General features: G+C 54.5%; 14 protein-coding genes and 3 non-coding genes across 33 annotated transcripts; 10 read left to right on the top strand and 7 right to left on the bottom strand.

The window, feature by feature from the left end:
- The first annotated feature begins 5,919 nt into the window (after positions 1-5,919).
- Positions 5,920-10,360, top strand: RTBDN (retbindin). The gene is made up of 6 exons (XM_054717346.1): positions 5,920-5,999; positions 6,596-6,770; positions 7,780-7,846; positions 7,961-8,071; positions 9,331-9,427; positions 9,913-10,360. Exons 2-6 carry the CDS (start codon positions 6,602-6,604, stop codon positions 10,138-10,140), a joined length of 672 nt encoding a protein of 223 aa, XP_054573321.1. The 5' UTR covers positions 5,920-5,999; positions 6,596-6,601; the 3' UTR covers positions 10,141-10,360.
- Positions 10,361-12,010: 1,650 nt separating this feature from the next.
- Positions 12,011-20,322, bottom strand: LOC103301014 (ribonuclease H2 subunit A). 4 transcript variants are annotated; one of them, XM_008157936.3, is made up of 8 exons: positions 16,574-16,794; positions 16,301-16,372; positions 16,047-16,173; positions 15,852-15,939; positions 13,653-13,790; positions 13,455-13,542; positions 12,321-12,444; positions 12,011-12,200 (listed from the first exon to the last, which is right to left on the bottom strand). In XM_008157936.3, exons 1-8 carry the CDS (start codon positions 16,698-16,700, stop codon positions 12,065-12,067), a joined length of 900 nt encoding a protein of 299 aa, XP_008156158.1. In that variant the 5' UTR covers positions 16,701-16,794; the 3' UTR covers positions 12,011-12,064. The 4 variants fall into 4 exon arrangements, with proteins under 4 accessions (XP_008156158.1, XP_054572818.1, XP_054572820.1 ...); XM_054716843.1 differs by having other exon boundaries at positions 16,618-16,652; XM_054716845.1 differs by lacking the exons at positions 12,011-12,200; positions 12,321-12,444; positions 13,455-13,542; ... (2 more) ...; positions 16,047-16,173; positions 16,574-16,794 and adding exons at positions 17,732-17,937; positions 20,033-20,322.
- An 80-nt stretch (positions 20,323-20,402) lies between these two features.
- PRDX2 (peroxiredoxin 2) lies at positions 20,403-23,208 on the top strand. 2 transcript variants are annotated; one of them, XM_028134602.2, is made up of 6 exons: positions 20,403-20,494; positions 20,969-21,080; positions 21,189-21,342; positions 21,947-22,069; positions 22,215-22,345; positions 22,892-23,208. In XM_028134602.2, exons 2-6 carry the CDS (start codon positions 20,978-20,980, stop codon positions 22,975-22,977), a joined length of 597 nt encoding a protein of 198 aa, XP_027990403.1. In that variant the 5' UTR covers positions 20,403-20,494; positions 20,969-20,977; the 3' UTR covers positions 22,978-23,208. The 2 variants fall into 2 exon arrangements, with proteins under 2 accessions (XP_027990403.1, XP_027990404.1); XM_028134603.2 differs by having other exon boundaries at positions 20,412-20,494; positions 20,949-21,080.
- A 2,541-nt stretch (positions 23,209-25,749) lies between these two features.
- JUNB (JunB proto-oncogene, AP-1 transcription factor subunit) lies at positions 25,750-27,604 on the bottom strand. The gene has a single exon (XM_008157937.3). The coding sequence runs from the start codon at positions 27,299-27,301 to the stop codon at positions 26,258-26,260; it is 1,044 nt and encodes a 347-aa protein (XP_008156159.1). The 5' UTR covers positions 27,302-27,604; the 3' UTR covers positions 25,750-26,257.
- An 11,643-nt stretch (positions 27,605-39,247) lies between these two features.
- On the top strand, positions 39,248-50,231 carry HOOK2 (hook microtubule tethering protein 2). Of its 2 annotated transcripts, none has more exons than XM_028134501.2 (22): positions 39,248-39,394; positions 39,931-40,016; positions 40,086-40,158; positions 41,096-41,146; positions 41,254-41,386; positions 41,469-41,536; positions 41,889-41,951; positions 42,250-42,330; positions 42,422-42,582; positions 42,667-42,807; positions 43,978-44,179; positions 44,972-45,082; positions 45,181-45,268; positions 45,905-45,974; positions 46,632-46,769; positions 46,846-46,933; positions 47,128-47,162; positions 48,962-49,044; positions 49,127-49,227; positions 49,446-49,556; positions 49,625-49,696; positions 49,776-50,231. In XM_028134501.2, exons 1-22 carry the CDS (start codon positions 39,350-39,352, stop codon positions 49,923-49,925), a joined length of 2,151 nt encoding a protein of 716 aa, XP_027990302.2. In that variant the 5' UTR covers positions 39,248-39,349; the 3' UTR covers positions 49,926-50,231. The 2 variants fall into 2 exon arrangements, with proteins under 2 accessions (XP_027990302.2, XP_008156161.2); XM_008157939.3 differs by having other exon boundaries at positions 49,124-49,227.
- A 2,445-nt stretch (positions 50,232-52,676) lies between these two features.
- Positions 52,677-56,791, bottom strand: BEST2 (bestrophin 2). Its single transcript, XM_008157940.3, has 9 exons — positions 56,640-56,791; positions 56,456-56,550; positions 55,465-55,698; positions 55,187-55,341; positions 54,813-54,890; positions 54,496-54,648; positions 54,330-54,410; positions 53,991-54,145; positions 52,677-53,269 (listed from the first exon to the last, which is right to left on the bottom strand). The coding sequence occupies exons 1-9, from the start codon at positions 56,789-56,791 to the stop codon at positions 52,846-52,848; spliced, it is 1,527 nt and encodes a 508-aa protein (XP_008156162.1). The 3' UTR covers positions 52,677-52,845.
- Positions 56,792-60,377: 3,586 nt separating this feature from the next.
- GET3 (guided entry of tail-anchored proteins factor 3, ATPase) lies at positions 60,378-69,946 on the bottom strand. 2 transcript variants are annotated; one of them, XM_008157941.3, is made up of 8 exons: positions 69,864-69,944; positions 68,109-68,316; positions 67,146-67,293; positions 62,458-62,606; positions 62,227-62,377; positions 61,404-61,511; positions 61,129-61,326; positions 60,378-60,719 (listed from the first exon to the last, which is right to left on the bottom strand). In XM_008157941.3, exons 2-8 carry the CDS (start codon positions 68,267-68,269, stop codon positions 60,588-60,590), a joined length of 1,047 nt encoding a protein of 348 aa, XP_008156163.1. In that variant the 5' UTR covers positions 68,270-68,316; positions 69,864-69,944; the 3' UTR covers positions 60,378-60,587. The 2 variants fall into 2 exon arrangements, with proteins under 2 accessions (XP_008156163.1, XP_027990307.1); XM_028134506.2 differs by having other exon boundaries at positions 60,702-60,763; positions 69,864-69,946.
- A 69-nt stretch (positions 69,947-70,015) lies between these two features.
- Positions 70,016-73,345, top strand: TRIR (telomerase RNA component interacting RNase). Of its 2 annotated transcripts, XM_008157943.3 has the most exons (3): positions 70,024-70,442; positions 72,526-72,603; positions 72,911-73,345. In XM_008157943.3, the coding sequence occupies exons 1-3, from the start codon at positions 70,107-70,109 to the stop codon at positions 73,016-73,018; spliced, it is 522 nt and encodes a 173-aa protein (XP_008156165.1). In that variant the 5' UTR covers positions 70,024-70,106; the 3' UTR covers positions 73,019-73,345. The 2 variants fall into 2 exon arrangements, with proteins under 2 accessions (XP_054573320.1, XP_008156165.1); XM_054717345.1 differs by lacking the exon at positions 72,911-73,345 and having other exon boundaries at positions 70,016-70,425; positions 72,526-72,602.
- A 4,323-nt stretch (positions 73,346-77,668) lies between these two features.
- On the top strand, positions 77,669-93,176 carry TNPO2 (transportin 2). Of its 6 annotated transcripts, none has more exons than XM_028134482.2 (25): positions 77,669-77,691; positions 79,205-79,316; positions 80,627-80,702; positions 80,789-80,938; positions 82,745-82,851; positions 82,948-83,081; positions 83,161-83,242; positions 83,317-83,439; positions 83,547-83,665; positions 84,712-84,772; positions 84,870-85,035; positions 85,228-85,380; positions 87,711-87,936; positions 88,130-88,301; positions 88,668-88,754; positions 88,833-88,940; positions 89,026-89,184; positions 89,656-89,743; positions 89,928-90,026; positions 90,565-90,660; positions 90,965-91,070; positions 91,337-91,436; positions 91,516-91,590; positions 91,713-91,839; positions 91,919-93,176. In XM_028134482.2, the coding sequence occupies exons 2-24, from the start codon at positions 79,218-79,220 to the stop codon at positions 91,818-91,820; spliced, it is 2,694 nt and encodes an 897-aa protein (XP_027990283.1). In that variant the 5' UTR covers positions 77,669-77,691; positions 79,205-79,217; the 3' UTR covers positions 91,821-91,839; positions 91,919-93,176. The 6 variants fall into 6 exon arrangements, with proteins under 6 accessions (XP_027990283.1, XP_027990280.1, XP_027990282.1 ...); XM_028134479.2 differs by lacking the exon at positions 77,669-77,691 and adding an exon at positions 77,741-77,813; XM_028134481.2 differs by lacking the exon at positions 77,669-77,691 and adding an exon at positions 78,133-78,136.
- LOC114228476 (small nucleolar RNA SNORD41) lies at positions 87,993-88,061 on the top strand. Its single transcript, XR_003614617.1, has one exon. It is a non-coding gene; the product is annotated as a small nucleolar RNA SNORD41 (small nucleolar RNA).
- LOC129149605 (small nucleolar RNA ZL2) lies at positions 89,785-89,859 on the top strand. The gene has a single exon (XR_008556480.1). It is a non-coding gene; the product is annotated as a small nucleolar RNA ZL2 (small nucleolar RNA).
- A 2,387-nt stretch (positions 93,177-95,563) lies between the features above and the next one.
- Positions 95,564-100,744, top strand: FBXW9 (F-box and WD repeat domain containing 9). The gene is made up of 10 exons (XM_008157946.3): positions 95,564-96,047; positions 97,243-97,382; positions 97,461-97,586; positions 98,497-98,609; positions 98,693-98,784; positions 99,618-99,766; positions 99,848-99,961; positions 100,093-100,182; positions 100,273-100,338; positions 100,421-100,744. Exons 1-10 carry the CDS (start codon positions 95,639-95,641, stop codon positions 100,493-100,495), a joined length of 1,374 nt encoding a protein of 457 aa, XP_008156168.2. The 5' UTR covers positions 95,564-95,638; the 3' UTR covers positions 100,496-100,744.
- A 619-nt stretch (positions 100,745-101,363) lies between these two features.
- GNG14 (G protein subunit gamma 14) lies at positions 101,364-101,687 on the bottom strand. Its single transcript, XM_008157947.3, has 2 exons — positions 101,571-101,687; positions 101,364-101,489 (listed from the first exon to the last, which is right to left on the bottom strand). The coding sequence occupies exons 1-2, from the start codon at positions 101,685-101,687 to the stop codon at positions 101,364-101,366; spliced, it is 243 nt and encodes an 80-aa protein (XP_008156169.2).
- Positions 101,688-105,269: 3,582 nt separating this feature from the next.
- On the top strand, positions 105,270-109,104 carry DHPS (deoxyhypusine synthase). 5 transcript variants are annotated; one of them, XM_008157950.3, is made up of 9 exons: positions 105,274-105,634; positions 106,240-106,404; positions 106,650-106,771; positions 106,853-106,949; positions 107,031-107,117; positions 107,609-107,714; positions 107,806-107,909; positions 108,699-108,824; positions 108,908-109,104. In XM_008157950.3, exons 1-9 carry the CDS (start codon positions 105,428-105,430, stop codon positions 109,001-109,003), a joined length of 1,110 nt encoding a protein of 369 aa, XP_008156172.2. In that variant the 5' UTR covers positions 105,274-105,427; the 3' UTR covers positions 109,004-109,104. The 5 variants fall into 5 exon arrangements, with proteins under 5 accessions (XP_054573312.1, XP_054573311.1, XP_008156172.2 ...); XM_054717336.1 differs by lacking the exon at positions 108,908-109,104 and having other exon boundaries at positions 105,271-105,634; positions 107,569-107,714; positions 108,699-108,807; XM_054717337.1 differs by lacking the exons at positions 107,609-107,714; positions 107,806-107,909 and having other exon boundaries at positions 105,270-105,634.
- Positions 109,105-109,143: 39 nt separating this feature from the next.
- On the bottom strand, positions 109,144-113,524 carry WDR83 (WD repeat domain 83). Its single transcript, XM_054717340.1, has 9 exons — positions 113,339-113,524; positions 113,135-113,255; positions 112,948-113,053; positions 112,641-112,689; positions 112,439-112,565; positions 111,188-111,255; positions 110,979-111,087; positions 110,781-110,895; positions 109,144-109,293 (listed from the first exon to the last, which is right to left on the bottom strand). Exons 1-9 carry the CDS (start codon positions 113,439-113,441, stop codon positions 109,144-109,146), a joined length of 948 nt encoding a protein of 315 aa, XP_054573315.1. The 5' UTR covers positions 113,442-113,524.
- Positions 113,525-113,599: 75 nt separating this feature from the next.
- WDR83OS (WD repeat domain 83 opposite strand) lies at positions 113,600-115,092 on the top strand. Its single transcript, XM_008157948.3, has 4 exons — positions 113,600-113,820; positions 113,935-114,040; positions 114,517-114,614; positions 114,708-115,092. The coding sequence occupies exons 1-4, from the start codon at positions 113,771-113,773 to the stop codon at positions 114,772-114,774; spliced, it is 321 nt and encodes a 106-aa protein (XP_008156170.1). The 5' UTR covers positions 113,600-113,770; the 3' UTR covers positions 114,775-115,092.
- Positions 115,093-118,555: 3,463 nt separating this feature from the next.
- LOC129149584 (U6 spliceosomal RNA) lies at positions 118,556-118,662 on the bottom strand. The gene has a single exon (XR_008556466.1). It is a non-coding gene; the product is annotated as a U6 spliceosomal RNA (small nuclear RNA).
- Between the last annotated feature and the right edge of the window lie 5,984 nt (positions 118,663-124,646).

Here is a 124,646-nt window from a genome sequence, read left to right as displayed (position 1 = left end):
TTTGAAGGTGAGCTCCTGAGGAACCTTTAAGCACCTCCCGGAGAAGTCCTCCAACCTAGCTCCATCCGCCAGCGTTCCTAAACCTTCTAAGGTCGAACAAAGGGGCAACTGGAGCGGTGGAGGGTTTGGATCCTGGGCGTCAGTGTAACAGACGTCACATCCATCCCCAGCTGCAGAATGGCTCTGCCAAGCAGATGCTGCTTCTCCCTAGGATTAATGGACGGCGCTGCGAACAGGGCCTTGGAACCCGGATGCTGTCCAAACGATCCCCATTGCTCATCGGGAACCCGCGGGCGCTCAGAGGTTGTGGGACAGCTCTTAAGGGGTTGCACCAGCGTGAGGGTGTATCCAGGCAACGAACTGGTTAACCCAACCCTGCCAGAGGGAAAAGGTAGGAGCAAGACTCGGGCCAGTCGCAGGAACTAGTGGATGCCTCCGGGTGGACTGGAGGGTGAGTGGGAGGATCCTGGGCTGGAGGTGTGGTCTTGCGGGAGACAGAAATCCCGCGTGGCGCTGAGCCAATGGGAATCGGCGCCGGCCTGGAGGGCGGAGGCACACTTCATGCAGGCACCGCCCCTTCCCCCCCTTTTCCTGGAGATCCGACAGCGCGTACCCAGTCTGGCTCCTTCACAGCACTTGCTCTGGCTTTGCCGCAGCTCCCTCCCTTTTCTCAGAACCCTTTTTCCTAAGTCAGCCCTGGAACGGAGAGGGAAGACTTAAAGAGTCCAAGGCTCCTAGATGAGGCCATCTGAGCTCTGTTTGAAAGCAAAATAGCTTTGCAACATAGGTCTGGCTCCAGCATCATCCAGACACCTGGAAAGTCCTTCCTGCTGTCTGACCCCGATTTCTCCTGCTGCAGTGACTGATCAGCTCACCTTGGCCTCCAACCTCAGGGATGGTGGATTAGAGAAGTCCGGAAAAGGACAAGGCCCTGAATGAGGGTTTGAACCCCCCCTCCCCTTCTTTTCCCAAGCTCCAGGCAAGAGATGTAGCCTCGGTCTGGGTTCCGTAAGGCTTTATCTAAACCCCTCCAGATTATCTAGCACAGGACTGAGCTCCAAAAAGGCTCATAAGGACCAGACCCCAGGCAGGCCTTGGGGTGAAGCTTTGATCAGTTTTCTCTTTGGGGTCTGTTTGGGAGCAACACCAAACCCCTATATTAACCCTTAGAAGTACACACCAAAGACAGGAGAAGACCCTTCTCAGCTTCACAATCCCCGCCCGTCTTGGAAGTGGGAGTTCCTGATTTGTCCCCGCCTTCCTACACTCCACAACAGTCCTCAGTGTCCAACTCCGAGCAGTGGACCCACGCCTCCCGCGCCTGCGCAGGCTGGAGACCAGCATCTTCTGAGGCTGCAAGGAGCTAAAAATCTCTCCCGCCCACCCACAAGCTGCGCTGGACTTGAGGATGGGGGAGGTGTAGTGGGGAGTGCAATAGAGAGAGGCTGTCTCGGTGCCTGTCCAATTAGGTCAGTAGGAAGAATCCTGGTGGCTGGGCAGGTGCATGGAAGTCTCAGGAGGGTCCCTACACCTCCAAAAGGGGCTCCTGAGGTGGAAAGGGGCGAGGCTGCCGCACAAACATGTTTACGGCTGCGGTAGTGCTGGCGGCCCCGAGGGGCGGGAGCCCTGGGGCAATAACTTTGCTCTAGACCCCCTCACCCTCAGCCGGGCGGAGTTCCAGGGTGACGACTTCGGCCCCAGCCCTCTTCCCCTCCGGTGGGCCAGGCGCCCCTCAGGCCATCCTCAACGTGGAGCTGCACCCCCTCCTTCAGATCCCTGGATCCCCGGGCGGCGCCTGAGGGGCGGGGCTCCCAGCGCGGCAGGACGCTCGGCCACCGCGTTCCGTGCGGGTAGCAGCCCGAGGCCAGGTGAGGGGGCGCCGAGGCGAACCCCGGCGCAAGTTCTTCTGCCCCCAGCCCGGCCCCGCCCCAGGGCGCCGACCCCTTCCTCTCCACCCAGCCCGGGCAACCGCCTACCTGCAGCCTCCGGCGGCGGATCAGGCCCGAGTCGTCCATGGCGGCAGAGGCGGCTGCAGCCCGGGGGAGGGAGGCGGGAGGCGACGGTGGTGGCGGCGGCGGGAGGAGGGAGGGAGTGAGAAGCCGCGGGGACCGCGGCGTCGGCGGCTGGGGGGTGGGGTGGGGGGGCACGGGGGCGGAGCGAAGTGGGGCGGGTCTGGCACCGTCACTGCGTCTGGGCGCTGGAGCCCGGCCGCGGCCAAGGTCCCCTGCGCTGGGGGGGTGGGGGAGGCGGGGGGAGGAGCCTCCAGATAACCGGAGAGAGAGCCAAGCTACCGAGAGACCCCTTTGAGGAGGCACCCCAGGGGAGAGAGATGCTCATGGGTAGACCCCAACCCAAGAAATACCTAGAACGATAGCCTCACAGATATGTTTCCTATGGGAGTGCCCCCACGACCCTCTCAGGGACACATTCCCGTGGGGCCATAGTCTCCACAGGGAGGCCCTCGCCAATCAAACTCTCCCCTCACCCAGAAAATCATTCCTGAGACAGGTGGGCATTGAGAGGTGAGTCCTCCTCTCACACGCTCCCCTCCCCCAGGAAGAAACATTTCTGCAAAGTTTCCACGGGTGACAGACATTTCATGTGAGGAGCCTGGTGAGGATAACCCCAATGAGCGACCCCCTAAAATGCCATGTTCTCTGTGGGAGATTGTCCCCACCCATGAGACTCCCCATATCCCAAGGAGAGACATTTTAAAGTGACATTTTCACCAAGAAGACCCGTCTTCACAGGAGATGCCCCTTCAAAAAAACATTTACATCCATATACCGCTCTCCTTTCCCAAAGAGAGATTCTTCAGCCTCGCTAGTGACCCCCTCCTTCCCTGTCTGGGTTAAAGAGCCAGGCCAGGCCAAGCCAGGCTGTATTTATAGGAATGATTAGGTGGTCTTTGGGAAGGTGGGCAACTGGAGTGATTTTCACCCCCCCCCCCCCCCCCCCGCTCTGCAGTGTTCCCATAGTTGAAGCCATACTGACCATGCTCCCCAGAGAGTGGAAAGCATCAGAGAGCTTCCCACGCCACGTCTAGGAATTGGAAACTGGGGTCTTCCCAAGAGTCCCGGCCCATAACTGGCCTGGGCGCCCTGGAGGTCGTGGTCACTAGCCAGGAGCGACATGAGCTTGTCAATAAGGCGATGGAGAGGGCTAGGTCTCGGTGTTCCTTGGGCCTTTGCCTAAGTAATCTGTTTCATTTCTGTTGGTCGGCATTTTTGTGTTGTTGTGAGTGCTCTCCGTGGTGCTGATTTGTCGGGAGCTCCTGTCCACGGTGCTGAAACCTGCACGCAGGGTTGGGGGCTGAGGTCAGGGGAGAGGAATGGCTGGCGGGAGGCATAGACCTACGAGCACCAAAATGGGCCAGGGAAAGTTAGGTTCACTAGGTCTTGGTGCTGACACCTCCAGGATATCAATGGATGCCCACAGAAGGGCCCAAAAACAGTGCCTCCTAATTAGTTCCTTTACTCAACTTGTATTGAGCACCTAGTTTGTGCAAATGAATGTTTTGGGATCTAGAAGTACAACAGTCAGTAAAATAGACAAAAACTCTGCACTAGCCTGAGAAGAAATGGAGAGGTTGTGGTAATCACTCACAAAAACATATATATGCACACTACAAGCACAGGCACATACACATGTACACATACATTCTGCAAACACACAAACATGAATATACGAACAAATACTCAGCCTCACATACTCATATATACACACTCTGAAAACAAATACTCCACGGACATACACACGGACATACTCAGCAAACAGACACACACATATATACACATAAAATCACACTCTGCACATACTTAGAAAATGCAAACACACACATTCGGCAAGTGCAAACACACACAAACAACACATACAAACACAAGCATGCACACACAGTTCCCAAAACCAAAGAAAGCTCAGCTATACACAAACTCTCATTGAACATGCAGACACATTATCATCCCAAAACAACACATGGACACACACCCATATTCACATACCAACTACAGGTCTGTTTTATTTTTATTTTCTTTCTCCCCCCCCCCTTTTTTTTGTTAATCCTCACCTGAGGATATTTTTCTATTGATTTTTAGGAAGAATGGAAGAGAGAGGGAAAGACAGAAACATGGATGTGAGAGAAACACATCTATTGGACACCTCATGCACGAGCCCCGACCAGGGCCTGGGCTGGGGAGGAGCCTACAACCAAGGTACATGCCCTTGACAAGAATCTAACTCGGGACCCTTTAGTCCACAGGCCGATGCTCTATCCACTGAGCAAAACTGACTAGGGCAGGGCTGCTTTTCTTATCAGACTCTCCTACTAAAATGTCAGGTCTATGAGGATTGAGATTTCCATGTCTTGGTCACTATTGCATCCCCAGAATCTGAGGGAGAGCAGGTGCTCAATAAATGTTTGTTGAATGACTTGAAGAAATGTTTTCAAGGGACACGCATTTACACAAACTGGGACACACATACATATTTCAGATGCAGACACACCCTTTCTACACAGGACAACATCCTCTTGTTCATTCATATTCAACATTTATGATCAACAACCTTTACCCATTGCCCGGCTGGTGTGGCTCAGTGGTTGAGCCTTGACCTATGAACCAGGAGGTCATGGTTTGATTCCTGGTCAGGGCACATGCCAGGGTTTCAGGTTTGATCCCCAATAGGGGGCATGCAGGAAGCAGCTGATCAATTATTCTCTGATCATTGATGTTTCTCTCCCCCTCTCCCTTCCTCTCTGAAATCAATAAAAATATATTTTTTAAAAAACTTAATAAAACAACACACACAACCTTTAGCCCTAGCTGGCTTGGCTCAGTAGATAGAGCATCGGCCTGCAGACTGAAGGGTCCTGGGTTTGATTCCAGACAAGTGCATGTACCTTGGTTGCAGGCTCCTCCCTGGCCCAGGCCCTGGTCGGGGCTTGTGCATGAGGCAACCAATCAATGTGTTTCTTTCACATAGATATTTCTCTCTGTCTTACCCTCTCTACTCCACTCTCTCTAAAAATGGAAAAATATCCCTGGGTGAGGATTAAAAAAAAATTAAAATAAAAACAAACAATATTTACCCACTGACTTTATCCACTCACTGATCCAACATTTTCACAGGACACCCATTCTAACCTGATTCTATACTCCCCTTCCCTACATTTATTACCTGATTCTTACTCAACTGGACACACTTGGCTTGGAACACACACAGTTCTCCTCATCCAGAATGTGAACACATACACTAGCCACACAAGCAATAGGCACATATAAAATGCACACAACAGCCCTAGCCAGTATGGCTCAGTGGATAGAGCATCAGCCTGCAGACTGAAGGGTCCCAGGTTCGATTCCAGCCAAGGGCACATGCCCAGGTTGTGGGCTCAATCCCCAGTAGGGGGTGTGCTGGAGGCAGCCAATCAATGATTCTCTCTCATCATTGATGTTTCTATCTCTCTATCCCTCTCCCTTCTTCTCTGAAATCGATAAAAAAATATTTTTAAAAAACTACACACAACATACATTCAACACGCAACACACACAGCCACACAAACACACCTTCATTCGACATGACACACACTCCCCACACATATAGATCCATAGTTTATGCCACAACTCAAAAATAAAGGCAAAGACAAGGATGTACATACATACACCAGTCCCAGGTCCTCCAGCCTTTGGTCAGCTGGGGCAGGGGGCGTGGTGTTGGGAAACACCTCCCCTGCATCAAACCACGCCCCTTTAGTCCATTTCCTGGACTTAACCCTGAGGTGTCTCAGCAGCACCCTAGACCCCAGTGCCGCTAACAGGTAAGCGGGGCCCCAGGGGGGCATAGGAGCAGGGGGCGGGGAATCGTCTTGTCTCCACAGACTCTGTCTTCTGACCTGGGATTTTTGGACCCCAGCAGCAGAACCTGAGTCCTGCCACAGCCAAGCTTGGCTCCAAAGGCCCAGCCCTGAGTAGCAGCCCCTAAGCCGATTGTAGACTGAGAAGGTGACCATGAGGGGCCAGCGGGGATTGAGAGGGGGGAGGAGACTGGGCAGAAGATAGGACTTACTGGACAGGACATTGGAAGAGCTGGAGATGTCCCGCTCAGTTCTGAGGATCGTCCAAGAGCTGAAAGGGTGGGAGGTCCTGGTGGACAGGATGGGGGTGGGGCAGGGCAGTATGGTCAAACTGGGGAGCACTTGGGGGACTTCTGGGTCAGAGCCAGGCCTTGGTGGCCCCCTGGGGTTTTAAGGTCTTTGGTCAATGCCTCCCAACTGCTCTGCCTGGTACCATGTCTTGAGTGTACATCAAGAGTATCACCCTTGCCCTGGTTGGTTTGGCTCAGTGGATGGAGCATTGGCCTGCAGACTCAGGGGTCCCGGGTTCGATTCTGGTCGGGGGCATGTGCCTTGGGTGCGGGCACGTCCCCGGTGGGTGGTGTGCAGGGGGCAGCTGGTTGATGTTTCTGGCTCTCTCTCTCCCTTCCTCTCTGTGGAGAATCAATAAAATATATATTTAAAAAAAAAAAAAAAGAGTATCACCCTGAGCTCCCAGAAAAGGACAGCCAAACCTCACCCATAACTGAGCTGACTCTATCTCAGGTGGACATGGCCTGCAGGGGCTCTACACGACCTAGGGGCCTGGCCTGGGTCCTGCAACTGACCCTGGCATGGATCCTGCTAGGGGCATGTGGAGGGAGCCGTGCACTCCCCATCAGGTCCCAGAGACACCATAGGCTGGCAGCTGATCTGGGTACCAGCCAGCTGCACCTAGCAGGTGAGCACTCCAGACCCTGCCTAACCCCTAACTCCCAAGAATGCACACTCCAACACAGCAATGATAATTTCCTTATAACAGGAACTTAGAGTGACCAGGGTGGGCAGTCTGGGCTAGTGCTTAAGAATGTTGGTTAAATTGCCGAAACCGGTTTGGCTCAGTGGATAGTAGATGTTGGTTAAATTGCCGAAACCGGTTTGGCTCAGTGGACCTTCCCCTCTGCAGACTGGAAGGTCCCGGGTTCGATTCCGGTCGAGGGCATGTACATTGGTTGCGGGCACATCCCCGGTAGGGGGCGTGCAGGAGGCAGCTGGTCGATGTTCTCTCTCATCGATGTTTTTAGCTCTCTATCCCTCTCCCTTCCTCTCTGTGAAAAACCAATAAAATATTTTTTTTTAAAAAAAGAATGTTGGTTAAAGATAATAGGCTCTGGAGTCAGATTGTCTGGGTTAAAATACGAACTCTGACACTTTGTAGCTGTGTGACCCTGGGCAAGTCACTTAACCTCTCTGGGCCTTATGTGGGCCACTAATAAATGGGAGAGCCTGGCCAGTATGGCTCAGTGGTTGAGCATCCACCTATGGACCAGGAGGTCAGTGTTTGAGTCCCAGTCAAGGCACACATGTCCGAGTTGTAGGCTCGATTCCCAGTGTGGGGTGTGCAGGAGGCAGCCAATAAATGATTCTTTTTCATCATTGATGTTTCTATCTTTCCCTCTCCCTTCCTCTCTGAAATCAATAAAAAATATTTTTTAAAAAGTGGGAGAAATAGACCTATCTCGTAGGGGTGTTGTAAAGGGGTGTATGCAAGCATTTGAGCACTTATACCACTACTAGGGACATAAAAATAATTAGCTGATTATGATAACTTATTGTTACTTGCACCTCAAACAAAGTGTCTTGTTTCATGTTTGAGAGGAATTGTATTATTGAGGTCAACCCTACATGAGGATCCAAAACCTCAACTAAAAGAAGTTCCCTTTTCCATTGCCCTGTTTGTTGTCCCTCAGAGATGGGCACACCAGAGGCACTGGAACCTGGGATCCTCTCAGAGGGCTGTAGGAAGCCTAGCCCTAGGTGAGTACAGCACCCCCCAGTGTTTCCTCGTGCTTTTTGCTCCAGTTGCCCCAACCAGGGGCCAGAGCCCCCTGGCATCTTGACCCATCCGGTCCTGTCTCTCCCGATGTCCAGGTGCGAATCCTTTCTGAGACACCTCCAAGTTGCTCTCCGCAGTCACTTCCGCTTCCTGCTCCTGGGGGTACACCAGACACAGCTGCTCTGCCCGGAGCTCTGCCATGACTGGTAGGAGGTGGGAAGAATGGCCTATATTGTGGGTGGGGCCGAAGGCAGGATCTGCAGCTTACAGGTCCTAGAGTTTGAAGGGACATGGCCTACCTCCAGTGTGGCCAAGTTCTAAAGTATGAGGCCCGGTGTTCTGAAGCCAGGCAGAAAGGGGAGGAGCCTGTAGAGCCCCTGTCTTTTAAGATGGGCTGTAGGGAGGCGTGGCCTCCCAGGAACCTGGTTTTTAAATAAAGGAGTAGGGCCTCTTGATTGAAAACAGAAGCTAAAAGGGATAACCTGGATGGATAGACAGGTAAATGGGTTAGCTTATAGCAGATGGTCTGTGATGGGCAGGGATTCGGCCAATGGTGACAAAGCTCTGGGTATGTGTAGAGAATATGGGGCGGGCCCGGCTGGTGTGGCTCAGTGGTTGAGCTGCGACCTATGAACCAGGAGGTTACAGTTCGATTCTCGGTCAGGGCACATGCCCGGGTTGAGGGCTCAATTCCCAGTGTGGGGTGTGCAGGAGGCAGCTGATCAGTGATTCTATCTCATCATTGATGTTTCTATCTCTCTCCCCATCTCCCATCCTCTCTGAAATCAATTTAAAATTTGTTGGTTTGTTAATCCTCACAGGAGGATATTTTTCCATTTATTTTTAGGGAGAGTGGCAGACAGACAGAAACATCGATGTGAGAGAAACACATCGAGGCCCGGACGGCATGGCTCAGTGGTTGAGCATCAACCTATGAACCAGGAGGTGACGGTTTAATTCAGTCAGGACACATGCCTGGGTTGCAGGCTCCATCCCCAGTGTGGGCGTGCAGGAGGCAGCCGACCAATGATTCTCTCTCATCAGTGATGTTTCTAGCTCTCTCCCTCTCCCTTCCTCTCTGAAATCAATATATATATATGTATTTTAAAGAAAAAAACACACACATCGATTGGGTAGGGGAGGAGCCTGCAACCAAGGTACCTGCCCTTGACCAGAATCGAACCCGAGATTCTTTGGTCTGCAGGCCGACGCTCTATCCACTGAGCCAGACCAGCTAGGGCAAAAAAAAAAAAATAAAATAAAAATTGTTTTTTTTTTTTAGAAAAGAGAATATGGGGGGGGGGGGCGGGGTGAAACCTGGAGGGTGGTGTTTGTAGGGGCGTGGTACTAAGAGGCAGGACCTGGAAGTGGGCGGGGGAGAGACACAAGATCCTTGGAGGGCAGGAATCCCACTGGAACCAACTGCAGAGCCTTTACCCACCTTCTCTCCACACACCAACCCCAGGGTTGCCATCTGCAAAAGTGCTATCACCTGCGGCCCGACTTGGCTCCCACCCCTAGACAAGAGGGACTGCAACCCTGGCTGCAGTACCTACGGGCAGGTGAGCATGGGACAGAGGGCTCGGGGGAGAGGCTGAGACCTCCCCTTACTATGGCCCAGGTCCCAGTCTGTCCTAGCATCCCCAATCCCTGCTCCCACCCTTCCCCCTTCTACAGCCCAACCCCATAGTGGAACACATATGCGTAAGCCTGTAGCCTCCCTAAGGCCCAGAGACCTATTTTGTTCTTCCCAAGGGACTGTCTCTGCTCTAGGCCCATCCACAGTCTGAAGATCCGGAAGCCCATTCACCTTTCCCAAGGTCCCAGCCCCTTGGGACCCAGTAAGAACTACTTACTCGCCCTCCTCAAATCCCCGCCCCCCCCATGGGTCCTCCCCCAGACTCCCAGAAAGACCAAGAGGCGAGAATTGTCCTCCCCAAGACCGCTCCTCCGGCCCCTGCTCTCTATGCAACTCCCAGTCTTTCCCTTCCTAAGGCCACGGTCTTGAAAACGCCCACACGGGCCCTAACTCCACCTCTTCTCCCAGACCTTCACTGCCGGGATGGACCTTTGCCGCTCGGTTCTGGGCTACACGCTGCCGGTGGTAGTTCCTGGCGGTGGTGACTGCCTCAACATCTCCATCTCGGTGCTTCCGACTCGCAGACAGGGGCGGAGGGCCCGGGAAACCACCTTCCCACGCGTCCGCCACCCTCGCACCTGGATCCAGGACGTTGCGGGCAGCGGGAGTGGCAGTGGAAGCGGCAGCGGCCCCTAGGGGGCGCCTGGCCTTAGATGGAAGAAGCGTCCCTTCACTCCCCACCCCCTGCCCCGCCCCAATAGTCCCTCAGAGCTCCACCCCTCTCCCTCTCCCTCTCCCTCACCGCCTTCTAGTTTCTGGAGCCCGGTCCCTGCTCCCTAGAACCCCAGAGATTCGCTCCTCTCCAGATTACTAGAGAAACTCAATTCTAGATCCTTTCCCCTTCTCCCCTGAATAAAGTCGCCATCAGAACACTTGATGCGGCAGCCTCTTGGGGAAACAGGTGGGAAAGATAGTTGCCAGACTGATGTGTCTCCCTTCGAATCCTCAGGTCCTTGTTAGGGACTGATTCACAGCAGTGTGTAATTTGGAATATTCAGGTGCTAGAAATGGGGGCGAAGGGGAAGGGACGGGGTCGGAAGAAGGACTGACGGGGGCAGGAGGTGTGTTCTCCCACTGTGTGCAGCCAGCAAGAAGCTCCCTGACACATAAGAAGCCGCCTTCCTTCCTCCCCGTTCTTCCAAATCTCTAATCCACATGCGGCTCGGGAGCCGCGGTTTGCCGCTCTGTTGACTAATGAGTTTGCCGACCACTGCCCTAAAGCAAAGGACTGGACTTAGGTTCCGGATTTGGATTGTAAGCACTACCACTAATCCTCCTCTTTATCCTCACCTGGAAAACGGGCAAGGTCTCTTTTAATTCAATAGAGCAAGATTGATGGATGCCTCCTGTGTCCAGGCACTGCTGAAATAGATCAGGTTCATTCCCTGCCCTCGGTGCTCACTTTCGTTACTGGTGGGAGTGCCATTAGGTACAAGGCTCCACAGAGGGCAATCTGAAAATATTTCTTCTCCAAGTTATAGACACAGAGATTTTCTAACCCAGCAGCCCCACCTCTGGGAATTTATCCTACAAAGCTGTGCACAGGAAATGATGGCCCATCCCCATAATTCCCCACTATACTGGTTTAACAGCAAACTGAGCGATAACTCAGTGTCTATTAAGAGGCATTAAACTATAGGATAGTCATGCCACCGAGGGCTCTTCAGTTGTAAAGCAAACGAGGCCGGTCTTTAGATACCCGTTTGGAATTACCTCCAAGATATACGCGGCACAAAGAGGAATGTGCACTACGTAGGGTATCGTTTCCTCCCATGTGTGTAAAAAACAAAACAAAACAACCTTTGGGAAAGTCTATACCTGTACATGTTTGTAACATGGGTTATCTCTGGAAGGACCTAGGAGGCACCTGCTATGGTCTGAATGTTGGTGTCCCCTCTGAAATTCCCATGTTGAAACCCTGACCCCCAAAGATGAAGGTATTAAGAGGTGGAACATTTGGGAGGTAACTAGGTCATGAGTGTGGAACTGTCAGGAGTGGAATAAGTGCCCGTATAAAAGGGATCCCACAGAGATCCCTCCCCCTCTCCCCTAGGTGAGGACATAGTGAGAAGTTGGTAGTATTCAACCCGGAAGAGAGCCCTCACTAGAACATGACGATGCTGACACCCTGACATTGGCCTTCCATCCTCCAGAACTGTAATAAGTGTGTGATGCTAATAAGCCACCCAGTCTGTGGTATGTTGTTATTGCAGCCCAAACAGACTGAGACACCAGGTAAGCCCACCTGTGAGCTGGGGCAGGTGCTTCTCAATGTGCTCCTTCCTAATTGTGTATCACACAAGTATATATTTTTAAATAAAACCAGGGAGCATTTGAGATCTTGTTCCCAGGCATATGTCCTCATTTGGGCTCAAATAAACTCTTCTAAATTTTTAAAAAATAAAATAAAATCAATCAACCAGTGCCCACTACCTTGTTTAGGTTACAAAAGTCAGCAGCTGGGTCCAGCCACCTCCACCCCAAAGTACAACCCCCATGCTTGGCTTTCCTTAAGCAATTTTAATCACGAACTGAAGGTAAAAGGGGTACAGGCTGGCTCTTAGAGAGAGGTGGCTGACTCTAGGCCACGTTCCTGGAAGTACCGGTGGGGGAGATGGGGGCGGTTTCCTGGCTTTTCGTTGAAATAGGATGTAATCCTCCCTTGTCCTTCCTGATCCCCTGTTGGCAAGTCCTCCCTGTAGGCGAGAGGTGGTGACACTGACCACCTGCTGTTGGGGGTTCAGGGGGGTGCACCCTCCCAGGCTGGGATGAGCCCTAGCCTCCCTCCCTCCTCACAGCACCTCGGGGACACCCACCACGTAACGCCTTCCGCCTCCTTCTCCAGGATGCTCTGGGCCGTGCGCCAACTGAACCGGACAAACTGGGGAAAGCCAAACACGGGCTCCACGTTCTTCCTCAACCATGCTTTCGTCTTGGGATCTAGGGAAGGGGTGGGGTGGGCAATGCTGACAGCCCCTGAGCCCTGTCATAAAGTCCCAGCTCCTTAGACTGCCATCTGAGGCCCCATCATCTCACCTCAGGCCTCCTCTTGAGTATCTAAGGCGCCTTGCACTACCTTAGACATCTTCCTGCCTCAAGGACCTTTGCACAGGCAGTTCTTCTTGGACTCTCTACCCGGCCAACAGTTGCTCCAGGTACAATTTAAGAAAACTGCCTCTGAGACATCTCCTTTACCCCACAGGACAATTACACCAGCATTTGTGGATCATCAGGTTAATGCTCGTCTCCCCCCATGTAACCATGAGCTCAGTGGGGACAGGGAAATCCTTGTTTGTCTTGCTCACAGCTATATCCCCAAGGCTTGACCCTACACAGCATGTATCAGGTACTCAGTAAGCACTGAATGCTGGCCAAACTGCTTTTGGCCTGCACCTGGTTTCTTCACTTTGGCCTCACCTCAGTTCCAATCACAGACTGTGTCGCCCCACCCACCTGCCAGGCTCTTCCTGGGCCTCAGAAGGGTCAAGGGGTTCCTTGAACCCAACCACTGAATCTTCAACTCTGCCCCTCTATGTGTGTGTGTTGGGGGAGCACAATCACTTCCATGTCAGACAAGGAAACTGAGTCTCATACTGGGGAGAAAACTGTGGACTTAAGCTGGGGCCATGGGACATAAGCCAGTGCCCCTCACCCTGCCCCCTGCCCCTTAACAGACAGACACCCACCCACCATGGGTCTCAGTCTCTCACTGGGGCTCCAGAGAGCAGAGAGAGGAAGGAAGCAGGGAGGAAGGAGCCTGCCAGCTGGAAACCAGCTTTGCCACATGATGGCTGCTGGCTGTGAGCAAGTGGCCCCCAGTCTGGGCCTCAGCCTCTTCCACTGTGGAGCAGGGTAAGCAGAACCACTCTCAGGACTGCCTGGTCAGAGTTATCACCAGTATCACCATCTCAGGACAGCTCCCAAAGCAGGCCCTACCACCATCTGCTCACCATTGGGGTAGCCTGAGCCATAATCAGTGTCCAGGTCCTGTAGTTTTTCCACAAACTGCCAGTTCTTCACGGCCTGGTCTCGGGCCACCTGTGGGCAAGACAGGCAGGCACTTGAGATCTCCCTCCCTCAGGGCATCCACACCTGCCCCATGCCTAAAGGGATGCTGGGAGCCAGTCATGGACAGCGAGGGGGCTAACCTTGGCACAGATGCTGGCAGCGCTGACCACGGGATAGAGAGCATCTGCCTTGGCCTTGACTGTCACCTCAATGCCGGGAAAGCGCTGCTGCAGCCGCTCTTGGTATGTCTCTGGCATTCCCACCGTGTCCACAAATACCTGCAGTGGTGGCAGAAATGTATCCAGTCAACAAACATTGAGACAAACAACTGTGCAAATGATCCAGCCTCATCGCCTTTGCACTTGCTGTTCCCACTGCCTGGAATATTTTTCTCTTGGCTCGACCCAGGCTGCATTTTTCTCAGGGGTCTCAGCTCAAGCATCACCTCCCAAAGAGTCTTTTTTTTTTTTTTTCAGTTCTATAAATTAAACTTTATTGGTTTGTTTATTTTTAAATCTTTATTGTTGAACCAAAGTCTTTTTCTGACCAAGCTGTACTCAGTCTACATTTACTGAGCACCTACTGCATGCCATGGGCTGCACTTACTAGTGGGAACAAGGCAATGAACACACCAGACAAAAATCCATGTTCTCATGAAGGGGACACCCTGGTGAGGGCCACAGACAAGAAACAGGATAAACCCTAGCTGGTTTGGCGCAGTGGATAGAGCGTCGGCCTGTGGACTGAAAGGTCCCAGGTTCAATTACGGTCAAGGGCACATGCCAAGGTGGTGGGCTTGATCACCAATAAGGGGTGTGCAGGAGGCAGCCAATCAATGATTCTCATCATTGATGTTTCTATTTCTCTCTCCCTCTCTGAAGTCAATAAAAATATATTTTATTGACTTTTTACAGAGAGAAAGGGAGAGGGATAGAGAGTTAGAAACATCGATTAGCTGCCTCCTGCACACTTCCCACCGGGGATGTGCCCGAAACCAAGGTACACGCCCTTGACCAGAATCGAACCTGGGACCTTTCAGTCCGAAGGCCGCTGCTCTATCCACTGATCCACCAGTTAGGGCTAATTGATACAATCTTTTTAAAAAAGAAACAGGGTAAGTAATAAAGGATAGGGGAGAATTGGAAGAGGCTGTAATTTTTTTTTTTTACAATTTTTTATTGATTTTATAGAGGAAGGGAGATGGATAGAGAGGTAGAAACATCGATGAGAGGGAAACATCGATCAGCTGTCTCCTGCATGCTCCCTACTGAGGACTGAGCCCGCAACCCAGGGATGTGCCCTGACTGGGAATTGAACTGGTGACCTCTTGGTTCATGGGTTGACACTCAACCACTGAGCCACACCAGCTGGGTGAAGAGGCTATCATTTTAAATGGAGGTGTGCAATTCAGGGAAGCTCACCCTGAGGTGGTGACTTTTGAATAAAGGCCTGAAAGAGATGAAGGAATGAATGAACTTGTGGGTGGAGATCTGGGAAATTGTTCTAGGCAGAGGACACAGCCAGTGCAAAGGCCCTGTGGTGGGGAGCCCCATGGCTGGAGCAGCGAGGTAAGAGGGAAAGTGATCTCCGTAGTAGCAGTTTTTGTTCTCAGAAATCACCATTATTATTTGTTTACCAGCTGAACATCCATCTCCCTGACTTGGGCATGAACCCAAGGGCAGGGCCCTTGTCTGTCTGCTCCAGTATGGCATCGTCAGCTCCACATTCTATTTCTGGACCTCCGCCACCGCCTCAGCAAGGCCTCTCTTGTTCCATTTCCTCCCTCAAGTGTATTTGCCCATGTCATTCTCTCAAAACAGCTGGTTCTTTGCCTCAGAGCACTCGATACCATGCCAACTTATATTTCTCTCTGGTAATTTAATCTCATTTGTCTCCCCTTGGCTGTGAATGTTCCTGATTTAATTTCCACTGTGCTCAGAAAATTAAATGTTGAGATTTACATTTAAAAAAAAAAAAAAAGACTGTCAGCTGCTGCTGTTCGGGAGCAGATTGTAGGAGAGGGGGCTGGAAGTGGGGGAACCAGGGAAGAGAATGGGGCAGGCATCCAGGACTGGAGAGTGCCCTGGGCTAGGACAGGTGGACAGATGTGGGATTTGTTCTGGACACTGAGCTTTTAGGCTGTAGATGGGGGTGGGGCTGGGCCCCCACCAGGGTCCTTAGTGGGTCACATATTTAGGGTAGGAAAAGCAGTAGGAAGTCAACAGCAGCAATAAATATTCCTGAGGTATTACATATGTCTGATGCTGAATCGCTCAGTGCACTCATACTTCCATTTTATCCTGAGGTGACCAAATGGAGCAACCCAACAGTTAGCTCACCTGAGCAACGTTGACGCCCTGGTCCAATGCATACTGCACCAGCCCAGCGGCTGTATCATGGGACAGAGAGTTCAGATTATACTTGACCCTGCAGTGGGGAACAGAGCCCAGTCAAACCCATTCCAGCCACCAATCCCTTCCAGCCCAGGTTGGCTGCCCCCCTCCCTACCCAGGCCCCTCCTGGGGACCCCTCACCGCCCAAGCATGCTGGTAGAGATGAGGTTTGGAGACAGCACGTCCAGGGCCCAGCCCACAAAGTCCCCATCCTCCTCCATTTTCGCAAAGAGCCTGTCCCGCTCGCTCTCCGACAGGGTCTTTGAGTCTGGGAAAAGGGTTGGGAGAGAAGGGGAGCAGCTGGTTCTCCCAATTCCTGCTCTCTCCCTCCAGTTTACACCCGCCCCTGCACATGCCCAGGAACCCCCTTCCCCAGACATACTCCAAGGGCTCACCTGCCACTTTCAAGGCCTCCAGATCTGCTAGGCGCGACATGGGACAATAACAAATGGCGTAAACCATGGGGCCTGGAAAAATGGGGTCCAACCAGTGAGCCCATGAAAGCCGCCATCCTTGTTCCATTATCACCACTTTTTCCGGTGCCATCACCTATGTGCCGTGGCTATCACACCACACACAACGAAACCGGTGCAATCCCGGCTCCCATTCCAGTGCAATTTGCATCCCCCTTATCACGTCCCTCCTCCACCCCAGCCCTGGGGACACACCCAGCACCGGGCCCCGGCCTGCTTCATCGACGCCCAGGACGCACGGCTCCTTGCGGCACACTGCGGGCACAGGCGAGTTCAGGCGGCAGCGGCCCGTATTGTCTCTCTCCAGCTCTCTGAGATCCATGCCGCCTCGGCTGCCACTACCAGCCGCGGGAACCAGGTCTGCAGGCGCAGGTCTCGGCGCGCGTTTTCCGCAGTTTCCTCAGTGGTTGGACCTGACCAATCAGCGCGCAGGACACGCCCCCAACCCTCCCGCCGCCGTGACGCTTGCGCAGCCGACGCCGACGCCGCTGCCGTAGGCCGTGCTGGGAATTGTAGTTCCCAAGGCCCACCGCCGCGCTCCGAATTTGAGAAACCGGGTGGGAGGGGTAGCTTTCGAAGCTCCGCTCAGAGGGCTCCCGAGCCTCGCCCGCCGGGGCTGGTGGGAGAAGCGGGAATTAAACGGGAAACTGAGCGGAACTGGAAGGGAACGGCCCAGTCAGGCCTATGAGATGAAACACCATTCCACTACACTCCCAGAATTCCCGTCCCCCACCGGCACTCAGGCCATTTGCAACCGCGATCCCTGTCACTCCACAAAGTCTAGGCGCCCTGGAGTAGGAGTCTCCATCCCCCTGGGCTCAGGCCTTCGGACTACCTCTCTCTCTGTACCTCATCAGGATCTCCGCCCGCCCCTTACTACCCTCTTTCTCATTCGGACTAAGCCTCCCCTTCCTCCGAACCGAGCTCTGAGATCCCAAGACCTCAATAGACTCTTGTGTATCAGGAGTCATGTTGTCTCCCACCCCGCCCTTCTCCTTTCCCCCATCTTATTTTCTGGTCTCAGCAGGGCTCATTCCGCTGCCTGTGAGTCCCCAGCTCTCACCAGGCTCAGGTCCCTTCCTCAGGATCACGGCTCCTCCATCTCTGTTTTCCTCCACTATCTTTCTCCCTTTCTGCCCGGATATCGTCCTTTCTGCTCACATCTCCGGACTCGGTTTTCTCCTCCCCCCACCACCCTCAAGCCCTAGACTTTGGGCCCCAGTTCTCCCTTCCCGATGCCCACCTCCTCTGCGTCCTCCCCCTTCTCCCCTCCCCCCCTTTCTTCCTTTCCTCCCGCCCACCCTGGGGACTTCCCAGCCCACCCCGGGCCGCCCCTCTGAGCCCGCCTCTAACCCGGACTCAGGGCCTCCAGTCGCAGTCGATTGGCTTGCAGGACGAGCAATCTCTTTGCCGGCAGGGCAGCACCTGCACCAGGTTCTCGCGGTCCATGAACACGGGGTCCGGCGCTGTGCCCAGCACCTCGCGGCTGCGCTCCTGCTTGCCCAGGTCGCAAAGACAACGCCACTTTCCCCACGGGCCAAGGATCGAGTCCTCTTCGTCTAGGGATGGAGGGTCAGGTGTATGTGTAGGGGGGAGGGGGGGGAAGGGGACCTATGTACCCCTAGACCCTCCTCTAGGGAGGGAGGAGGCTAAAAACACTGACAGCAACAGTTCGTTGTTGTTGTTGTTGTTTTTAATGTTTTTAAATTGATTTTAGAGACAGGGAGGGAGAGGGATAGAAACATCGATGAGAAACATTCATCAGCTGCCTCCTGCATGCCCCCTACTGGGGATTGAGCCCACAGCCTGTTTGTACCATGACGAAATCAAACCGATAACCTCTTGGTTCATGGGTCGATGCTCAACCACTGAGCCACACCGGCTGAGCAATAGTTCATGTTTGCCGTGTGGTGCTTCTGTGCCAGGTGCCTTGCCATAGAGGATCCCATTAGCCCCAGGTGGGGAAACTGAGACCTAGAAAGAGCAAGCCACCCTTCTGAGCTCACACACCTGGTGAGCGACCCAAGAGAGACTGCAAACTGACACTTCCCAGCTGTGCCAGTTGGAACTGTGGTAAAACACCCTTTGTGCCCACCCTCAGAAGCTGATTCATCTTCAGGGACATGATCAGGAGCCTGTCTAGCTGGCACAGTGGCACCTGACCAGCAGGTCTGTCAGTTGGTAAATTAAATGACATGATTAGCATAACAACAATACGTAAAGCCCCTGGCACTGGGCTAGCTCGTGGAATAAAAGCAATGAGTGTGAGCACTTTTAAAACAACCACAACTCACAGAAATGTACTTTAAGTTTATACACATTACCTTTCAACATTTTAGAGCTTCCCTTTCTGAAATAACTAAATAAACTATTTCAAGCTTCTAAAAAAATAATTAAAAAAATAAAATAAAACAACCACAACTTACTGAGAGCACTTACATTCCCCTTAACAGGGTTCTTTACTGACTTCTCCCCAGCCTCTGAGTTAGGCCGTAACTCACCAAACCTCCATCACAGAACGCGAGCATCTTTCATTCTTCTTGTAACGGTGATAAATTGTAACCCACCCCACCATTCTTTTGACATTGTTTCTGTAGATGGTGACTCGGATTAATATGTAACTTGTAGATAAACAGCATGTTTGTGAAATAATCCTAGGAACTCTCTCACATTGAATGCTCTGTGTGTGTCTGTCTGTCTCTGTCTCTCTCTTTCTCTCCCCCCTCTCCCTCTCTCCCTTCCATTCTCTCTGAAAAGCAATGGAAGAACATACCTTCAGGTGAGGCTTAACAACAACAACAAAAAAGAATCAAAGGGACTAACCTCAGAAGATACAGATGCTGTCCTACAGTCATCCCAGCTCTAGGAGAATTGCTGACCTTCAGTGGTAAAACCAGGATGGCAAAAACCAGGATCACGCTCACCAGACCACCCCTTGACCCGTTTTGAGGTTCTTATCAGCATGGACCATGCTGGTCTTCCAGTAGAGAACTTTTCAACCTCCTCCCCTTGAGCTCTTTGTTCTGCTTTCCCTCTCCCTCCTTAAAAAAAACCCCGGCCTGCTCTGAGATGTGGAGATGGGCTTTTCAACAACAGTCCCCTATCTTCTCAGGTGGCCAACACTTGAATAAACCTCTTTCTTTTTTCACCAGCATCTATCTCACAAATTTGCCTTTCGTGGCACCAGGCAGCAGAATCTGGGTTCTGGTTACATTCCATCAGGCCTTTTGGCCTTGGCACATGCTTTTCCCACTCCCTGGCAACACTCTTCCCCCTAAATCTTTGCAATTTTTGCTTTTCTTGTCACGTCAGCTACACTGGTTACCTGTCTTCTTCAGCCAGGCCTTCTCGAGCTTCAGAAATTGACCCGCTACCTTCTTTCTCTGTCTCTGCCCTTCCCACCACCTATCCATGTGCTTATGGATGTGTCTGCTTGGGTCCAGCTCACGCCCCCTTCTCCACGTGTAAGCCGCTGAAAGGCAGTCTCTATTTCAGTTTACAGATGAGAAAACTGAGCCTCGGAGAAAAGTGACCAGCCCACGGGACGCCGCCAAGTGCGAAGCGGGGCGGAGATCTGAAGTCCACTGAGGAGGGTCTGTTTGCAGCCAGCTGGCAAAGTGGGGCGATGGGGCACCTTCCCCCGCCTACAGTTACCTTTCCCCAGATGCTGCAGCCGCAACTGCTCCCACGTGTCGCCTTTGCCCTGCTCGCCGAAGTAATGGTAGTCGGGGGAGACCTGCGCAGGGGTCGCCAGCAGCAGGAACACCAGAGGCGACAGCAGGAGCGCAGCTGAGCTCTGGTCCATGCGGGACTCCAACCGCTCCCGGCGCGCTCCGGGGCCGAGCCCCGCGCGGGGTCTGCGGGGCCCTCACTGCCCTCACGGGTGGGCACCGTGGGCGCGGCCCGCGGCTGCGCAGCTCCCCAAGACCCGGCCGGCTCGTCCCCCTCCCCGACGGCGGCAGTGGACCCGACCGCTCCTCCCGTCACCACGCCCCGCCCTGAGCGTCACGGTTCGGGCCGCGCGTATAAGGCTCCGCGGCCCTGTGCGCACTTGGCGCTGAGAACGCGAGTCCGCGCGGGTGTGCTGGTGTGTGCGTCCCATCCCGCCCCACGCAGGTAGGGCCTCCCGGAGCGCACCGGGCCGGGGGGAGCCCCCTTGGAGCCGCTCCGGCCCTCTCCAGACCTCAGCCCCGGCCGCCTTTGTTCCCCCCGCCTTGGTGGCCGCCTTTGTCCTCGGGGTGGGGTGGGGAATCGAGGCCAGAGCTTGGCTTGCTCCCCGCCCCCTGCTCTCGGGGGTTCCTCCCGGGGGTTCCTCCCGGGGCGGCGAGCCCGCGCCAGCGCATTCAGGTCAAGTTGCTCCTGGGAGGCCGGGCGGCAGCGTCTGGGCCGCGCGTGTGGGCCGGGAGGGAGGGGGTCTCCCGTGGTCTAACAGCCGCGTGCAGCCGGTACCGAGGAGGGTTCCGGACAGTGCCCCCGCCTTCGCCCCTCTGACTCAGTCACCGGGCCTAGCACGCGGCGTGACCTTGGGAAGGAGGACAAAGGGTCTTCCCGGGCGCACTGACCGGGCCAGGGGCGGGGCGGGGGTCTCAGCTTTCAGTCATGGCCACCGGCAACGCGCACATTGGCAAGCCCGCCCCGGACTTCCAGGCCACCGCCGTGGTGGAGGGCGCCTTCAAGGAGGTGAAACTTTCCGACTACAGAGGTGAGGCCGGCCTGGAGGGGGCCCAGGTGGGGGCGGGGCCCTGGCTTCGGAGGCGCTGGGCCCTCACCCCTCCCTCGTCCCCTCCCCCGTCCCCTCCCCCTCCTCCAGGGAAATACGTGGTCCTCTTTTTCTACCCGTTGGACTTCACTTTTGTGTGCCCCACGGAGATCATCGCTTTCAGCGAGCACGCCGAGGACTTCCGCAAGCTGGGCTGCGAGGTGCTGGGGGTCTCTGTAGACTCGCAGTTCACCCACCTGGCTTGGTATGAGTGGGGACCAGCAGGGAGGGAGGGAGGGAGGGGTGCGGCCAAACCTATACCTCTGCAGGGTCCCAGCTGTGTGTTCTAGTGGCCCTGGCTCAACCTCTGCACCTCCCTTCCCCATCTTGAAAATTATGGAAATAATGACGCCCAAGTCCTTAACGATGACAACAGTAATTAGCATTTGGAATCTAGTTGCTCGGTGTGAAGTTGCAAATGCTTTACCTCACTTAGGGCAAAGCAGCCTCCCTCCCAACAACCATTTCAAGAAGGTGGCAACTCCAGTTCAAGGGAGTGGAGGGCTGGGCCCCGGAGCACAGCTAGAGAGGAGGATGGGCACTTTGCCCCGAGATGCCGGTGACCACCAGCGCATGTGAAGCCACTTTGTTGGAATGAGCGCATTAGCTGAGTCTTCCCAGCTGTGGGGAACAGCCCCTGCGCCCACTTCAGGGTGGGGTGGGTGGGACTTCCAGGGCCTTGCTCCAGAGCCCCTTATCTCTCTCCTCCAGCACCCCGTCTCCAGCCCTTATCACACCCAGGTCCGCAGGGTGAGTACCCTGCTGTGCCAGGCATCCTGAGGTCCCAGCCCTGTCTCCCCTACTCCCAGGATTAACACCCCGCGGAAGGAGGGAGGCTTGGGCCCCCTGAACATCCCCCTGCTGGCTGATGTAACCAGAAGTTTGTCCCATGATTATGGCGTGCTGAAGGAAGATGAGGGCATCGCCTACAGGTACTAGGGGGTCCTCAGGGTGAGGGGACCACTCTTGGGCAATGCCCTCCCTGCCATTAGCCCCGTGGCTGGAAGGGAGATGGTGCTCCCTCCACTGGCCAGTGGGAGGTTACCAGCTTTTCTCTGTGAACCCTCATGTCTTCAGGGGCCTCTTTATCATCGATGGCAAGGGTATCCTTCGCCAGATCACTGTCAACGATTTGCCTGTGGGGCGCTCTGTGGATGAGGCTCTGCGGCTGGTCCAGGCCTTCCAGTACACAGACGAGCATGGGGAAGGTGAGTGCACACACATTCACGTGCCCCTCGCTGTCACCCATGTACACATTCACTGTCTGCCTTATCGCCTATGTAACATGGTATGAAGGCCCCAGAGAAGGTTCAGCTCAGGGCCTCGTCTGCAGGAAGTTTCTAGTCTGATTGGGGAGCTACCCCAATACGAGGGTGGGTCGCTGGGAGGTAATAAAAGCCTACAGAAAAGGTATTCGAGAAGATGTGTGCCGCGGCAGGCTTGAATAAAATTAGTTGGATCAGACTACCTTCTTGGGTGGAGGACACAGCTTGACCATAGCCTCTCAAAGTCTAGTAGGGGTGGAGCTGAGGGAAAAAGATGGGGCTAGAGGGGCCAAAAAGAAATAAAAAATATCAGCTCCAAGCCCTGCACTTGGGCTTGGGGGCTTCCGTCAACATGTGTGGTCTTGGGCCTGGACAGCTTGGCTCTGGGCTTTTTCTTCTGCGACTCGGGACCTCACCTTGCCTCTCACTGCTGCCCTACCTTGAATATGGGCTGTAGCCTCACATGCGCATCCTTGTGTCTTCCCACAGTCTGTCCCGCCAACTGGAAGCCAGGTAGTGACACGATCAAGCCTGACGTGGATGAGAGCAAGGAATACTTCTCCAAACACAGTTAGGCTGGCAGACAGATGCCAAGCTTGGGCTCTGGGCCCTCACCCCCACCCCTGTGTGCCTGTGCTGGCCCAGGAAAGGCCAGGCCTGCCCCTTCAAATTCCACAGTCCTGGTCCTGAAGGGCTAGGCCAGGGCCTTCTTCTATTCCTAGCTGAGTGGTGAATGGTGGCCCATTGCTGGAACTCCCCAACCGGGCACAGGCCTAGAGGTGACCAATAAAGTATTAGGGACAGGTTGTGAGTCTGTGTTGGTGTGGTCTGTTCTGCTGTCTTTTGTCAGTCCTTGTCCCCCACTCCTTTCCCCTAAGCTCTGGCCTGAGAAACTGACACTGTAGTTACTTATCTGCACCACAGGGTGGCGGTGTTACCTCATGTACACTGTTTTCTCTCACCTTTGGTCAAAGGGCAGTTGGCGGGGTTGCTATTTGCCCCTAGCCATGAGCAAGTCCCTGAACCTGGCCTTGAAGGGCAGTCCCCACATCTTGCCATCGCCCAGGCTGGTTCAAATGTTATTTTAAGAGATGCGATCTTTCCTGGTTTTCTTCATCAGGAAAATGGAAATAAAGACAACCAAGCCAGATCACCATGCATGTTAAAAGAGATAAAAGTATGACCCTCCCTGGTTTGGCTCAGTGGATAGAGCCTCAGCCTGCGGACCAGAGTCCCGGGTTCAGTTCCAGTTAAGGGCACGTACCTTGGTTGCAGGTTCCTCCCCTGGTCAGGGCTCAGGCAGGAGGCAACCAAAATGATGTGTTTCTCTCACATCGATGTTTCTCCCAGTCTTTCCCTCTCTTTTCCACTTTCCCTAAAAATCAATGGAAAAATATCCTCGAGTGAGGCTTAACAAAAAATAAAAATAAGAAGAGATAAAATATATAAAGCTCAGGGCCCAGTGAATGGTTACTAGGGAGGGTTCCTTGGCCTGGAAGAAGAGTCCAGTCTTATGGGAAAGAGGATGGGGACCCAGTCCTAAGAACAGAGCCAAGAATGGGAGCTCCAGGCGCTGGCCAGGTAGCTCAGTTGGTTAGAGCTTTGTCCCCATACACCAAAGTTGGGGATTTGAACCCTAGTCAGAAGCAACCACTGAATACATAAGTGGAACAGCGCATCGGTGTTTCTTTCCCTTCCTCTCTAAAACTAAATTTAAAAAAATTTTTTTAAAGAAGTGGGAACTTGAGCTACGTGCTTGATGAGCATGCTCTGCCCCCCACCCCCCTCTGAAGTTTGAAAGAGCTGCCTGTCAGCCCCTAGGGTGGAAGGGTGAGGGTTAGGCTGGGAGGCGGGACGCAGGAGCAAGGCAATTTTCCCAGGAGTGCAGTCTGATTCTGTATGTGTCCAGGCAAGTGACTTTGCCACCCTGAGCCCATATTTACTTCCACAGAACAGGACTGACAAGCTCATTTAATCCAGACCCATTATTAATATCGCTGCCCAGCCTAGTACCCACCAAAGTCACTAATCTCAGCCTTGGAATTTTATCTCCACTTCTCCCCAAGGCCCTGTGTGGTCTTCCTTGACCTCAACTCCACCCTCCTGGTTCATTCTATCCCAGGCATACTGGCTTCTTATTGTTCTTTAACAGGCTGATCTTGTTCTGGCCACAGGGACTGCATGTGTTCCTTCGACCCGGAATGCTGTTACCCAGGTTTTCTCAGGGCTGGGCTTCTTCAAATCTGGTCTCATTAGAGGTCTCTGTCCCCAATCTATCCTCCAAGGCAGCTCATCTACCCTGCCCCGCTTTCACCTGTGTCTTCTTTTCCTGGCACTTAACCACCATCCCGGAGTCATGTTTCCTTGTTTATTGTCCATCTGCCTGCTGTGGTCTAGACTGTGTCTCCAGGGCTGGGTTGTTCGGTACTTGAGATATGAATCAAGTGTCTGTTCTGTCCATCCAGCCCCTGTGGGCTGGCTTCCCTGCTGTTCTGAGTGCTTCCAGCTCCGAGGCTGGGTCCACTCGTTACCCACATACCAATCACAGCTGCGGGGAAAGGAGCCCCGCGCCAGAGCGACGGAGGCGCGCGGCGGCCTGGCCAGCCGCCCCGGCAGGACCAGACTTGGCAGCCGCCCCGATCCTGGCCTGGCACCGGGAGGGGAAACTGGCAGGCGGGCGCCGCCCTTCCTGGCGGAGGTGAGGGGGACCGCGGCGGCAAGGACGCGCGGGCAGTAGCAAACCCCCACCCGGGTCAGGTCAGACAGCGTGGGCGCGGCGGGGCCCGGGCGCCTGGCAGAGGAGGGAGGCTCTGGGGCGGCTCCCCGGACCCTGGAGCGCGGCCCACCCACCACGGACGCTCTGGACTCAGGCCTGGGGCTTTCCGGGCCCAGGCAGCCGCCCGCCTGGGAAAATCCCGGCCTCCTTCCGGGCGCCGCGGCCCTTGCCCGGCAGAGCGGGGGAGGGGATTCCCGGAATCTGCCCGGAGACCGCGGTCGCGTCACTGGACAGAATCCGCCCATATAAGGGCAGCGCTTCCGTTGCGTCAACAGGGAAAGCCCCGGCGTGCGCGACTAGGTGGGGCCGCGCCTGCGCACTGCGTGTGTCGCCCCAGGCATCCTGCCCCCAGGTGTTGGGCTGGACCACGTCCTCGCCCTGGACTTCCCAGCCCCCGGGATCTGGGGCCGCGAGCAGGGTTGGACACCCCGGCTGGGCTGGGGTCGCGAGATGCTGGGCAGAGCTGGCGAGGTGACAGATGCCGAAGCGAACCACAAACAGCAGCGGGGCGGGGGCACCCCAGTACTCTCCTCCCTCCGCCCGCCCGGCTTGGAAAAAAAGACAACAGAAATTAATAAAGAACCTTTTTTTTTTTTACTTAAATAGATTCAATAAAAAGTCAAAACAACAAACACACACAAACACAAACACATCTTAAAATAAACTCTTTAGAGACTAAGTGCGTGTTTCTTTTCCACAGTACGGTGCAGAGGGGGAGGGTAGGGGGCAGGGGTCCCCTCCCCAGTGTCCCCGCGGGCTTGAGTACCGGGCGGCGGGGCCAGCTCCGCCGCGATCGCCCCCTCCTCCCCTCCCTGTTAAATACACAAATATATTATATTCAATATGAATCGAGTTCGTTTCCTGCAGAAAAAAAAATACAAAAAAAAAAAGTGGAAGGGAGGCTTGTAAACGTTGAGGTGGAAGGACTGGGCGCAGAGCGGGCGGGCAGGAGTCCAGTGTGGTTTTCGGCGTCCCCATGTCCCGGGGCGGGTGCCCACCGCCTGCACCCTCACCCTGTGGTAGGCTTGCGCCCAGCCGTCCAGGCTGGGGGGTGGGATGTCCGTACGGGGAAGGGGTGCTCAGAAGGCGTGTCCCTTGACCCCTAACAGCAGCTGGCAGCCGTTGCTGACATGGGTCATGACCTTCTGTTTGAGCTGGGCCACCTGCTCCCGGAGGAGGCCTGCAGTGCTCGAGAGCCCCGCGTTCTCGGCCTTGAGTGTCTTCACCTTGTCCTCCAGGCGCGCGATGCGCTCCAGCTTCCGCTTCCGGCACTTGGTGGCCGCCAGCCGGTTCCGCAGCCGCTTGCGCTCCACTTTGATGCGCTCCTGGTCTTCCATGTTGATGGGAGACACTGGCGGCGTGGCGTCGCGGCTGCGCGCCTCAGGCACGGTCTGCGGTTCTTCCTTGAAGGTGGAGGCGCCGCGGCCCAGGCCCAGCTGCGCTGGGTGGCCGCCGGCGAAGGGTGGCGCGTGGGGGAGGTAGCTGATGGTGGCCGTCGGGTACGAGCTGCTGGTCCCAACGGCGGCCCCGGCGCCTCCGGAGGGCGCGGAGGCTGGGGAATAGCTGCTGAGGTTGGTGTAGACGGGAGGAGGCTCCGGGCCAGCATAGACACCCCCAGGCCCCGCCGGGGCCCCCCCGCTGGCGCCCAGGGACACGTTGGGGGGCGTCACGTGGTTCATCTTGTGCAGGTCGTCCAAGGCTTTGACAAAGCCGTCGGCGAACCCCTCCTGCTCCTCGGTGACGCCGCCCCCTGCGCCCCCCGCGCCTCCGCTGCTGCCGCCCCCGCGAGGGTAAAAGTACTGTCCCGGGGGCGTAGGCGTCGTCGTGATCACGCCGTTGCTGTTGGGGACGATCAGGCGCTCCAGCTCGGATGAGGCGAGCTTGAGCGACGCGCCCGAGTCCGAGCCCTGGCCGGAAAAGTAGCTGCCACCACCGCTGCCCTCTGGGCCCGGGCCCCGCGCCCCCGGTGCTTTCAGACCTCGGTAAGGGTCGGTCAGGTTGAGCGCCAGGCTGGGTTTCAGGAGTTTGTAGTCGTGTAGAGAGAGGCCGCCCGGGGCCCGGCCGTATCCCGCCGCTGCGTATGAGTCGTCGTGGTAGAAGGGCTGTTCCATTTTAGTGCACATCCGGGCGGCCCGGGCGGTTTGGGGAGGTCCCTGCGGGGCCGCCCCGGGCCTCGCTGCTGCGAGCGAGCGGCGCGCAGTCCTCGGTGGCGGCTGAGCTGGGTGTCGGGAAGCACGTTCCGGGGCTGGCACGGATCGGGAGAGGCCAGCCGGCTGCCGTGCGCGGGAGCTCTGTGCGGCTTCGCGAGCCCCTCCGCCCCTCTCCGGTGCGCTCGCTTCCTCGGTGTCGCTTCCCCCGGCTTCCCCCTCGCTGCTGGCTCCGACGCTGGCCCGCCGCGCTCTAGGTCCAGGCCGCTCAGCCGGAGCCACACGCCTTTATACGGCAATTGTCAGCTGCGGAAACGCGCTCTGATTGGCCATCGCGCGCGCCGGGGCCTCGCGCCCCCCTCCTGGAGCGTGGGGAAGGGGAGGAGGCGGCTCGCGTCACTGTCAGGAAGCGCGTGTCCTTGTAAACAGCGGCCACGGGCTGGGTGGTTTGGCGAGGCTGCAGGGGGAGGGGTTCAGGGGGACCCCTGGGCGCCCGAGGAAGGGGTTGCTGGGAGGGTCCGAGGCACACGGGGAGGGGCTCCAGGGAGGGCGATGAGGGACACGAGGAACTGATACAGAGCAAGTGTGTGTGTGTGTGTGGGGGGGGTCCCCAAGTTGTACACAGAAGGTCTGAGGGGCCGGTAGTATCCGAGAGTGGGTGGAGGGCTGTGAATACTCCGGGAGACCCCATAAAAGAGAGAAGGGTTAAGCAGGGAAAATGGGAGGGGGGTAGGGAGACGCCTGACTCAGGAATTAAGTGGGGGTCCTGAGTAGAGAGGGGTTGAGGGACTGGCATTTTCATGGGAGGCACTGAACCCAGGAAAAGTGATGAGTGTGGGGAGGGGGAGATGGAGTCCCTGGGAGAGGCTGAGGGTCTCCCATAAATGGGAAGGAGAATCTAGATATGCAGAAAGTGAATGAGGGTCCTGGGGTACACTGAGGGAAAACATGTGGAGGACAAGGAGACACTGTCACAGGTCAGGGTCACTGGGGTCATTTGCGATGCCCGGATGAGGGAGAATTAGAAGGGTCGGGGCACACCTTCAGAGCTGAGATGACAATGACAGAAGGTCCCGGATGGAGACACGAGGGAAGGAGGGTTGTTGAGGATCCTGAGGAATCCGACTACTGGATCTTCCATGATGGACGCCCCATCGTATGGGTGACCTCCAGGCGCCTGTATACTCTGTCCCCATCCCAAAGTCCATCCCCAGTAACCTTGGGCTTGACCGACACCGCGTCAGCTCCTTGTGCCTGGACCCAGCCCGAAGGCCGGGGCGCGGCCGCCCTACCCCACTCCTTCCTTAGAAACAGGCCGGGGAGAGCTCGCGGCAGGAAGTGTGGCAACAGCCCTGGGGGAAGGAGCCCGGCCCAGCCTCCGTCACTCGGTTCCTACGGGACCTTGCACCCCGCCCTGGGCCGGGCCGGGTTCTGTGCCTTGGAAGAGGAACCTGGGCGCGGGACCCCTGCGGAGGACGGGGTGTGCCGAACATGCCCAGCCTCCGAGGCCTCCAGTTCCCGTCCCCCGCCAGCAATGGTTCAGCCCGCGGTGCCCACGGGCGATCTTGGAGGCAGGCAGTTTGGGAACGATTCCATTAGCCCAACAGAGGGGAGCGCACCCGGGAGCGGGTCCTGGTCGCCGTGGCAACACGCCGGAGTCTGCACTCGGCTGGGGGGCGGGGCGGTCCCCGGAGTCTCCCCCCCGACGCCCATATAAGGGCACAGGAAGGGGTGGGGCCAGCGCTGTCCCTGGGCCCCAAGCTTGGAGCTGGGAGCCCGGGCATCTGCCAGGTCCCAGGGCGCGCCCGGGCCCCCGACGGCTAGTCCCAACCAGCCCCAGCCTCCACCCCCGGGCCCCAGCCACGGCCGCCTGGCCTGGCCCCACCTAGTCACTAAGGGGCTGTGTGTTGCCAGGCCCGGCCCGGCCCGACCTAGCCTGGCAGGTCCCCGCCTGCCCGAGGGCCTGGATCGGACTTCGCCCCTAGCCCGACGGGGCGCGGAGGGGGCGGGCCAAGGCCTCCAGGCGTCCCTGGCGCCTGGGCGGGCTGGCGAGGCTGTCCCCTCCCTTGGGCGGGGTACCCATCCTTTCTGCCTGGAGATCTGGGGCCCCTCCCCACAAGCACCCCTAGGGTCTGGGGTGCCCTCTCCCACATTCATGAGCAAGGGCTCCTACTCCTGTTTAAGTCTGGGGGTTCCGTCAACTATCCAGAATACCTTGTGGGGTCCATCTCTCCCCAGGGTACCTCCTTCATCTGAAAGGACCCGAAAATCCAAGGGAAGAATCTTGGTGAACGCAGAGGCCCTTCCCCAGTAAGGACTGGGTGAAGGCTTCTAGTTAGACTTAAGGTGGGACTGCAAAACAGTTAAGACGTGAGCCATTAGTGACTATGACAAGAGGTGAGAAGCTGAGTCTCTCTGAGAAAGACCTCTATCTTCTTGAATGATGGCAGTTTCTTTTCTTTTTTTTTAAATTACTTTAATGATTAAGGTATCACATATTTGTCCTCAACCGCCCCCCCTCCCCGATGGCAGTTTCTTTAGAGTAGAGAGATGCTGAGGGATGGGGCTAGCCAGCCTTTGCAGGGCAGGTACAGAACCCACCAGGGGTGGAGGAGAGAAGGAAAATGAAAGAGGTGAAAGAGAAACTGAGCTATGTGGGGGCAGGGGGAAGTCCAACAGAGCAGTGGCTTTGGAGAGGAAGGTCCCATAGAAGCTGGGGGCATCCCTGTCTTTGGTCTTTGGAGGTACTTGTGACCCCTGGGTGCCCCCTCCCTCCTCCCCTAGCTTGAACTGCTCCCCTCCCCCGCCCCAGGCTCAAGGGAGATTCCAGTGGCCGCTGAGTCTGGCAGGCTTGCTGCCAAGGCCTGTGTCTCCCGCCCATGCTAATAACTGCAGCTGACATCTGGCCGGGGCCCTGTGGGGGCGGCGCAGTGGGCAGGGTTAGGGGGCTGGGCAGGTCTGGCCAGAGGGTATATCTCAGGAAGCCAACCTGCAGGTCCCACGGGCCAGGAGGCCACGGTGAGTCATCCCTGGCCAGTGCTGAGGCTGGCCAGGCCAGGGGAGTATTAGAGAGCCATGATACTGGCCCAGATGGGGGTCGAGATGAAAGGAAAGGCCCAGCAAAGAAAAGTGGGTGAATGGGGGTGGGGGTCAGGGTAGGGAGAGATGGCCAGAGAGACAAACTGGGGGCAGGGTTAGCGCCACGCAGACAGACAGCAATGACACTTAAAATAGGCAGACAGAGAAATAATAATTATCATTTTAATAGCTAACACTTATATGGCTCTTACCATGGGCCAGACACTCTTCTAAGTGGTTTAAGTAGAGTAACTAATTGTCTCCTTCCAGCCACCCAGCAAAATGCATGCTATGTACCCCCATTTAACAGATGAGAAGACTGAGGTACGGGACGGAAAAGAACTTGCCTGCTATCCCACAGCTATAAGTGCTGGCGATGAGGTATAACCTGAGCTGTCTGGCTCCAGAGCATTAGCCACTATACTGTGGATAATCAGACCAACTGTATGCCAAGCTTTTCAGGCCCTTTCACTTAGGGTCTTCTTTAATCCGGACAGAAATGGAGGGAGGGGAGACAGGCCAGCATTTGGAGTGGGGTTGGGTGGCTCCATGCACTCTGCAAGGGTGTTTGAGCAGGGGGTGGGGAATGGGCCAGCCAGGGAGGGCGGGGGCCCAGCCCAGCTGGTACAGCCGGTTCCAGGCCCCTGCCAGTCTCACCCTTGTGGCCTGGGCACCACCCCCTCATGCCGCCCCACTGGCGCCAAGGCCCCCAGGAGGAGGATAGCCCCCTCCCCCTCCTGGCCTGGGTGCCCAGATGCAGCAGGGGACTGCCCAGCCCTTGGGCTCCAGACCAGCATCTGGAGGAGGACTCTGTGCCCAAGTTTCCCCCACACCCAGGGGCCCAGGGCCTGGGGTGGGGACAGGATAAGGGGGAAGTTCACATACCCCCACCCACGAGTCTCTCTGGGGCTTTCGACTTTGACATGAAGGACTTCTCCTTCTTATAAATAGTCTGGTGACCCCTCCTCCCTTGACCCCACTGACCAGTGAGTGGGGCCCTCACCAGGAAACTGGGCTGGGGGCTGCAAGTGAGTCAGCCCTGGGCAAACCAGGGCGAGAACCCACAAGTCATAGCACCCAACCTCCCGAGTCCCTGCCCCTGGGTGTGGACAGGCAGCCGGGCAGGAAGAGGCTGAGAATCACGAAGTCCTCCCTCAGGAACCCCTGGCCTGCCAGCTACCTCCCTCCCCACCTCTGTGGTTTGGGGGTCCCTCACCCCCTCTGCTGGAGAGGAAGCTGCTGGGTTTTCTTGGAAGCAGGAAGGAGAGGCTGTCTCCTCAGGCTGACTCAGCTGGGCATGAGGGGAGTTTCCCATAAAACTAAGTCTGTCTCTCCCCCGGACACACACACACTGCTGGTGAGGTCTTGAGGGGCCTGGGCCTGGCTGAGATTCTGGGTGCCCCCTTTACAGGGGGTGTGCTAAGAAAAAAGGCCTACAGCCCACCAGGGACTGAGGCAGCTGAGCCAGGCCTCCCAGGAAGTGACAAATAGCAGGGAGGGAGGGAAGTTGGGGGTAATGTTTGGAGAGAGGAAGTTCAGGGATATCTGTGGGGGCGGGGGGACGGAGACAGACTGGGAAGCCCAGAGCTCCCTAGTACCTCAGATGGTCCAAGAGCATGTGTGTTGGCTGGTTGGCTGTGGGGCTGTGGGTCTACATATGACTGGCTTGTAGGTGTGTGAGTATGTGTGTGAGGCCTGTCTCCCCAGTGCATGTGTCTGTGTGTTGGCCCAACCCTGCAGGGCTGTGTAGGGCCTGTCTGCTTTGGGGGTGGGGGGGATGGTGGGTATGTGTGTATGGTCTAGGGCAGAGGTCACCAACCTTTCGGACTTCACAGACCACCAGTGGTCCATGGACCACCGGTTGGCGACCCCTGGTCTATGGAATCAATTGCATATGGCTGGCCTATACACAGAGTGGCCAGATTATTATGATCTCTGAACGCATAATAATCTGGCCACTCAGTGTATAGCCTATATAATAAAAGGCTAATATGCAAATTGCCCTCTCGACCAGGAGTTCAACCAGCAGGCAGGCCAGCCAACCGCCCATGTCCCCTCCCCCTGGCCAGGCTGGCTGGACCCCACCCATGCACGAATTCATGCACCGGGCCTCTAATATATATACTGAGTGGCCAGATTATTATGTGTTCAGAGATCATAATAATCTGGCCACTCAGTGTATGCATGTGTTGTTTGGAGTTCATATGGCTAACTTATTCCTGTCTGGTGTGTATGTGTGTTTGTGTGTGTGAGGACCATGGCTTGCCTATGTGAGGTCTGTGTGTGTGTGTGAGGTCTGTGTGTGTGTGTGTGTTTTTGTCAGGGTGTCTCTGTGCCATTGTGCTTATGAATGTCTCACTGTGGCCTGTCTGGTGTGTGTGTGTGTGTGTGTGAGTTCTGTGTGTTTCTATGTGAACTCTGTGGCTGGTGTGTATGTATGTGTGCTAGCCAACAGGTTCTGTCAGGGTGTTTCTGTGCCAACATGTTTATGAATGTCTGACTGTGGCCTGTCTGCCTCTCTCTGCTTCATGTGTCTGTCCAGATCATATGTATAAATATGTCAGTTTGTCTTCTCCCATTTGTCCCATCTGTCAGTGAGTCTGATTGAAAGATCAGTCAGAGGCCGAAAACCAGCTGACACAGAGGATCTATCACTGATATGTGCATGTCACCAGTGAGGTAGCGTGTATTTAAATCTTGGTGACCTTTGGAGCCTTCTGAGTGTGGGTACACATTGCGGAGGGGCTCTCTGTCATGGTATGTGTGTGTCCTCTCCATCCATCTCAACGTAGGTTTATGTTTTTCCCTTTTGCTTCTGAGTATCTTTTTGGTGATCTTGCTAGTGTGTGAGTGCATGTGCACATGTGGCTTTGTCTTGTGTGTCAGGTCTGACCGTACCTGAACACCCCTTGTACAGCTGGTGCTGAAAGTGACTGTCCCTCTCTCCCAGTCTGTCAACATGCATGCATCGCCTGTTTATGTCTGACGCACAGCCCTGTGTGTGTCTGTCCTGTGTGTTTCTGGCCTGTCACATTTGTCTCAGCGTGTGTGTGACCATGCCCCTGGATCAGCCAGGCTTGGTGCTCACCGGAATGTCTCTCTGTGCTTATGGCTAGTATGTCCATCTTGCCTGTACGCCAAGTTGATTTATCCTTGTCACACACACCCTGCCTGCGTGCTTCTGGCCTGCTGATGGCTTTGTGTGTTTGGCAGCATTTCAGTCTTGCTCCTGAGTCTGCCCTGCCACTGTGTCTGTGTGAGACAGCCGTTGCTGGGTCATCTTGCCCAGATGTGTGTCTGACCCTGTCACTGTGTCCCAGGTTGGCAGTCTCTCTGTGGCCAGGGGTATGTGTGTCTGGACTGGCTCTCTCCGAGTGACTGTATGTGTACACTCCGTGCCACCCCCCACAAGTCTGGCCTCCCTGGGCCATGTTTACTCTGCCCCTAGCTGACTTCTGCCCTGCCCTGGGAGGGGCTGACCCTCCTGTCTGGTCTGTCCAGCCAGCAGTCCACAGGATGTTCCCTAGACGCTGCCTCCGCCAACATCCCTTCCCTCGGGCCACCCTTGGGTCAAGACCCAGGCGTCCAGGGTAGCTGGGGGGTGGGGCTGCAGCGTGGGGGCCTTGTCAAGGCCCCAGAATGAGGGTGGGGGTAGGGAGGCGACAGGCCCAACAGGTTCTGCTTCATTCCTGTCCCGCCTCTCACTTCCTGGGTGCCTGCCCAGGGCAGGGGTGGACAGGATGAACCCCAAGGCCTCGGAGTGCCTGGGTGGGGCAAGGCCTGCCTGGCAAGGACTTGCTCCTGCTAGACACCCTGACACTCAGGCCTGAGAGACAAGAGGAGCCTGGGTCCTTCTGTGGGCCAAGACCCCTTCCTACTCCTGTGCCCAGCTCTGGATGCAAAATCTCATCCATTATTCACCTTATCTCCATAATGCCACTGTGAGCTGGACACAATTCTCCCCCATTTCCAGACGGGGAAGCAGCCCTAGACGGCAACGAGAGCAGAGGCAGGATCTGAACCCAGTTCTCGGTATGCCAGCCAAGACTTCCAGCCAGCTCACCAACCGCCTTCCTTTTTCTCTCTAAAAATGGTTCATACATGTCGGGTGAAGTATGAACCTGGGCCCCCAGGAGGCTCGGCTCAAGGGGGCATGCGCCCAGCTTGCTCTGAGTCAAAAGGGGCCCCTGGATGAAATGAATAAGAAAACGGCTTTAACCGTTTCATCGCCATGAGAAGCCCTGCCAAAACTTCCTGTGGGCTGTGGGGGAAGGGCCGAGTGCTGGGTTCCCGGAGGCCTGGTGGGGGAAGGCTGCCAATTCAAGGGTGGGGGGAAACACCTCTGGGGACCTTGGCTAGTGCCAGGTGGGGGATGCCATCCCCTCCCACCCCCGTTAGAGGGGAACCCCGTTCCCCAGAGCACGAGGTCCCCAGGATTTGGTTCTCAGCCCCCTTCCCTTTGAGGGGGGTCTCAGAGTCCACAGCCCCCCTCCCCAGGGGCCTGAGTCACACCAGGGGAAAGCCGAGAGGGATGAGTCATGGGGGCAGAAAAGGGGTAGCAAGGTCCGCTGCGGCTAGGGACCACCAGACTGGCCTGAGTCAGCAGCTCCGGGCCTCGCTGACCCCAACCCCCATCCCTGGAGACTGGGAGCGGGAAGCGCGTGATCTGCAGACAAGGGAGCTGGAGGAAGAGCAGGATCGGAGGACTGGGGCTAGCGCCCGACTCGAGGGAAGCTCCGGTTCCCATGGCAACCGGAGGTGGGGGTCTCAGTTCGACAGGGGTTCCTCCCCCGGCAGGGACGGCCCCCAGGCGTGGGGGGAGCCCCTGCGCGCTCGTCGAGGGGCCTCAAGTTTCAGGTCGGGCAGGAAGGGGTTAACGGCGGCCCCCTCCCGGATTTCACCCGCGCCCTAAGCCCCAAGGCCCGGGTGGGGCCGGGCTATGCCCGCGCGCCCCAGCAGTCGCCCCCGCACGCGCACACTCAGCTAGCCCAGCCCAGTTCCCCGCGCTCGCACGCACGACCGCGTCGGGCTCCATGCACGCAGCGATCCCCGTCGTGTCTCACGTCACGCACGACGCACGCGCCCCCGCAGCCGGGGCGGGAGCCTTCCCAGCAGAGCGAGGCAGGATGCAGCGCGCCTGACCCTGCGTGCGCACATCGCTTCCCCACGGAGCGCTCTGTCCCTGTGACTTCAGCGCGCTCCCCAACAAGGTCACAGACTTTCCAAGGGCCCAGCGTGTTACACGGGCACAGGATACACCTGCCACACGTTGGCAAAGCCTCCACCAGTCCGGCCAGCCCTGCAGCGAACGGGATAGGGTCACATAGACGCAGACGGAGACCCAGATAATGACACAGACACACCTGTCACCCACCGCTTGTGATGGGCACACAGACAGGGCCATCTTCATACACAGGTGGCATATACAGGCACTCTGACAAAGCCACACCATCACCATCAAGACAAAGTAAGGCATGTCCTAACTGGTTTGGTTCAGTGGATAGAGCGGCAGCCTGCGGACTGGAGGGTCCCTGGTTCGATTCCAGTCAGGGCACATGCCTGGGTTGCCGACTTGATCCCCAGTGGGGGGCGTGTGTGAGGCAGCCGATCAATGGTTCTCTCTCATCATTGATGTTTCTATCTCTCCTCCCTTCCTCTCTGAAATCAATAAAAATATAGATATTTTAAAATATATTTTATTGATTTTTTACAGAGAGGAAGGGAGAGGGATAGAGAATTAGAAACATCGATGAGAAAGAAACATCCATCAGCTGCCTCCTGCACCACCCCCCCCCCAGCCCCCACTGGGGATGTGCCTGCAACCAAGGTACATGCTCTTGACCGGAATCGAATCTGGGACCCTTGAGTCCGCAGGCCGACGCTCCATCCACTGAGCCAAACCAGTCAGGGCAATAAAAAAATATTTTTAAAAAAAGACAAGACACAAAGTCTTGGACATGGAGACCCATGACAGTCATGCTGTCATAGGGTCATCACAAACAGGGCGCATGAAGTCAAATAGGATCACAGAGACAAAGCCAAAGGCCACAGACAGGGACAGCTATATTATTGTGAGGACGTGGACAAGCCAAGGACACGTGACGGGATCACACTGTCACAGAAAGATATATGATAGAAAGTAGGACACAGTCACACAGAAACACAACCTAAAGCCACATGGAGGTACTGATGGTCACATACTTCTCACACAAAGGAAGACACAGGTAGATAGACACAAAGCAAGGTCTCAATAGAGAGCATGTACCCCAGTCCCTGACAGCCCCCCAATCCCACACACCACCAGATCACACAGAGATAGCCTGTTGCATAAAATTCCCAGGGCTCCGAGACATACCAAGACACAGGTGGATACAGACACACACCTACATGTGCATACAATCACAAACCCACCATCTCATACCTACAAAATGTGAGCATGCTCTACATGGACTCAGACTTACAGACATGAGGAGGGGGACAAGACGGAAGTTTCTGGAGGGGTGTGCCTGGAGTGCAGAGGGCCTGTCGGAGTCCCCCATGGTATGTGGCACGATGTCCACCCAATAGCTGTAGTCAGCCTTGGGGAAGGGCACCATCCTCCAATTGTATGATCCCAGGGTCCCAGCCTTCATGACTGGGTCTCTGCCCAGATGTGAAGGCTGGAGGGTGCGGGCGGGGGTCCAGCTGTGGCCGCAGGGAGGGGTTGAGTCACCAGCTTCCCAGCAAATACTTCACAGGCTGGGCCCAGCTGTTCCTGGAAACAGGAGGGGGTGGGGTCCCCAAACTAGCTGGGGACTGCTGGCCCAGACCTGTACACTCTGTCTCTATGAAATGGGGGTCTCCAGACCATCCCCATATTTGGGGGACTTCCCTCACCAAAAATGGGGGGTTGCATCCTTCCCCCAAATAGAGAGTCCCTGCCACAAAATGAGGGCTTCTGACCTCTTTCATTGATCCCCAACAGTAGGACTCCCTGCATCCCATGATAGCGATTACTGCTCTTCTCTGCCAACATTGGAGCTCCCTTTCACTCCAAACATGAGATCCCTGCTGCCCCAAATGGAGGGTTGTGGCTCCTCTCCCAAACTGATGGCACACGGACCTTTCTTTAAATATGGGGATTCAGGTCACGTGATATCTAGAATGCCCGTACCATCACATCAGCATTAGAACAATTCAAGATCATGCTCCAAATATTTGGATTCCCAGATTCCTCTTAAACATCAAGATCTCTGCGGCTTTTGTGAACATTGGGGACCCCAACCTAAATATATGGTGATTCTAGTATGTCCCCAAACATGAGGCAACCAGGTCCTCTCCCTAATACTCCGACCCTCCAGCCCCCATCCTAGTTCAGGAACAGCCCTAGTTCCTGGCTCACCTTCCACGTCTACCCGGGGCCAGGATGGCCCGTTTCCCCCTATTGGCAGCATGCTTCCCTCCGGTGGGTGCGGGATGCCGGAGCCAGCGGCAGTGGTTCCCACGCCCGCCGGAAGGCCGCCCAGTCCGGAAGCCAGCACAGCCTGCCGGCCCCTGTCCCCTTCCCCCTTCTCCCCCTCCCACCCCGCTCCCAGGGGCTGGAGCCTGAAAACAACCAGGGAAGGGGATGTGGGGGCGTAGACCAGCCTCCGAGTGGGTGCGTGCGGCTGCGCATCTGAGTGGGCTGTGACCGCGTGTCTGGTGGTAGAGTGACTGTTTGCGCGAAGCGGCGTGGGGCCGGGGTCATCCTGCCCAACCCGCCCCGGCAGGGCTGGCGGAGCCGGACTCTGCGTCGGAGAGGCCAGTGTCCCTCCCCTCAGACCTAGACCCACCCCCACAGCAGAGCCCGCCCTTCCCTCCGGGTACAGCTAATAACCTCTAATTACCGCTCATTATGTCGCCCGCCCCTGGGGGGAGGGGCTTTCGGAGAACTCGGGCGTCGGCGGGCGCGGGCTTTACCACTCCTCCCAAAGCCGGGTCCACCCAGAGCCTCTGTTTCCTCGCCCGTGAACCGAGAACTAAAACACCACTTGCCATCTAGAGTCCCGGGGAGATTCCAGCCACGTACACATTAAAATCGCGAAGCGCAGGAACTGTATACTGTAGGCACTCAATAAACGGTGGCTGCGAGGTTACAGATAACTGCTCTGCTTATCTCTTTCCTTTGACCCCCCTCCCCGGGCCGCCTTCCTGGGGTCTGAGCGCCCCCTGGTGGGCGCGGGGACCAGGGCGGCCTGGCCTGGGCTTTGCGACAGGAGGACCCCTGCTCGGAGCTCGGGGCGGTGAAGGTGCGGGGAAAGCTCAGTGGAGGACGGATCCAGGCTGGGCACGTGTGTTTGTCCAGCACCAGGACATCAGTCTGGCTAAGTCATCCTGTCCTCGACCTAGGACCACATCCATGTCTCCTTATCTACCCGGGGCAAGACTCTCGAGTCACCTCCACCAGGAAGACAGACAGACCCCTTTAAGATGCCCCCCGCCCCGTCCAAGTCCAAAGAATGTGTAATGGCCTGCCCCTTCCCCGCGCAGAGAAAGGCTCGGATCGGAAGGTGATTTTGACAGCAGAATTCCTTCCAGCCGAAGGAAGGGAAGGGGCGTGAGCGCCACTGATTGACAGGGTGGGTAGTTCGGCCTCAGATGCTGAGGAACGATCCTGAGGTCTCCGCGACTCCCCCGCTCCCCCAAAGAGCAGGGTGAGACGCGAAGCGCAAGCTTGGCACAGACTGACCCCTAGCGGCAGGGCGGGCGCCCGAACGCTGCCCGGAACCAAGATGGCAGCCCTGGAGGCCTGAGAGGGCGCCGGGAGGAGATCACGTGCCCGGGGCGGGGCCTGGCGCCTAGGGGGCGGGGCGGGGCGGCGCTCTAGGCCGAGCGGGAGGTCGAGGTTGCGGGCGCTCGCTGGTGGCGGACCTGGAGGAGGCTGCGGGGGCCCGGCTCCGCGGCCGGGGTCGAATCCGATCGGGAGCCATGAGCGTGGACAAGGCCGAACTATGTGTGTCTCTGTTCACCTGGGTAGGTCGGGGGTGGGGCCAGGGACAGGTGAGCGCCCGTTCTTCTCGCCCGGGGGCCCGGCCTCGGTTCGGCTCACCTTTCGTCCTGGGGCTGGGAGGAGGAAGGGGGGGTCGTCGGCTTGCTGGGCCGGTGGACTCTGGCCTGAGCACCCGCCCCTGTCACGTAGAAGGTCTGCGTGGACAGAACAGGTGAGGTCCCGCCCCTTCGTTACTGGGTCACGTGGGGCCAGGGCACAGGTGAGCTGGCCTCGTGACGCGTCGCCTGCGGGGAGCAGGTGATTTGGTTCCGCCTTGGCCTGGTCGCGGGAGGTTTGAGGTTCGGAGGTGAAGTGGGGCCACGCCCCCTCCGGTCCCAGGTGAGCAGAGGCCACTCCTCCAAGGACCTGGCTTGCTGGAGCAACAGGCCATCTCCTGTTCAACCGTTCAAGTTCAACTGTGTGAAGTTCCTGCTGACCGGAAAAGTCTGCAAAAGGGGATTGATTGGTTCCGTGATCCCAGGCCCTGACGCTGCCTGTTGCGCTTTGCTCTTCCCCACAGTTGCAGACGTTCCCCGTCCCATCCCCCTGCACCAGCCCCCAGGACCTGAGCAGTGGCCTGGCCATAGCCTATGTGCTGAACCAGATGTGAGTGAGGCTGAGGGGGAGGGTCCCAGAAAGGTCTCCCAGCAGCTCATTCCACCTTCTCGCCTCCAGAGACCCTTCCTCGTTCAATGAGGCCTGGCTCCAGCGCATCTCAGAAGACCCAGGTCCCAACTGGAGGCTGAAGGTGATAGGTGGACTCAACTGGGTTCAGACTGGTGAAGAGATGATCAGAGAAGGGTCAGATAGACATATTTCCTGGGTGATGGACAGACAGACCTGGTTAGGAAGAGGCATAGATAGATAGATAGATGTCTGGTGACCAGCCAACTTTATTCCATTCATCTATCGCGAGCAGGCCTGGGCATGCAACAAGGAATAACAAAAACCTGCATGCACAAACATAAATGTTGACTTCCAATGGCAATATGTTGTAGGAAGACAATAAAGCAGGCCAGGAGTGAGAACAACTGGCGGTTGGTAGACAGTTACTCCAGATAGGCTGATCTCCGTGTAACATTTGGAGGAATGGTATTCCAGGCTAGGGAATAGCAAATGCAAAGGCTCTGAGTTGGGAATAAGCTTGGTGTGATTGAGGAATGGTAGAGGAGTCTGAACAGAAAGCAAAGAATGGTTTATGAGATCATCAGGGGCCTGGCGGGCTAGGGCAGGGAGGTGGATTCTAAGTGCTGTGCAAAGTCAAGGAAGGGTTTTAGAAAAGGAAAGACACAACCTGGCTTGGGCTTGGAAAAGCTCCCCCTGACTGCTTCGAGAGGAATGGGAAGTGGAAGCTGGGCTAGGGCTGATGCAGCGATTCAGGGAAGAGATAACAGTGGCTAGGGCCAAAGGGTGGTGGGACAGATGGTGATAAATGATTGCATTCTGGGGACATGTGAACAAGATGAGCAGGTGGATTAAAAAGGCAGGCAGACAGACAGATCAGGCCTAGGAGAAGGGACATTCAGACGGAGAATGAGGCCAAACAGGATGAGATGACCAGGGATTGGCAGGGGAGGTGGGAAAAAAAAAGGATGGGGTAGATAGATTCAGGGTGAGGGCTGCCTGGCCCCTTCTGGGGGGGGGGGGCTCTGGGACTCTGGACACAATTCCTTGTCTCTCCTCAGGTCAGCAATCTGAAGATAATCTTACAGAGCCTGGTGGAGTACTCCCAGGATGTGAGTAACTGTGAAGGGATTTAGGGGGTTGTATTGGGAGGAGGAGAAGAATCTGTGAGCCCCTGACACCCACCCACCCACCCACCCCTCCTCCCACCTGTCCTCAGGTCCTAGGACATCCCATTTTGGAGCAGCACCTCCCAGATGTGAGCCTCATTGGCCAGTTCTCAGACCCTGGAGAGCTCGGCAAGCTGCTTCAGCTGGTGCTGGGCTGTGCCATCAGTTGCGAGAAAAAGCAGGGTATGGGGGTTAAGGGGTCCCTAGGGGAAAACCCGAGGAAATCCTCCTCCCCAATCTCAGTCTCCTCCACCTTGACCCCCAGAGCACATCCAGAGAATTATGACGCTGGAGGAATCGGTTCAGCAAGTGGTGATGGAAGCCATCCAGGAGGTAGGAGGGGGTGCCCAACGTGGCAAGGAGCTGCAGAGGAGGACATCTCCAGGGCAAAGGAAACTGGCCATAGGCTCTGCCCTGATGAGGTCTGGCTTTTGCCTGGAACTCAGCTGGCCAGATTTCCCTGTCTCATCTCTGCCAGCTCCTCCCAGCTCTAAGTCGCCATCAAAGAGCCAGTCTTCTCTGTGTGCTGGACCCATGGCAGGAGGGCAGCCTTTAGGGTGGGGTTATAGGGAGAAATGGCTTTGGGGACAGGAGGATGGAGAGGTTCTCAGGATGGATCATGGAGGCCTTGAAGGCTGCCCTCAGAGGGCCCAGCTCATCTCAGTGTAACCCCATTTCCCTCCAGCTCATGACCAAAGACACCTCTGATGCCTTGTCACAGGAGACATATGGGAACTTTGACAGCCAGGTAAGGAAGGGGTGGGGCACCTGGTTAGGGTACCAACCCCATTACTGATTCTCTGAGCTACCTAAGTAGGAGGGGCTTGTGTTTTAGCCTGAAAACCACCCCCATTCCTCAAGGGCCTAGCCTCTTTTTCTGGGTACCCAGGATTCCTAAAGGACCTTCCTCCAGTATCCTGAGGTCCCAGCTTTCTCCTAGGTCCTGAGGGGTTCTTGAAACCCTCCTCTCTGCCCCTAGAGATCCCAGCCTCCTTCCCCCAGTCTCCTCCCCTCCATTCCTGAGTTCCTTGCCGCCCCCCTTTCAGTCCCGCAGGTACTACTTCCTGAGTGAGGAGGCTGATGAGGGGGATGAGCTGCGGCAGCGCTGTCTGGACCTGGAGCGGCAGGTGGGCTGAGGTGGGGACAGGTGCTTCTAGGGCAGGGTTATCTTGCCTAGCTCCCTTCTCAGCTCTAGCTCACTGCGCCCCCTGCCCACAGCTGGTGCTCCTGTCCGAGGAGAAGCAGAGCCTGGCGCAGGAGAACGCAGTGCTGCGGCAGCGGGTGGGCCAGCCAGAGGGCGAGGTCTCCATGGGCCTCACCGCCAAGAAGCTGCTGCTGCTACAGTCCCAGCTGGAGCAGCTGCAGGAAGAGAACTTCAGGTGTGGGCTGCTGGGGTTGGGGCCAGGCAGGTCAGGGGATTGGGGTGAGTGCGGTCCCCTCACGTGCCCCCCCCCACCCCCCAGGCTGGAGAACAGCAGGGAGGATGATCATCTGCGATGTGTGGAGCTGGAGCGGGAGGTCACTGAGCTACAGCAGCGGAACCAGGCACTGACCAGCCTGGCCCAGGAGGCACAGGCCCTGAAGGATGAGATGGATGAACTGCGGTGAGTGGTGGGTCTCTGGGTCCCCACCACAATCCCCATTGCCAGAGGCCCCTCTGATGCCACAGGACCTCTGTAACCCTGAAATGCCCAGTAGACCCCCATAATGCCCTCTAGACTCCATGCCATCCTAAACCCAATGCACTGTTCTGGACTCTGCCACATCCTCTGGATATCACCAAGCCCCCTGGATCCATGCTGTCTCCCAGGGCCCACCCAGTGTCCCCCCTGTTAGCCCATGTTGTATCACCAGACCTCATAGCATCCCTGTGATCACAGCAAGCCCAGGGCCCCCCACAATGCTCCCCAGATCCCACTACCTCATTCTAGGTCTTATGTTATTTTTAAATCGAAACATTAATTTTTAGAGAGAGAGAGAAAGAACCTTGAAACATCAGTTTTTGTTGTTCTACTCATTCATGCATTCACTGCTTGTCCTGACTGGGGATCAAACCCGAAACCTTGGCACATCAGGACGATGCTCTAACTAACTGAGCGATCTGGCCAGGGTTCCCCAGCCCATGCCTCAGGATCCCATGGAGCCCTCCAGCACCCCACAGTGCAGTAATCTTGCCATCCCTTGTAATTCCCATTGTGCCCCCCATGACACGACTCTACGTGACTCCACAGTACCCTGGCAACCCCTTTGTGCTTAGTGGGCCCCCTCCCTCGACCTCACTGTGCCTTCTGTAACCTCAAAGGGCTCCCCTGTGACCCCAGGGCACTTCTGTAATATTAAAGGAAGTTCAAGGACCTCATAGTGCTCTGGCCCCAAAACTCTCCCATGGCCCCACCATCACCCCTGCACCCACAGTGCTCAACATCAACCCCACAGTCACCTCATGACTCCGAAGTGTCCTTGGGGCTCCTCAATCCCTCTGGGCCCCCATTATTTTCCCTGTAACCCCATAGCTATTCTGTGTCCCCACCACAGTGCCACCACTGAGCATCCCTAATTATGACCCTGGCTAGCATTGGCACTTAGGCTCCCTTTATGTCCCCTAACAACTCCCAACAGCAGCAGGCCTCGGCTGACCATGATCTTCAAGACCCACCATCTCTAACTCTAATGCCCCCAGACCGACATGATCCCTTCTGCCTTGAGGGCGTTGCATCCAAGCTAAACCCTGACTTCAGATCCCAGCCACCTCTCCCACTTGCCCCCTCCCCCAGACAGTCCTCGGAGCGTGCTGGGCAGCTAGAGGCCACGCTGAGCAGCTGCCGGAGCCGCCTGGGAGAGCTCCGGGAGCTGCGGAGGCAGGTGCGGCAGCTGGAGGAGCGCAACGCTGGCCACGCAGAGCGCACGCGGCAGCTAGAGGAGGAGTTGCGCAGGGCTGGCTCTCTGCGCGCCCAGCTAGAGGCGCAACGACTACAGGTGCAGCAGGGGCTGGGGTGCCTGGGAGCCTGTACCTGTATCTGGGCCCTCATGGCTCACTTCATTCACGTTGGGGACCCTCTTGTGGTGCTGAGCCCCTTAGAGATGAGTGGTCTCTATATATATGGTCACGCCCTTTAGGCCGGCCAGCTGATCTCCAGGTTTTAGGCCTTGCTCCTTATCTTAAGCTCAGCCCCTCCAATTCTTTGAGGCTGGGTCCTCTGGCCCTGCCCCTTCACCTTAACACCTTAAAAAATTGTGTTGTTTTTTTTTATTTTTTAAATTTCAGAGAGGAAGGGAGAGGGAGAGATAGAAACATCAATGATGAAAGAGAATCATTGATTGGCTGCCTCCTGCATGTCCCCACTGGGGATTGAGCTCACAACCCAGGCATGTGCCCTGACTGGGAATCAAACTGTGGCCTCCTGCTTCATAGGTTGACACTCAACCACTGAGCCACGCTGGGCATTTTTTTTATTTTTTAATCCTCACCTGAGGACATTTTTTTCATTGCTTTTCAGAGATAGTGGAAGGGAGGAAGGGGGGGAGAGAAACATGGATGTGAGAGAGACACATCGACTGATTGCCTCCTGCACATGCCCCAATGGGAGGCAGGGAGCAAATAGCAACCCACTTATGTGCCCTTGACTGGGAGTCAAACCTGAGCCCCTTTAGTGCTGGGGCTGATGCTCTAACCACTGAGCACACCAGCCAGGGCCCTGCCCCTTTACCTTGAACTCAGTCCCTGCCCCTCTTCCCACTCTGCCATCCTTACACGTCCGCTCTGTTCAGGTTCAGGAATTGCAGAGCCAGCAGCAGGAGGAGGCCATGAAGGCTGAAAAATGGCTGTTTGAATGTCAAAATCTGGAGGAAAAGTATGAGTTGGTAACAAAGGAGAAAGAGGTGAGGCTGAGTTCCCACCACACAAGCCCTACCCTGCCCATCATGGGGTAGCCCACTCGAGTGGGCCTCAAGTGGTGTCTTGCACCCCTTCCCTCCAGCGGCTGTTGGCTGAGCGGGACTCGCTGCGGGAGGCCAATGAGGAGCTGCGCTGTGCCCAGCTGCAGCCTCGAGGACCGACCCAGGCTGGTGAGTTTGGGGCCCATCCCGGGATCCTGGGGGTACATGTGGCCTGGCGTGCTGTTAGGGCAGGCAGAAAAGGCAGTGCCTCAGGGCCTGCCTAGGCTGGGAGCAGAACTAGGTCCTGCTGGAGAGACACTAGAGGGGCAGGTGATAAGGGCCGACAGAAGGCGGGAGCTGTCCTCCTGAGCTCAGGGTGGGCCAAGCATCATGGCTTCTTGTCGGGCTGGAGGTAATGGTGGGGGCTTCTGTCAAGCCAGGCTTTTGTCTGTACTTGAGCCCTCAAAGATGATTCTTGGCCCCAGCTGGTTTGGATCAGTGGATAGAGCATTGGCCTGTGGACCGAAGGGTCCCAGGTTCGATTCTGGTCAAGGGCACGGACCTCGGTTGCAGGCTCCTCCCTGGCCTGGGCTCTGGTTGAGGCCCATGCAGGAGGCAACCAATCCTAATCGATGTGTTTCTCTCACATCAATATTTCTTTCTGCCTTTCCCTCTCTCTTTCACTCTCTAAAAACCAATGGGAAAATATCCTCGAGTGAGGATTAAAAAAAACAAAAACAAAAAAAGGTGATTCTTGGAAAGAGGATCTTAAGGATGGGAGTGGAGGCCGTGCAGCTACCTGAAAACGTTTCTCACATTCTCCAGACCCCTCGCTGGATCCCACCTCACCGGCTGTGGAAAACTTGGCAGCAGAGATCCTACCTGCAGAGCTCAGGTATCCTGGGGTCACTCAGAATTTTGGCCACACCCTGGGCTGCCAGGGCCCACCCTCAGCCCCGTCCCCAGTGCAAGCACCTGCCATAACCCAGCCAGCTCAGTTCCCAAGTCCCACCTGGACTGCTAGGCCCACCCACGCTTAATTCTGCCCTTACCTTTCCGGGGCTCTAGCCCTGTTGGTGGCTTGCCTCTCCAGGATCCATCCTCAGTGCACAAAGTAGGTCCAACCCATCTGGCTCCACTAGCCATACAAAAATCCTATGCCCCAGCCCTGCCCATATTGGGTTCTGCTCCCCGGGGCACAGCCCTGTCCTCGATGTCGCTCCTGCTAATTCAGTGCCCTGTGCCCTGCCCAGGTGGGCTCTCCCATCCCAGCTCTTCCCACTCCTGCGTCTTCCTTCCCCACAGCCCCTTCCCTAAGTGTTCAAACCAGTTCCTGTATCCCCTCCCTCGCCCCTAGGCCCAGCTCCTTGCCCGGCCCACTTTGGTCCCCAGAGCTCCACTCAGAATACCTAGGCCCGGTCCCCAGGGCTCTAGGCCTGCCCTAGGGTCTGGTTGGGCTCCTCCCCAGGGCCCTGTCCCTGTCCTGGTCCCCTCCACCAGCTGCGGGGTGACTGGTCCCAGCAGCGTTCACTCCCTGGGGTCTGGTCCGCAGGGAGGCGCTCCTGCAGCTTCAGGGAGAGAACAGGCGCCTGTGCCAGCAGGAGGCGGCCGACCGGGAGCGGCAGGAGGAGCTGCAGCGCCACCTGGAGGAGGCGAACCGTGCGCGCCACCAGCTGGAGACGCAGCACCGGTGAGGGCGCGGTGGAGGGGGGCGGAGGCGGTGGAGACCTGCGGCGCAGGCACTGAGCGGCCACCTACCCCCGCAGGCTGAACCAGCAGCAGCTGTTGGATCTGCGGGTCCAGGTGGAGGACCTACAGAAGGCACTGAAGGAGCAGGGGGGCAAGACCGAGGACGTGAGTGCCCACCTTCCTGCCTGGCCCTCCCTCCTGTCCCCTAATAACCCTCTTTTCTTTCCCCACCTGCTGCCCGATGCCCCATGCAGTCCATTGTAAGTACCATGGGCCCCGGGGTGACACCTCTATCCTCACCCCAGAAAAGGGTTGGGACCTCTGGACCCCACTCACTCCACGCCTCTTCTCTTCCCTAGCCCGCCCTACTGAAGAGGAAGCTAGAGGAACATCTGTGAGTCCCGGAGGGATGGCTCTCCTAGTGGTGGGGGAGGCTGGGGCAAAGGTGTGGTGGATGGGGAGGTGTCATGGAGAGTCATTTGTGAGGCGAGCCAGTCAGCAGAAATACAGACTGAAAGTTCAGATCTAGTGTGGCCTTAAAGGCCAAGGGCTGCAGTAAAGACTGTTTTGGGGGAGCAGTGGAGAAACCACAGAGAGAATTTCATCAAAGTAGTCTCACTTTGCTGAAAGTGATAGTCTTCTTTTACTTTTTACATCATTAAAAAAACTATTTTAAATAATGATCACATTTATAGTTTAAAAACCAAAATGTATACCTCCAGTGTCCCCTCCTCCCCCCCCCACCGCCATTGACTCAGTTTCCACCCCATTCCTATTAGTTTATTATGGAAATCCCTCCAGAGGATTTTTTCCTTTTCTTTTTTCAGTTACAGTTTGCATTCAATATTATTGCATATTAGTTTCAGGTGTACAGCATAGCGGTTAGACAATCATTTATTTTATAAAATGTTTCCACCTCAAGACTTTTTAAAGCAAATTCAAACAAATATGAATATTGATTTTAATCTTCAGTCCTTATTTACACAAAGGTAGTATAATATGTGCTAGTCTGTACTTGCTTTTCCTATTTACGATGACAGAGAAATTTCTCCAAATAAATAATCATTATTTTTTATAAATATAGCAGCCTGGTCCTGGCCAGGTGGCTCAGTTGGTTGGAGTGTCATCCTGTGCACCAACAGGGTTTGGGTTTAGTTCCTGGTCAGGACATGTATGGGAGGCAGCCAAATCGATGTTTCTCTCTCTCTCTCCTCTCTCTCTCTCTCTCTCTCTCTCTCTCTCTCTCTCTCTCTCTCTCTCTCTCTCTCTCTCTCCCCTTCCTCTCTCTCTGAACTCAACAAACATATCCTTGGATAGGGATAAATATATATATAGCCTGTGTCAGCGGGAGTCCATGGGAAACCTGGGCCTTACTGAAAATGATTTGGGTGGTGGCTTTCTTTTTCTGACCAAGGATGGCATGTAGCTGAGGCTCACCCAGAGCACAGAAAAAGTTATTTCCTTACAGAGGCTGGATACTAGGAGGCATTAGAGCTTAATTCTCCTATAAAATTCTGGGCCAGAAGGGCTGGTCTGTAGCATTTTTTGTGAATATCATAGTGTATTTAACTGGTTCTTTCTAGGTATTTACAATGTCAAACAAAGCAACCAAGTGTAAAACCTTGCATGTGCATTGTTTCACCTGTGTGCAAATATATCAACAGTGGAACTGGTGATGCAGAGGGCACATGCCCTTGTGATTTTAGTAGATGTAACTATTAGATGTTATTCTATGTTTCACGTTCAATGCACAATAACAGTGTCACCTACAGGGAGTGTTAGTAAGTCTTTTGTGTTTTGCCACTGGTGGCAAAGGGGAATTAACCTAGGTACAACTTGCAGTTAGCATTTCCTTTTGTTACAAGAGATTTGCATTCTAGAAAGATCACCGGCTGTTGGGTGGAGAATGGAACTGAGGGGTTGAGAGTGGAACAGACTGGCAGTGGGTGGTGGTGGCTGGATCAGAATGTGAGCTGTGAAATAGGAGAAGTGGACAGATGGGGGGCTGGTCTACGGGCCACCTGACGAGGGGTCCGGAGGGTTGTGGTTCCGGTGGCAGAGGAGGCACTGGGGCCAGCGCACACAGCCGCTGTGCTGGGAGGCAGGCAGAGAGGCCTCTGTGGCCAGGCGGGACACTCCCAGCCAGCTGGGAACGCCTCACTGCCACCTCTGCTGCTTGTCCCCTGCCCACAGGCAGAAGCTGCATGAAGCGGATCTGGAGCTGCAGCGGAAGCGCGAGTATATCGAGGAGCTGGAGCCACCCACCGACGGCAGCAGTGAGCAGTGCTCCACAGCCGATGGGTGGGGGAGGCCTGAGCTTGGCGTGGACCTCAGGGGCCACTTTGTTCCCCCCAGCAGATCGGCGAATCGAGGAGCTTCAGGACAGCCTGCATAAGAAGGACGCAGACTTGCGGGCCATGGAGGAGCGGTACCGCCGCTATGTGGACAAGGCACGCACGGTGAGGATGTTGTGACCGGCTGTCCAGCCTGCTGCCTCCCGTTGGGTCACGCCTCCCACCGTTTGCACATCTCTGCCCCCCCCCCCCATGCCTGTCACACCCCATTATGGCACAGACTTCTACACCATGGCCTTGAGTTGTCACACTCCACACACTCCAATGGGTCGAACAACCTGTGAAGCCAAGGTCACCTTGGCTGTATCTCTCCCAACCCCTAGGTCATACAGACTCTGGAACCAAAGCAGCGGCCACCAGGGAGGGTGCTTCCGGAACTCCATACCTTGAGGACGCAGCTCCGGGAGCGGGAAGTCCGAATCCGACACCTGGAGGTGGGTGCCCGCATCCCTCCTCACTGCCCCCAGCATATCCAGGCCCTTGACTATTGCATCCTTGGCAGATGGACTTTGAGAAGAATCGAAGTCAGCGGGAGCAGGAAGAAAAGTTGCTCATCAGTGCCTGGTATAATATGGTGAGTGCACTGCACCGGCGCTGGAGTGTCGGGGGCATCCCCTGGGCTCATCGAATGCCAACCACACCCCTCTCTCCAGGGCATGGCCTTACAGCAGCGAGCAGGGGAAGAGCGGGCACCTGCACATGCTCAGTCATTCCTGGCACAGCAGCGGCTGGCTACCAATGCTCGCCGTGGACCCCTGGGACGCCTAGCATACTTGAACATGCGCCCCATTGACAAGCATTGATGGACCTCAGGATCCTGCCCACCTGCCCAGCCAGTCAGGGCTTAATCCTAGATCCCCCCAACTCCCCCAGGGCTCAGCATCATGCCTGGGTCAGCTGCTTGAGAGCCTTGAGGTCATGACCTGTGCCTTTTGTTCTCCCTGGTGAGACAAGAGTACAGGACAGGGTGGGAGGCAGGTATGGGTCTGTTCTTTTTAGCAATGTGATTCTTACCCCTAATATTCGTCCTGAAGCTAATGAGCTGCCAGGGTAGAGAGAGTGATTTTATATTTGAGAAGAAAAATAATAAAGACTTTCAATCTGCCCTGGCTGGACTCTGGGCACTGAGGTGAAGGAGAGACTATGGGCCCAGGACTCAGACCACTGCTTTTAAGAAAGGCCTGGCTTGTGGTCTTACTAAAGTGTGAATGACTGATAGTACCCAGTGAGAGGTGAGAGGCGTATTTGCGTTTGTGTAACTGTGCATGTGTGGTGGGTTTTAAAGAAGCTTCAGACAAAAATCCCTGCCTTATGAAGCCATTATTTCCAATGAAGGGAGACAGACAATAAAGGAAATAGATAAAAGTTTTTTGTGAGAAGTGCAATAGAGAAAAGTAAAGCAGACAGAAGTGATGGGGATGCAGGAGGTAGATTGCAATTAACATTTTTTTATAAGTATTTATTTGAGCCCTAGCTGGTTTGGCTCAGTGGATAGAGTGTCAGCCTGCAGATAGAAGGATCCAAGGTTCCATTCCAGTCTAGGGCACATACCTTGGTGGCAGTTTCCCTGGTCCTGGTCGGGATGAGTGCAGGAGGCAACCAATCGATGTGTTTCTCACATCGATGTTTCTCTCTATCTCTCCCTCTTCCTTTCACTGTGTAAAAATCAATGGAAAAATATCCGTGGGTGAGGATTAACAACAACAACAAAAGTAATAATAATTTATTTGAGCCAAATTGACAGCATGATGGGGAGTAAGATCTCATGCTCCAGGAAGTGGGGATTTTAAAAAAATATATTTATTTTATTGATTTCAGAGAGGAAGGGAGAGGGAGATAGAAACATCAATGATGAGAGAGAATTATTGATTGGCTGCCTCCTGTATGCCCCCCACTGGGGATTAAGCCCGCAACCTGGGCATGTGCCCTTGGCCGGAATCAAACCTGGGACCCTTCAGTCTGCAGGCTGATGCTCTATCCACTGAGCCAAACCGACTAGGGCAGGAAGGGGGGATTTTTCATAAAAGGCCAGCAAAAGAAGTCTAGCCAAGGAATTGATATAATGTAAGCAGAGACCTGAAGGAGAGTAAGGAAGGGGCCATGTAGGTCTCTGGGGAAGAGCAATCCAGCCAGAGGGAACAGTGTCTCATCTCAGGGCCTCTGACTAAGGGAAAATCCCTTTCGCATTAGTCAGAGGCCCTGAGATGAGACCTTGCTGGGTGGGTTAGAGGGAGAGTGTGGAGTGAGTGAGGGGAAGGGAGGAGGCCAGGGCAGGGAGATTGTTCAGGGCCTTGTGAGCTGTGGGGAAGACTAGCCTTTATCCTAAATGCGGTGGGAGTTGTGGAAGCGTGTTATCTAACTTGGGTGTTCATAGGCTCCCTTTGGCTGCTGTGGGAGGAACTGACTGTGGGGGATTAAGGCCAGAGCTGGGAGACTAGGGCAGAGGTCACTAGTCCAGCTGGGTGGGTGCATAACAGTGGTGGGGGCCCTAGAGGAAGGAGAAATGGTTGGAATCTGGATACAATTTGAAGACCAAGCCGATGAGATTTGCTGCTGGGTTAGTGTGGAGGAGGGTAAGAGAAAAGAGTTGAAGATGACTTCAGGTTTTAGCCTCATCATCTATCATCTGGAAGGACAGAGCCAACAGAGACAGGTTGGGGAGCTGGTTCTGGGACATGTTATGTCCTGTTATATCCGAGATGCGTGAAAGATCCCTACATGGAAACATTGAGAAGACAGTTGGATCTATGGGTCTAGACCAGTGGTCGGCAAACCGCGGCTCACGAGCCACATGCGGCTCTTTGGCCCCTTGAGTGTGGCTCTTCCACAAAATACCACGGCCTGGGTGAGTCTATGTTGAAGAAGTGGTGTTAGAAGAAGTTTAAGTTTAAAGAATTTGGCTCTCAAAAGAAATTTCAATCGTTGTACTGTTGATATTTGGCTCTGTTGACTAATGAGTTTGCCGACCACTGGTCTAGACACAGGGGAGGGATCCTGTGTGGACATCTAAATACAGAGGTCATCAGCACATGATTGAATTAAGACCAGGAGCACTAAAAGGGTATCTGAGAATTCGGGGACTTGGCACAGAAAGGTTGCTTGTAGAATCATAAATCAAGGCTGGCAGCAGGAAGCTGTAGTCCTGGGACTGTGGCTGGTACTTTAATGAATGAGTAAAGTTGTGTGCACTGATGGGGCCATTTCAGAGAGCAGACTTTGGAAAGAAGTGGGCAGGGCATCATGAAATAACCTGGAAAATTGCTACAATCAGACTTCGCATAATGCGTGGCAGGAGAAGTCAGACTAACGTTGAGTGGAAACCACTAACATTTTATTGAGCACCTATTATGTACAAAGGCTTTAAAGCTGTTATTTCATTCCCATCCTCACAACTCAAAGAGGTAGGCACTCATATCTCCATTTTGTGGAAACAATAAAGGCAGGACACACTTACAGAACCCTTCCAGGCAGTTGGGGGTGGAAGGGGGAGGGGGGGCCGCTGGCAGGAAGAATGAGCTGCTCTAAGCTGGAAAAATCCCTTTCCCCTGAGCCCAGGGCCTGCCCACAGGAGGCAGGCCAGACATGAAGGCAGGAGCACAGGCAGCGGGAGCTGGTCTAAAGCCGGCAGATGAAATTCACCAGGGCCTTATGCAGACCCAGATGTCTGCGTGGGTGCGGTGTGGGTCTTGATTCCTTGTTCCTGGGATCTTGGGCCCAAGGGTCTCAAGCTAGATTCTCCTCTTCCTCGCCAATGGGGCTGGGCAGCCAGGGCGGAGCCGGCCCTCTGGGTGCGGGCATGGGCACTGTGGTGAAGGGCTCAGCGTCCAGCCCGGGGGCTGGCGGCTCTGGCCCAGTGTGGGGCTCGGGTTCCGGCTCTCGAAGTCCGGAGTCCAAGAGTAGGTCCTCACAGTCACCCTCCGGGGCTACGCCATCCAGGGCGCTGGTGCCCGCGCAGCTGGCGGCTGTGGATGCCTCCGACACGCAGCTGTTCTTGCGGCGCAACAAGGACAGGCGCCGGCCCAGCAGGCTTCCTGCAGCCATGCCCGGGCCCACCGGCAGGAGGCGCTGCAAGAAATCGCCATGCGCCTCGCCCAGCGGCAAGTCCGCGCCATCTGGCCGCTCAAACTGCATGTCCTCCTTGGCCAGCCTGTGGGACGGAGCGTGGGTCAGCACTGCTACCTCGCCCCTCTCCTTGGATGACAGAGGTGGGACCGAGGCCCACTGCTTTTCCTGGCTCCACTCACCCGTTTGTCTCACTTGTCCCAAAAGACCTTGGCCGCTCAGCCAAGAGCCAGGCCTTATCCTCTGGCTCTGGCTCTGCTCAAACTTAGGCCTCAAAGCCGTAGTTGTGGTATCGTATTGCCTCTGACCACCCATCCAATCCTCACACACCTTAGCCCTTAGCTCTGACCCAATTAGTGGCCTGATCCCAGACCTTGATCCCAATCACTATCCTCATAGACTTTATTTTTATTTTTTTAAAGAAGCAATGGTTTATTTCTATCTCACTTTATATGCGTCTAGAAATTTGCTTTTTTAAAGTCTATTTTTATTTATTTCAGAGAGGAAGGAGAGGAAGAGAGAGATAGAAACATCAGTGATGAAAGGGAATCATTGATTGGCTGTTGCGGGTCATGTGCCCTTGGCCGGAATCGAACATGGGACCCTTTGGTCCGCAGGCCGACACTCTATCCACTGAGCCAAACCGGCTAGGGCTATCCTCATAGACTTTAGCTCTTAGCCCCAAATTTCCAGCTTAGCCGTTAGCCCTGTTGTGGGGTCCCACAGACGCCCCCCCCCCCCTCAATTAGTCCCCACAGTGCCATAAGCCTAGCACCCAGCAGGCCCCGCCCACCCCGCTGGCTCACGTGATGTCGAAGGTGGAGCCCTGGAAGGAGGGCTGCAGCCTCAGGAAGGCGGTGGCCGTGGTGTAGGGGGCCCGAGCCTCCGCTGCGTCCCAGTACACGTCCCTCTCCAGCATGGCCAGGTCATCGTACATCTCGTCCACCGCCAGCATGGACACCTGCAGCCGGGGACACCGCGCTAGGTGGGGGTAGCAAAGCACAGGCGCCGAGGCGTGGGCCCGCAGGAGTGTGATGCCAAGGAGACAAGGATGGTTCAGAGGCGAGGCCTGGGCAAGTCGTGGCAGGGTTGACTGAGGCCAGGGCCACTTGGGGAGCCTGGGTATGGGCTCAAGGGAGTCTCACCTGGAAGTTGCGGTCGATCAGAAAGTTGGTCTCAAAATCGTCGTCGTCCTCACCAAAGGGGTTGATGAGCTGCTCTGCTACCTTAGTGGGGAGAAGGGAGGTAAGCAGAGGCCTGAGAACCCCTGCCCGCCCCACTCCCGGAGCCCAGGCTCAGGGCCCCAGCCACCTTGAGCCAGCCGGCATAGAAGAAGAACTGCAGCAGAGTGAAGACTGGCACAAACAGGTCAAGGTTGTGGTCTTTGTAGCCCTGCGCAGGGTCTAGGAACTGGCGACCGATGAGGCAGGCCAGGAAGTAACTGTACACTGCGATTGTCACCACCTGGGGGCAGGCAGTGGCCAGGTCAGGCTCTCCTGGCCTCGGGTTCTCGGAGAGACCAGTGCTAGCATCAGGAGTCCCTGTGATGGGGCCCTAGCTGGCCCTCCATTTCCCCTTGAGACCAGTGTATCTGAGGACGGATCCACGTGGAGTCGCTGCGGGATTACCTGGGTGTAGACGAGGGGTATGCTGATCCAGTCGTAGTGAAAGAGCATCGAACACTTGCCCCGAAACACAGTCAGCTCCTGGGGGCAGATGCGAGTTATGGGCGGGCCTGACTCGTGAGCTCCCCCGTGGGGATTAGGTGTGGGGATTGGGATGGAGGTGAGTGGTCACCGTGCGCTTCGGGCAGCGCCAGGGAGAGGACCGTGTTTAGTGGTGAGTGTGCACCTGGGGTGACATAGCCGTGCACCTGGGGGCTGCTAGGTAAGGGTGTTTGGAATCAGCCTCGTGGGAGGCGCGTGGCTCGAGGTCTGACACAGTTCCGGGGCGGGTACAATTTCTCTGGTCTTTTGTGTGAATGACCAGCTGGCGAGCCCACCTCCAGCAGCAGTTTCAGGGCGCTGTTGTCACGGATGCGGCCCTCCCGCCGGGCCTGTGCCGCCAGGTTAGAGAACCAGACGCAGGGCACCCAATACTTGTTGTAGGATGAGTTCAGGTTCTCAAACTTCTTGCGCTCCTCGCGGGTCATAAACCCTGGAGGGGTGAGACGGAGGAGGGGGGCGGGTCACTCCCCCGCCTGCTCGTCCTTGCTGGGGTCACTCGCCCCGCCCTCCGCCCTCCGTCGGGCCCAGCTCCCGCTTCCAGCCCGGGCCTCACCGGCCTCCACCACGTGGTCTATGGTGGGGAAGCGCTTGAAGACCGCGGTGCTGACCGAGCGCAGGATGAGGACGGCCGAGAGCCCCGCGTAGCGCATGAGCGTGCGCCGGTAGAGGCGGCCGCGCTCGTCGCGTCCGTGCACCGTGCCCGACACGATGCACATGAGCGCGTCGGGCAGCGGCATGCAGAGGTACTGGTTCCACCAGCGGTGCACCACCAGGTTCACGTAGAAGCCTGCGGCAGAGCCGGGAGGGGGCGCTCGGTGGGGAGGTGGGGACACGGGCCCGGGGTGTGGGGAGAGGAGTGACATAGAGCCTGCATCAGCAACACCCTGACCCCGCGGGGCCACCTGGGCTGGGAACTTGGGGGTCTAGCCCTGAGGTCAGAGCGGCTCGGGCAGCGGTCTGGGTCACTCTGGCTACTTACTTGGGAGTCACCTGAGATGGGGCCTAGGGTCTCAGTATGGAGGCAGAGGCAAAGGGCCCTCCACGGGCAGCCTGCACCGAGGCCACAGGTCGCCCCTGAGCCAGAGACATATGAAGGGGTGGGCACAGGATCTATGTCCTGGCATAGGCCGGTAACCCCACCGTGTGGGCAGAGAACATGGAAGGAGGCTGGGAGCCAGGCTTGCCAGAGAAATACTTTCTAGGCTGGACTTGAGGGGACAGATTCCTGTGAGGTCCCTGGAGGAGGTTCTGGGGCCGGGACACGGGAGGGGAGGGGAGGGGGCACTAGTGTCTTACGCAGACACAGGCGAAGGCCCCGAGGTGACCAGGGGTGAGCATGTGGGTGACATGGGATTCTCAAGGGGCACGGTGGCCAGGTCATATCCAAGGGGCCACGTTTGTATAAAGGACGCAGAAATGGGGGTCTGTGGGGCTGGATTTGAGGGGCGTCTCAGCGAGGCAGGAATGGGGAGGGGTCTCCAAAAGGCAGGAATGGTGTCTCGGGATGGGGGGTCGGCACGGGGAACTCTGGAGCGCGAACACACCGAGCACGAAAGAGACGGGGATGAGGCTGGCGTACTGGTCGCAGTAGATGACAAGCTTCTCGAAGTAGCGCTTGTGCCCTTCGGTCAGCACGAAGCTGCGGGCAGGGGTGCGGGGTCACGGGCGAGCTCCCTCCCCAGCGCGCGCTCTCTTCCCGCTCCCGGTCCCCGCCCGCCCGGGCCTCACCGATAGGCCACGCTCAGCGCCATGTAGAGTCCGAGGAAGCAGAGCAGCTCCCGCCACAGGAGCTTGTAGATGCTGCCGCGCCACAGCAGCAGCAGCTGCGAGAAGCCGCCGAAGCGCGCGTTGGCCACGCGGGCTGTGTACGTGACGGTCATTGCGGCGCCGGCCGGGCTGGCCAGAGGCGGTGGGGTCGGACCGAACGCCCACCTGTGGCGGAGGAGCGGGGAGGGGGGCCGGGAGGGAGGGCCGGGGGCTACGGGCGGGGGTGAAGGTGTAGGTATGACTCAGCTCTACGTGTCCTCCCCTGCCCAGCCACCTCCTCAGTCCAGTCTCCTCCCAGCCTTGCTCAGTCCCGTCTCTCGCTGCCAGGCCTCCCCAAGCCTTCTCGGGCCGGCCACCCCTTTCTGGACTCTGTTCCCCTCATCTTGCGCCTACCTCCTCAGGCCGTCTCACCAGCCTCCACGTCTCAAACTCTTGAGTCAACCGAGGTGCCTTCTATCCCATCCCATCCCACCCCCTTACCTGGGCTCCATCTACAGCTTCCCCTACTCCCGGAGTCCCCAGTGCCTCCGTTTCTGGGTTCTCAGACTGCCCCACCCCCATTCCTTTCTCAGATCCCACCCGTCCCACCCCCCTCCCCTAGCTCCCAGTCTCTGCCCTTCCTCCCGCCCTGCACTCCCTTTTGAAGCCCTAGGAAGCCATCCTCAAGCCTCCAGGCCCCCAGCTTCCCTCCTGCAGCTTCCCCCCCCCCTCCCCGCCCCGCCCCAAGCTGGCCCCTTCCCCTGCACAGCTGCCCCGCCTCTCACCCTACCCACTTAATTATCCTTCCCCTTCTTCTGAGTTTCCTTGATCTTTCCTCTCTTCATTCTCCAGCCTTCCAAGCTCTCCACCCCATACCTTGAGGATTCTGATGGATTGCTGCCTGATTCCTGCCCACAAGCCCCCCTGTCCTCAGGGTCCCCTATTCCCCTGGGCCTGGGCCCTTCTCACCTGGTGGCAGGCGCAGGACACACAAGATGGGCAGGTGGCTTCGACGTTGGGTGTAGCTTAAGCCAGACCCTGGAGTGGGAGGGGGCTGAGGAATGGGCGTGGACAGGCCCTCCCTGGCCCGCACCCCTGGGCTGCAGCCTCAGAAATTTGTAGAAGTCTGGCCAGTTAGTTACCTGGAGCAGGGGGAGAACTCCAACCAGGCCTCCCTCGCTCCTCCTTGTCTCTCTCCCTGGCAGTCACTGGCAGGTCCAAGGGATCTTGGACCCAGAGCTGGGGGAGGGGGCGGGGACTGTGTCCTTCCCAGTCACACACACACACACACACACACACACACACACGCACGCACGCACACACACACACACACACACACACACACAGCTCAGTGGGGCTAGTTCACTCCACAGTCACCTGTAATCATACTGCACAAAGATGTACTGTACTTAGACACATACATCGTAGACCCAGGCACAAAGTCAGCCTCCCTCAACACAGACACACCAGCCAGGTGCAGACCCCACCCAGAGCCCAGAGTCTTCACACACCGCCACACACCGTCTCACAGCGGGTGGTAGCGCACATTTACTCCTGATCTTCCCTGCACGAAGACACGTCCGTGGTCACACAACATATGTGGGAATGCCTGCTCTCTACACAGCTGCACACGCTCCTGGGGGCCTTAGATCTATCAGTGTTGCAAGGACACACTCATACAAAAGTGACCCCTCTTCAACAGTCACAGACCCTCAACAGTCCCATCCAGACAGGTCATACCCATCACCCATGAAACTCGCCTGCATTTGCACATGGATGAGACACCCCTCTCTAATGCCCCCTTAGTGTGGGGTGCAGACACCCTCCTCCCCCATAGACGCACCTCAGATCTCAGGCCCTCTCAGCATTGCCGTGAACACACAAGCTTGGGGACACAAGAACTTGTGCCCACATTTGGCATGGATGCAGGAGAGATGTCCCCCCTTCACACACACACCTACAGAGTGGACACTCCTAGCCTGGCACAGGCAGCCTCCCTGTCCCATTCCTCAAACACGCAGCCTCAGCCTGGTGTGGGAGGGGTGAAAGCTCTGAGGTCCAGACCCTGGGCCCCTCCAGTCTACCTTGTACGCTAGGAATGTGGATAGCTTTACGCGGCTCCACCCGGAAGCCCTGCCAGCCAGGACACCTTGTTCCAGGCCTGGCATATGTCTGCCCCGCCTGGGGTAATTAGGAACTGGCCCAGGCTGGCTACCCTCAAACCCGCTTCTCGCTGTCCAGCTGCCGGACAGCCCATAAAAGTGGATGCAGGTTGGCACTGCTAGCTGTTGGCTCCGGGGTGGGGCGGGGGGCAGGGGACAGGCTTCAAGTTGATGCAGCTCCATTCCTGACCAGAGCCCCCCCTCCCTAGGATGTATATTTATACACACTGCAGCCAGCTTCTCCCCTCCCCGTGCCCATCTCCCTCCTCCAGTTCACAGGGTCCCCACACACTTCTGACTGCCGGACGCCCGCTGGGCTAGGGGCAGGTTGCCCAAGCTAGTTCACAGGCTTAATTGTAACAAGGAATAGTAGCCTTTGTAAAGACGTTACTTATTTCACCTCCCTGAGTCCTTACAAGCAGGCTTATGAAGTTGGTGTTCGTCATTCCCACTATCTGGTAGGGAAACTGAGGCTCAAATGACACCGCCCTTTGACGGCACAGCTGGGATTTGAACCCAGGTGGTTCAGCTGGGAGCCAGGGGTCTTTGCCACAGGCTGCACTACTGTTTGTTTACAAATGCACCCCAACATGCCCACACCCGCTTGTGCACACCCAGTACAATCGAGTCCAGGACACGTTTGGGCTTGTGGCTGGGTTCCCCTTACATGCACGCACACCCTCACACACCCAGACCCTGGGTGTGCACAATTTGAACACTTCCTGACTCATGCGTGTCCTCACGTACCTCTTGTCCATTTCCTCACCCCCACCCAGCTCTGGCTTGGAACCTGCAAACACGAGGTCATGCCAGTGCTGGGTCCCCCAGGTGGGGACGAACGTGGCTGTCCAGGCAGCTGCGGAGTGAAGGGGATAAGGGGGCCCACTGGATGCCTTCAGGGTGCTGTGCCAACTGATGCTTCCAGGGTCAGGTGAATTTGTCCCGTGGCTCTGTGACTGGCCACACTTGCCTCCATTTTAGAGATGAAGCTCAAACTATAGGAAAACGTGAGGCCACTCAGTGAGATGGCTCTAAGTTAGGATAGGACTTCAGGGATACCTCTGGCCTGAGTCCTCTACCATCATGTCACCTAATCTGTTCCTGGTTGTAGCTGTGCTGGGTGCAGTGGATTCCATCCCACGGAGGGGGAGGGCTAGGAATTGGGGGGTGGAGACTGTTAATCCCTAGTCTGGCCAGCCCAGCCTCTGCCCAGGGTGCCCACTAATTTCCAAACCAAACAGCAGGCAGTACTGGGCCGCTGCCTGCCTAATCCGCCCCCCACCTGCCTGAGGTTCTCCAATGGGCCTCCTGGTTCCCACACCCGTTGAGCCTCAAAGGAAGGGGGTATATGCCAATTCAGGCGTTATGGCAGGGACACCCCTACCCCTACAGAGCTAGAAAAAGCATCCCCTTACTGAAGACACCCACCTTCCAAAATTGCCATGATAAACACACATCTTTGTTAGTCTGTTGTGACTGCGTCCCTCTAGCTGTGACTCTTTGTGCAGTGTACAACTGTTCATGGAGGCGCTGACTCCAAAATCCTTGTATCAATACCCACAGTTTAAGATCATTTTATTGAGAAGCGAGAGGCGGGAGAGGTGAGGGGTAGCTACAGCCACCCCAGCCCCACCAGGGGGAACAGACCCCCTCCCCGCCTCCCACCTCAAGTGGCTCCCCCTGTACTATGGGGGGGACTTTGTGCAAACTCTACCCCGGTGGGGTGGAGAGTGGGTGGAAATGGTAGCGGCTGGGGCTGGCAGCAGTGCTACTGGGTGCTGGGCGGCTTGTAGGGCTCCAGGAGGAGGGCAGAGAAGGTGTTGACCTTGTCCGCCCCCCGCACCTCATGGGGAAGCAGAGGCAGCTTCACAATGTGGAAGTCTTCATACAGGTCCTCCATCTGTGGCCAGGGCAGGGAGCAGAGGACATTGGTCAGGGGGCTGGCTGCAGGCAGGGACAGAATGTGGGTAGATCCAAGGGGCTGAGATGGGGGCCTCCCAGGGTCAGTCTTCACAGGGTCACAGGTGGGAGTGGTGCCAGTGAGGTCAGAGTTTCCAGGGTTGGACCGCTGGCTCCCCAGGGTCAGAGGTATCCAGGCCAGGCCAGCCATATTCCTTCATGGCCAGAATTGGGGGAAGGGACTGAAGTAGGGGTGAAGAGCAGGAGGCTCGGGCAGAGGTCAGAGGGAGGATGGAGCAAAGATTCAGAGCGCAGAATAAATGACCGGGGGTGCCATGGTTAGGATGGGCCGGGTCCCCACTGCCAAGATCAGAGGTTTGAGGGCTGGGTGGATGGCTGGGCATGCACACCTGGTCCAGGTACTTGGCCTGGATCTTATGGCGGGCCTCACACATCTTGCAGGGCTTCTCAGGGTCTGGGAAGACGAGCTGGTTGACGATGATGTTGTGCGTGTCGATCTTGCATTTGGCCAGCTCTTGGATCAGCCGCTCCGTCTCGTACAGAGACAGGAACTCGGCGATGCACACACAGATGAAAGTCGTCTGCTCCTGCAGGATGTGAGAGGACAGTGAGGGCCAGGTGCTGGCCCCGGGGCCTCTCACTGTCTATGTGCACCATGACTCACAGGATCCTTGAACTGCTCGCTGACAGAGCGGATGACAGGCAGCGTCTCTTCCAGCTTGGAGGCCAGCTGGTCTGCGTTCATATCCCCTAGGCCCAGCATGTTGCACATCTGGGGGGAGGACATGGGAGGGCTTGAGGCTTACCTGGGGCCATTATACCTCCTAGGTTGGGGGCCTGCTAACCACCTCCCAGTGGTTAAAAGCCTGGGCCCTTGAACAGACCCCAGGGGGCAAATCCCAGCTCTGCCTCTTTTGGGGGACTACAGCCAGGTGGCTTGACCGGAATGCTTAGTTTCCCCATGTGTAGGCCTTACCTCCAAGGGCTGGTATGCTAGATGAACTGAAACATGTCATGTGCTCAGAACAGTGCCTGGCACAAAGTAAGCGCTCTACAAATGTGACTGATCTGGGACACAGGTACCCAGAGGGGGATCACACACACCACCTTGGAGGTGGGATGTGTGTAGAAGTGGGGTTGTCATGTGATCATGCTAATAACAACAGGGACACTTGCATGCTCTCCATTTGACAGACAAGGAAGGTGAGGCCCAGAGAGATGAAGTGACCTGCCTTAGGTCACGTTAGAGTGCAAAACATTTGAACCTGGGCTGTCAGGCTCTGGAATATGTGCTTTCAAGCTGTCTGGGGTACTCAGCAGGTAGGGGCAGGGACACCAAGTCCCCCATAATGAAGATTCCCCTCCCCCCCATTGGGAATCGTGGACCCAGAGGAGTTGTGAGAAATGCTTTTGTCACTGCACATCTGGGGGCCTGGGGACTGGCTCCCACTCAGGGGGACACCTGGATGCCCTGGGGCCCTGCCTGCCTGTGAGATGAAGGGGCTGATCTGGTTCTTGATCTGCATGAGGCGGCCTAGGCCCCGCTCCACGATGGTGGGGAAGTTGAGCAGCCTCAGCGTGTGACCCGTGGGCGCCGTGTCAAACACCACCACTGAGAAGTTCATGCCCTTCACCAGCCTGCGGGGAGATGAAGGTCAGGCCCACTCTGCTCCCTCTTCCACCCCAGTCCCAGGCAGCACTAGCCTGCTGGGCCTGACCTCATGACCTCTGCATAGCTCATGGCCTCGTCAATGCCTGGGAAAGCGCTCATGGCCTCCTGCATCATCTTCTTGCCCATGCTCAACATGTTGTCCTCCTCGAAGAACTCGTCAGGCAGCTCTGCCACTCCAAGGCTGGGGTCAATCTCCTGGGGGGGGGACACAAGGGATCGAGACTCAGGCTGCTACTGCTACTCCAGGGCCTTCTCACCTGGGTGGGCACCAGAGCCAGGGGAGCCCGTAGCGGGCCCCAACCTCAGCCCTGCATCAGCTCCCATCAGGGAAGAGGCTGGGGAGGCCCCCAAGGTGCCATGGCCCTCCCTCAGGCATTAAGGTCTTCCAATTGCACAAAGGGCCAAACAATTTTAACCTTTTGCACTCAGATGTCAAGTGTGACTCGACACGGTTAGCATCGGTAGCAGCTCATATGTCGAGCCACACTCGACACGTAGTTTCACCGCGGGGAGAAGGGGGATTTTTGTCTATTTTTCCAGTATCTTTTCTTGTTTTCATTAGCATGAAAGGACAAGTAAAATGTAAATGCCGTCTCAACTGATGCCAAAAAAGAAAAAATGAAAAACCGATAACACATGTGAAATTTATTAGGAAACTAGTACATGATCTTGTTGGAGAATTCAGAGGTGGTACACTAACTTCCAGGGGTAGATTATTATCCACTAACTTAGAGCAACGTTTAGATGGAAAGCTCCATATAATCACACCTCACCCTAACGAAAAACACAAAGATTGTGTTGTTTGTTCTAACAGAAAAATCAAAGGAGGAAGAAGAGAGACGATTTATATTTGCGAAACATGTGAATGTAAACCAGGTCTTCATGTGGGTGAATGTTTCAAAAAATATCACACCATGAAAAATTATAGAGATTAAAATTACTCTTTGAATGTATCAATAATTTGAAATATAAAAAAATCCAAATAAATAAGCTTGTATGAAAAGAAACTCCAGTTTTTTATTCTACCGCCGCGCTTTGTAAAATCTGGGGTATTTAAAAAATTAAATCCCGAGTAGAATAAAGGAATCGAGAAAAAAGCAAGCGAGAGCAAAGGGTTAAAAAACAGATGGAAAATTGCAAACTGGGATCAGTGTCCACAGAGGGAAGCCAAAGCCCTCCGCAGGGCTTTCACCGGCTATTCCCCGACCCGGCCCCTGACTGCTTCCAGATTTTCTCTAATGTGAGTCTTCCCTCACCATCTCACCTAACAGGGCAGACACAGTCCTCACTGTCCCGCCTTCCTTTCTGCTTAACATCCAGCCTCCCTTCACATGATATGCTCATCACATTTCTCATCTGTCTCCCCACCCAGAATGTCAGCCCTATGAGGACACCAGGAACTGTCTGGCACACAGGACGTCCTCAACATAGATGTGGAATCCACAAAGATATGACCATCCTTGGGGACTCTGGCCAGTCCTGGACTCGATGCCTCCTTCTCTCTCCTCCTCCTATGTCACCTCTTCTTGGTGACTTCACAGGTCCTGTGATGAAGTCCCCCTCACTGGCCTCAGAGGTCCACTTCCCTGCATAGAGCTTGTGTATCCACTGCCCCACTTATCACACCCAGTCACACCCTTGATGGGTTATTCCTAGACACTGAATCACGTCTGAGCTCACATACCCCATTCTCTGACCTGGGCCTCCTTGCCTCCCGCTTCAGTTATTATTATTATTTTAGAATATATTTTTTTTATTTATTTATTTTTTAGAATATATTTTTATTTATTTCAGACAGGAAGAGAAAGGGAGAGAGATAGAAACATCAACGATGTGAGGGAATCATTGATCGGCTGCTTCCTGCATGCCCCACACTGGGGATGGAGTCCACAACCCATGCATATGCCCTGACCAGGAATCGAACCTGTGACTTCCTGGTTCATAGGTCGATGCTCAACCTCTGAGCCACACCGGTTGGGCTATTATTTTTTAAATATGTTTATATTGATTTCAGAGAGGAAGGGAGAGATAGAAACATTAATGATGAGAGAATCATCTATTGGCTATCTCCTGCAAGCCCCCTACTGGGAATCAAGTTCGAAATCAGGGCACATGCCCTGCCTGGGAATCAAACTGTGACCTCCTGGTTCATGGGTGAATGCTCCACCACTGAGCCACGCCAGCTGGGCCTGCTTCAGTTATTTAAACCTCTTTGGGCCACCTCATTCCCTCTCCCCTGACCCCAGTTCACTGTCAGTGTCCCTCTTGGCCGGCACCCTTATCCAGCCCAGGCTCCATCGGCTGCCTCTACAAACACTCCCCCTTCCCTCTGTGGTTGGCAAAATCCCCATCCTGGTTATTCCTGGGTCTCTGGTGGCTACACTGAGGTGAACACGAGAGGAGCACACCTGACAAATAACTCCCACCTTGCTCCCCATTCCTAATCACAAATTCCAATGGGCACTCAACAGCCAGACAATCCACTCTGGCGAGTGTTTATGCCTCCTCACCCCCCTTCTGTCCCATTCGCTCCTTGCTCTCTGCTGAGACTTGTGCCTCACCTGGGCCTCAGAGAGAAAGAAAAGCCATTGGCTGTCAACACCCTTATCCCTTCCCCCCAGGAAATGCCCCAGTCCCTCCACCTTGCCTCCGCATCCCTGGCCCTGGAGGAGTCCATGTAATAGGTCTGTGCGCTGTATGTAGCTCACTCCCACCTGAGGGCAGTCCTCTCTGTCAGCATCCTCACTCCTTCCTGCAACATTACTGTCCCTCCCTGGTAAAGTACTTGCATTGACAAACATGCTCCAGCATCTCCTTTCTCAAAAAAGCCCTCCTCAACCCCCCTTCTGTCTCCCTCTAGTGATGGCCCCATTTCTCAGCCCCCCATCACAGCGATCACTGTCTCCATTTCCTCAGCTCACCCATTCCAGACAGGCTTTTGCCCCCACTCACCAGTGGTCTCTCTAAAACTGATGTACCCGCTGGAGCAGACAACCTCTTTCTGCCCAAGTTCCTTTGTCCTCCTGGCGCTCAGGAGACGATAACCTCTGGCTCTCCTCCCACCTCCCTGGTGACTCCTTCTCAGCCTCCTTCACTTCTGGACCCTAAATGCTGACATGCCCTCAGGTTGTTTCTGGGCCTCTCTGTTCTCTCATTTTCTCCTTTACTTACACAGCTTTAAATACCACCCTTGGGACAATGACCCCCAAATCACTATCAACTTCCTCTGAGCCCCAGGCTCACATAGTTAAGCCACTGTCCTGGTATCCCCACTGAGATGTCCAGTGGGCATCTTGGATTCACTGGGGTCAAAATAGAATTCTTGACTTGTCCCTTCTAAACCTGCTTCTCTCCTAGTCTTCCTCATCCCAGCTCCCCAGGGCCACCCAAGAGATGTATTTAGACCTAGACAGTTTGGCTCAGTGGATAGAGTGTAGGCCTGTGGACTGAAGGGTGCCAGGTTCATTTCCGGTCAAAGGCACGTACCTTAGTTACAGGCTTGATCCTCGGCCCCAATCAGGGAGTGTGTGGGAGGCAACTAATCGATGTGAGACACATTGATGTTTCTCTCTCTGTCTCTCCCCCATTACAACCAAGCAGCTGTATTGCTTTATTTCCAAGAGACAACCCAAAACCAACCTTTCTCCCCCAACACTCTGCCTCCATTTTAGTACTGGCTGCCAACATCTCTTGCCTGGTCACTGCCCCAGACTCCTTGTTAATTCCTTACTTCCAGCCTTAATTTATAATCCACTAGAGGCCCAGTGCACGAAATTCGTGCACGGGGGTGCGCGGCGGAGGGGGGGGTTGTCCCTCAGCCTGGCCTGCACCCTCTCCAATCTGGGACCCTTTGAGGTATGTCCAACTGCCGGTTTAGATTGGGCCCGATCTAAATTGGCAGTCAGACATCCCTCTCACAATCCGGGACTGCTGGCTCCTAGCTACTCACCGCTTCTGCCTGCCTGCCTGATCATCCTCTAACCGCTCCCCTGCCGGTCTGATTGATGCCTAACTTCTCCCCTGTCAGCCTGATCACTCCCAACTGCCCTCCCCTGCCGGCCGAACCACCCCCAACTGCCCTCCCCTGCTGGACTGATGGCCCCCAACTGCCCTCCCCTGCCAGACTGATGGCCCCCAATTGCCCTCCCCTGCAGGCCTGGTCCCCCCCCAACTGCTCTCCCCTGCCGGCCTGGTCACCCCCAACTGCCCTCCCCTGCTGGCCTATTCACCCCCAACTGTCCTTCCCTGCCGGCCATCTTGTGGCGACCATCTTGCGACAACATGAGGGCGGCCATCTTGTGGCAGTGTCACACAAGGTTGTTGCGCGAGGGCATAAAGCCACCTAGGCTTTTATTATATAGGATTCTCCGCATGGCAGCCACAGGGAACTTGTCAAGGCTATGACATTGCCCTGCTCAAAATGAACAGCTTCCTATTAAACTTGGATTCAAGGCCAAATTGCTCCCAGTGACCTACAAAGTCCTACACCACATGGCTCTGATTGACCTCTCCGATGTCTCCCTCCCCTTGCTCACTAAGCTCCAGTCACTCTGGCTTCCTTTTTCTCCACAAGCATTCCTCAGTTGTTTCCCTGTGGGTTAGTTGAAGAAGGGGTGAAACTGGAATGACAAAGGATGTAGACGGGGCAAAACATTGTAGCCAATGGTAGATGTTCACAGGAAAGACCTGAATGGGCCTTGGCCAGAATGGGGAGCTGAGCCTTGCTCTACTCACCATGGCAAAGAGGTTGTCATAGCCTTTGACCTTGGTGGGCACCTTGGAGAACTTCTGGTCAAATGCATCGGAGATGTTGTGGGCTGGGTCCGTAGAAATGATAAGAACACTCTCCCGCCCCTTGGATAGCTGGACTGCTAGGCTGCAGCTGGGCAAGGAAAAGGTCAAGAGGTAGGGAGTAAGGGGTCAGGGTCTGCTCCCTAGGTCTGCATGGGGAGACGTGAGGCTCAGAAGCAGCGGCCCTGAGAATAGGGTAATTGCGGGATCAATCCTCAATTTCTGTACAGGGGCCTTCTCAGACCTTATTTAAGACCACTCTAGCGAGGTTCAGTCTGGCCTGATGCCTGCTTCTTGTTTGCTGGCACAGAATGGCATGGTCCAGCTGTCCAGCCAGCATCACTAAGGGGTCCCTTGCACCCCCTCAACGCTAAGCTAAGGGGTCCCTTGAACCTCCTACTCCACTCGGGATGGTTCAGTCCCATTTGTTCAGGATAATTTGCCCCCAGGAATCCCTCCCTCTCCTACCGGTTGACTGGAATAGTCTGATCACGTACCCTCTTTCCCTCCGTTCACCACAACCCCATCCCCACGTGGACACAGAATAGTAAGTTTCACCAGACTAGGATGGTTTGTTCCGGTGCCCCTCCCCCGACCCGGAGCTCACTGGGGTATGGCCCGGCAGACGGGGACATGTAAGTGCTCTCCCGGCCCCTGCGCGCTGGGTTCAGTGTGATTCGGCCCTTGAGCCCTAACGGGAATGGTCCAACGCAGAGGGTGCCAGGCCTGAATTCAGGAGGTATCTCCCATTTGCTCCAGGTAGCTTCTGGAGAGAACATCCCGGAAGACCCCGGCGCACCTCCCGTGGCCCGGCTCGGGGTGGAAAAGCCGGCCCCTGGCCGTCCGTCCCCTTCGCCTAGTGGTACATCCCACCGGTCTCCCCGGCGCCCGCCGCGGCCTCCTTACCTGCAGGTGGTCTTGCCAACGCCACCTTTGCCCCCGACGAAGATCCATTTAAGGCTGCGCTGCTCGATGATGTTGCTGAGCGTGGGTTCCAGCGGCTCCACATCGGGCGCATCCTCGAACTCCTCCGCTTCAACCCCCCACCCGGCCACCCCTGCCGCCATCTTGAAACCGGCTCATGTGATCAAGCGGAGCGCACCACGCCAAGCACCTACAGGGGGAATTCTCTGTCATACCTCCATCAGGACTCGCGGCCCGAGGGAAGTTCCTCTTACCCTGACTTTCGGGCGCCATAGGAGCTGTATTTCCAATGTTCTCCTTTTCCAAGGTTTACCTTGTTGATCTCTCGGTTATGTTTTCTCCCAGATGCCCCCTGCTTAATTAACATATTGGTACGTCCCAGAATACTCCCCCTCACTGATTGGACCCCAAGTCATGCAGCACTCTTTTCATTGGCTACTTTTTTTTTTTTTTTACTTTCACCCATCACTCGCAAGTTCCGGTAGTCTCCAACCTCTCCTTAGCAACCAACCAAACACCCGGTCCATACCCTTTCCCTGAAGTTAAGATCCCAGATTCGCCCGCCCTGGCCTGACTCTTATCTATAGGCTCAACCTCATGTCGATCATTTCCCCCAATTCTCTAAACTGGGTCCCCAAATCGTCTCCTGTCCGTCTCCTTTGTGAGCCACCTGGGCTCCTCACGCAAAACAATCAGACAAATTGATTAGTTGACTGCAGACGTATCCTGAGGCTGCGAATGAGGGAGAACGACTCCAGTTGGGTGCAAGGTCCGCAGATCCAGTGCTCCCAGACCCCCCATGCTGGGCAGATCAAGCAGGGATCACACTTGCAACTGCGCTCCTTGTGTTTCCTATTCCCGAAAACCTTCTTGCAGTTTGCTCCCCATGGAAGGGGAGACTCCAGTTTAGCGAATCCCCCCTGTTGGATTTCGGCAGTGGACAGGAATACAAGCTGCGTACCAGGCCCTTGGCGGACACTTTGTGTGTGTGTGTGTTTAAGATATTTTATTGCTCTGGCCGGTGTGGTTCAGTTGGTTGAGACTGGTCCATGTACCAAAAGGTCGCCGGTTCCATTCCCAGTCAGGGTAGCGGGCTCTATCCCTGGTTGGGGGTGGTGGTAGCTGGAGGCAGCTGATCATATCGATGTTCTCTCTCTCTCTCTCTCTCTCTCTCTCCCTTTTCTCTAAAATCAATTTTAAAACATTTAAAACTATTTTTATTGGTTTTTAGAGAGAGAGAGGAAGAAACATGGATGGGCTGCCTCCTGCACGCCCCCTACCGGAGGCTCCAGCCCGCAATCCGGGCATGTGCCCCGACGGGAATGAAACTAACAACCTTTCCGGGGGACGGGACGACGCTCAACCAACTGAGCCACACTGGCCAGGTCTTGGCGGACACTCTTGATAATAAGCTGGGGGACTCCCGTTTAGAAATCCCAAATTATACCCTGATTCTGAGATGGGACCCCCCAGCTCCACGGAGCTCCCAAATGAGAGCTCCATCCCAGGGACAGGTAATCAACCCAGAACAACCTCATTTCTAGTCCGGAGATCCAGGCTAGATTTGCTCTCTAGACTTAGGGACCTATGTTCCAAGGTGTCAGTTGAGCACACAGCCTCAAAAGGGATCCCTCTCCTCACTGAGATGATCTCTGGAGCCAAGAAGGGGGTCCTAGCCACGGAAAGCTATGCCCCCCAGTCTCAAGCGGAAACCTCATTCCTGAGGGCCAGCTACACCTTGTCTCCGTAATGCCCGCCCGAGTCTTGCTGAACGTAAAAGTCCGCGGAGCGGAGCCCGCGGTCCGCCGGCCAGTTTTTACCCCTCCTTCGCTCCGCCCCTCAGGGTCCGCCTCCGCTGCTGACGCTTTTAGGCCCAGACCGCTCTTCCCGGCATGCATTGCCTGGGACCTGACTAGTCGGGCGCCAAGCGCGGGCCGGAGCGGCCTTCCCGGAATCCTTTGCGCAGCACCTGGTGACAAAATGGCTGCCCGAGGGAGACGGGCGGAGCCTCCAGGCCGGGAGGCGCCGGGCCCCGCGGCGGCCAGCGGCGGCGGGAGCCGATGGGCCGAGTCGGGGCCTGGGACATCGCCCGAGAGCGGGGACGAGGAAATGTCGGGCCAGGTGTCGGGCGGCGTGAACTTGTTCGCCAACGACGGCAGCTTCCTCGAACTGTTCAAGCGGAAGATGGAGGAGGAGCAGCGGCAGCGGCAGGAGGAGCCGCCTCCGGGCCCGCCGCGATCCGATCAGCCAGCTACCGCCGCCGCCGGGGGTCCCGGGGATCCGAAGAGGAAGGGCCCGGGCCCCACGCTCAGCTTCGTAAGGAGCCGCGGGGGTGGGGGAGGGCGCCAGGGCCTTCCTTGGCCGGGGGAATCGGGCCCGAGAAAGGGAATCGGGATCCAGGGCCACCCTCCGGCCCCGAGGAGGGTTACATCCAGGTCTCTCGCTGAAGATGCGGAACCTGGATTCTCCACGAGAGAGGTTTGGGGGCGAAGGTAGAGCTTCCCCGTAGACTGCCCGTGAGAACCGGGAGCCGGGAGTGGGGAAACCAGGATACCAGGATTCCTGTTTGAGTGGTGCCATAACTGTTTGATACTGGGACCATCTCCCGCTACTCGGAAGGGGAGCAAATGCAGATCTGGAGCCTCAGATGTGTGGATTAGAAACTCAAACCACTTACTGTGTGACCTTAGGAAATTTGCTTAGCTTCCCTGAGTCTCATTCGTCCAGTGTCCGTTTATTGAGCACCTTACCTTGTGCTGGGCATTGTGCTAGGTGTTGGATATGCCCTGGTGAACATGACAGACAAGATCGCTGCTTTCCTGGAGCGCCTGTGATGACCTACCTTTATTTTTTGTATTTGGAAAAATGTACATCTCCTCTTCTGATGTGATGAGAATTCAGTGAGGCCATCCTGGAAAAGTATCATGGGGCTTGTCTGATAGAAAGGGCTAAACCAGTTGTTCTCTTTTTACTTTTTTAAATTAAAAAAAAAAAGATTTATTTTTTTAAATTAGGAAAAGGAGAGAGAGAGAGAGACAGACAGTGATTTGTTCCACTTATTTATGCATTCATTGGTTGATTCTTGTATGTGCCCTGACCCAAGATCAAACCCGAAACCTTGGCGAGTTGGGTCCATGCTCTAACCAATGAGTGACCCAGCCATGGTCAGTCCCTCTCAATTGGAGATGATCTTCCTATTTAGGGAAGTGTGGAGACATTTTTGGTGTCAGAACTGGGGCAGAGGGAGCTGCTGACATCTGAGTGAAGACCAGGGACAGGGATGTTGCTCAACATTGTTCAAATGCCCTCCTTGAACCCCCACTCCAAATTCCCCAGCAAAGAATGATCCAGCTCCAAAAGTCATTAGTGCGAGATTGAGAAACTTTGGGTTAAATAAATGGCATCTCTATTGATTGTTCATTCAGAGCTTGCTTTGTCTCTGGTGTTGAGATCAAGTCCCTGTGGTGTGGGGGAAAAAAATACCAAAACTTGAGAATAACGGACTGGGGGTCAAGTTTCTTCATCCACCAAAAATGGGTGTGAGAGTAGTCCCAGCTATGCAGGTCACTTAATGCCTGGTTGATGGGTGGAGAGATAGGATGATGCCTTTCAGGCTTATTGCTGCCTGTGGGGCACAGGAAGCAGCAGTCAATGGGAGAAGATGGAGGACCAGGACAAGAGCCCGGAGTGAGGCTTCTGTTTGAGGAAGGGGAAATGTCAGGAGCTGGGTTGGTGTGAGAACTGTGGAAGCTGAGGGGGAGTAGTAGTCCCTGCCTTTTCATTTATTCATTGAGGGGCTGTTTCAGAGCACCCTCCACGAGGCCAGGCCAGATTAGGTTCAGGGGACACACTGTTGCTTGGTGGTTAAGGATGCTGCTCTGTGGCTTGGACCCACTCGACCCTAATTCAGTCCCATTGTTTGCTGCCAACATGACCAAGGGTACAGGCCTCTCCTTCTCAAAAATGTTTCCTCATGTATAAAATTGGTGTGGTTGTAACTGTGAAAGTGAAAGGAGGTGATACATGGCACAGGGCTTGGCATACAGTAAGTGCTTAATAAAAGGAGCTGTTGTTGCCTGCGCGGTCACTGCTAGGGGAGGGTGAGGCTTCAGCATGGAGAGTGAGGACAGAGCCTGTCCCCACTGGGGTGGGGGTTCTTCTCGCTCCCTGGGAGGGCATCCTGGGGGCCCAGGACTGCCTGGGTATCATGGGCCCAGGGCAGGCGCTAAGAGTCGCGTGTGCTCCTTTCTGATTGCTGCGCAGGTTGGCCGGCTGGCGGAGCTGGGCGCGGCGTCAGGACGGGCCACCGGGCCGGGCTAGGAAGGTGTAGTGGGCCTCAGCGCCGCCAAGGGCGGGCCCGACTCCTGTAACCGTTGCAGTCTTCTGTCCCTTCACCCAGGTGGGCAAGCGCAGAGGCGGGAACAAACTAGCCCTCAAGACGGGAATAGTAGCCAAGAAGCAGAAGACGGAGGATGAGGTGAGCAGGCCAGGTTTGGGGGCTACCCATGCGGCCTTTCCTTAACAGCCTCAGCACTGGCTAACCAGCCCTGTCCCTCCCTATCTAGCATCTGGACCTTGGATGTGGGGGTACTGGGTGGGGGAGGAGGGCTTTCAACAAGGTCTCCAGATAACGTTTGACTCTGAATGTCTTTACCTCAAATCCAGGACCTCTGGGTGGTGACACTGGGGTGGGTCAGCTGTCTCAGGACAGTCCTGACCCCAGTTCCTGGCCTCCCTGGTATCCCCTTCCCAACCTCCTGTGTGCCCCTGCCCCCCTCCCACAGGTATTAACAAGTAAAGGTGATGCATGGGCCAAGTACATGGCAGAAGTGAAAAAGTACAAAGCCCACCAGTGCGGCGATGATGATAAAACTCGGCCCCTGGTGAAATGACCCCCTTCCCCCGTCTGCCCACGGCCTGGGACTCTCTGCGATGTACATAACTATTTAATGCGGCAGCGGCGGCGGCGGCAGCCTTTCCCCCCAAGGACTTAAACACAGAAGGAAACCAAGATGCTTCCCGCAGCCGCGGAAGATCCTCCAGGACTCTTTTTTACCTTGAGCACTTGCCTCCTGAGACTTCATAGAACAGTGGTTTACTGTCCCCTCTCTTCCCACCTCTTTGCTCTCTCTGGCTCTTTCTGTCTTCCTTTTCTCACCCTCCCCTTCCTCCCCTTAGCCATCACTTCTGGGAAGTAAAGAACTTGACTTAGTGCCGGAGCTGTGTGCTTGGTTTGCCTTCTTTGCTCCTTCCAACCTAAAGCCCCCCCTGCTACACTTTCCAAAGTCTGGATCTGGCCTGGCGAGAGGGACTTTGGGGTCTGGGGAGGATGGCGTATGCCCCGTCAGTAGGCCTGGACTCTTCCTTAGACCCTTCCCCCCCCACCCCTGACTGTACCCCCCACTGTTGCTCCTGATGTTCAGTCCCAGTTGGCTGGGCCAAAGCTGTTATTCAGCAGACATTGAGTACCTATTCTGTGCCTGGCCTGGGGCCACAGCAATGAACAGAACAGATGATGCTTGCCCTGCCCTTGTGGAAGGAAACAGACAAAAAGGGGAAGCCATTTTTGGAGGTGCCTGTGAAGAAGTACAGGGTAGAGGCTGGGGGAGGGTGTCTGTTTTCATTGACATATGATCAGGGGCCTGAGCGAGGTGAGGAAATGAGTTCTAGGTGGAGGGATCAGTGTAAAGACAGGCCAGAGAGTGCCTGGCCCTTATGGGGAGCTTTGAGGAGGCCCATATGACAAGCCAGGTGAGTGAGAAGGGTAAGTGGATTACCTCTAGAGCCTTGTGTGTTAGGGTGGAAACTTGGGACTTTATTCTTAGTGAGAAGAAGCCTTGGGGGGTTTTGAGCCAGGGAGCAACACAGTGTTTTATATTAACAGGAGAGGCTGGGATTGACCCTGCTCCACTGTATATATGATCAGGAAAAGGAGTACATAGGAGAAGGAGCACACGGGCTTGTTGGTCCCATCTTGCAGGCATGACTATTGACATGTTAGGGAACAGGGTGTCCTAAAGGAAGTCTCATTTCCCTAGTGCCCCTCTAATGCCTCCTGGCCCCTTTGTTAATCCTGGTGGAGCTGGAATTTTTTATGATGCCCTTGCCTTCCAACCTCTTCTCAAACCTCAGAGACCTGGGATTCCCCAACATGGCCCAAATACTGAGCAGCTCAGCACTCCAGTCTATCCCATGGCCAGGTTCCTATAACCCTTCCATCAGGGGAAGACCAGGACTTGGAGGATCGTGGTGGTCCCTGGGACCTGTGGAGGCAGAGGGAGGAAGGACAGATAGCTGTGGTCCTTCCTGGGAGAGGGCAGAGGTGGCACTTGCCTGGCTTCAGACTGCCAGAATCCAGCCTGTGGGAGTTGGGGTGGAGCACCAGAACAGACAAAACTCCCTGTCCTAGTGGAGCTCACATTCTAGTTGGAGAAAACAGACGAGAACAAACATAGGACACATCAGATGGTAATACATTTGGGGTCAGGTATGAAAGGGGGACAGATATAAGAGTAGCAGAGATGGCAGTTTTAAGTAGGTCATGGGTGGCCTGCCTCCCTGAGAAGGTGGCATTTGTCTCGAGTTCTGAAGAAGGTGGGACTGGCAGTGAAGAGTCTTTGGAAGTGTTCCAGGTGGAAGGAGCTGCAGGTACAAAAACCTCAAGCTGAAACCATCCCTGACTGGAAGAGGAGGGAGCAAGCAGACTTTGGAACAGGAGACATACCCTCTCTCATTTTCTGCTAATACACAGTAAAGTCATTTTTTATTTTGTTTATAATCCTCACCTAAGGATATTTTTCCATTGATTTTTAGCGTGGGAGGGGGAGAAACAAACATCTGTGTGAGAGAGGGACATCAACTGATTGCCTCCTGCAGATGCCTGATCAGGGCCCGGGCTGGGAAGGAGCCTGCAACTGAGGTACATGCCCTTGACCGAAATCGAACCCGGACCCTTTAGTTCACAGGCCAACGCTCTGTCCCCTGAGCCAAAACATCTAGGGCTGGTTTATTTTTTACATTGACCCACAGTGCTTTCCTTCCTACTTTGGGGATGCTGAGCTGACCTAGGTGTGACTAGTGGGGGGAGGGGACATAGCCCACGGAGCCACCTCTACAGCCATGGGCATTGGTTGGATCTTTAAAAAGAAATACGTGGGAGAAGTAGGTCGCCTCTGCAGCAGCTCAGCTTCTATTCCGAAGTGTCAAGCGGCAGGAGAAGCTGATGGAGTCCTGGCACCTCCCTTAATGGTGCTCACCAGCTCTGACCTGGGGAAAGTCTGAAGGGGGAGGACAATAAAATTTCAGGTTTTGGTGAGTCAAATAGTTTGGCTTCAAACTATTCTGATGCCTGTTAGCAGTTTGATCTTGGGTAAGTCACTTAGCCTTTCTGTGGTTCAGCTTTTTCATCTATAAAATAGGTGTAAAATGCAGAACCATCTCTAGAGTCAGGTTCTAATGTTCATGTAGTCCATGGTAACCCTGACATTTCGAGCAGCTGTCATTGCTTTCCTGGGTGAAGCAACTGGCTTGTGTTTGGTGGTCGTGTTTGAGAAATGCTGACCTTTAAACGCTGGTTCAGTGAGATGAGATGCACAGGCAGAGAGGCTATTGTAAAGTGATAGGCGTTTGCCATCTCAGATTCATGGTTGGACATCAGCTCCTTGAGTGTCTTTTTGCCCTAGAGCTTCTAGATGAAGTAAGTTTGCCATGCACATGGCTGTTGTGAGAATTACATTTAGAAACTGCCTGACAGACTGTAGTAGGTGCTTAAGAAGTGGGGTGGGGCCCTAACCGGTTTGGCTCAGTGGATAGAGCATCCGCTTTCGGACCGAAGGGTCCCAGGTTCGGTTCCAGTCAAGGGCATATACCTTGGTTGAGGGCACATCCCCAGTAGTGGGGTGTGCAGGAGGCAGCTGATCGATGTTTCTAACTCTCTATCCCTCTCCCTTCCTCTCTGTAAAAAATCAATAAAATATATATTAAAAAAAGAAATGGGGTGGGTAGTCCCAATTCAGTACTCAAATCCACCAGCTGGGGAGGGGAAACTTACCAGTACTGTGGACCATACAGGTAGCAGGGGTCACTTTATTCTGCCCCAATCCCCTCTCTCCCGAGGCTTGTGCAGAGTCGCTGGAAACTACGTGTTAAAAGGGAGGTGAACCCTAACAAATTCTCTCCTGCATCCCTTAACTCGCTCCCCACTTGACCCTTTTCTGGGGCAATCCCCAACCCTGAGCAGAAAATCCCCACCGTTCGTACTCTTTCCGGTAACCTATACACATAGTGCCAGCCCCTCAACCTCACTCTTCGGTTTAACGCCATCTCCAGGGCTCTACAAATCCCCAGGTTTTGAGTCTCAGCTAGAGCCATAAACCGCGGGTGCCGGGAGGGAATTGTAGTTCCAGATAATTGCCGGCGCTATGGAAGGCCACTGCGCATGCGTAGACAGCGGCTTCTCGCACGTGTCTCTCAAGTCGGCTATCTGTCCAAATTAGCCCGCTATGGTGGGAATCCAGGCTGCTTCTTTAGTGGCTGGACCCTCGAAACCTTAGGGCCTGTCGGGTGGAGCTAGGCGCCAGCCGACCTTTCCCAAGCCAGTGCTCGGCAAGAGGGGTCTTAAGCACCTGTTTTTCATGAATGAACGGAACCAGGACTGACTGTCAACGGAAAGTGGGCTGAGAAACCTATCCCCTTCCTCCAGGCTGGGACAGAAATTGACCTTGTGCCTCTCCCGAGGCCAACAAGTCTCTCAGGGCAGGGCTGGATTGTCCTTGGAGCACTAGGGTCTCCAGCTCTTTCCTGCCCTTAAGAGGAAGAGGCCCCACTTTGTCCTATGCCGGCGCAAAGATCACAAAAATGTCTTCTTTATGACCCTGCCCTCGTCCAAATTTCGTGGGCCGTTCCACTTCATTCAGCTTCAAGTGGGGAAAGGGATTAGGGCGTTTTGCTCCAGTGTTTATTTTATTAGTTTATTCATTAAGAATTTTATATCTTAATTTTTTCATATCCCTGTAAAAATTGTTAAACTGGAATTTAATCTGGGGAGTATATAATGTAGCAGAGGCGTCTATAGGAACTCAGCCTGTCTCCGGCACTCCCTTTGTCTGTTTGTTTGTTTTTTTTGTCTCTGGGGTATAAAGTCCACCCCCGGCTGTTCCCTCTACTCTCAACTTGAGCACACCGACTGTACTCCTACCAAGTACTCTCTGGATGGGGAGAGGGAGGCACAGTTAAATTCTGAGAGGAGGGGGTGACAGGCACAGCAGCTGGCTCTGGCGGAGCGGTTCCGGTGTCTACTACACAGCCAAAGTCCGCAGGTTCCATCCACCAAACTTAGCGAGAGCTTCCACGTGAGAGCCGCTGAGGAAAACGAGACGATGGGAGGACCGGCCGGCCAGAGAGGCCAAGAGCGGCGCTCACTCTTTGGTCACGTGACCCAACTCGGCGGGGCCTGGGTCTCCCGGGTGCAAGGCCACGTGCGACAGCTGCTTCTTCCGATTGGCTTGGTTGGGCCAATTTGAACAGCGTACGGGAGCCGCCGCGGCTCATGTAGGGCCGCGTTTGTGTATGTATGAGTGTGTGGTTCTTTTTTTTTTTTTTTTAATTCCCTTGCTTTGGCTCCCTCCTTCCGCGCGAGTCTCACGAGAAGCCGCAGCACAAGGCGCCGCCGCTGCTGCCTGGGGCCGGGTAAGTGGGCCTCACCCGGAACCGGACCTGCTCGGCTCCAGCTGCTGTTGACCCCCGTCAGGGTCTGTGCCTGTGCCTGTGCCGCGTGCTGCCCGGGCGTCAGGGCCGCGCCTGACCCGTAAAGGCCGAGAACCTTGGGTTCTCGGGTTGGGCCCGATTCTCGAGGCAGCAGGAACGGGTGGCGGGGGGAGGGAGAAACCGAGCCGGGCTTAGGGGGTGGGGCCTCGGAGCCCGGTCAGCTCTCGGTGCCGAGAGAATCCGGCCAGTGGGGCGCCTAGGGTCGGGCTGGAGATCATCTGATTGGGGGACGTCGCGAGGATCGGGTGTGTGCGGGGTGGGGGGTGCTCTTTCGGTGGGTCTTGGTTGGGTCTGATTGGGAGAGGCCGCATGGAAAAGTTGGGGGCTCTTTTTGGGCTCTGATAGGGAGGGTCGTCAGACTTCGGCCTAGAGGGCTTTTCTGGGTCTGACTATGAGGCGTCTCTAGGATCCGTTGGGGGGAGTGCCCCGGGGGTTGTTCGGCCAGGCCTAATTGGGGGGAATCCGCAGGGATCCGACGAAGGGGGTTTCCGGCTCGAGATGGTGTGGGGGCTTGTCCAAACTTGATTGGGGGAAGCCGCGGAGATCCGTCGGCAGGAGATACTGCTGACTGGGGCGGAGGGCGGGAATGGGGGAAAGGCTTGGCCAGACCCGACTCAGGGAAAGGGACAGGGACCTACCTGCTTCTGTCACCGGGAGGGCATACTTCACTGGCTCTCTTTCGGAGAGGCAAGCGGGCCTGATTCAGGGGAATCGCAGGTCCAGCTAGGCCTGAAACGGGAGTCTGGTATCCGGCTGAGCTTGGATTAGGGCAGGCGGCCGGGATCAGGAATATCGGAGCGCCTTGGGATGGTGCACCTAGGGAGGCTCAGGGACCAGACCCCCAGACCGCAGCAGAGGAGGCGTCAGGATGTGGCGGAGCTTGAGGTCTCAATTTCGGGAGAAGGGAGATCTGCTTGCACTGGGGAGACCACGGGGCCCGGAGGTTGTCGAGGTCTGGGGCAGGATACCTGGTTGGAGAAGTGGCTGGACCCTCGAAACCTTAAGGCCTGTATCCGGGGGCGGCAGACACCCCCCGCCCTCGCCCCCAAGGTTCTGCCCGCCGGGTGATGATCCACCTGGCCCAGCCACTGCCTCCCATGCTCCATTTCCACATCTCCCTGCCTGTTGTCCCAAGCTCGCTACTGTGCCACGGTGAATGGTGCAGATTGCTGAGACCCCCCCACACACTTAGGTTGGCTGGATTGGCAGCAGCATCCTCTGATTACACTTACGCTGCCAACTCTTCGGGTCTCAGTCCGGTCTCACACAGAGCTGCGGTGACCCAGCCCTGACCCTAGCCCCTATCCCCGCAGCTTGCCTTGCACCATGGACTGGCAGCCAGACGAGCAGGGTCTGCAGCAGGTCCTACAGCTGCTTAAAGACTCGCAGTCACCCAATACAGCCACTCAGCGAATCGTGCAGGATGTATCCTTCCTTCTGGGCCTGGGGGAACTGGGCAGACATCTGCATCCCCTGAAGGCCACAGAGGATGGGGCCCATCCCCTAGTCCCCAGACTTTCTGCTGGCCTTGGCAGAGAATTAAGGGTTAGAATTTTTGGGTCCCATTTCCAGAAGAAATGTGACTCTGGGGTTGGGGGGATGACACCTCTTAGTTGGGATTCAACTTTTGTTTAGGTTCATGGTTAAAATTTTTGTTTCGATTGGTTGTTTAAAATACTTTTTTAAAAAGTTAAACTTAAAAAAATATTTTTTTATTGATTTCAGAGAGGAAGGGAGAGAGAGAGAAACATCAATGATGAGAGAGAATCATTGATCGCCTGCCTCCTGCACATCCCCCACTGGGGAGAGCCTGCAACCCAGGCATATGCCCTGACTAGGAATCAAACTGTGACCTGGTTCATAGGTCAACACTCAACCACTGAGCCATGCCAACCGGGCCTATAAATTAAACTTAAAAAATACTTAAACCATTGGCAAGTTTCCTTTGTTGTTGTTGTTGTTAACACTCACCTGAGGATATTTTTCCATTGATTTTTGGAGAGAGTGAAAGGAGGGAAGGAAGGAGGTTGAGAAAGAGAGATTGATTGGTTGCCTCCCCACCAGGGTAGGGATCGAACCTTGCAACCCATGTATGTGCCCTTGAGTGGAAATCAAACCCGTCTGTGTGCTGGCCAACGGCGCTCTCACTTCTTTTCTTTTCTTTTTTAAAAATATGTTTTTATTGATTTCAGAGAGAGAGAGAGAGAGAGAGAAACATCAGTGATGAGAGAGCATCATTGGTTGGCTGCCTGCTGCTGTACGCCTCCTAGTGTGGATCGAGCCTGGAACCCAGGCATGTGCCCTTGACAGGAATTGAACCCGGGACCCTTCAGTCCACAGGCCGATGCTCTATCCACTGAGCCAAACCAGCTAGGGCAACGCTCTCACTTCTGAGCCACACTGGCCAGGGCTCGGATTCCTTTTTTTTTTTTTAAGCAGACAACATTGGATTGCTAGTAAGCAGAGCTGTGTAGCAGCTGCCACCTTCACACAGAGCCAGGTCTGCTAATCCTTTCCTGCTCTGGCCACGTCTTCAAGCGTGGTGGGGAGCTCAGGGATGCTCCCTCACCTCCTGGGTGAATTTGACATGCCTGAAATACTGCATTGTTCTAGGCATGGGGATTGACAGGTGGCTGCCTGGACCCAGAGGTCAGAGGTTCTGTCAGCTACATGGTAGTAAGGGGACCCCACCTGGGGAAGGCCCTCGTCTCCCAAGTCCCTTAACAACCTGACAGAAACTCAAACAACTGAACCAGTTTCCCGACTTCAACAACTACCTGATCTTCGTCCTGACCAGACTCAAGTCAGAAGGTATGATGCCCTCGATGCCCCTCCATGCAGGCTAGACCCCCACTCTCTCCCCTGTGGTCCTCTGAGCTGCAGCTCTCATCCCCCAGATGAGCCTACTCGCTCTCTCAGTGGCCTCATCCTCAAGAACAATGTGAAGGCGCATTACCAGAGCTTTCCGCCGCCTGTGGCGGACTTCATCAAACAGGAGTGTCTCAACAACATCGGAGATGCCTCATCCCTCATCCGAGCCACCATAGGTAAGGGGGTGGGGGGCCGCAGGAGTCAGCCTGTGATGACGCCCTGAGCCCTTGCTCTCAGCCAGGAAGCATCTCAAAATGTTAAGGCTATTGATTCACCACGGATGGTAGAACTATTACTATTGCCATTTTGCAGATGAGGAAACTGAGGCACAAAGAGGTTAAGGGACTTGTCTGGTAAGTAGCAGAGCTCAGAAGTGACCATTGCAGGTCCATGCTCTGAACCACTCCTTCCTGAAATAGCCATTCTTGCTTCAGAGGCAGTCATCCAATGTGGAGAATTTTATGTAAGGTCCTGAGGGTTTAGCAGATTAAAATCAGAGCTCCCTACCCTTGCGGAGCTTCCTATCACTAATGAGTTAGCTTTGCCTTGGAGACTTCCTGATTCCTGGAAGGCTGCCTGAGGGAGTTAACTGAAGGATGACCACAATTTTCCAGCACTTTATCTTAAGCCTTTTTACTGTTGATAAATACATCCCTACTATTTGTTACTGACTTACATTTCTCCCCAGTTTTATTGAGGTTAGTTGACATATAATGACTTACGTTTTTGTTTCTTTAAAATCTTTGTCAACTCTTAAAACTTGCTTTTCAAAGGGTGTTGTATGGTATGTAACTATCTTAAGTGAAAAGACAGATGCGCTTACCCTAAGGGAAGGTACTCTTAAAATGAAATAAAGACAGAAAAATAGTGTTAAATTTGAGATAGATGCTGAGGCCTACCACAAGATCAGCCCTTGCTTTTATTAAGAGACCCATAGCCCCAACAATAAACCCTCACTCCACACAGGCCAGCAGAAGGATCTGAATTTACCAAGTGCATTCTGGGTGTCAGGCTCTGCTCTGAATACTTGATTTAAGTCACTGAAGTTTCCCAATAGCCCTAGTAGGCTGGTGGTCTTTGTCCCCATTAAGGCACAGAAAGGTTAGGCGATGTGGCCAACGTCACACAGACAGGGATGGGACTGGGACTGCATTCACAGTCTACCTCAGGGAGCACCTTTACTAGCAGAGCTGTAAGCCCGGGTCATCTGGAGTGCTGGCACTGGCAGCAGCTTCCTCTAGGGAAGACTGCCACCTGCTGGCTTTAAATATCTCTGCACTGACTTCACCCACATTCAGCCCAGCTGCCAAACCCCTGTTCTGCCTTCATACTTCATTCACATGCTTACTGCAGGTTGTACTTGGGTTTCTAGTGAGCAGTACAAGCTCTCAGGAAGCCATGTGGCCCTGTTGGACCTGCTCCCTGCCCCTCCCAGCCCTCACCTCCTCCTGCTCAGGCCCTGTGGTTCCTTATCCATCTGTAATCTCTCCAGGCATGCCCCTGCCCCCAGGCCTTTGCACCTGCCATTCTCTGCCTGGGATGCTCTTTACCCAGGGACCTGGATGCTTCTCCCTCGTTTCCTTCAGGACTTTGCTCAGATATCAAGATGTCACTTGGAGGAGGCTCTGGACACCCAGTTTTAAGTTGCTACCCCCGTCCTCAGCCCTTGCTAGCCATCTTCTCTGCTTTATTTTCCCCTTTAGCTCTTGGCATATAGCCTCCCAGGTTGCTTTGCATGTTTATGTTGACCTTGCAGCCTCCCTCACTAGACAGTCAGCTCCTGTGGGCAGGGACTTTGTATTTAGTTCTGTGCTGCATCCCGAGACCTGGAACAGAGCTGATTTACAGTAAGGCTCAGAGGATCTCTAAAGGTGTGTGTGGGGCTCACAGGGAGAGCATCCTAAGAGTGGCAGGGAGAACTGGGGTGCCGAGCAAGCCCACCTGCACCCAGCCTGAGGCAGCGTCCTTTCCTGGCCGCCCAGGCATTCTCATCACCACCATCGCTTCCAAGGGTGAGCTGCAGATGTGGCCTGAGCTGCTGCCCCAGCTGTGCAACCTGCTCAACTCGGAGGATTACAACACATGTGAGGTAGGCCGCAGGCCATGCCAGCCCCCCCACCCCCACCCCAAGTGGGAACCGGGACTGGACCTAGACCCGCATCCATGTATGTTCCTCACTATTCAGGGAGCCTTTGGAGCCCTGCAGAAGATCTGTGAAGACTCGTCTGAGCTCCTGGATAGCGATGCCCTCAACAGGCCCCTCAACATCATGATCCCCAAGTTCCTGCAGTTCTTCAAGCACTGCAGCCCCAAGATCCGGTGGGTGCGGCTCCCCAGGGCTCTGCAGGGGGCCTGGAGTAGGCAGGGCGGGGGTGACCACATGCCCACTCCCTGCCAGGTCCCATGCCATCGCCTGTGTGAACCAGTTCATCATGGACCGGGCCCAGGCGCTGATGGACAATATTGACACTTTCATTGAGGTGGGCTGCCAGGCTGGGGGTGAGCAGGGTGAGGGCCAGGGTCCCTGCTGTGGCTGACCCTACCTTCCCTGCAGCACCTGTTTGCCCTGGCTGTGGACGATGACCCTGAGGTGCGGAAGAATGTGTGCCGTGCCCTGGTGATGCTGCTGGAAGTGCGGATCGACAGGCTTATCCCCCACATGCATAGCATTATCCAGGTGTGCACACCTAGGCCAGCCCGGGTGGGTGCTGTGGGGCTGGGGGCACAGCGGGTATCACCCCTAGCTAGGCAGGGCCTTCAGCTTTTCTCACCCCACTCCCCTAGTATATGCTGCAGAGGACCCAGGACCATGATGAGAATGTGGCCCTTGAGGCCTGTGAGTTCTGGCTGACGCTGGCCGAACAGCCCATCTGCAAGGATGTCCTGGCCTCCCATCTGGTTCAGTGAGTGTCTCTGCTGTGTGCTGTCCCACCCCAGCCTCCACCTCTTCGATTTCAGTTTACTTTCTTTACCTGCATACATTTTTGTTTGGTTTGTATTGATTTCAGAGGGGAAGGGAGAGGGAGAGAGGGAGAGAAGTATCAATGATGAAAGCAAATCATTGATTGGTTGCCTCCTGCTTATCCCCTACTTGGGATCCAGCCCACAACCCAGGCATGTGCCCTGATCAGGAATGGACCTGTGACCTCCTGGTTAATAGGGCGATGCTTAACCACTGAGCAACACTGGGTGCCTGCATATATTTTGCAAGTGATATGAATGTAGCTTTAGTGACTTAAAGGCTAGTTAAGATATAGTTGGAATAAATGAGAAATTAAGAGAGGCTTTAGGCATAGTTGGGTCCCGGTGCTCCAAGGATGTGAAAGGCATCTGTCTAGTCTCAGATCTACTTCCTCTCCATTGGCTTTGTTCTCAGGCATGACCTTCCCTCCTGGCTGTGGCCTTCTACAGCTTTACAGCTTAGGAACCTCTGAAAAAAGAATTCCCTCTTGACCAGTATCTCCAGCAAAACTCCTAGGGTCAGCTTGGATCACTCACCTATCCCCAAGTCAGCGAAGACTAATCAAAGTTTCCAATCCCAAGGTACATGGGCGCCAGCTGATGGGGCTGGCTGCCTTGCCTGTTTGCTCCCCTCACCTGCCCCATCCCAGGGAAGTTCCTGGTGACTGGGCCACATGTCCCTGCCTTAGGTGAACTAGGGGACAGGCACTGTTCTAAGCTTCTCAGTGTATTCAGAGGTGTCCAGGTCTGGGTCAAGAGCCTTCCTGTGGAGCCAGGAGTGGTGTCAGCTCTGTGCCTGTTGGGGTAGCTCAGACTACGCTGGGGTAGCTCCCATTAAGGGAAATGAATGGATGCGGGGCCAGCAGAATCACTGTGCTGTACAGTCTGCCCTTGACACTCCCATCTGTACCTCTGCTTCCCTCTTGCCCAGGCTTTCAATCCCCCCCAGAGCACCCTGCCTCCCAGTGAATAGCCTCTCTCCCAACAGGTTGATCCCTATCCTGGTGAATGGGATGAAGTACTCGGAAATCGACATTATCCTGCTCAAGGTCAGCTGGGCTGACCACCGGGCACAGGCAGGTGGGTGAGGGCGGTGGGGGTTGGGCTGGGGCTCTGGTGGTGCTTAGTGGCTTGTCTGGCCCACAGGGAGATGTGGAAGAGGACGAGGCAGTCCCCGACAGCGAGCAGGACATTAAGCCACGCTTCCACAAGTCGCGCACTGTGACGCTGCCCCATGAGGCCGAGAGGCCTGACGGCTCTGAGGATGCTGAGGATGACGATGACGATGATGCTTTATCTGACTGGAATCTGAGTGCGTGGCCGGGCAGGGGGGGTAGTGTGTGGGGGGGGTGGGACGGTAGAGCTGGGAAGTGAGGCGAAGCTTACTTGGAACAGATTGTGAAGATGATCCTAATCGTGATCTCTGATCTGGGGGTATGGTTGAGGAGGCCCTGCCTGATGGGCTTCCCTGAGCCTGCTCCCCCAATTTCCCTTCCTGTCCCAGGAAAGTGCTCGGCGGCTGCACTGGATGTCCTGGCCAATGTCTTCCGGGAGGAACTATTGCCCCACCTCCTTCCCCTGCTCAAAGGCCTCCTCTTTCACCCTGAATGGGTGGTCAAGGAGTCGGGCATCCTGGTGCTGGGCGCCATTGCTGAAGGTGAGTGCCCTTGCTGTCCTGACTGCCTGACCTCTGACCCTTGTGCTAGCATGAGACGGGCTGGCCTAGGCGGAGCTGCCTGGGGGCAAGAGGTGGTAATGGACATCATCCCTGAGTTCTCTCCAGAGCCCTGCTCAGCCCCTCCAGACAGATCTGGGATTTGAATCTTCCCCTCAGCCTATGAACCTGAAAGGAACCCCAAACCCTAAAATGCAAACCCTGTCCTTAATTCTCATGGACATGCAATTCTATGAGGTCGTAAGCATAATTATAGCTACAGCAATAAGTCACTTCCGCAGTGCATGTCCCGTGACAGGCAGCCTGCTCTATGGGCTCAGTCTGACCTGATGAGATGGGATTTATAGATGGGGAAGCTAAGGTACAGAGGGATGTACATCACCTCCCCAGTTACCCAGGGTGCAGCTGAGCCTCCAACCTGCTCCCTGGCCGTGGGGCCGGCCTGCCAGAATGAGAAGTGTGCTGGGGTGGTGTTTCTCCAAATTTCACATGGTGGGCTGTTACTGATGGGCTTTCGAGCGCCCTTTGTCCTGATGGAATGTACAGCTTGAATGAACCAGAGGGCTTTTCGAGGCTGTTACGGGCATCACTTGTGACCACCTCAGCATCCAGGCCTGTCCTAGAAAATAAGTTCAGCCCTAGCTGGTATGGCTGAGTGGATAGAGCGTTGGCCTGCGGACTGAAGGGTCCCGGATTTGATTCCAGTCAAGGGCACATGCCTGGGTTGTGTGCTGGATCCCCAGTGGGGCGCACGCAGGAGGCAGCTGATCAGTGATTCTCTCATCATTGATGTTTCTACCTCTCTCTTCCCCTCCCTCTCTGAAATCAATAAAAATTTAAAAAAAATTAAAATAAAAAGTTCAGGAGCCCTCACCCAGGAGAGCTTTCAAAATTTATCTAAGGAGAGGTTCCCTCACATTCATGAAAAAGAACTGGAGAAACTAACCGAAGCCAGTAAAAACAGGTCTCTTGTCTTAGATTATTAGGGGGTGTGCTATTATCTGTGTTCTCTAATTAAAAGACTTATTTGCCACTGAGCCACACCTAGGAACCAGGAGGTCAGGGCACATGCCCAGGTTATAGGCTTGAGCCCTTAGGAGAGGTCATGCAGGAGGCAGCTGATCGATGATTATCTCTCATCATTGATGTTTCTATCTCTCTCTCTCTCCCCTCTCCCTTCCTCTCTCTGAAATCAATAAAAACATACCTAAAAAAAAAAGAAAAAGATAGCCTTGGCCAGTTTGCCTCAGTGGTAGAGCATCAGCCTGGGGACCAAGAAGTTTCAGTTTGATTCCCTGCCCTGGTTGGTAGGGGCTTGTGAGGGAGGCAACCAATAGACGTGTGTCTCGCGTTGATGTTTCTCTATCTCTATCTCTATCTCTATCTCTATCTCTATCTCTATCTCTATCTCTATATATGACTCCCTGCCTTTTTCCACTCTAAAAATCAATGGAAAAAAACCTCATGTGAGGATTAAAAAAAAAAAAAAAAAAGACATACTCATGGTTTTTTTAAAAAGGAGGTTGAAAAATAGAGAAAGAAATAACACCAACATTCAGGAAAAGTTTCTAAAGAAACCTTTGTGGTCACTGCTGCCCACAAAGCCTGAGTGAGTGTGGAGTCCAGTCATCTATGAATTAATGAGTGACCGTGTTGGGGTGGGGCTGATGGCAAAGAAAGGTTTGCCGTATTGTGCCTTCCCCTCCTGACCCTACTTTTCACTGACTCAAACTTTTTTCATTACTGATTTTAGAGAGTGGAAGAGAAAAACATTGGTTGTTGTCCCACTTATTTATGCATTCATTGGTTGATTCTTTTTGTTGTTAATCCTCATCTGAGGATATTTTTCCATTGATTTTTAGAGAGGGTGGAAGGAAGGGATGAAGGGAGGGAAGGAGGATGGGGAGAGAGAGAGAGAGAAAGAAATTTCCATGTGAGAGACACATCAATTGGTTGCCTCCTGCACCCGCCCCCAACCAGGGCTGGGAATTCAACCTACAATCCAGGTATGTGCCCTTGATCGGGAATCGAACCCATGACCTTTGGTGCATGGACTGACTCTAACCACTGAGTCACACAGAACAGGGCCATTGGTTGATTCTTGTATGTGCCCTGACAGGAGATGGATCACATAACCTTGGCATATTAGGACACTGCTCTAACCTGACCTACCGGGTCAGGGCTCTGATCTAGTTATTTAACCACTGAGCCTCAGTTTCCCCATCTAACAGGTTGGGCTGATCTTCTCCCCTAAAGAGTGGGTGTGGCTGGGCTCAACTGGACTCAGGATTGTCCCTGTGCTGTCCTTACAGGCTGTATGCAGGGGATGGTACCCTACCTCCCCGAGCTGATCCCACACCTCATCCAGTGCCTGTCGGACAAGAAGGCCCTGGTTCGTTCCATTGCCTGCTGGACACTGAGTCGCTACGCTCACTGGGTGGTCAGCCAGCCGCCAGACATGCACCTCAAGCCTCTGATGACAGAACTGCTCAAGCGCATCCTGGATGGCAACAAGAGGGTGCAGGAGGCAGCCTGCAGGTGACCCCTGACCCCTGGCCCCACAGTCCTTACCCCCTGCAACGCTGGATGCCATCCGGGAAGTGATGACACTCATTACCTCTGATATTCGCTGATTTCTAACGTATTCGTACTGGCTGATCCCGGGTGCTCTATCTGCCTCTGGCCCAGCCCCCACCTGTAGATGCCCACTGAGCCCTTTCCTCCCTTCTAGTGCCTTTGCCACCCTGGAGGAGGAGGCCTGCACAGAGCTGGTGCCCTACCTCAGCTATATCCTGGACACTCTTGTCTTTGCCTTTGGCAAGTACCAGCATAAGAACCTGCTCATCCTCTATGATGCCATCGGCACCCTGGCTGACTCTGTGGGCCACCATCTCAACCAGCCGGTGAGGCCCCACAGCACCTCCCTCTTCCCGATTCCCTGCTTACCTCTGGCATCCAGGGACCTGGCGGCGACCCCGCGTTGCACGCCAGGGACATGGCCATGACCTCAACAGGTAGACAGACCTGGCCCCTGCCCTCGCCCTCTCCCAGTCTAGTGGGGGAGACAAACAGTTAGGAGACAGTGTGGTAAGTGCTGTGCTGGGGAGCTCAGGGGCCTGCGGGTCCCAGGAGGCTGACCCAGGCTCCTGAAGGGGCAGTGGTGGATAGGTCGGGGCTTGGGGTGGGTGAGAAGAACTGGTGGTCTCGCTGGATGGTTCCCAGAGTGCCACCTCTGCCCAGAGAGCCCCAACTTCCTGCTCCCCCTCCAGGAATACATCCAGAAGCTGATGCCTCCGCTCATCCAGAAGTGGAACGAGCTCAAGGATGAAGACAAGGACCTCTTTCCTCTGCTGGAGGTGGGTGGGCTTCCGGCTCCCTCCCACAGTCCTGCCCCACCCCACCTAAGTTCACCTCTCCTGCCTTCCTTCCACCAGTGTCTGTCATCTGTGGCCACTGCCCTGCAGAGTGGCTTCCTGCCCTACTGCGAGCCTGTCTACCAGCGCTGCGTCACCCTAGTGCAGAAGACACTGGCCCAGGCCATGGTGAGCACCCACCTGCCCGCTCCTCTGCTGCTGCTCCAGCCCTGGCCTACCGCCCTCACCTTCCTGCCTACCCCACTGTGCCCAGATGTACACCCAGCATCCTGAGCAGTACGAGGCTCCCGACAAGGACTTTATGATCGTGGCACTAGACCTGCTCAGCGGCCTGGCCGAGGGCCTGGGTGGCCACGTGGAGCAGCTGGTGGCCCGCAGCAACATCATGACACTGCTCTTCCAGTGCATGCAGGTGGGTGGGCACAGTGATGACACCGAGCAGCCCGTGTGGGCCACCCTGGGGGGTCGGGGTCCCCAAGGACATCAGGGAAAGGGGCCTATTAAAAAACTTGTAATTCTTTTAAAAAGGGATTTGATTAAGACATGAGTAAAAACTCATTTTCAAGGCAACAATGTAGAAAACTTAGAAGTAGAAAATAGAAAACGTGAGAGCACAGCCCCTTCACCATCACCCCCAGCCCATGTGTCAGCAGTCACATGTGCCTTTCCTTCTGCAGCAGTGCCCTGAGCAAGGCACTGGTTCACATGGCCCCTGAGCCCTGGTGTATGTGGGGGCCCGCAGCCTTGGTGCTGGGAAGTGGAAGGGTTAGGCTGTGTTCCTGGGACTGCTCCCCTAGCTGCCCTGAGCTGAGAGATTAGTTGGGACCCCAGCTGGTTGTGGGGAGGGGAGCCACTCCATGCTGACCCCGCTCTGACCCTCCAGGACTCGATGCCCGAAGTTCGGCAGAGCTCCTTTGCCCTCCTGGGGGACCTCACCAAAGCCTGCTTCATCCACGTCAAGCCCTGTATTGGTATGACACCCATCTCATCCTCACCTCACAACCCCAGCCCTGGCCTCAAGTGATGGAACAATGACCAGGGAGGACTGTGACCGAACTAGGATGTGTTCGTACTGTCTGATGGGGCCTGCCCAGCCAGGTCCGGGAGCTCACCCTGCAGGTCCTCCTGCTCAGCACCCCTCTTTTCCCCCACCAGCTGAGTTCATGCCCATCCTGGGCACCAACCTGAACCCTGAGTTCATCTCTGTCTGCAACAATGCCACCTGGGCCATTGGCGAGATCTGCATGCAGATGGGTGAGTGCCCTGCAGGTGGGCAGGCCCTGCCCCTCCCCATTGACCTGTTCCTGGCCTGGAGCCTGGCTCTGAGTGACAGGTCCCCTTGAGAGGGTGCTGGTGCTCCTTGAGGAAGGCTCCCAGGGGCCAGGGGCAAGAGGGTACCTCTGAGCATTTTCATCAGAGATGGGCCGAATGGCTGAAAGGCCATCTGTGATTGGCTTCTGTAAAGAGGCAAGACAGGAGTCTTGTTCTAATTGGACGATTTGCCACCTCCCCACCCCAACTGCCGTTGGCTAGGATTGGTAGGGAGACTGTCAGCTTCCCCTCTCCCCACAAAGGAGCTGGCCATCTGGCCTCACCTTGGTGTTCATCAGTGACTCCAGGGAAGCTTCTGGTGTTTAGAGGGTGTGGATCTACCTCTGGTTGGCTATGGGTCCTGGCCCAGGAACCAGCTAAAGTTTTTTTGCTCGGTCACTGGATGTGATTGGCCAGTGTCTAGATGCAGTTGGAGTGGGTGGGGTGGGCTGTGTGTGGCTCTGACTGTCTGGTCCCCCAGGGGCAGAGATGCAGCCCTACGTGCAGATGGTCCTCAACAACCTGGTGGAGATCATTAACCGGCCCAACACACCCAAGACACTGCTGGAAAATACAGGTGGGTGCCAGGTCTGGGCTGCTGCCGCCCCCTTGCTCACATCCGGGAGGTGGGCTTCTTGGCTGGGAGTGTAGTTAAGTGGCCTTGGGAAAGAACCAGGGAAGGCATCTGGAAGGCCCTGGAAGGGGTTCTGGGAGATGAGGCAGGAAAGATAATGCTGGCCTCCAGGAAAGACCCAAGCTGGGCCGAGCTCCAGGCCCTGGTGGCTGGCAGGAGCTATACCCCTGTGGCCCGTGGGGCGGGGCTTGGTGCCTGGTGCCAGAGGCCCCCCCATGTACTGTCCCGGGGCCACTCGGGGTTGCAGGTCGCCTGACGAGTCCCTCTGCCATTCCAGCCATTACCATCGGCCGACTGGGCTACGTGTGCCCTCAGGAGGTGGCACCCATGCTGCAGCAGTTCATCCGGCCTTGGTGTGTGCTCATCTGTGTGGGGCCTACCGTAGGGTGGGCCGGGCGGCAGAGTGGGTGGGACAGGCCCAGTCCGTTCCCTTGCCTGTGCCCACCCAGCCCTGCTCACCCTCAGATGCACGTCCCAGCCCCATCACCCTCTGTCCCCCTGCTTCCTCCATGCCCCGTAGACACATGACCCACCCCAGCCCCTCCACCCACTGCTCCTGTGGATGCCCCTCCTGCCCCACCCCTGCCGGCTGATTCCCCCCTGCTCACCTTCCCCACAGGTGCACATCCCTCAGGAACATCAGGGACAATGAGGAGAAGGACTCAGCCTTCCGAGGCATCTGCATGATGATAGGCGTCAACCCCGGGGGCGTCGTGCAGGTTGGGGCGGCTGGGCTCTGAGGGAAGGCACTGGGGCTGGGCTCGGGCGGCCCCTCACATAGGATCCGTCACATTTCAGGACTTTATTTTCTTCTGCGATGCTGTAGCCTCCTGGGTGAGCCCTAAGGATGACCTTCGGGACATGTTTTATAAGGTGAGGCTCCTGCTTCGCCCTGATGGAGTCCCAGGAGGCAGCAGGGGAAGGCTCTCTGGGGAGAGAGGCTGAGTTCATCTGCTCTCTTCTGGGTGTCCCTCTCCAACCCCCCCGACCCGCAGATTCTCCATGGCTTCAAAGACCAAGTTGGGGAGGAAAACTGGCAGCAGTTCTCAGAGCAGTTCCCGCCGCTGCTCAAGGAGAGGTTGGCTGCCTTCTACGGGGTCTAGAGGAGCATTGAGACTGCCGGTGAGGAGGCTGCATGTAGGGGTTGGGGCTGTCATCCGGGCCGAGGGAGCACAGGCCCTGATTCTTCCTCTCCCTGCAGGTTTCTGTCTGCGTCGTCATCGGAGGGGTGGCTGGGGAGCACACCGCGTCCAGAAGTTGCCGTGCCCTGGTCAAGGGGGGTTAGGGAGGAGTGAGTGGGACCCAAATCCAGATGCCTTCCCTGCCCATCTACCTGCCATGCCTGGCCTGTGTGGCCGGCCAGTGGTGGGCAGGTGGGTGGGGCCTCCACACTCATCCTACAAATGGGAGGGGGGTGGGACTTCTTGGCAACAAGGGCCCCTTTCTCTAAGTAAGGTCACCATAGGCAGCCCACGTGGGCCAGCCATGTGGGAGGGAAGACTCAATACGGCCGACTGAATCCAGCTTAGGATAAGGCAAGGGGAAAGCAGGCGGGGAGGGGGGGTCCCTGTAGAGATGCGTACACACACGTACACACGTGGCTACACGCATGTGTGGGCACTGCAGCCAGCTAGGCTGGGTCAGCTGCCCCACCATTTCCCTGACTGCATGGAGACAGTAGAATTAGTGAACCCCTGAGTTAACCCATGAGGCCTTCCGTGTAACCTGCATCTAGAGTTTAAGACGCTTCAGCCGTTTTACCAGAATTGATGATTGGGGAGGGCTGGGTGGGTTGGGGTCCTTTGCTGGGAACCCAGGGCGGGATAAGACGATGGTCACCTTGGGGCTGCCCTGTCAGCACACACACACTTTGGACCTGCTCAGCACACTTCCTGCCAGCTCTATGGCAGCCGCAGCCCCATGTCCCTCCCCTTGTCTCATCCCAGCCAGAAGAGAGGGGACCACTGGAGTGGCCTAGGGCTGGCCAGAGGTCTCCCTTTCTCCCTCCCTTGTGCTCCAGTGACATGAAGACACTGGGCTGGAGCCTTTTTCTGGAAGAGAGCTGCAGTGGCCAGAGCTGCTGACATCTACCCCTGCGTCTCTCCATAAGCATGTCCATTTAAAGGGCAGTCGATTTCTCTGTGCTCCTGAGAGCCCTCCTCAAGTTCCAGGCCCAAGTTTTTAAAATAAGGGCTGGGGCATTTAATTTTTGTTGATGAGACAAAAGCTTATGCTTTGCCAGCAATAAGGAAAGCAAGGGCTTAGAGGAGGGGTGGTAAGGCCCTGAGTCTTCCTGTTCATCACTGTTATCAGTGGCCCCAAAAGCCCACCAGATTGGGGCAGTGATTCTAGGAATCCTGGGATTGGCCAGGGATGTGGTCACAGAGAGAGAGAATCCCCTAGGACCAGAGGGAATGTGATTCTGAGTTGGCCTAGAAATAAAGCTGGGCCCTGCAGCCCCCTAATTTTTCTTTTTTCTCCTCCCCTGTTTTTTACTTTAGGGGCCCCTTTAGGGGCTTTGGGGGGGTCTGATAATTCCTGCATTTTGGGGCCTGCTCCATCCATCCCACTGGGTTCTTGGACCCTACCCCCATCATAGTCCTGTCTTCTCAGACAGGTCAGGCCCTGCCTCTATTCCAAGGGGCACTTGGTGCACATTCCATAAACTCAGCTGGTTCCGCCTCCCCCCTTGAAACTCCAGCAGGTCTCTGGAAGCCATTTGTAAAAAAGAAAAAAGAAAAAAAATTTAATACCATTTAATTTCCTGGCAATTCCAATTCTTTGGAGCATCCTCTGCTGGGTCTTGGGGTGTGTGGATTGGCTGGCTGATGGGTTTGGAAACTCCTCCACCCAGGATGAGGGTCTCCAGTTGCCTTCAGGGAAGTGGGAGTCTGGTTCATTGTCTTATTTTTTTTTTTAACTATTTAATTTTAATTTATTTTTGGTTGATTTTTGCACAACGAAGTTGTAGCTTCTCAATCTTCTCCCATGCCCTGGGCTGTGGACCCTGACTGGCCTCGATCCACAGCCCCACTTGCTCCCATGTCCCTCCTTTCCCTTCACCCTCTTCCTCCTGCGGGCTCCAGGGTCTGTCCATTTGTTACTGTGCTGTGCTGGGGATTGGCGCCGAGGTGGCGTGAGATTCCACTTGTGTAGACCTTTGTTGAGTAAAGATCAGTTTCTTGTGAAACCTTGGTCTCCACCTGGTCTCCTGTGTCCTTGTCTTTGGCAGCAGAGATGTTGAAGGGAACTGGGAAGCTTTATAAATGGGGGTGCACAAGATTCAGGAAACAATTGGAGTGGGGGGAAGGAACTAAGCAGTCACAAGGCATATTTCTTGGGAGCCTCAGTTTTCCTTCCTGGAGAATGGTTAGGTTAAACGTAAAAGGTAAAGATTAAATGTAATAAATACATGGGAATGCATTCTCTCAGCCGTAATTACAGCTCACTAAATGTCCTGAGCTCACTAAAGGGGAACCATTAATATAGCTTAGGTTCAAGATCCCCACCTGCCTTAGACTGAACTGAGTGGCAAGCGGCAAAGCCTTGCAGGGCTGTCGTCTTTGGCCGACTTCCACACTGGCTAGCTGGGCATGTGTTATATACAAAGTGCTAAGGGCCCAGAAAACTTCAGTGTTATGTTCACAGATTCCAAGAAGTAACCCGGATGACTGGCTGTGAAAGACATGGGTTTATTAGGACTTTCATGCGTACCTGTGGTGGCCAACCAGTGGAGATGAACTGAGTCCCATCGGCCTGTGCACGGGCAGCACCAGGGGCGGGCTGGCTGGTGCTTTATAGAGTACAAAAAAATCGAGGGGGACATGTCTGAGATCAAAGCACTAGCTGTTTACAATTCAGGCTCACATCTGAAAGCAGCTTCTCTTTGGCTGTTAGCCTGAGTTGCTGGCCAAGTTCCCAAGGTCTCACAGTCCTCTTACAGATGGCCTTCACTATATTTCCCACAGGGTGGCAGGGGGAGTTGGAACATGGGGAGGGGCCCATGTTCCCATTTACCATATGGCAAGTGAGACATTTTTGTAGAAAGCTCAGCCCAGCACCAGGCTTGTGGGCGATAGGTAAAATAGTTAGTTACTAAGGCAAATGAGAAACTGCTCCGCTCTAGAGATGGGCAAGCCTTACAATAAAATGTGGCAACCTCAGTATGGCCCAAGGATCACCTGCATCAACCTGGGGATAATGCTGACACATCCGACATTAACCCAAATGTATACATCTTAGTGAGGGGACATAGAATATAAACAAGGAAACAGTGACATGTCCCATAGAGAAAAATACAGCGGGAGGGGAGAGAACAGTGGGGAAGACGGTCGCAATCTTACAGTAGGGACTCTGGGGAGATAATGTTGGAACAAAGCTTTGTGCATATGAGGAGTCTGGCGGAGGGCACAAGTGTTATGTGTTAACGCTGCCTGGCTCAAAGGCTGTCAGTCAGGTGCTATGTTTGTCAGCATGATTCAGAGTACTGGTCCACCGAAGCCTCTGCAGTGTAACAGCGCGTTTCTAGCTACGGAAAGAGAGAGGAGTTCGAATCACTGCCCCGGACAACCCGGAAAAGGGGCTTCGCTTTTCTAATCTTGGTGTCACCTGTGAAAGGTGCCTTCCAGAGGCCGCGTTTTTCAAACCAGAGTCGGCTGGCCTGCCTCGGTACCACCGGAGGTGCTTGTTTTAAAAACGCAGGAGCCAGAAATCTGCATTTTCCAGACCTATGCAGCTCCAGAACGAGACCCCAGGAGCGAGGAGGTTGACAGTATCCAGCCAGTTTCACGCGAACCGCTCACTTCCGGTCGGCGCCTTGACGTCATCAGGCAGAGCCGGAAGTGCCCTCGCGCTGCCTAGGAGACAGGACGCGGGGGCCTGCCGCTGACAGGGCACCACCGGCCGCGCCCACTCGGTCGCCATGGAGCTGCCCCCAGGGCCGCGCGACGATCCCAACGCCTGGGACGATGACTCGGACCCGGAGCCGGAGCCTGACCCAGACGCGCAGGCCGAGGCTTACGTGGCCCGCGTGCTCAGTCCACCGAAACTAGGACTGACACCCCTGCGCGACCCTCCGCTGTCCGCGTCCGCCCGGTCCCCTGGCGCCCTGGAGCCGCGGACCGCGTCCAAGACCCGAGCCGTGGGGGTCCCGGGCCTGCTGAGCCTTCCCCCGGAGCTGCTACTCGAGATTTGCGCCTACCTGGACGCGCGCCTCGTGCTCCATGTCCTGCCGCGCGTGTGCCACGCGCTGCGCGACCTTGTGCGTGACCATGTCACCTGGAGGCTACGCGCGCAGCGCCGCGTACGCGCACCCTATCCAGTGGTGGAAGGTGCGCACGCGGGGGGCCAGGGTCGCCCGCCCAGGTCAGCTTTAGGGCCAGGGAGGGTGTATCTGGGATGCTGTGAGCGCAGCCCCTAGAGCAGACTTCCTGTCTGTCGCAGCTCCTGTGGAGGCTGAGGTAGTTACTGGTGGTGCCGAAGTCCCTGAATTCTGAGTGGACCATGAGGCAGACATCTGGTGTCCTGAAGCTGTAGAAACCTGTCTGGGGGTGTGGGGTCCTGTGAACTCAGGATCCAGCGATCATCAGGCTTGGGTTCTGGTGGTGGTACAAAGGCCCTGATCCCTGGCTGGGGGTTGACACAGGGACTTGAAAGTCTCAGATTGTAGGAATCTGCTTGGGGCTCAGGGTAAACCCAAGAATCTTCAGGTTCTGGGTCAAGATGCAGCAACTAGTGATTCCCTTACCCCTAGAGCCCTGACCTAGGTGGTGGTGAGGCAGGGACTCTTGAACCTGCAACTCTTGAGCCTAAGGTAGGGTTTGGGGGTTAGGAATCTCTGATGCCAAAATCACAGATCCTCAAGCCCAGGGTCTAGCCTGGGATCTTAGGTAGGGTCTTGTGGTCATCACCCCTTCCCCCAAGGTCATTGGTCCCTCGGGGATAAGACAGCTTGGTGGCCTTGAAGTGATGGGACTCTCCCGAGTAGCTTGATAAACAGAGATGCCTGGACTCCATCCATATCACTGAATCTCTGCACCTAGGGCTTGGGTTCTGCATCTTGACAACTCTCCCAGGTTTATAGTTTGAGAAGAAACACTCTCCTGGGTCTGGTTTGGATGGCTGAGGCAGAAAGTCCTAGCTCCTGTGCCCAGACCGAAGGATTGAGGTCAGACCTCAGTCAGGGGTGAGGAAGGATCTTAATGTCCTGAGGCTGCTATCTCCCAGACATGGGTTGGTGAATGAGGCCCGAGAAGGTGGTCTTGAGACTCCACTCCCCCAGTTTCTGGAAACAGAGGTGACCTGCGGGAGGGGAGAGAACACTGGGGTCCTGCTTCGAAGGTGGGTGAGGCAGTGGTCCCAAAGCTAGAGCCTGGGCCTCCTTGGAGTGGTGGAAGGGATCCAGATGGGGGGTTTCTCCAAGTCTGGTGCTGGTTGGGCTCCCTGGGAACCAGGGGAAGGCTTGGATAACTGGTGTGGGTAGCAGAGTTCCTGCCCAGCAGAGACCCCACTTGTGGTACCCCACAGAGGAGGACTTTGACTGGCCGGCGGCCTGTATTGAGCTGGAGCAGCACCTGTCACGCTGGGCGGAGGATGGGCGCTGGGCTGAGTACTTCTGCCTGGCTGATGGGCACTTTGCTTCCATTGACTCAGTGCTGCTGTTCCAGGTGAGATGGGGTTTGGTGAGAGGCCAGGCAGGGGTGGGCCAGGGTGACCCCAACAATATCGCCTTACTCCCCTCCCAGGGTGGGACATTCTGTCTGTCGGGCTCCCGGGATCGCAATGTCAACCTGTGGGACCTGCGGCAGCTTGGGGTGGAACCCAGCCGGGTTCTGGTCAAGGCCCTTGGCACCCAGAACAGCACCCACAAGGTAAGGCTGTAGGAAGCATGAGGCCTAGGTAGGGTGCTGTGACTTCGGGTTTTAGCACCAGTCCTGACAGATGACTATCTTACTCTGCTATTATTAGTGTGATTTTGGGTGTGATGTATGACTTCTCGGGGCCTCAGTTTCTACTTCTGTCCAGGGTCAGTTAGGTTGAATGAAATGAACAGCCATTAAGAGCGTCACTCAGACTTGGATACACAGTAGGTGCTCAGTCGATGTCAGGTATGCCTTGAGAGGCCCAGGGCAGGGTGTTAGGAGGCTGCCCTTGGGGATCTGATTGCTCTGAGCATGACTGTCGTCTTGTGTGAAGTGGCCATGGAGAGGCACCTTCACCAGTCAGTGGGGTGATCTAGGCTGGTGGCCAAGAGCTTGGTCTCCGAGCCAGGCTGCTGGGTTCAATTTCTCATTCTGCTATTTCCTGGCTGTGTGACCTTGGGCGAGGAACTCAACCTCTCTGTGCCCTCAGTTTTCTCATTTGTAGAATGGGACACTTGACAGTATTCTCAGAGGGTCTGGTGAGGAATAAATCAGTCATCAGCCAGCACTCTGTAGATCATCCCCTGAGACAGGGACTGTTTTTATGCCCATTTTCCCAATGAGGAAACTGAGGGAGGGGACGTCATTTACCCAAGCCATGGCATGGAGGCCCTATATTTAATCTCATTGTCATGTGGCCTCAAACCATCGCAGGTTCTGAGTCTCCGCAGAACTTGATTTGGGAATATTGTTGGGTGAGGGGGTATGTGTATCCTGAGCTCGGCAGAGGGACAGACCTGCAGACTTCAGCTCTAATCTCTGCTGTTGCTCTGGGTTCTTGGGTTGGTTGTCTTCCTCCTCTGGCCTTCCATCTGGTCATCTGTGAAATGAGGACTGTCACACGGATCTGGTCCTACAGGGTTGGGTGTGGTCGCTGGCAGCGCTGGACCACCGAGTGTGCTCCGGTTCCTGGGACAGCACGGTGAAGCTCTGGGACATGGCAGCTGACGGGCAGCAGTTTGGCGAGATAAAGTGTGAGGGGTCTTGAGGAGGGGCAGGAGCGGGGCAGGGCTCTGCCTGGCCACAGCCCAGCCTCGTGCTCTATGTGTCCCCAGGGGCAAGGCGGCTGTGCTGTGCCTTTCCTACCAGCCTGACATCCTGGTGACTGGCACCTATGACAAGAAGGTGACAGTCTACGACCCCAGAGGTGGGCCAGGGGCCTGGACTGGGGAGAACAGGGCTGCCTGGGGGCCCCAGGGTCATGCTGGGGAAGGAGGCACTCGGGCTGGGTGACAGGCACGTACACCGATGTTAACCCCTCAGAATGGCCTGTGCTATGCTGCGGGCAGCAAAGGGGACTTTTGGGTGGGGGTGGAGTAAAGGACATAGAGGGTACCTGGAGGAGGGCCTCTGAGCCGGAATCCCGTGGGGTGGGAGGCAGATGGCCCCCGAGAATCCTGGCTCTCCCACTCCCTAGCTGTACGACCCCAGTCAAACTTGAACCTCAGTTTTCCTACCTGTAAAATCAGATAACAACTCTCGCCCTTTAGGGTTAATGGGAGGAGATGATAATAAGAACATTGGTGGCTTGTTAGTTTCATAAAATCCCTAGAACAAACATTGCCCGGCACATAAGCCCTTTTTGTTATTTTTTTATTCTTACGTTGTTTAATTGAAGGGCCAGTGCACCTCATCCAGACAGAGCTGAGTGGGGGTAGGGGTGACGGGGAATCTGCTGGCATTAGTTGGCATTTTATGCTGGGACTTGCCTGTCTACTCTGTACTGGGAGCAGATGGGACAGGAGGAGAGATGTGGGACAGGAGATGGGGGTGGCACAGGCCTGGGAGCCTGGGAGGCATGGATTCAGCTGGAGAGGAGAGGAGAGGAAAGACAGGTCATTTGTAGGATAGGGAGTGGGGGCCGGAAGCTGACCAAGGGTTTTGCCATAGACCACAGAGGCCCTGGATCCTGGGGTTGGCTTGGGGGTGCCTCTGAGGGGCTCTGATGTCACCTTCCTCCCTGGCCCATCACCCACAAAGTCGGCCCAGCGCTGCTGAAGAGCCGGCGACTGCACTCCAGCGCGGTGCTGGCGTTGCTGGCGGATGACCGGCACATCATCTCGGGTAGTGAGGACCACACGCTCGTTGTGTTCGACCGCCGGGCCAACAGCGTCCTGCAGCGGCTTCAGGTGAGCCCTCCCCAACGTCCCCAGGGAGCAGGGCTGCGGCATGGCCCAGCCTGAGCTGCTCGTCCCGTGTCCCTCCCACAGCTGGACTCCTACCTGCTCTGCATGTCCTACCAAGAGCCCCAGCTCTGGGCTGGTGACAACCATGGTCTGCTGCACGTCTTCGCCAACCGGGACGGCTGCTTCCAACTTGTCCGGGTCTGCCAGGGCCTTTGCCCCTTCCCGCCCCCCCTCCTGAGCCTCCTCCCTACCCCTAGACCCCCCGTGGCGATGGGTGACTAGCCTGAGGAGAGCCTTGCCTGAGTGTCACCTGTCCCTCCTTCCTGCAGTCCTTCGATGTGGGCCACAGGTCCCAGATCACAGGGATCAAACACTCGCTGGGGGCCTTGTACACCACGTCCACTGATAAGACCATCCGGGTGAGGCCCCATGACAAGCCCCCTCCCACTCCACCCCCCACTGGTGGGGGGGGGCACACCTCTTGACCTTTGTCTGTTGCCCGTCACCAGGTTCACGTGCCCACAGACCCACCAAGGACCATCTGCACCCGAAGCCACGACAACGTGCTGAATGGGGTAAGGCCCTATGCCACGTGCCCTGCCCCACATGCCCTGCTGGCTGCCTAGAGCGCCCCTGAGTCTTCATGTCCCTGCCCAGATCTGTGCTGAGGGCAACCTGGTGGTGGCCGCCTCTGGGGGCCTGTCGCTGGAAGTCTGGAGGCTCCAGTCCTGAGCAGGCAGACCTGGATATGGATGTGGATCTGCTGGCCGGCAGGCTGGGTCAAGGCCTCTGTTCTCGGGGGTGGCCCTCCCCTTTTCTGGTGCTGCCCTGGGCTCAGGCCTGGGGTACAAGGACTCCAGGCCACTGTTGGGCAGGGTCCCTGGTCTGTGCTCCATGTTCCAGCCCACCCTCAGGTCCTGTTTACAATTGGACGCCTGCTTTCCCTTGAGAGCGAAGGGGAAATAAACCTGATGTACTGGTGCTGTGGCCTGGAGTGGTGCCTGCTTGGGGCTAGGATGCTGGGGATGCCCCCAAATTCATCACCATCCACCCAGCTACCCTGGCCTCTGCTGTGTATGTCCGGGCGCGCCTGTGTCCACCCAAGTGCATTCTTGGGATCATGTGTGTCTGTGCATCCCTAGGGAGGCGAGTTAGCTGGCTGTGTGTGATGTCACTGTAACCCTATCTGTGACTGTCTGCATGCCCGTGAGTGTGCACGTGTGAGAGGAAGAGGGAGATTCTGGAGGATGTGGGCACCTGTCTGTGTGATGACACCTCTGTGTTTGTGTGTGTGACGTGGATGTATCAGTGTGCAGTGGCGTGTAGAAAGGAGCTGCCCCTGAATGTGTTTGTGCAGAGGGAGAGGGGACGTGCTAAGGCTAGCCCATAGGTGTGGGCAGGGAGTGGTGAGAAAGGCGTGTGCTCTTCCGTCCAGAGTCCAGGGGGTGTGCCCCCGTGGCAGTGACCCCGGAGTGGGCCGGGGAGGGGGCTGGGCCTGGTGCCCCTACAAGCCTGCAGCTCCCCACTCCCCCCCACTGCAGCTCACCACGCCCTGAGGAGCCTTTACTTCATGTTTATTGAGGGGCCCTCGGGGCCAGTATCATAGGATGGCGCAAGGCTTCTTCTCCTTGAAGGGGTTGGTGGCAGCTGGGATGCCCACCAGGAACGGGTCGCTCTTGGCCTGCTCCATGCAGAACTGCAGCAGGTCCGCGGCTGCCTTGGACACCTGCAGGCCAGCTCAGTCAGCCAGACCGTGGCTGTCCCTCCGTCCCCTCGCCCAGACGTGCCCATCTGGCCTCAGCCTCACCTTTATGCGATCGATGCCAGCCTCCATCCTCAGCTGCTCCACTGCCTGGCGGGCCTGCCCGATGTCGCAGCCAATGGCTTCCCTGCTGGACATCTGCGGGAGGGGGAGAAGGGCCATAGGCAGCAGGCTGAACCCCAGACCTGGAGTCCTAGGGCCACCCGAGGGTCCCTGCACCTCTTCTGGTGTCCCCTGAGAACTGGGATAGGGGTGGATGCTCCGCACCCATCAGAACCACTTACCTCAGCTGAGGACTCTGGCCGACTCCTGGCTGCTCAGGTCTCCGGTGGCCCTGCTCTGCCTCTCTCCCTCTCCCCCCCTCCCTCCCTCCCCACCTGGCCTCTCCAGTCCCCTCCTCCCTGATCCCCGCAGAGACTTTGAAGCCAGGACACTCATGGAGTGAAATGTCACCAGTGACAGCAGCAGCAGCTGCCTCAGGCCAGGGGCTCCGTGCCCAGGAGGCCTGGTGGGCACCCTGTGGTCTGTGTTACCTCGGTGGAGGGAGTGTATGGCCCTGGTCTTTCACTGACCTGCTTAATTCCCTGCTAACTGGCCCCTGTACCAGCCTCTGTACCCCAATGTGCAGTGTCCCCAGGCTCAGGTGCATCCCTGCCTCTCCTCTCCATCTACACTCACTGTCCCGGGATCCACAACATGGATGACTCAGTCCACTGGCTTATGCTGATGGCTTCCTTTGCCCCAACCCAGCCCTTCCCTGACCTCGGTCCACCTGGGGACCCTCCAGCCTCCTTGGTCCATCCCACCCATCTCTCTGGTGTCTCTCACCTACCTAGGCCAATGCTGGATTCTGGATTGCCTTCTCCACAGACCTTCTGCCCACAGATTCACCACCATCCGCCAAACTGCCCTGGCCCAATCTCAGACTCCTTTATTCCTCTCTTTCCAGTATCCCCACTTCTAATCCTTTCTCAAGTGCCAGCCAATGAACCTTCAAATTAGGTCCTGAACCTGGACTCTTCTCTCCACCACCACATGGGTCCCATCTCCATCCTTGCTCACTTGGACCAGTCCACCCTGGTCCACCCCCACCCCCACCCCCACCCCCGCCACTGTTCTCAAGGCAGCCAGTGGGAAATGTTAAAAAATAAATCAGAGTAACATGGGTGAACCAACCTTGAGGGCATTATGCTGAGTGAAATCAGCCAGTCACAAACCGACACATGATTCCATTCATATGAGGTCCCTAGAGGAATCAAATTTATAGAGACAGAATGTAAAATGGTAGGTACTAGGGGCTGGGGTAAGGGAATGGGGAGCTGGGCAGAGTTTGGGAAGATAAAAAAGTTCTGAAGATGGATAGTGCTTGCAACTGTTTGCATAACCATGTGATGTGCTTAATGCTGCTGACCTATACACTAAAAATGGTTAAGATGGTGAATCTTATTTTTAGTCTCTCACTTCCTTTTTTAAAAAAGATTTTAAATTGATTTTGGGAGAGAGAGGAAAGGAGAGGGAGAGGGAAACACATGATGTAAGAGTGAAACATCAATTGACTGCCTCCTGCATGCCTCCTACTGGGGATAGAGCCTGGAAACCTGGGCATGTGCCTTGACCAGGAATTGAACCGGCAACCTTGTGGTGAACGGGATGACATGCAACCAACTGCCACATTGGCTAGGGCCCTCACTTCCTTTTTAAAACTCTCCAGTGGTTTCTCAGCCTCTAGGAATAAAACCCACCCTTCTTACTCCAGTCCATAGGGTCCTGCCTGGTCTGGCACCTCCTGCCCACTCTGAATTCACTTATCAACTTCTCCCTCCTTCATTCTTTTTTTTTAAAAAAAAAACATATTTTATTGATTTTTTACAGAGAGGAAAGGAGAGGGACAGAGAGCTAGAAACATCGATGAGAGAGAAACATCGACCAGCTGCCTCCTGCACACCCCCCACCGGGGATGTGCCCCCAACCAATGTACATGCCCTTGACCGGAATCAAACCTGGGACCCTTCAGTCCGCAGGCCGACACTCTATCCACTGAGCCAAACTGGTTTCGGCTCCCTCCTTCATTCTTCATGGATCACACTGATGCCCTTGAATTCGTTCGTTCGTTCATTCATCCATTCATTCATTCATTCATTCATGCATTCATTCATTATCTTTGCTGAGATCCCAATATGAGTCCAGCACTGCTTAGGGTAAGGAGATCAGTAGTGAAACCAGACAAAATTCTGCATTCATGGAGCTGTTGTTCTAGTCAGACAGGCAACAGCAAACACAATGTTGTAAGTGCTATGAAAGACAACACAAGAGCCTGACCGGTTTGGCTCAGTGGATAGAGCGTTGGCCTGCGGACTGAAGGGTCACAGGTTCGATTCTGGTCAAGGGCATGTAGCTGGGTTGCGGACACATCCCCAGTAGGGGGTGTGCAGGAGGCAGCTGATTAATGTTTCCAACTCTCTCTCCCTCTCCCTTCCTCTCTGTAAAAAATCAATAAAATATATTAAAAAAAGAAAAGAAAGACAACACAAGTAAGGTAGGGGCAAGACTGGGTAATTAGGGCAGGCATCCTGGAGGAAGTGAGGTGGTGAATATGAGATCCAAGCAGGGAATTTTAAGAATGTCCAGGAGGATGTTTGTTCTTCCAATTGAGTAGGCTCATTTCCAGCCCCAGGGCCTTTACACTGGCTGTTCTCTCCCAATGGGGGGCAGTGGGAGAATGGCCTCCCCCCATAAGTTCACATATGGGGCCTTTCTTGGCCTTTTGCCTTTGGCTCAAATGTTACCTCCTGCCTTGTTGGCCTGTGGACTGAAGGGTCCCAGGTTTGATTCCAGTCAAGGGCACATGCCTGGGTTGTGGGCTCGATTCCCTGTAGGGGGCGTGCAGGAGGCAGCTGATCAACGATTCTCTCTCATCATTGATGTTTTCTCTCTCTCTCTCTCTCTCTCTCTCCCTTCCTCTCTGAAATCCTTTTTTTTTTTTTTTAAAGTCACCTCCTTGGTGTCCTTCCTCAATCACCTGTCCCTCCAAGGGCACCAAACCCTTCATCCACCCCATGCTAAAGGCTCTTGCATCATCCTGTTGAAATCCTGAATAGCACGTAGCACTATTGTTAACTTTCTGTCTCACCAAACAAACTGTGGGCTCTAGAAGGGCAGGGTCTGCACCTTATTCACTGCTTAATCTGCACCAACACAGACTCCATAAATGTAGAGTGAGTGATTAAAGTGGTACCTTGTGGACCAGACCCTGTGCACAGTTAGAAGGACCCATGAGATACAGTCCCCACCCTTGAGGGTCTCAGTCTTGCTGGAGGGAAAGAGATGTCAGCCCGGGATCCCAGAGGAGATCCCTTACCCAGAGGAAGGTCAGGGCAGGCTTCCCAGAGGAGATGACAGCTGGGGCTGCCTGGGGAAGACTAGAGGGCTATGAAGCATGTGGAGGCTCTGGAGACTTGTGAGGTACGGACAAGGATGAACATCCTATTTGATAAGAGAAGCTCAGTGGCAGGAACTGTCTGACAGTTCCCGATGACTTGAATTCTGTCCAAGGGGACGTTGAAGAAGCCATTCTCTCACTCCAGGGGACAGAAACGAAAAGGACAAGCGCCCCGCAACGCTGTGGGTCTCCAGTAGGCGGCGATGAAAGTAGTCCTTCCTGTGAGGCGCGTCGCGAAAGGAATAACGGCTCTAAGCGGCTTCCGTATTTCGCAACTGGCCACGCCCCGGACTAGAGGCCTCGAAGACGGTCATGTGACTAAACATCTTCCGGTCTATCGCTCCAGTTTTTTTCCGAGCCCTGTTTCCTGTGCTCTCGCAGAGAAGCGCGTGCCCGGCACAGCGTTTGCGGCCACTGAAGGCCTGGCTTGGGACTGCTCTGATCGGAGCGCGGCGGCAGGAGCATGGAGGGCCCCCCGGAAGGGGAGGCGCCGGCGGCGGCGCTGGCCGCTGTGCTGAAGCACAGCTCGGCGCTGCCGTCCGAGAGCGCCCAGGTCCGGGGTTACGATTTCAACCGTGGCGTGGACTACCACGCGATGCTGGAAGCCTTCGGCACCACTGGTTTTCAGGCTACCAACTTCGGGCGCGCGGTGCATCAAATCAATGCCATGGTGAGGCTGGGCGGGACTTCCAGAGCTTAGGGGGCGTGGCCTCTAGTAGCACCAACGCAGTGCAGTTCCTGGAGAGGGCGGGGCTTATCTGAGAAAGAGGCGTGTCCTCCGTTGGGGCGGCCCAATAGTTGGAGAGGTGGGCCTTACCGGGGGTTGGAGTTTCTGTGTTAGGATGGGAAATTGCCCCCCCAGCAGCGACATCCTAACTTCAATAAGGGGGCGGGGACTGATTCTAGGTAGAGGGCGGTTTATGGTCTTTGTGTGTGTTCTGAAAAGGAAGGAGCCTAGGGCTAGACCGTGCCCTGGAAGGAGGAATTGGAAGAGCCTAAGTCAGGGTAGGGCCTTGGATTTGCTCCTCCCAGGGGAAAGGCGGCTGAATCCTAAAAGATGCTGATTCCCGAGTGAGGCAAAGCGTGAGTGTGTATGTGCCCCAGAGCCAACCTGTGAAAGGGGCGGAGTTGCACTCCCTCCCCTGGTTCCTGGTATAAGTGGTCCTCTTTCTCTGAGTGGGCAGGGCTTGGGAGCAGAGTGTAATTCTGAAAACCACTGGGGTCCTTGGGCTGGAGTTTGGGTTCAGAGGTTAATTTGACCCCTCTTACACACAGATAGAGAAGAAGCTGGAGCCTCTGCCGGAGGATGAAGACCAGCACGAAGACCTGACCCAGAGCCGCCGCCCACTCACTGGCTGCACCATTTTCCTGGGCTACACGTCCAACCTCATCAGTTCAGGCATCCGTGAGACCATCCGTTATCTCGTGCAGCACAACATGGTGAGGAGCTGATGGGCTGGGCTGTGGCCTTGACCTCTCTGGCTCTCAATGGGCAATAAGATTACTGGTCATTTTAGTAAGATCGGGAGATATGGGTCAGTTTTAAGCAGAGGGACAGGGTTGAGTTTTGTTTTGCAGCAGACATTCCTGTAAAGTTACTAGATGAGGGTTGGGAGTTTGGAGCCCTGCCCAGAATGTGGGCAGGGTCCTCCTATCTGGGCCAACCTCATTGCATGTGGCTGCAGGTGGATGTCTTGGTTACTACGGCTGGGGGCGTGGAGGAGGATCTCATCAAGTGCCTGGCACCCACATACCTGGGCGAGTTCAGCCTCAGAGGGAAGGAGCTACGTGAGAACGGGATTAACAGGTGGGGGGCCTAAGTGGTGTTGGGCAGGGGAGCTGGACTGAGGGTCCTGGGGCCTGATGCCTATCTGCCTCCTGTCTCCAGGATTGGGAACCTGCTGGTGCCCAATGACAATTACTGCAAGTTTGAGGACTGGCTAATGCCCATTCTGGACCAGATGGTGCTGGAGCAGAACACAGAGGTGGGGCTGGAACAACCTGGGGGGCTAGCCTGGTGGCAGTAAGGGAAGGCACCATTGACTGGAGCTGATGTCCCCTCCCAGGGTGTGAAGTGGACGCCTTCCAAGATGATTGCCCGCCTCGGCAAGGAGATCAACAACCCAGAGTCAGTGTATTACTGGGCCCAGAAGGTGAGGAGCTGGACTTGTTTCACCTTCAGAGTCACCTAGGGAGTCAGTGCTGTTCTCATCACCTGCACTCTTAGATGAGGAATTTCAGACACAGGCGAAGCAGCTTTTCTGAGGTCACACAGCTATTGAGTGTGGTCCTCATTTCCTGGCTCTACTCCTACACCACCTGGGAGCAGTTGGGCAGTGCTTAGCAACCCCCCCGGGGCCTGTCTTAGGGCCCACTGCCCCTCAGAGGCTATCAAGTCCAGCAATGGGAAAAATAACACAGCCTGCTATTCTTTGTGTGCTCGGGTGGGTTTTCTTATAACTGCTTCCTCATCTGTGAGGGAGGTACTGTTGTTACTGTCATTTTACAGTCATGGAAACTGAGGCCCAGAAAAGTTAAACACCATGCCCAGAATCAGGCAGAGAGGGAATGCTGCCAGAATGGGGACCCGCCTATCCCCACCAGGATCTGACTCCTGAGGCTGTCCTGTCCTGCACTCCCCCAGAACCACATCCCCGTATTGAGCCCGGCACTCACAGATGGCTCGCTGGGCGACATGATCTTTTTCCATTCCTACAAGAACCCGGGCCTGGTCTTGGACATCGTGGAGGGTGAGGTGCTGGGGCCAGAGTAGTGGGAGGGGGGGGAGGGGAGGGGGAGGACTGGCTGGGCTCGGGGCCTGATCACAGTGCTCTTCCCCAGATCTGAGGCTCATCAACACACAGGCCATCTTTGCCAAGCGCTCTGGCATGATTATCCTGGGTGGGGGTTTGGTCAAGCACCACATCGCAAATGCCAACCTCATGGTGAGTGGGGATGGAGCACCTGGTCCCTAGTATGGGGGTGGCATTTGGGTCTGCCATGTAGAGATGTCTGTGTGCTAGGCCTAGGCCCCGTGCTGGAGACACAGCCATGGACAGGCCAGGATCCCTGCCTTCCTGAGAGTGATGTTTTAGTGGGGGGAGACAGACAGTAAGTTAGGTGGCAGTCATTGCCAGGAGAAAAAGGAGGGGTGACAAGATGGTAATAAAAAGGTACACTGTTCCAAAAAGGGAATCCTTTCTGGGAAATGTGACCTGTGAGTAGAGCAAATTTAGTAGATGCTCCCTTAAGCCATGTGGTTGCCTTGAGGAAGAGGTCCCTGCAGAGGGAACAGCAGTGGAAAGGCTCTGAGGTGGCTGAAATAAGTTAAGGAACAGCTAGGAGGCCTGTGAAGGGGAGAGAGGGAGGTGAGGTGGGATGGTGAGAGGCAAGACTTGCAGGGCCTTGAGGGCTGTGACTCAGGTGCTCACGGGTGCCCTCTGGCTGCCGCAGGGGGAACAGCTAGGGCCAGGACCAGTGTAGGAACCAAGGCAGGGAAGTGATGGGGTTCAGAGGTCTTCTGAAGATAGAGTTGGTGGCATATGTGACAGGGTTATACCTATCCTTTTCCTAGTAACTCCCCAACCCCTAACTGCCCAGCACTGATGTAGGGAGGGGCCCTCCTTTATCTAGGACACATGGCTCAGCCTCTCTAGCCGCAGTGCCCTGCCTCTGTATGTATGTGTGTGTCTGTCTCCTGTGACTGGCTGACTCTGTCCCCCCTGTCCCCCCAGCGGAATGGGGCTGACTATGCTGTCTACATCAACACGGCCCAGGAGTTTGATGGCTCGGACTCTGGTGCTCGGCCGGACGAAGCTGTCTCTTGGGGCAAGATCAAGATGGATGCAGAGCCTGTCAAGGTGAGGGCCAGCCAGCCTGCTGGGGTGTAGGGTCTCCCAAGCTGTAGCTTTGGGTTCCATGGTTACCTGGGTCCCCTCCACAGGTCTATGCTGATGCCTCCCTGGTCTTCCCCTTGCTTGTGGCTGAAACATTTGCCCAGAAGGTAAATGCCTTCACACCTGAGAAGAACAAAGACTGACAGCTGTGGCCCGCCCCCTATTTATTTGTTTTCAGACCCGGCCCCTCCCCCATTCCTTGGTCAGTAGCACATCTGGAATAAATGGTCTCAGTGGTCCAGAATCTGTATCTGTGTCCTTAGTGGTGGTGGGTCCCCTGGCCTCAACCAGTGCCACCCTCAGTCTCGTAGGCCTCTTCCCGCCAGCAATGGATGCTGCCCCCCATGGCAGTCAGCAGGCAGGGCTCTGTTGGGTGATAGGCCAGTGACTGCACCACACCAGAACCCACCTGCAGGGCCAGCGCCAGGACACCCTGTGGAACAAGAAGGAGGGGAGCAGTTATCAGTGAACCTCCCATCCCCTGACCTTCAGCCATCTGCTTCTAATGCAGTGGTTCTCAACCTTCCTAATGCCGCGACCCTTTAGTACAGTTCCTCATGTTGTGGTGACCCCCGACCATAAAATTATTTTCGTTGCTACTTCATAACTGTAATTTTGCTACTGTTATGAATCGTAATGTAAATATCTGTGTTTTCCAATGGTTTTAGGCGACGCCTGACAGCGGTTCTCAACCTGTGGGTCGCGACCCCTTTCACAGGGGTCGCCTAAGACCATCGGAAAACATAGATATTTACATTACGATTCATAACAGTAGCAAAATTACAGTTATGAAGTAGCAACGAAAATAATTTTATGGTTGGGGGGTTACCACAACATGAGGAACTGTATTAAAGGGTCGCGGCATTAGAAAGGTTGAGAACCACTGTTCTAATGGCGTTCCATTCACTGCAAAACTAGTCTGCCCAAAAATGAGCCCCTCAGTGGCTCTGTCCTTCCAGGTGTTCAAGCCAAAACCTTGGGAAGTCTTTTTCACACCTCTTTATCTGTAAATCCTTTTGGTTCTGCCTTTAGACCAGTGGTCGCCAACTGTGAGGTCCGAAAGGTTGGCGACCGCTGCTTTAGACTATATTCAGAGGCCACCACCCCGCTCTGAGCCAGTTATGTCCGGCTTTCAGCTGCCCTCCCCCTGCCGCCATGGAGGCGCTATAGGTCTACTTGGCAGCATCAGTGCTTGCACTTCCTTCCTCAACCCAGACACAGCAGCTCCCCATACAGTTTCTCAAGTAGGCCACGGTTCCTCTTTACATTGAAATGTCCCCTTCCTCCAGTGTGACCTCTGCTCTATCAGATCCTCAAGAAGTAGGCAGAATATTGGCTCTTTCTCAGTCCCCCGAGTGAGAGCTGGCACCTCAAGTTCCCAGCGTCCCCCAGTTCCCTCCATCCTCTTAAGGGACTTGTTTCCCCTGGCCAAGCCCCAGCACCCACATCTTCTTCCATGAGACTCTCTAGCCCTAGAACCCCTAAGTCCAGCCTGTCTGTTCTCAGCCTGGGACACATCAGGATAGGGCTCACGGCTGTGAGCTAGAAACCACAGGGATGCTCAGAAGTAGCTCAGGTTTCCTGAACAACTACAGCCTAATCTCCCCCAGGGTTAGATGTCGCCATTGGTTCCCCCACCCTCAGAGTCGGTCCCAGTGGCTCAGCCTGGCATTGGTGGCCCTGCCTGACGTGGCTCCTGCTGCTGCCACTGCCACTGCCATCCTGAAGTGCTGCTATTTCCTGACCAATGCGTGCCACACTTTCAAGCCTTAGCACATACTGTTTCCTTTGCTGGAATGCCTTTCCTGCCCTCACTCCTTCTAGCCACTGTTCTAATAGCACTCCCTTTTTCAGGTCTGAGAATGACTGAGGGAAAGACAAAGTGGGGACAGAGTGCAGTGTGGGGGTGGAGAGGCTCACCTCCACAAGGTCCCAAAAGAACACCTTCCCATCCTCGGAGCAGCTGACTACATGCGTGTCACGCTCACTCAGGCAGCAGTCCAGCTTGTACTCTTGGTTCTTATGGCCTGTGTACCTGGGGGTGGATGGGATCGGTGGGGCTTGGGCCTTACCAGGGGCAGAGGTGGGGGGAGGGGCCCCACAACCCCAGGGACTCACTCCCCTAGCAGCTCCCCTGTGTCCTTGTCTAGAAGCCTCAACGTGGAGTCCAGGCTGGACACCAGGGTGCACTGGCCATCCCGGCTGAAGCAGGTGCAAGTGATGGGGCCTGGGGGGAGGGGAGAGGTGGATAGGCAGGTGGGCTGGGGCCCCTTTGGCTGCCTCTGCCTCTGCCTCCCCTGCCTGGCCCACAGCCTGGCCACACTCACTGCCCACGTAGTCTGAGAAGAGTTGTCCCATCCTCAGGTCATAGCGCCTGACCCGGCCATCCACGGAGCTACAAGAGAGGGTGGATCCAATTAAAGTTTCAGCTGGGGCCAGTGCACCCTGGTCGAGGGTTCAATTCTGGATCAAGGGCTCATTCCTCAGTTGTAGTTCCCCCGCCCCTGTAGGGGTGAGTTCAGGAGGTAACCAGTCGATGTGTCTCTCCCACATCGATGTTTTTCTCTCTGTCTCTCTTCCCTTCCACCCTCTCTAAAAATCAACGGAAAAAATATCCTTGGGTGAGGATTAACAAAAAAAGAAAACATACACTGAAGTGAATTCGTGAATGGAATTCTGAGGCACTGGCTTTGAGATCCAGACCCACGGACCAATCAGGAACTACCCAATTCGTTTCTGATAGGCACCGAGCATCCTCTCTGGGCCAGATTCTATAGCAGGAAGGGATGGCTTGGGACACAGCTTCGACCAAGCCAGGAGAAATTTCTGGCGCCTCACTGACTGAGGGTAATATAGGAAGTCCTTCCCAAGGTGACATCTGAACTGGGACTTGAAGAACGAAAAAGAGCCACCTTGTGGGAAGATGCGTGGGAACAGCCAGTCAACAGGCTGGACAGTCCAAACTCCCCCCACGGTGGGAATGGCACTCTCTTGGGCTGTGGCAACACTTGAGCAGCTCTGCATGGGAATTTTTTTTTTTTTTTTAAATATATTTTATTGATTTTTTTACAGAGAGAAAGGAGAGGGATAGAAAGCTAGAAACCTCGACCAGCTGCCTCCTGCACACCCGGTACCGGGGATGTGCCCATCCCCGCAACCAATGTACATGCCCTTGACCGGAATCGAACCCGGGACCTTTCAGTCCGCAGACCGACGCTCTATCCACTGAGCCAAACCGGTTTTGGCTGCATGGGAATTTTTTATTTTTTAAATAGCAACTCTCTGTGGGCAGGAAATTTTTTCCTCATTTCCCTGTCTTAGTCACAGCTACATGCTCATTGCCTAAAAAGTGGCCTGTGGGAGGTGCTCAAAAACACTTGCAATAAGTAGTAGAAAGGCAGTCCAGGCAGAGGAAGAGCAGTTGCAAAGCATGCTTGGCATATTTACCTGAAATGAGGCTGGGAATGCCTAAAAGCTGAGAGGTCAGGGTCTTGGGAGGCACGGTGAGGAGAGTGGACTTTAAGCACAGAGGCAGCTATGATACGCAGGGGGAGGGGCAATGATCTAGCTCCACTCACCCTGCCAGGACCTCATGGTCTGACACCTTCACACTGGACACACCATCCTTGGCTTCGTCCAGCTTCTGCACTGGGTCGGGCCTCCGAGAGCGGCAGTCCCAGCAGCGGATAGTGGAATCGATAGAGCCTGTGAGGCCAGCATGAAGGTGAGGTCAGGTTTTGGGGGCAGGGGCTCCCCTGCCTGCCTAGGTCACATACTCACCTGACAGGATGACTGTGGCCTCTTCATTAAACTGCACCGTATTCACCTTCTGCGAAACAGGAACTACCACTCAGAGGTGGCTGGTCTTTGAGGGATTGGGATAAAGACAGGGTTCCCAGTGCAGATTAAAGTGAGGACAAAAACTAGGGGTAGAGGAGGTGAAAGGTTTTGAGGGTACTGCAAGGAAGGGGCCTGGTGAATGCGCTGTAATATGTGTGTGTGAGAGGGTACCTGTCACCCCTGCACAATAATGCGGGTCCCCTCCGCTATCCCCGCTCTAATGAGGCTTCTTTCTGCTCGTACTCACCCCTGCGTGACCCCGGAATTTACGTACGACCTGCCCAGACGCCACATCCCACAGCACCACCGCCTTGTCCCCGCCGCCGGAGCAGAGATTGCTGTTGTCAAAGGACCTAGCGGGCAGGGGAGGGAAGGTCAGCATCGACCTGGGGTCCCCGCCTCAATGCCCCTTTCCCGGCCAGGCCCCGGCTCACCCGGCCGCGTCCAGCACCTCGTAGCCGTGGCCGCTGTACGTCCGCAGCAGCGTCCCCCTTAGCGGGTTCCACAGCTTCAGGGTCTTGTCGCTGCCGCACGTCAGGCAGTAATTGCCATCCACTTGGGAAGACCAGGCGGGGGTTACCGGGCTGCTGACCTCGAGAGGCCACAGGCCGACTCGGAATGAAGATGAGGGCGCTCACCATTAAATCGCACGGCTCGCACGGCTCCCTGCCCGCAGTCTAGCGTCTTCAGCCGTTTCTGCGGCAGCACCGGGCCACGCGGCTTTGGCTCAGGGAAAGACATGGCTCCGGGAAGCCTTCCTCGCCGCCTCACTTCGGTCTGGACAGAAGTTTGCGAGCTTCTCTCGCTTGGTGCAACCCTATTATTGTCCCTACGGTCTACTTCCGGTTTCCCACTTCCGGACTCAAAGTTTCGGCTTTTTGGAGGTAATGTTGGGAAATACCATTACTGCAGGCTCCCTCCAGGTTCCAGGTTTCTCCCGCCACCACCTGGCCCCCCGCCGCTAGGTACGGAAGCGCGAGGGCTGCGGGTGTGACTGTAAAAAGCACCCTCGGTTTCCACGCCGGAAGGGGCAACTCCGGCAGCGGAACAGGGGCGTTCTCCGACTCGCTATGTCCACGAACAATATGTCGGACCCACGGAGGCCCAACAAAGTGCTGAGGTAAGGACCCCAGCGTCATGGGAACGAGGCTCGGACTGTGGGTCGGGGCGTAGGGAAGCGCTCGTCCATCCGGGGGCGGCACGTGAGTGCCCCTGACCCTCAATCCCGCCGCAGGTACAAGCCTCCGCCGAGCGAGTGTAACCCGGCCTTGGACGACCCGACGCCGGACTACATGAACCTGCTCGGCATGATCTTCAGCATGTGCGGCCTCATGCTTAAGGTGGGCAGGGCTGCGTGTCTCCGCTGGACTACGAGGCCAGGGGCGGATTCGGAATGAAGCGGGGCCGGCGCTGAGGGGGCGGGGCTGGGGTGACGCTGGACGGAGGAAGCCAAAGCCTTGGGGGAAGTCAGGAATCCGGGTCAGGGTGGGTCTGTGGGAGGTTGGTGTGAGGGTGGGGCCAGACTCTAAAGCAACTTGGAGGGGATGGAGAAAGAGAGGGGTCATTAGCATGATGGGCTATGTCGAAGTCTAGTCTTTTTAGGTCTGAGGGTGGGGTCAGAGGCACTGGCCCGGGGGTAGGGCCAGAAACTCTGTACCTGGAGTAGGCTATGGGTGGATGAGACAGAGGGACTCCTGGGGGTTAGGGGGACAAGGTTTAAGCTGCCCCAGTTGAAATCAGTGGGTTGGAACCAGTGCCTGGGAATGCCCCTTGCCTTCCACTGACCTAACCCACCCATCTACCTACCTTTCCCCAGCTGAAGTGGTGCGCTTGGGTTGCTGTCTACTGCTCCTTCATCAGCTTCGCCAATTCCCGGAGCTCTGAAGACACTAAGCAAATGATGAGTAGCTTCATGTGAGGCTGGGCCTAGAGAAGGAGGGACTCCTATGTAAGGGGAGGGAGGACCCAAGCCTTCCCATCTTGACTGACACCTTTCTCCGGTCTCAGGCTGTCCATCTCTGCCGTGGTGATGTCATATCTTCAGAACCCTCAGCCCATGACACCCCCTTGGTGATTGATGTCAGCCTAGAGGGGTCGCATCCTGGACCTCTCTATACACCTCCCTCCAGGGCTGGTCCTTAGCTGCTCAGCCTCCTGCCCGCAGCTGCTGGCTGTCCTGGGTGAGGTAGTCGCAGGGCCTCCAGCTGGATGGAAGGAACTTGGACCTTTCCGTGGGGTCCCACTTCTCCTGGGGCAGGGAGGGGAAAACCCTAGATATACTCCTGCCTTCCTTCCCCACCCTGGGTGCTGCTGGGGGAGAGCTGCCCATGTTTCTAGGTATAAACACTCATTTTCTTGTTGAAACCAGTTCGTAATAAAGATTTGCATTCTGGCTGTTCTCTGAGACCTCTCCTCTGTGCATTGTGGGTGCTCTCCTAGAAGGGCTCCAGTTCCTCCACTTACTCAGGCCTGGGGTGAGGCCGGTCTGGAGCCTTCTGCTTCACTTGCTTATTCACAACCTTCATGCCTTAAGTCAGCTGCCGGAGACAGGACAGTGACCCTCACCTCTGGCAACTCAGCAGGTAGCCCTGCTGACTTGAGGAATCTGGGCTTTGATTTTCTTTTTGTTCTTATTAATCCTCACCCTAGGATATTTTTCCATTGATCTTTTGAGAGAGTGGAAGGGAGAAGGAGAGACACAGTGAGAGAAACATCAGTGTGAGATGGGGGACAAGCCTGCAACCGAGGTACATGCCCTTGACCGGAATCGAAACTGGGCCCCCTCAGTCCACAGGCCAATGCTCCATCCACTGAGCCAAACCAGTTAGGGCAGGGCTTTGATTTTCTTATCAAAGGAGTGAGATAATGTCATTGAACTAGATGGACTGATAGGGAATTAGAAAGGCATGAAAGACTGTCTTTCCCCAGAGGGACCTGAGAGCCAACCTGGACTAGAACGGGGAGATTGCTTAGTAAACCTCCCCCACCCCCCGAAAAAAACCTTTCTGATTGTACTTGATGTTCATTCTGACACAAATCACCCCTCTTTTGCCTCCTGCTATGTGCCAGTTCCTGGAACAGATTGTCCTGACATGTTCAAGTATGTGAAGTATTTTCCCATACCTAGCAGCATTCACATATCCTATATAATAAAAGCCTAATATGCGAAGTGTCCGCTTGTCCGGTTGGCCTTTCAACCAATTGAAGTGTAATATGCTAATGATGTGCTAAGGCTGCTCAACTGCTCGCTATGATGTGTGCACTGACCACCAGGGGGCAGATGCTCTGGTAAGTTAGCTTGCTGCTGGGGTCCGGCCAATCAGGACTGAGCGAGATGGGCTGGACATGCCCTGGAGCCCTCCCACGGCCCCTCCCCGCTGGCCAACCTCCCGCTGGTGGGGTCCCTCGGCTTGGCCTGCGCCCTCTCACAACCTGGGATCCCTCAGGGGATGTCAGAGAGCTGGTTTTGGCCCGATCCCGCAGGCCAGGCCAAGGGACCCCATTGGTGCAGGAATTCATGCACCAGGCCTCTAGTTAGTATATATGACAATTCCTCCCTTTACCCTGTACAATTCTTTGGCACCTGCCAAGCAGCATGGGGATCAATTTCAACTTGCAGCCACTCAAGACACACCTCTATGTCAGTTTCCCTTTAAAAACCATTATTAGAGAGGAGTGGCAGCTTTCTTTGGTCTTTCCCCACCCTCTGCTTATGGAGGTAGGTTTTCAGTCTTGGGGCTTTTTCCTGGGTGTGTGTGTACTAACCATTGGCAAGCCAGCCAGGAGACCAAAGAAATGGGCTTTGGTAAAGGGGGTCGACCTGGCCATTGACCTCTGTGTGGGGAGGGATGAGCTGTATGCTAGACACAAGTGGACTGTGCATGAGTATGGGGGCCACTCTGAAAATGCTGGCTGGTCTCATACCTGTTTAAGGAACTGCACTGTGGCAAGGCAGGACATTTATGGCTGCAACTGTAGGCTGGTCACAGATGCCCACCTAGAGGCAAAAGACAGGGTTAGAAAGGAAGAACTGAAACTAGAAAAAGATGTTAGAATGTCTACACCTCTGTTAGCATAGGGGCTGGCAGATAAAGGCGGGTGGGCGGGCAGAAGCTCCTTGGAACAGATCCCACCTCTTTTTTAGAAGCCATATATTCATGTGTGTCTATATATGTGTTATTTTGGTGTAGTAGTTTCTACCTTGGAATGGTGTTGCCAACTTGTAAAACAGCTATGTTTAATTGGTTTAATGGAATTAAGTGCTTCTATAAATTAAGTATTGGGTATTCTAAAATTCTCAGAAATACAGAAATTAACCCAAATGCTTTCTCAGAATCACATGATCTGGGAAAATATTTGTCATTAAAGCTAGTTTAAGTGTGTTAGTTTAATTAAAACAGATATGTCATGCCTGGCTGGTGTGGCTCAGTGGTTGAGCATTGACCTATGAACCAGGAGATCATGGTTCAATTCCCGGTCAGGGCGGGGGGATTGTGGGCTTGATCCCCAGTAGAGGATGTGCAGAAGATTCTCATCATTGATGTTTCTATCTCTCCCTTCTTCTTTTAAATCAATAAAAATATTTTTTTATTTATTTATTTATTTATTTTTCAATATTCAAAATAAATCTATTACCAGGTTATAGATAAAAATAATTAGCCATTTACATGCAATAAACATTAATATTTCAAGAAAAATGATTTCAAATATAATAATGTTACCAAAACTGTACTAACAGTATAATATCACAAAAGTTGTAGGAGATATTAAAAATCTGCAAATAATAGGATTACTTGTAAAAATTTTTTTTTCACTGGCTCTATTTTTGTTCATCAGTTTATGTTGTTCACTAGAGGCCCAGTGCATGAATTCATGTGGCGGTAGGGGTGGGGGTGGGAGGTCTGGCCTGCTCACCTACCCCATGGGGCTGATTGGGCTGGTCGGCTGGGGGAGGGGATGTGGTCAGTTGGCTGGCTGGCCCCACCCCCTGGTCAAACTCCTGGTTGAACCCCCTGTGGAATTCCAGGTCAGGGGACAATTTGCATATTAGCCTTTTATTATATAGGATTATATTCCACAAATGAGTGCAGTCATGTGATATTTATCTTTCTCTGACTGGCTTATTTCACTTAGCATAATGCTTTCCAGGTCCATCCATGCTGTTGCAAATGGTAAGAGTTCCTTCTTTTTTATAGCAGTGTAGTATTCCACTGTGTAGATGTACCACAATTTTTTTAATTCATACATCTGCTGATGGGCACTTAGGCTGTTTCCAAATCTTAGCTATTGTAAATTGTGCTGCTATGAACATAGGGGTGCATATATCCTTTCTGATTGGTGTTTCTGGTTTCTTGGGATATAGTCCTAGGAGTGGGATCACTGGGTCAAATGGCAGTTCCATTTTTAATTTTTTGAGAAAACTTCATACTGTCTTCCACAGTGGCTGCACCAGTCTGCATTCCCACCAGCAGTGCAGGAGGGTTCCTTTTTCTCCACATCCTCACCAGCACTTGTCGTTTGTTGATTTGTTGAGGATAGCCATTCTGACAGGTGTGCGATGGTATCTCATTGTTGTTTTGATTTGCATCTCTCGGATGATTAGTGACTTTGAGTATGTATTCATATGTCTTTTGGCTTTCTGTATGTCCTCTTTCAAAAGTGTCTATTTAGATTATTTGACCATTTTTTGATTGAATCGTTTATCTTCCTTTTGTTAAGTTGTATGAGTTCCCTGTAAATTTTGGATATTAAACCCTTATCGGAGATTACATTGGCAAATATGTTCTCCCATGCGGTGGGCTTTCTTGTTGTTTTGTTGATGGTTTCTTTTGTTGTGCAGAATCTTTTTTTTTTTTTTTTTAATGGAGCGCTTCACAAATTTGCATGTCATCCTTGCGCAGGGGCCATGCTAATATTCTCTGTATCATTCCAATTTTAGTATATGTGCTGCCAAAGCGAGCACTGTGCAGCAGCTTTTTATTTTGATGTAGTCCCATTTGTTTATTTTCTCTTTAGTTTCCATTGCCCTAGGAGTTATATTGCTATGACATATGTCTGATATTTTGCTGCCTGTGGATTCCTCTAAGATTTTTATGGTTTCGTGTCTTACATTTAAGTCCTTTATCCATCTTGAGTTTATTTTTGTGTATGGTGTAAGTTGGTGGTCTAGTTTCATTTTTTTGCATGTATCTGTCCAATTTTCCCAACACCATTTATTGAAGAGACTGTCTTGACTCCATTGTATGCTCTTGCCTCCTTTGTCAAATATTAATTGAGCATAGTGGTTTGGGTCGGTTTCTGGGTTCTCTGTTTGGTTCCATTGGTCTATATGTCTGTTCTTGTGCCAGTACCAGGCAGTTTTGAGAACAATGGCTTTGCAATATAGCTTGATATCTGGTATTGTGATCCCTCAACTTTGTTCTTTCTCAGGATTGCTGCAGCTATTTGGTGTCTTTTCTATCCCATATGAATTTTTGGAGAATTTGTTCTAGGTCTGTGAAATATTCTGTTGGTATCTTAGTAGGGAGTGCATTGAATCTATAGATTGCTTTCAGTAGTATGGATATTTTAATGATGTGGATTCTACCAATCCATGAACACGGTATATTCTTCCATTTGTTTATGTCTTCCTCTATCTCTTTTTTCAACGTCCTGCAGTTTTTTTGTCCTATAGTTTACCTCCTTAGTTAAGTTTATACTTAGGTGTGTTACTTTTTTTTTGTTGCAATGGTAAATGGGATTTTTTTTTAGTTTCTCTTTCTGTGAGTTCATTATTGGTGTATAAAAAAGCCATAGATTTCCGGGTGTTAATTTTGTATCCTGGCTACATTGCTGAATTCATTTATTAAGTCTAGTAGGTTTTTCTTCCTGTTTTAAAAATATATTTTTATTGATTTCAGAGAGGGAGGAGAGGGAGCGAGAGGTAGATGAGAGAGAATCATTCATTGATTGCCTTCTGCACCCCCCCTATTGGGGATTGAACCTGCAACTAGGGCATGTGCCCTTGACTGGAATTGCCTTCTGCACTCCCCCTGTTGGGGATTGAACCTGCAACTAGGGCATGTGCCCTTGGCTGGGACCCTTCAATCTGCAGGCTGATGCTCTATCCACTGAGGCAAACCGGGTAGGGCTCAGATAAGTTTCTTTTTTAAAAACATATTTTATTGATTTTAGAGAGGAAGGGAGAGGGAGAGATAGATAGAAATATCAATGATGAGAGAGAATCATTGATTGGCTGCCTCTTGCACGCCCCCTACTGGGGCTCGAGCCTGCAACCCAGGCATGTGCTCTTGGCTGGAATCGAACCTGGGAGCTGACCCTCTATCCATTGAGCCAAATCAGCTAGGGCTCAGATAAATTTCTTATCTCTCCTTCATTTATCTCCTCTTCTGGAGAATTCTCTGTTCTTTCATTTGGGGGTTGTTTCTTTGTATCCTCATTTTGGCTGTCTGTTTGGGTTTGTGACTATATATTAGGGAGATCCTCTAGACCTCTCAATCTCTAGCGCAGGACAGTGTTAAAGGCTGTTTCTGACTAATTGGATCAGGCAAAGACTCAAAGCCTCCAGACTGATAGGATTCCACTTGAATTGCCTCCCAGGCAATGGTCCTCAGGTGTGGCAAGAGTTTTTTTTCCAACAGGCAGGAGCAGTTGCTTCTGTCTGGAGGCTGTTATTTTTAATCTCTTAAGTGGCCTCAGGGCAAGGTGTTTTCCAATAGGGTGTGTCAACTGTCTTCCCCCACAGGCAAGGCAAATGTCTATGTGGGAAAGATGTCCTCCTCTGTGTGAGGGAATGACTCAGCCCAGGAAACTTGGGGTGTCTGCCTTCTCAGCTCTATACCCCAAGTCCTCAGTCCTGGGTTCTGCTCTCACAGCTCCAGTGCACTTCACCCTCCCTCTGCTGGAGCACAAGTTGGGTGGCTCCACACGGAATTTTGTGCATTGGCCCTTTAAGAAGGTGCCTGAATTTTCAGCTGTTACTCCCTGGCAGACAGCACCCTGCTGCTTTTCACAGCTAGATGTTATGTGGGTATCCTCCTCAGTTTTGGTGCTCTATTAGGGGACCCAGCTTATGGATTAGACTCCAGAGTTCTCAGTGACAACCCCCCACAGCTGAGATATCTCTCAGGACCTTCAGTTGCTGTCTGTGGGTGCTTCCCTTTCGTGCCTCCCCCTCTCCTTCTAGTCTCTATGTGGTCTCCACTTTCGGTCTTTGGATATCAGGGTTCTCTCCTGCAAATTTTCCGTTGATTATTCAGGAAGTTTTTCTATATTTTATTTTATTTATTTTTTAAAATATATTTTATTGATTTTTTTACAGAGAGGAAGGGAGAGGGATAGAGAGTTAGAAACATTGGTGAGAGAGAAGCATCGATCAGCTGCCTCCTGCACACTCCCCACTGGGGAGGTGCCCACAACCAAGGTACATGCCCTTGACTGGAATTGAACCTGGGACCCTTGAGTCCGCAGGCCGATGCTCTATCCACTGAGCCAAACCAGTTAGGGCAGTTTTTCTATATTTTAGTTGTAATTCCAGTTTGTTCCTGGGAGCATGTCCATGCATCATCCACTTACTCTGCCGCCATTTTTAATCTCCTAAAATCACAATCTTAATGCCATACAAGTTGCCCCTCTGTTTTTTCTATTAGTAATAAAAATATTTTTAAAAAATCAAACAGAACCCTAGCCAGTTTGGCTCAGTGGATAGAGCATCAGCCTGAGGACTGAAGAGTCCCAGGTTCGATTCTGGCCAAGGGCACATACCCGGGTTGCGGGCTCGATCCCTAGTATGGGGTGTGCAGGAGGCAGCCAATCAATGATTCTCCCTCATCATTGATGTTTCTATCTCTCCCTCTCCCTTCCTGTCTGAAATCAATAAAAATATATTTTAAGAAATAAAAAACCAAAAAGTCAAACAGATATGTCTTTAGAGTTATCAGAATTAAGTATGATACCTTTATTTTACCTAGGCTTATACATTTGTCAGCAAAAGTAATAACTTATCCCTAGCCGGTTTGACTCAGTGGATAGAGTGTTGGCCTGCATATCAAAGGGTCCCAGGTTCAATTCCCGTCAAGGGCACGTACCTTGGTTGCTGACTCCTTCCCGGCCTGGGACCTGGGTGGGGCTATGCAGGAGGCAACCAATCAATGTGTTCTTCTCACATTGATGTTTCTCTGTCTTTCCCTCTCTCTTCAACTCTCTGTAATCTAAAAAAAAAAAATTAATGGAAAAATATCCTTGGGTGGGGATTACCAACAATGACAAAAAAGTAATAACTTAGAATATGGGCTGAATAAAAAAAAGGGGACTGATTGTATCTAAAGTCTCATGAAATTTTTGTGGGTAACCTAAACATAATTGTTAACTAAAAATTAAATAGATGAAGTAGAATAAAAGTTTTTTAGGTGAGACCTTTAGCAGTAATTGTAGAAGGTTTGTGAAAATATTTTTTGAAAAAAAATTTTAATATGTGGTCAAGCTAAGATTGGTATAGATTTAATTAAGTGGATTTAACCTTTTGCACTCGACACGGTTAGCATCGGTAGCAGCTCGTATGTCGAATTGTATTGAATGTATCAATAATTTGAAATATAAAAAAATCCAAATAAATAAGTTTGTATGAAAAGAAACTCCAGTTTTTAATTCTACTGCCGCGCTTTGTAAAATCTGGGATATTTAAAAAATTAAATCCCGAGTAGAATAAAGGAATCGAGAAAAAAGCAATCGAGTGCAAAGGGTTAAGCATCAAAAGTAATAGAGTTTGGGTCTCTTTCTCTCTGTTAAATGGACAAACTTTTCTTGGACTGTGGGTTTGCTCCTGACCTTGTAATAAGTTTTCTGTTTTGAATGCACAGATTCTAGTTTTATCAAAATAATTTTCTGTGTTTTATGTTGTTTTACCATGTCTTTGATTACTTAAGAAAATGGAATCTTTTCAATGTAAAAGCTAACCTTCTGTATTTGAAATGCCCTAGCTGACTTCATGAAAACTCAGCCACAAAACAAACAAACAAATCTCTCTCTATATAAAAGCCTAATATGCAAATTGTCCCTTCGGGAGTTTGACTGGGAGACCAATTGCTCCAGGAACCATCCTGGAACGAAAGAAGACCCCGGCCAGCAGCCAGGGAAGGGAGGCCCTGGCGGGCAGCCGGAAGGCTCCAATCGGGCCTGATTGCCAGCCAGTCCTAGGGACCCTACCTGTGCACGAATTTCGTGCACCGGGCCTCTAGTAAATGTATAAATATTGTGGCATATGTAGATGAAGCCCATTCTACTTTTGCAAAAATGACCCATTAGTGCTATACTTTTGCCATCTTGATGTTCTTGTAATGTGGCAATTATCAGCTTCTCAGTCAGAAAATTAAGATGGGTAAACAGCCATGGCTGGTTTGGCTCAATGGATAGAGCATTGGCCTGTGGACCAAAGAGTCCCGAGTTCGATTCCATTCAAAGGCACATGCCCAGGTTGTGGGCTCGATCCTCAGTGGGAGGCGAGCAGGAGGCAGCTGATCAATGATTCTCTCTCATCATTGGTGTTTCTATCTCTCTCTTCTCCCTTCCTCTCTCTGAAATCAATAAAAAGATATTTTTTAAAAAGGGTAAACAATGGGCAGTTTCCCTCTGGGATGCACCCATACCTTTCCCTCCTCCCTCTTCTCCTAGGATCAGTCCCTCTGCTTTTCTCTCAACTAAGTTTCAAGGGCCCTTCTTTTGCTTCTGTTCTTGTTTCTTGAGTCTATTCAGCCCAGCTGGCTCACTTATACTACCTCCAAAACTTTCTAAACTCCCTTATAATTTGAAAAAACAAAACAAAGGGTAAACAATGATTGTGAATTAAATAAACAGTGGGATTAAGGGAAACCCAAGACAGTTGCTGGGTTCTTCCTGGCTCCCTGGTAAGCACCATTTTTTTTTTAAAGCCCCATTTTAAAAAATATATATATTTTATTGCTTTTTTTACAGAGAGGAAGGGAGAGGGATAGAGAGTTAGAAACATTGATGAGAGAGAAACATCGACCAGCTGCCTCCTGCACACCTCCTACTGGGGATATGCCTGCAACCGAGGTACATGCCCTTGACCGGAATCGAACCCAGGACCTCTCAGTCCGCAGGCCGACGCTCTATCCATTGAGCCAAACCGGTTTCGGCCAAGCCCCATTTTTTGTTATTGCATTCCTCCATGCACCATAGGGCATTTAAGCTGGACTTTTATGTAAGTGCCACTTAGTATGGGTTATCAATATGTTCTTGTTGTAGGTATATTTTCTGGATGGGTTGAAGTCTTCCCTGCCACAAGGCTGATGCCCTCACAGTAACGAACTATAAGAAAATGTGTTTTGCACTTGGGGTATATATGTTCCAAGTGCTTCTTCAAGGCTATGTACATAGCCCCACTATATGCCATGCGATGGTGGTTCACCGTTTTCCTTCCTGATCTCTATGAAATGGAACCGTATTGATGACATAATGCTATCCTGTGCAGATTTGCCTCTGCTGCAGGAAACCTTGCAGGATTTACTGGACCATCTGCAACAGAGAGGATGGGAGTGAATACATAGACAGTTCTAGGCCTGGGCACTGCAGCAAAATCGTTTGGAGTCATATGGTTGGATAAGACCCGCATTGTCCCTGAGGCTGTCATAGACGAGGTGCAAGCCTACCCAATACCAAAAAATGTGAAAGAGGTGCAGCCTTTTGTGAGCATTTTGGGGTACTGGGGAACACTTATACTCCATTTAGCACATATCCTTTGCCCATTATATCGTCTAGTTAAGAAGGGACATACATGGGACTGGGGAGCCAAACAACAAGCTGCCTTCGAGAAAACAAAAATACTGGTCCAACAGATTAAAGCTCTCGGAATCTCCCAGGCCAGGGTACCATTTGAATCAGATATTTCAATTACCCCAGAAGGCATGTGCAAAATCAGCAAAAGAAGCA

The sequence above is a fragment of the Eptesicus fuscus genome, chromosome 6 (assembly GCF_027574615.1).
Source record: "Eptesicus fuscus isolate TK198812 chromosome 6, DD_ASM_mEF_20220401, whole genome shotgun sequence".
In the NCBI taxonomy this organism is placed as follows: Eukaryota; Metazoa; Chordata; class Mammalia; order Chiroptera; family Vespertilionidae; genus Eptesicus; species Eptesicus fuscus.
This window is presented reverse-complemented; position numbering and strand designations above follow the sequence as displayed.

What these genes read in the sequence shown, in the direction of transcription:
- RTBDN (XM_054717346.1), top strand. Translation starts at nt 6,602, where the DNA reads ATGGCCTGCAGGGGCTCTACACGACCTAGGGGCCTGGCCTGGGTCCTG. An exon ending in CAGCCAGCTGCACCTAGCAG is followed by an intron (nt 6,771 to 7,779) that starts GTGAGCACTCCA and finishes GTTGTCCCTCAG; the next exon opens with AGATGGGCACACCAGAGGCA. An exon ending in GCTGCAGTACCTACGGGCAG is followed by an intron (nt 9,428 to 9,912) that starts GTGAGCATGGGA and finishes CTCTTCTCCCAG; the next exon opens with ACCTTCACTGCCGGGATGGA.
- LOC103301014 (XM_008157936.3), bottom strand. Translation starts at nt 16,700, where the DNA reads ATGGATCTCAGAGAGCTGGAGAGAGACAATACGGGCCGCTGCCGCCTG. An exon ending in GGAGGCCTTGAAAGTGGCAG is followed by an intron (nt 16,174 to 16,300) that starts GTGAGCCCTTGG and finishes CCCTTTTCCCAG; the next exon opens with ACTCAAAGACCCTGTCGGAG. An exon ending in AGGGCGTCAACGTTGCTCAG is followed by an intron (nt 13,791 to 15,851) that starts GTGAGCTAACTG and finishes CCACCACTGCAG; the next exon opens with GTATTTGTGGACACGGTGGG.
- PRDX2 (XM_028134602.2), top strand. Translation starts at nt 20,978, where the DNA reads ATGGCCACCGGCAACGCGCACATTGGCAAGCCCGCCCCGGACTTCCAG. An exon ending in GATGAGGGCATCGCCTACAG is followed by an intron (nt 22,070 to 22,214) that starts GTACTAGGGGGT and finishes TCATGTCTTCAG; the next exon opens with GGGCCTCTTTATCATCGATG. An exon ending in CACAGACGAGCATGGGGAAG is followed by an intron (nt 22,346 to 22,891) that starts GTGAGTGCACAC and finishes GTCTTCCCACAG; the next exon opens with TCTGTCCCGCCAACTGGAAG.
- JUNB (XM_008157937.3), bottom strand. Translation starts at nt 27,301, where the DNA reads ATGTGCACTAAAATGGAACAGCCCTTCTACCACGACGACTCATACGCA.
- HOOK2 (XM_008157939.3), top strand. Translation starts at nt 39,350, where the DNA reads ATGAGCGTGGACAAGGCCGAACTATGTGTGTCTCTGTTCACCTGG. An exon ending in ATGGGAACTTTGACAGCCAG is followed by an intron (nt 41,952 to 42,249) that starts GTAAGGAAGGGG and finishes CCCCCCTTTCAG; the next exon opens with TCCCGCAGGTACTACTTCCT. An exon ending in GTCTGGACCTGGAGCGGCAG is followed by an intron (nt 42,331 to 42,421) that starts GTGGGCTGAGGT and finishes CCCTGCCCACAG; the next exon opens with CTGGTGCTCCTGTCCGAGGA.
- BEST2 (XM_008157940.3), bottom strand. Translation starts at nt 56,791, where the DNA reads ATGACCGTCACGTACACAGCCCGCGTGGCCAACGCGCGCTTCGGCGGC. An exon ending in CCCTGAAACTGCTGCTGGAG is followed by an intron (nt 54,891 to 55,186) that starts GTGGGCTCGCCA and finishes ATCTGCCCCCAG; the next exon opens with GAGCTGACTGTGTTTCGGGG. An exon ending in TACCCCTCGTCTACACCCAG is followed by an intron (nt 54,649 to 54,812) that starts GTAATCCCGCAG and finishes GCCTGCCCCCAG; the next exon opens with GTGGTGACAATCGCAGTGTA.
- GET3 (XM_008157941.3), bottom strand. Translation starts at nt 68,269, where the DNA reads ATGGCGGCAGGGGTGGCCGGGTGGGGGGTTGAAGCGGAGGAGTTCGAG. An exon ending in ATGACAACCTCTTTGCCATG is followed by an intron (nt 62,607 to 67,145) that starts GTGAGTAGAGCA and finishes TCCCCCCCCCAG; the next exon opens with GAGATTGACCCCAGCCTTGG. An exon ending in GCGAGCAGTTCAAGGATCCT is followed by an intron (nt 61,327 to 61,403) that starts GTGAGTCATGGT and finishes CACATCCTGCAG; the next exon opens with GAGCAGACGACTTTCATCTG.
- TRIR (XM_008157943.3), top strand. Translation starts at nt 70,107, where the DNA reads ATGGCTGCCCGAGGGAGACGGGCGGAGCCTCCAGGCCGGGAGGCGCCG. An exon ending in CGGGCCCCACGCTCAGCTTC is followed by an intron (nt 70,443 to 72,525) that starts GTAAGGAGCCGC and finishes CCCTTCACCCAG; the next exon opens with GTGGGCAAGCGCAGAGGCGG. An exon ending in AGCAGAAGACGGAGGATGAG is followed by an intron (nt 72,604 to 72,910) that starts GTGAGCAGGCCA and finishes CCCCTCCCACAG; the next exon opens with GTATTAACAAGTAAAGGTGA.
- TNPO2 (XM_054717344.1), top strand. An exon ending in CCTCATCCGAGCCACCATAG is followed by an intron (nt 80,939 to 82,744) that starts GTAAGGGGGTGG and finishes CTGGCCGCCCAG; the next exon opens with GCATTCTCATCACCACCATC. An exon ending in ACCTCTTTCCTCTGCTGGAG is followed by an intron (nt 88,755 to 88,832) that starts GTGGGTGGGCTT and finishes TCCTTCCACCAG; the next exon opens with TGTCTGTCATCTGTGGCCAC.
- FBXW9 (XM_008157946.3), top strand. Translation starts at nt 95,639, where the DNA reads ATGGAGCTGCCCCCAGGGCCGCGCGACGATCCCAACGCCTGGGACGAT. An exon ending in ACTCAGTGCTGCTGTTCCAG is followed by an intron (nt 97,383 to 97,460) that starts GTGAGATGGGGT and finishes CTCCCCTCCCAG; the next exon opens with GGTGGGACATTCTGTCTGTC. An exon ending in CCCAGAACAGCACCCACAAG is followed by an intron (nt 97,587 to 98,496) that starts GTAAGGCTGTAG and finishes CTGGTCCTACAG; the next exon opens with GGTTGGGTGTGGTCGCTGGC.
- GNG14 (XM_008157947.3), bottom strand. Translation starts at nt 101,687, where the DNA reads ATGGCCCTTCTCCCCCTCCCGCAGATGTCCAGCAGGGAAGCCATTGGC. An exon ending in CTGGCATCGATCGCATAAAG is followed by an intron (nt 101,490 to 101,570) that starts GTGAGGCTGAGG and finishes GCTGGCCTGCAG; the next exon opens with GTGTCCAAGGCAGCCGCGGA.
- DHPS (XM_008157950.3), top strand. Translation starts at nt 105,428, where the DNA reads ATGGAGGGCCCCCCGGAAGGGGAGGCGCCGGCGGCGGCGCTGGCCGCT. An exon ending in TGCATCAAATCAATGCCATG is followed by an intron (nt 105,635 to 106,239) that starts GTGAGGCTGGGC and finishes TCTTACACACAG; the next exon opens with ATAGAGAAGAAGCTGGAGCC. An exon ending in TGCTGGAGCAGAACACAGAG is followed by an intron (nt 106,950 to 107,030) that starts GTGGGGCTGGAA and finishes GTCCCCTCCCAG; the next exon opens with GGTGTGAAGTGGACGCCTTC.
- WDR83 (XM_054717340.1), bottom strand. Translation starts at nt 113,441, where the DNA reads ATGTCTTTCCCTGAGCCAAAGCCGCGTGGCCCGGTGCTGCCGCAGAAA. An exon ending in GAGGTGCTGGACGCGGCCGG is followed by an intron (nt 113,054 to 113,134) that starts GTGAGCCGGGGC and finishes CCTGCCCGCTAG; the next exon opens with GTCCTTTGACAACAGCAATC. An exon ending in TCTTTTGGGACCTTGTGGAG is followed by an intron (nt 109,294 to 110,780) that starts GTGAGCCTCTCC and finishes CTTGTTCCACAG; the next exon opens with GGTGTCCTGGCGCTGGCCCT.
- WDR83OS (XM_008157948.3), top strand. Translation starts at nt 113,771, where the DNA reads ATGTCCACGAACAATATGTCGGACCCACGGAGGCCCAACAAAGTGCTG. An exon ending in AGGCCCAACAAAGTGCTGAG is followed by an intron (nt 113,821 to 113,934) that starts GTAAGGACCCCA and finishes ATCCCGCCGCAG; the next exon opens with GTACAAGCCTCCGCCGAGCG. An exon ending in CAAATGATGAGTAGCTTCAT is followed by an intron (nt 114,615 to 114,707) that starts GTGAGGCTGGGC and finishes CTCCGGTCTCAG; the next exon opens with GCTGTCCATCTCTGCCGTGG.